General features: G+C 36.4%; 1 protein-coding gene and 1 non-coding gene across 3 annotated transcripts; one reads left to right on the top strand and one right to left on the bottom strand.

The window, feature by feature from the left end:
* Window positions 1-6,608: 6,608 nt before the first annotated feature.
* LOC116859541 lies at window positions 6,609-6,748 on the bottom strand. The gene has a single exon (XR_004381181.1). It is a non-coding gene; the product is annotated as a U4 spliceosomal RNA (small nuclear RNA).
* A 25,000-nt stretch (window positions 6,749-31,748) lies between these two features.
* ATG4C (autophagy related 4C cysteine peptidase) lies at window positions 31,749-111,049 on the top strand. 2 transcript variants are annotated; one of them, XM_032844847.1, is made up of 11 exons: window positions 31,749-31,928; window positions 55,007-55,144; window positions 63,273-63,356; window positions 72,868-73,101; window positions 74,991-75,321; window positions 77,105-77,175; window positions 80,152-80,288; window positions 86,849-86,927; window positions 87,585-87,661; window positions 95,256-95,375; window positions 109,889-110,056. In XM_032844847.1, the coding sequence occupies exons 2-11, from the start codon at window positions 55,069-55,071 to the stop codon at window positions 110,054-110,056; spliced, it is 1,377 nt and encodes a 458-aa protein (XP_032700738.1). In that variant the 5' UTR covers window positions 31,749-31,928; window positions 55,007-55,068. The 2 variants fall into 2 exon arrangements, with proteins under 2 accessions (XP_032700738.1, XP_032700739.1); XM_032844848.1 differs by lacking the exon at window positions 31,749-31,928 and having other exon boundaries at window positions 55,069-55,144; window positions 109,889-111,049.
* Window positions 111,050-144,179: the final 33,130 nt, after the last annotated feature.

Consider the following 144,179-nt stretch of genomic DNA (forward strand, 5'->3'; position numbering starts at 1 on the left):
GGCCCTACCTCATTCATTATAAAAGAACCTAAGGCTTATGTAACTTAGGAAAACTGATGTGGAGAAGAGAGTTCTAGGGAGTCCTCAGTCCATTGATCTGCTGCTGAAACACACATTGTCCCTCCTTACACTCCATTCAAGGGTGGTTGCCTCTGCTGAAGATAGCATCTACTCCCTCTGCTGAATTTGGCAGCTGGAATTTTCACTACAGGGAAGATTATAGCTTAGTGCTCGTCCCCAGATACACAGAAAGCCACGCTCAACAACATTCCTGCCGCATCCAGGCCACTGTGAAAAAGCAGAATGAGGAGCCCCACAGCTAGAGGACCTAGCACAGCTTAACTGCCCATTCTGGATATAATCCATCTCTGCTCCAGTCCCTTCTCTCTTAATATGGGAAGTTCTCATCTTTTAGGCCAACTCAGCAAGTCTCCAAAAACAATGTTTTCTTAACTAGGTGAGGGAAGCCTAGACTCTACCAAATAGAACACAAAGTCCTGACCCTCCCCTCTCCAACCCTCAGACTCTTCCCGAGAAAGCGAGGAAGATTCTTTGTGAAGATTCTCATTTTTTTGTGAAGATTCTATAGCAATGTAAAAAATTTAAATTTAAATAATTTAATGTAAATAATTATTTAATTTAATAAATTTAATAATAATTTAATAATTATTTAATTATTAATTATTTAATTTGTCACTTAGGTTGCTAGCCACACCATCAGGGCAAGATGAAAACACTTCATCATGAAGTTCTCACTATTGTGAAAGATTCTGTTTTCACAAAACAAAACAAAACAAAGCAAAATAGCACTCTTCTTAGCTCTAAATTCTACAGGAGATTTTCTTTTTAAGAATAAAAAGGAAAGAAAAGGAGAAAAAAAAGACATAAAAGGGACACAGTATTACGATTTGTAAGTTCTGGTCTAATTAAAGTTCAACAGTAAGTGAAACCCTCATATCAGTGACCCTGGGCCTCTGTTCTGGTGTAGTATTTTGAGATAAGGAGAAGACTGAATATTGTGGTAAAAACCAAATTGTGGAGGGACTTGCTGGCACTATAAAAGGGATAGATTAAAACTGAACCAAAAGTAGACATTTATATTTCACAAATTAAAAAAAAAACTGTACTATTTATCACTGTGGTCTTGGCTGCTCTAATTTCTGATGCTCCTTTAATTTTTTTTTCTCTGAAATGCATTGGACAACATTATAAATTGTCTACTTCGCCAAATCCGGGTTCTTCCACAAAGATATGAATTTAGTTTTTCAGCAGTTCAAATATTTCCCTCCTTTTTCCTTCTGCCATTATCTCTGATAATGCTGTATTAGTTAGTCCTCCCACTCAAAAGCAAAGAAAGACAATCCAAAGACTTCCTCCTCCAACTTACTTAGAGGAAAGAATAGAAACAATTCTATCAACTCCAGCTGGGGCAGCAAAATGCCAAGAAGCTTTTCTTCTTAGATTTTTGAATTCTGTGTGACTGTCACTGTAGGTGCTTTCCAACCATTTGGTTTTATTTTTCTTGAATTCTGTTTTTGCTACAAAAACCTTCAGTTGTCTAACACTGGTGACATTTAGTAATCTTAGCCAAGTTTCATTCCAATTCAGTCGCCTGGAAGGTTTCAGTGACCCTGGAATAAGCTTTTGTAAAACTTGTTTTGTGCAATGGGAAATTGCTCAAGGAAGTATGAGTCAGCCCCCCCCTTCCAGTAAAACAGATTGATTTATTTCTTTTTATTTCAAGATGGAAACAGAAAGCAAACCAAAAAAATATGACCATCACCCTTCCTCCTACTGCAGAACAAGTTAAATCTGCAGCATTGTAAAAAGCAGTGTTTGCCTCAGGGAAGTATCTGTCTCTGACAGTACCCAAGGTCATTGTAGCTGGTAAGCTGGCAAATTTTTTACTTTAAAAATTATTCCCTTAATATGTATTAAGAAAGTATGACAATGTATTAACCAATCATTTCATGGATATTATTATTTCAGATTAGGCTAAACAAAAAAGCTCCAAGAAAAATATGAAATAAATGATAACACGATTGTCATGCGAATCCTGAAAGTGGTACATGAGCAATGTTGTACAAACAGTTGATGGTTAAGAAACATTGTCCGGTTAAAATATACAGGGATTTGTCTGGATGGCTCAGTCGGTTAAACGTCAGACTCTTGGTCTCGGCTCAGGTAGTGATCTCAGGGTCATGAGATTGAACCCCATTTTGGGCTCCGTGCTCTGCTTAAGACTCTCCCTCTGTCCCTCCCCTCCTCTCTCTAAAATAAATTAGTCTTAAAAAAGAAAAAAAAAAAAGACGAAACTGTTTTGAAACCAGTATCCCTGCTAAGCTGCTCTGAGCTTTAGGCAAGTCCACAAACCTCTCTGAAACTCAATGTCTTCATCTGTAATTTAAGGAGAGTTCCTACCTTAACAGTTTTTTTGAGAGAAACCAGCTACTGAGTTTAAAGCAGAGTTTTATAGTGAGCATAGTGTGTACTCATTAAATGGTAGACATCTTTATCTGATTCCTCGTGACTCTGTTTATTGTCACTTATCTTAAGTAAAAATCTTGTAGCCACAAAGCCAGTAACCAGCGCTCCTGCCCAACATTAGTGTCAGAAAATACTGGTGCCCCTGAGAAACAGGGGACCTAATGAATAGGGCACTGTTTCAGGAATCAGGATATCTGGCTTTCATCCTGGACTTACTGCAGCCAGTGACTTAACTTACAAAGCAACTATGAAAACAAGCCTTGTGCCTGAAAAAATAAACCATCTCACTCTTTTCTTGATATGTTTGATTGCCATGGGATTGTTTTCAGAATTAGGGGAATATGGCTCAAGTTCAGTTCAGGTCAACACATTTTTTTTTTTTTTTTTTTAGGACTTGAGCTGTGTCAGGCACTGTGCTAGTTCTTGGATATAAAAATGAATAAGGCAAGATTCTTGAGCTTTCATCCACTCATTCAATAAATGTTTATGGAGTACCTAGTACATAATAGAAACCTTGTAAGGCCTGAGGAATCAAACAAAAAGAGTTACTGCATTGAAGGAATTTATGATATAGAGAAAGTTATAGACAGTGATGTATTAATACATTTTTAAGAACTAGCTCACTACAAAATAAATTTTAAAAGTGTGCCTGTATTAAATTTTATTAAGATAAAGAATGTGTAGCCAGGATTTATAGATAATAATATACACTTTATTGTGAAGTCATTATAGCCAGTCAGTTCTCACTAAATGATTTTGTTGATTTTTGCAGAAGTTTTAAATCCATGGCAGACCTATGGTTGTAATTGACAAATGAGTGTGGTTACACCTGAATGTTGGTCAATATTTTAAGTTAAAGATTAAGGTGAAATGGAACAAAGGAGAAGAATGTCACTTGTTTGTCAATGACTGAGTGATTTCTTCTTGAATGAGATAATTGTTTTCAAATACTGAAAGAATATATACTCACATTTTTTTGTGCTATTGACAACCTAACTCCTACAGACAAAACACACTTTTAATTTTAATTTGTATTTTTAAAAAAGATTTTATTTATTTATTTATTTGAGAGAAAGAGTGAGCAAGAGTGAGCAGAGCACAAAGCCTGGGAAGGGGCAGAGGAAGAGAGAGGAGCAGACTCCCCAGTGAGCAGAGAGTCCGACTTGGGGCTCAATCCCAGGACCAAAGGCACACACTTAACCAACTGAGCCACCCAGGTGCCCCATTTTAATTTGTTTATACTATTAATATTCTTCTTTATCACTTTCTTTATATATATATATATATATATATATATATTTTTTTTTTTTTTTTTTTTTTTTTTTAAGAAAGAGAGAGCATGAGAGGGAGAGAGAGAGAGAATCCTAAGCAGGCTCCATGCCCAGTGCAGAGCCTAATGCTGATCTCAATCTTACAACCCTGAGACCATGACCTGAGTTGAAACCAAGATTCGGACAGTTAACCAACTAAGCCACACTGGCACCCCTCTTTATCACTTTCTTAAGTCTAGAGAGAAGGAAAAGAGCAATATTAACCCTTATTGTAGCATTTTCTTATTTCTGTGATAAAAATACTGCCAGTATTGCCACTTTTGCTTCTAATATGATTTTCCTAAATATGGGGTTGGAAAGAGATTATATATTATTTCCACCATATAAATAAGATAGAGGTAAATAACTTCAAAAACATAAATAGTAGTAAAATTCACTAAAATAAGAAGTTAAATTTATTATCTATTTTAATATAATTTATTTCATTATAAGTTATAAGATAATAAGCATTATAAAGCCAACATTATAAACCCAACATGAGGCTTGATCCCAGAACCCCGAGGTCATGACCCAAGCCAAAAGCAGACGTTTTACCTGTTGAGCCTCACAGACGCTCCTTTAATTTTTAATAATGGTGTTTGAGGGGTGCCTGGGTGGCTCAGTGGTTAAGCTACTGCCTTTGGCTTGGGTCATGATCCGGGAGTCCCAGGATCAAGTCCCACTCAGGCTCCCTGCTCTGACCTTCCTCCCCTTTCATGTTTTCTCACTCTCTCTCTCTCTCAAATAAGTAAATAAAATATTTTTTAAAAATTGTGTTTAGGGGCACCTGGGTGGCTCAGTGGGTTAAAGCCTCTGCCTTTGGCTCAGGTCATGATCACAGGGTCCTGGGATCGAGCCCCGCATCGGGCTCTCTGCTCCGCAGGGAGCCTGCTTCCTCCTCTCTCTCTCTCTGCCTGCCTCTCTGCCTACTTGTGATCTCTGTCTGACAAATAAATAAATAAAATCTTTAAAAAAAAATTGTGTTTAACAACTGGCTCACAGCATTTTAAAAAATAAAACCATCTATTCTTTTGAGCTAGTATAAGCTAGCTCCAGCACTCTTGGAAATGTTATAAGGTAATATCTTGAAATATTCATATCTGTGGGGTTTTTTTCTTTTCTATACTTTCTTGTACTTGATCTTTTCCCTGTAACTCAGAACTGTTGCCTTAAGAAAGATAATGGCTATTTTAGTGAACAAGAAAAAAGGTCCTGATTATTCATGGTAGATTGAACACATGTGTTCACCACAGGTTTCTCTTGAAATCTCTATGAAGACATAAACAAGAAAAGCCAAGAGAGTGGGAAAGGAGAAAATATAACAAAATTTGAAGCATGGAAATAGATGAACAAGTGATGAACAAGTAGATGAACAAGTGAGAATGAATATTTCAGTCTAAAGAAAGTTAAAATCTGAACTTGCAGAGGTAAAGTTAATAACAACAAACTGATTCATGGCTGTGGAATCCCAAAGGCTCAGGAATTTGAAGATAAAATTGAAGGAAATCTCCAAGAAAGTAGAATCAAAAAATAAAAAAGAATGGGAAATAGAGAAGAGAAGAAAATTAAAGACAATTCAACATCTAAATAATAAAAGTTTCAGAAAGGAAGGATAGAGAAAACAGAGGGGGAGAAGATCAAAGTAGTAATTCAAGAGCAATTCCCACAATTGAAAGACATGAGTTTCCAGAGTAGGAGCACTCATTAAATGCTAAGCACAATAGATTTAGAAAGACCCACACCAAGGCATCTCATATGAATTTTTATTTACAAGAGACAAAAAAAAGTTCCTAAACATTTTCAAAGAGGGAAAAGGGAGGCCACAAACAGAGCTAGAATTAGAAAGGAATTGTCTCTTTCCAGCATACAGAAGACAACTAATCAATGTCTTCAGAATTCCAAGGAAAATAGTTTCAACCTACCATTCTATACTCAGCCAAACTTTCATTCAAGAGTGAGGATAAAATAAAGACATTTGTAGATGTCCACGTTTTTAAAGATTGTATCTAACATGTACACTGCAGAATGTGTTCCACAAAGCAAGAGAGCAAAATAAGGATGAAAGATATGACACCTAGAAAATAGGAGATCCAACATAGGGAGGAGAAAGAATCCTCAGGACAGGGTTGGAGATCCCAGAGCCATATTTGAATATAGGTAGGGAAAAATCTATTCCTGTTGGGACTGGAGAGCAGAAGGCTTCACAAGGGATGTTGCCATGAGATAAATAAATTAAAAAAAAAAAAACCTGATGCATTTGAAAATTATGAGAGGAAATTTTATAATTCTGGAGGAATTTTTGAGGATGAATTAGTTACAGGAACATAGAAAACTGAGCAAACAATAAAGATAATTATTAATTCCAAAAGAAAAAATTGTAGAAGAAAGGAAATATAATCATGGATGTTATTTAGGAAGATGGAAACAAGTACCAGAAGAATATTCAGCTACCATAATGGAAAAAATGTTTTGTTTTAAAAGTGGGAATTGAGAGTAGTGGAGGAGGAACAATGCAGTGTTTTACTTCATTGTAAGTATTATAGTAGTATTTAATTTTTAAAGCTCTGTACAAAAATAAGCTATTGTTTTAGTTTTTATTTTATTTTTTAGGTTTTATTTAATTTATTTATTTATTTGAGAGAGAGAGAGAGAGAGAGAGAGAGCATAAACAGGGGGAGGAGCAGAGGGAGAAGCAAACTCCCTGCTGAGCAGGGAGCCTGTTGCCAGGCTCCATCCCAGAACCCTGGGATCATGACTTGAGTGAGCCAAAGGCAGACGGACACTTAACTGACTGAGCCATCTAGGTGCCCTGATAAATTATTGTTGTAAATAAAGAAGAAAGAGGCACCTAATTGTCTTCTTTTTGTTTTTTTCAAATAATCTTTTTAAATTAGCAATAATTGCACCTCAGATAAACCTCATTGGCTATGATACTGACACTGCACAAAGCTTGAAAATAGAATTCTATTTTGAAAATAGAGAGAATGCAGTGAGGAAAGTGATAGTGGCGTGTGAGGGAAAGCTTCAACCATAATGGTATGGTGTACTGGAGAGTGATAATTACCACCACTGTTACAAAAATAATCACACCCTTCACTGTTACAAAGAAAAACCAGAAGGGGTTGCCTGGGTGGTGCAGTTGGTTAAGTGGCTGACTCTTAGTTTTGGCTCAGGTTGTGATCTTAGGGTCATGAGATTGATCCGGCATTGGGCTCTGCACTCAGCATGAAGTCAGCTTAAGACTCTCTCAACCGTATGGTTCCTGGGTGGAGAAGTTGGTTGGGTATCTGTCTTTAGTTCAGGTCATGATCCCAGAGTCCTGGAATCGAGTCCCAAATCAGGCTCCTCGCTTAGTAAAGAGCCTGCTTCTCCCTCTGCCTGCCACTCTCTTTCTCTTTCCCTCTGACAAATAAATAAATAAAATCTTAAAAAAAAAAAAGTTTCCTTCTTCCTCTGCCCCGCTCCACTTTATTTATTTTTTAAATTTTATTTATTTATTTGACAGAAAGAGACATCACTAGTAGGCAGAGAGGCAGGCAGAGAGAGAGGGGGAAGCAGGCTCCCCACTGAGCAGAGAGCCCAATGTGGGGCTCGATCCCAGGACCCTGAGATCATGACCTGAGCCGAAGGCAGAGACTTAACGCACTGAGCCACCCAGGAGTCCCTGGCCCACTCCACTTTAAAATAAATCTTAAAAAATTATGAAACATTTATGAGGTACTAGTATTTCTTTAAAAAAAGGAAAAAGAAGAAAAACAAGGGGGAATTGTGGACCCTTATAATAAGGGTACTCAATCCCCTCTGGGGTTTGTGGAGGATTTCCATACAAGCTTACAGTTTAGCCAAAGAGACAGATTATGAGCAGATAATTTCAACACAGGTGGTAAGTAGAAATGATAGAAGTATACATAGAGGGGCTTGGAGCACAGATTGAGCATTTAGCCCAATCTGCATATATCAGGGACTTCTGGAGGAAAGAATGGTTAAAGATGTGCAGGAGGGTAATGAAAGATGTGGAACAATCATCAAATATTTCTGAAAGGTTTTGAACCTTTACATGCATAAGTTGGAAGTTTCTCGACAAATGTTTTAACCCGAAAATCAGAATCATATATGGCTTTAATATTTTAATATCTCTTTATAGATTTGGTAAAAAGGGGAAAAAAGATCAAATAATAGTAATGTTTATAACTAACTAGTATGGAAAAACCTCAATTTATTTGAGCATTACCATATTTCTTTCTTTCAAGTTATATTCCTTCTCTTGCCCTGGAGTTATAAGAAAGTAGGAGAATGCAGGGGTATTTGGAAATTTTCACCCTAATCATATTCTTTTTTTTTTTTTTTTTTTTTTAACTTTAAGGCATTTATTTTAACCTTATTCACTTATTATATTTCTTGGAACGGGGATATATACATTATTTACCAATAAATTCTTTTTTCTTTTTTTTCCAATAAATTCTTAATGCCTTAATTTACAATTACCATTTATTTGCAGAATTTTGAAAACCATCCCAATTAAATGGGAAAAAAATGTACAGGGGCGCCTGAGTGGCTCAGTCATTAGGTGTCTGTCTTTGGCTCAGGTCATGACCCCAGGGTCCTAGGATGGAGCCCAGAGTCACCTCAGCTCCCTACTCAGCAGGAAGCCTGCTTCTCCCTCTCCCACTCTCTCCGCTTGTGTTCCGTCTCTTGCTGTGTCTCTCTCTGTCAAATAAATAAATAAAATGTACAAAAAAATATCTTTCTTTTGCCCTTATAATTCAAAGTACATTCAAATTAACATGGTGGGTTTCTTTTCTTTTCTTTTTTTAATATATAGAGAGATTGCACATGAACAGTTTGTGGGAGAAGAAAGGGAGAGAGGAAGAGAGAGAATCTTAAGCAAGCTCCAGGCTCAGCACAGAGCCCAACCCGGTGCTCAATCTCATGACCCTGAGATCATGACCTGAGCAAAAAACAAGAGTTCCATGCTCAACGAACTGAGCTACCCAGGTGCCCCTATAGCAATCTTTTTAACTAAAAATTCAGTGGCAGTTTTGTAAGTTTAACAAATGGCCACATTCTTAAGTTTAATTCCATTGGTAACACTGACTCTTCACACTAGTCTGATTGAACTAAGAAGTTATAGCTGCTAGCCAATGAAAAACACGTTAAAAGAACTCTAGTTGTGTTCGTAACTATTATCCGGGGCTCTCTAGGTTTCCTTCAGTCTGGCTCTTTATTCAGATTCCTTCTCTAGCAGCTTCTGGCCTTTGTCTCCTCTTTCTGGTCATGTGTTTCATTGCCTCCTGGACTTGATGAAATCTGCCTTCCTTACTTTGACCCCTGGCCTAGAATCTCACTGAGGCCAGCCCCATGGAACCATGGGAAAAGACTTCCCTCTCTTCAACCAGTCACTTGTTCAAATTTGTTTGAAGATAATCTTTAGAGTTTGGAAAAATATAGTCTACCCATAATTCTTCGTGCAGTGGAATTGTTAGTGATTCTTTTTCTTTCTTTTTTTTTTTTTTAACTTGTTCTTGTATTTCCCTAATAAACATGAGAAGGAGCAACAGTAACATTTTAAATTTGTATGATGGGCTTCTGCCCTTCATATCGTCTTCAACCAGGGCAGTTCGACTTCTCTGTGTTTTATTTCTTAACTTCCATAGTAAGATTTTAACACATGACTCCTTCGTAAAAACAATGTTTTTCAGATCACATGTGCTTTGAGTATTTAATTTAATCCTCAAAACAACCCAGCAGGGCTGATGGTTCATTTTTTAAAATCCTACTTGAGAGATAAGGATATGAAAGCAACAAAATATTGATTGAGCCTCTTTTATACAGCTAGTTAGTTTTACATCTGGCATTAGAATTCAGGGCAGAAGCAGTTATGGGGCAGGTTGCCTGGGAATTCACGTGGTAGTTTCTTGTGGTTGCCAACATATGAACACCAAATTAGATTTTTTTTTTAAAGATTTTATTTATTTATTTGCGAGAGAATGAGTGAGAGAGAGTATGAGAGAGGAGAAGGTCAGAGGGAGAAGCAGACTCCCCAAGGAGCTGGGAGCCTGATGTGGGACTCGATTCTGGAAGTCTGGAATCATGACCTGAGCCCAAGATAGTCGCTCAACCAACTGAGCCACCCAGGTGCCCCTCAAATTAGATTTTTAATATCCACAATATTCATATCTCTCCTCAGTTCTGCTGGGGTCATCAATACCACATTACCCTGCCAGAGGATCAATTGTTCCAACTCTGATGCTTTGGTAATTTTTTAAAAATTAATAATTGGGATTTGTAAACTAGCAAAATATTTTTTTAATTTAAATGCATGAATTCATTTATAGGAAGAATCTTTCAAAGACATAAAATTTAAGATCCAATAAAGGAATGACTTTTGTTGTGGAAAAACAAAAGAAAGGAAAAAATCAGGTCTTTTCTGGAAAATCTGGGACATCAAGTTATTAGGCATAAAATGTTTCTCCCTAGGGACATAGGTCACTTTCAATATTTGCCAAAGCATTAGATCAGCCAGGCACTGGGAAACATTTGTAAGCTTTAATAACTGAGCTGTTTCAATGTGTTTTGGTAGAAGTTTAAAATCTCTCTGGCCCCATTTTATTAAACATATACCTTTGGCTATACAACATCTCTCTCCTAGGATATTACTGAGAGAATAACCATCTACTTAACACTTTTTATTGTGCCTGCAGTATATGTACATTTGTATAATTGTTACATTGCACAAATGCAATGATTAGAGCTCTGGAAAGGGAGTTGGAGAAAGAGGAGGAATTTGTAATCTGAGCAGGATAGGACTTAATTATTTAACTGGTTAAAAGTGTGTCAATCTCCTCTGCTTTGCAAATAAACTGGAACCCAGAGGTAAACTTTAAATAAAAACCAGAAACTCTGGAGTCAATTAAGGAGACATTTAAGGAATTAAAAACAAATAGTTGAAACAAATTTGTTGTAGAATAATCAGAATATACAGGTACTTTTTAAAAAAGATATATTGATTTTATTTTAGAGAGTGTGAGCCAGGGGAGGGGAAAGGGAGAGGGAGAAAGAGAACCTCAAGTAGACTCTGCACTGAGCATGGAGCCTGATGGGTTCAATTCCATGACCTTTAGATCATGACCTGAGCCGAAATCAAGAGTCGGACACTGAGCTACCCTGGCGCCCCTGTACATATACTTTAAAAAAAAGAAAGAGAATAAAAACTACCTGAACTTTACCAACCAGAGATAAGAATTACTAACATTTTAAGATGAGTCTTTCCACACTTTATATGTGTATATATACATATGTACAATAAAAAGCTATACATACTGGTATATAACTTGCCTTTTAAGATTCATCAATATCATAAACATATTTCTATGTCAAATAAGAAACTAAAATGTCATGTTAGTTACTATGTAGTATTTCATTAGACTATTTTACAAAAATTTGCACAATCTTTGTCTTGTTACTCATTTTTGAGATTTATTTATATTTTAAAAATATTTTATTTGTTTATTTAAGAGAAAGAGTGAGCAGGGGGAGGAGCAAAGGGGGAGAGAGAGGAAAGAGAATCTTGAGCAGACTCGCTGCTGAGTGAAGACCCCCCCCCCCAACCTGGGTCTTGATCTCATAGCCCTAAGATCATGACATGAACCAAAATCAAGAGTTGGATGCTTAACTGACTGAGTCACCCAGGGATTCCTCATTTCTAAAATTTATAGACATTAACATGATAGACATTTTCTTTTTTTTTTTTAAATGAAAGTCATTCTTATAACCAAAATCTTTGGACTCCTTTGTTAGTTCTTAAAGATAAACTCTGGGAAGTAAAATTATAAGGTATATTGGTTAAGATTCTTTGGTTGTAAGCAACAGAAATCTGGCCACAACTAGCTTAAGGAACAGGGAAGAACTGATTAACTCACATTCATCCAATAATTGTTTAAAAACCTTTAGAAGTTTTGTTCATTGGAAACTATAAGGATACATTTATCATCTATTTCCCAAGTTGGAACACACAGGCTTAAAGAAAACTATAAAGATTTTTGTTTATTTCCACCTTAGTTCCTTATATCCATACTCTGATCAATACTCAGCTAAGCAATAGAGGTAGACCTCACTAGATCTTCAGAGTACACTCTCTGTGCAATAATCTCTTCTTTGGTATGCTGCCCTGAAAACTCTAGCCGCCTTGTTCTCTCATGGCCCCAGCTCTATCTTCTCAACTCAGAGAAACCATGAGGCTCCACCTGGCATCCCCCTCTTCAGAGTGCGGTATGGAACTCTCTCCAGACGATAAGTAGGGATATTCATAAGGCTCACTTTGTTCATTTCCTCCCTTTAGAAATCATACTGTTTTTTTTTTTTAAGATTTAGTTATTTATTCTAGAGAGAGATAAAGAAGAGGGAGAGAGCAGAGGGAAAAGCAGACTCCTCGTTGAGCACGGAGCCTGACATGGCTCAATCTCACAACTCTGAGACCACGACTTGAGTGGAAATCAAAAGTCGGATGCCCAACTGAATGAGCAACCCAGGCATCCCCCCCTTTTTTTTTAAAACACTCTCTACCCCCAACATGGGGCTTGAACTCATGATCCAAGATCAAGTGTTGTATGATCAGGTGCCTGGGTGGCTCAGTGGTTTAAAGCCTCTGCCTTCGGCTCAGGTCATGATCTCAGGGTCCTGGAATATAGCCCCGCATCGGGCTCTCTGCTCAGCAGGGAGCCTGCTTCCTCCTCTCTCTCTGCCTGCCTCTCTGCCTACTTGTGATCTCTGTCTGTCAAATAAATAAAATCTTAAAAAAAAAAAAAAAAGTTGTGTGATCTACCAACTGAGCCAGCCAGGTGCCCTGAAATCATACTGTCTTTTATCGCCTGATGTCCAGTATCTAAAAACCATTTTTTTCTTATATTTTGTTTGCTTTTTTTTTTTTATTGTTTTGGAAGGAAGTGCGAATGTGGTCCCTGTCACTTCATATTTGTCCAAAGAAAAGTCTCTATCTCAACATTTTTAGAACACCTGTCATGTGCCAGCACTTGGGATCCCCAGTAGAACACATGACCAAGCTACAGAAAGGTCAGAATTTGAGCTGCCTCCATGGAGAGCAGCGCCCAGGGATATAAATTCTCTCTGACTTTAAGATCTCTGTCTCTCCATCTCTATTTCTTCATCTCTTTCCATATCTTATGTCTCTATCTTTTTGCACATTGGTGTTAATTTTTCCTTTAGATGTCTAATTCATAAAGATTAACAGGCAAAGAGACTTGAAATTGTATTCTTTCAAGCTTAGTTGTTTTAGAAAAAGGTAAACCTCTTTTTCTCAGCTTCATTATGAAGACTCTCTAGGAAGGAATAATAAACCCATCCCTTGGATAAATCACTCTGGCTAGGGAAGTAAGGAACTTAAATTGACCCAGTCTAGAGCATGTGCCTTACATTTGTGATCAGGGATCTGGAATCTCTTACAAAACAGAGTCACAGAGGACTCATCAGGTGAAGAGCCATCACAATTTATGTCTATAATCCTGGGTATATTATTTTTTGTTTTGTTTTGTTTTAGAGAGAGATAGAGAGTATGAGTAGGGGAAGGGGAAGGAGAGAGAATCTCAAGCAGACTCTGTGCTGAGCAATGAGCCAGCACATGAAATCATGGGTGCATGATTTCATGACTGAATCATGACCTGTGCCAAAAATCAAGAGTCAGACGCTTAACTGACTGAATCCCAGGTGCCCCAGTGGTTATACTATTTTTTGATATTTACAAAAAACTACTTTAAAATAATTTCCGGGATGCCCATGTGGCTCAGTTGGTTAAGCATCTGCCTTTGGCTCAGGTCATGATCCCAGGGTCTTGAGATTGAGTCCTGCATCAGGCTCCTTGTTCAGTAGGGACCCTGCTTCTCCCTCTGCCTGACGTTCCCCCTGTTTGTGCTCTCTCTGTCTCTCTCTCTGACAAATAAATAAATAAAATCTTAAAAAAAAAAGTCCAACTTCAACACATTTGCCAATGGGTAGCATTAAAGAGTCAGATGCTTGTCTAGTATAGTGTATAGAGAAGCTAAGTTAGAAGGATACTTAACATTTGATTAGTGAATATGGTTCAGAAAAGCAATACACTACAGAAAAGCATATGAGGGTCTGGAAGAACAACAGAGAACTCTAAAGGGTTTCTAAAGGGAAACATTTACAAAGGTAGTTAGAGGGATACCTGGGTGGCTCAGTTGTTAAAGTGTCTGGCATCGGCTCAGGTCATGATCCCATGTTCCTGGGATTGAGCCCCCATTGAGCTCCACATTGGGCCCCTTGTTCGGGGGGAAGACTGCTTCTCCCTTCTCCCACTCCCCCTGCTTCTGTTCTCTCTCTCGCTGTCTCTTTCTCTCTCTGTCAAATAAAAAATAAATAAAAATCTTAAAAAAAAAAAAGAGTAGTTTAGAAAACATCCAAAAAGAACTTTATGACAAGGTAGGGAAATCTTTCTTCATTCATGTTCCCATCCAGGAAATTCTTAAGACATCTAGGCTAACGTGTCAAAGTTGGGCAAGAAAAACTTTAATCTTGGAGTCATCTTTGAATAGTCTCTCAGCTTATTATTCTCTCAGCCAATTAATTATCAAGTCTTATTCATTCTCTCCACACTCTTTGGCCTCTCCTTATTTAAGTCATCTATTGCTTGGATTACTCCAAAGGTCTTCTAGCGGGCTTTCTGAATCACGACTTGCTGCCTATGATGGGATGCTTGTGCTTACTGCCCAGCAGCCATTTCTACTTCTTCTCTGTAGCTGCACCCAAAAATCTCCTTTTGGGAAGAATTCTTCTCTCTTACTCTGAACCATATAATTTTTTTAAAATTTTATTTTTATTTTTATTTTTTTTTAATTTATTTTCAGCGTAACAGTATTCATTGTTTTTGCACCACACCCAGTGCTCCATGCAATATGTGCCCTCTCCAATACCCACCACCTGGTTCCCCCAACCTCCCACCCCCTCACCTCTTCAAACCCCTCAGATTGTTTTTCAGAGTCCATAGTCTCTCATGGTTCATCTCCCCTTCCAATTTCTCTCAAGTCCCTTCTCCTCTCTAACTCCCCTTGTCCTCCATGCTATTTGTTATGCTGCACAAATAAGTGAAACCATATGATAATTGACTCTCTCTGCTTGACTTATTTCACTCAGCATAATCTCTTCCAGTCCCGTCCATGTTGCTACAAAAGTTGGGTATTCATCATTTCTGATGGAGGCATAATACTCCATAGTGTATATGGACCACGTCTTCCTTATCCATTCGTCCGTTGAAGGGCATCTTGGTTCTTTCCACAGTTTGGCGACCGTGGCCATTGCTGCTATAAACATTGGGGCACAGATGGCCCTTCTTTTCACTACATCTGTATCTTTGGGGTAAATACCCAGTAGTGCAATTGCAGGGTCATAGGGAAGCTCTATTTTTAATTTCTTTTTTTTTTAAATTTTTAAAAATTTATTTATTTGATAGAGACAGAGATCACAAACAGGCAGAGAGGCAGGCAGAGAAAGAGAGGGAAGAGCAGGCTCCCTGCTGAGCAGAGAGCCCGATGCGGGGCTCGATCCCAGGACCCTGAGATCATGACCCGAGCCGAAGGCAGAGGCTTTCACCACTGAGCCACCCAGGTGCCCCTATTTTTAATTTCTTGAGGAATCTCCACACTGTTCTCCAAAGTGGCTGCACCAACTTGCATTCCCACCAACAGTGTAAGAGGGTTCCCCTTTCTCCACATCCCCTCCAACACATGTTGTTTCCTGTCTTGCTAATTTTGGCCATTCTAACTGGTGTAAGGTAGTATCTCAATGTGGTTTTAATTTGAATCTCCCTGATGGCTAGTGATGATGAACATTTTTTCATGTGTCTGATAGCCATTTGTATGTCTTCATTGGAGAAGTGTCTGTTCATATCTTCTGCCCATTTTTTGATATGATTGTCTGTTTTGTGTGTGTTGAGTTTGAGGAGTTCTTTATAGATCCTGGATATCAACCTTTTGTCTGTACTGTCATTTGCAAATATCTTCTCCCATTCCGTGGGTTGCCTCTTTGTTTTCTTGACTGTTTCCTTTGCTGTGCAGAAGCTTTTGATTTTGATGAAGTCCCAAAAGTTCATTTTTGCTTTTGTTTCCTTTGCCTTTGGAGACATATTTTGAAAGAAGTTGCTGTGGCTGATATCGAAGAGGTTACTGCCTGTATTCTCCTTTAGGATTCTGATGGATTCCTGTCTCACGTTGAGGTCTTTTATCCATTTTGAGTTTATCTTTGTGTACGGTGTAAGAGAATGGTCGAGTTTCATTCTTCTACATATAGCTGTCCAGTTTTCCCAGCACGATTTATTGAAGAGACTGTCTTTTTTCCACTGTATATTTTTTCCTGTTTTGTCAAAGATTATTTGACCATAGAGTTGAGGGTCCATATCTGGGCTCTCTACTCTGTTCCACTGGTATATGTGTCTGTTTTTATGCCAGTACCATGCTGTCTTGGTGATCACAGCTTTGTAGTAAAGCTTGAAATCAGGTAACGTGATGCCGCCAGTTTTATTTTTGTTTTTCAACATTTCCTTAGTGATTCGGGGTCTTTTCTGATTCCATACAAATTTTAGGATTATTTGCTCCAGCTCTTTGAAAAATACCGGTGGAATTTTGATTGGAATGGCATTAAAAGTATAGATTGCTCTAGGCAGTATAGACATTTTAACAATGTTTATTCTTCCAAACCAAGAGCATGGAATGGTCTTCCATCTTTTTGTGTCTTCTTTAATTTCTTTCATAATTTTGGAGAGATTAATTTCACCTTCAGTTCCAGAAGTGGATTCTTGTGAGCTTAGCTACTTAGTGAATTTCTATTGAATTAATAAAATTATTGATTCACTTACTGAATTAGTGAATTCATCTATTTCCTCTGATCATACTGATTACCTTAGGTCAATGAGACTCAGTGAAATATTTGTTGGGGCCTCTGGGAGCTAACATATTTTTCCTTTGAATCTCTGTAGAAAAGTCATTTTCAAAAAAAAAATGTCATTTTCATAGAGAAAATTTCCCTAATTTCACAATTTCGGTTATCCTCCCGTTATACACTCCTGTAACTACCTTATGTAATACAAATACATTTGTAATTGTTTAAAATTTGCCTTCCTTTTAAAGAATATACACTTCCTGGATGCAGGGTTTTCTATCATACTAACATTCTATTCTTGGTATATTCCCAGAGTCTAGCGCAGGGCCTGGGACCAAATACATGGTGAACAAATCCATAGACCGAGAATTAACATGGAGCAGAGAGAAGGCAAGAAAGTGTATTTTAAGAAGAAATGAGTATTTGACCAAACCTAATTTAAACATCAACCTAAAGCTACCTGATATTAAAGAATCTGAGTATTTGGGGCTAAATTCCAATTTAGACTGAGTTGAGAGAAGAAATGTGAAATCAGAGAGGCCAAATATTGTGCCTTTCAAGTAAACCTTTTTTAAGTTTTCTTGTTTGTTTGTTTATTTATTTATGAGTAGGCTCCACACCCAGTGCAGAGTCCAATGTGGGGCTCAATCTCACAACTGTGAGGTCAAGAACTTAGCTGAGATCAAGAGTCGACACTCAATTGACTGAACCATCCAGGTGTCGACCCAAGCTTATTTCTTTTTCTTAGTAATCTCTACACCCAACGAGGGGCTTGAACTCACAACCTTGAGATCAAGAGTTGCACATTCTTCTTCTTCTTTTTTTTTTTTAAAAGATTTTATTTATTGATTTGACACAGAGAGAGAGAATACAAGCAGGGGGAGTGGGAGAGGGAGAAGCAGGCTTCCCGCTGAGCAGGGAGTCGGATGAGGGGCCTGATCCCAGGTCCCCGGGACCATGACCTGAGCCACAGGCAGACACTAAATGACTGAGCCACCCAGGCGCCCCAGGACTTGCACATTCTTCTGAGCCAGCCAAATGCCCCTCAAATAAACATTGACTATACTTTTCTTAATGAGCTCTGTGAACTCATCCATGTCTATGCTTGTGCATTGTCTATCATTTTGGTGTTTTGTTACTCATTAATTCAATAAACATTTATTCACTATCTCCTTTATGTATGCACTGCTATAGATGCTAGAGATGAATGAATAAAATGTGACCCTATAAGGAATTTACAGTCTAATTAGAAAGATAGATGTGTAAATAAATAAATTATAACATTGTGGTAAGTGCTGGAAGAAGAAATTAATGATTATTGCTTTCTTTAAACATATGGTATTATTAGTCAGGGTCTTTCAGTTGCAAGTGACAGGACCCCAATATCAGATGGCCTAAGCAGAAAATGGAATCTATTGACTTTTGTAATTAGGAATTCCAGAGAGAGAGCTAAGCTGAGCTACTCAAATAATATTGTTGGACTTCTCTATTTCTTTCTGGGTTTATGTCCCGCTGTTTAAGCTTCATTTTCTTTTTCTGAAGATGGACTCTGAGATAGATCGCTGTGGTGCACTGCTCAGATGCCACCTTTAAGATGGAAGCACTGATTTCTCCCTGGCTTTCGGCAGTGTTGGCTGCTGATGGCTCAAAGCTGAGTCTCTCTCTGGGAATTGCTCTTACACAAAGGGAGCCCCTCATTCCATCTCATTATGCTTCCTCTCTTGGAGCAACTTGTGTCCAGACGGATCAATGAAGGGTTCCAAAGCCTGGCCTCTTGCCTTGATTCAAGACATTTTTGAAGGGCCATCTCAGCTTTAAAGCTACCCATGGGGTCAGTCGAAGAGTCCGAGGAACTTGAGAAGGTCTGACACTTGGCCGATCTATTCTATGAATAACAGGGTTGAATTTATTTTTAAATTCTGGTTATAGAGGAAGAAATGGAGAGAAGTAAAGAGGAGGAAATATGAAGTAAAATCAAAAGACGGTTCTAATTAAAGACCAAGAGCCTTGCCCTGTGACTTCTCCTTGAGATTCTACAGCCCTTCAATAAGTGCTCCTGTGTAAGTGGGTCTTTGTGAAAGTAATGAAGAGACTGGGCTTCCCCCTGGACTTGCCCGGGATGCAACAGAACCATAGAGCACAGGTATATTTAGGAGTTTAGAGACATCACCTGAAGAAATAAGTTCTAAAACTTTGCAGAGACAGTGAGTAGAGCTATAAACACTGTATGTTATAAGGTCTAACTGGTGAATATCTGAATATATCTGTCATAGCAACAAATACCTTATAGGATAAAATATAGCTTTATTTCCCAAACACTCAAGGAAATAATAACAAAATAAGTACTAATAAATCACAGTATAATAAAAGAAAGATAAAATGTCATAGCGATGGAAAGATCTTAAGCAGCCAATATATTATAGAAACGTTGGCTTTTTAAAAAGATTTTATTTATTTATTTGTCAGAGAGAGAAAGCAAGACAGCGCACAAGCAGGGAGAGTGGCAGGCAGAGGGAGAAGCAAGTGTCCCACTGAACAAGGAGCCCGATGCAGGACTTGATCCCAGGATCCTGGGATCATGACCTGAGCCAAAGGCAGGTGCTTAACAGACTGAGCCACCCAGGCATCCCTAGGAAAGATGGATTTTTATAAGTCATTACTTGACTGTTATTTTAAAAAAATGAGATAACAAGAAAAATTAGAAGCTAATTTTCCAAGAAAAATTTAAAAAATAAATTAGGTTCATCCATGTATCATGACACGTAAAAATAATCAAAATTCTTGTCTCTGATTAAAACATTTCCCAAAGTGTTCCTTGAGGTTTTATTCATTAAACAACAACAGAGGCACCTGTTGGTTGGACATCAGACTCTTGGTTTAAGCTCAGGTCCTGATCTCAGGGTTGTGAGACTGAGCCCTGTGATACTCTTTGAGTTTAGCATGGAGTCTGCTCCAGACTCTCTTCTTTCTGCAGCCCCCCTCTCTTTCTCAAATAAATAAAAATAAATCTTAAAAAACAACAACAACAACAACCCCCCACAACTATCCTCCAAAGAGGTACCTCTGCAGATGAATACAGCTGTGTATTTTAAGTCCTTCTAGAAAATAGACAAATGAATTAGATAATTTCTGGGGAACCATTTCTACCCTGTTACTGGGATTTTTTTGATGGTTGTAACTTGACTGGGAAAAATCACAAAGCTGAACTGAAAATAAAACAGCAAATTAAGAGAGCCATCTACTGGCAGCTCCTTGAAATCTGTTTAATTCATTAGGTTTTTAGGCCGAAGATACTTCCTAAGTTTATGATACACTTTCTTGGATAAATTTAATCTGACCAACTTTCATGCTATATTTTGTATGAAGGAGGATATCTGTAACATAATAGTTATAACCTGAAATACAGATACCCATGTTTAGAAGTTATTCTTTGAAATTTAGCCAACTTGGCAATTAAACGAAGAATGATGATGACAAGGTATATGATGTTTAGTATAGTGAGTATAATAAGAACAGACAATATATGTCTAGCACTGGTCCATGGACTTCCCTTATATTAATTTTTATAATCTTCGCAACAATCTTATAAAGTAGGTGTTATTATTATCCTCATTTTGTAGATGAGAAGACTGAGTACAAAGAAGTTGGGTAGATATGTGGCCCATAAGTCAAACAGCCAATAAGCTCAGCACTTGGAATAAACTCGAGTAATTTGGCTGCTCAGTCCATACTCTTATCTGTAACCAGATACAAAAAAATATTGAGTTCATATTATGTAATCAGCATTGTTATGCTTATAGAGAGACTCCTGAAATTGAGCTACAGATAGAATTCCTATAAAAATTTTAGCTGAGGGATGCCTGGGTGGCTCAGTCAGTTAAGCTGTTGCCTTCAGCTCAAGTCATGATCCCAGAATCCTGGGATTGAGTCCCACATCAGGCTCCTTGTTTGGTGGGGAGCCTGCTTTTCTCTCTGCCTCTGCCTGCCACTCTGCCTGCTTGTGCCTTCTCTCTCTCTCTCTCTCTCTGACAAATAAATAAATAAATAAATAAAGTCTTTAAAAAATTTTTTAGCTGACTTTTTTTTTCAGAAATTGACAAGATGATCCTGAAATTCTTAAAGAAATTTTGTAAGCAACTGGCAATAGCAAAAACAATTTTGAAAAAGAACAAAATTGGAAGACTCACATTTCCCAATTTTGAAACTTACCACAATGTTACAGTAATGAAAGAAAATATGGTACCAGCATAAGGATAGACATATATTTCAAAAGAATATAGGGGTGCCTGGCTGGCTCAGCCAGTGGAGCATGTAGGGTTGAGCCCCATGCTGGGTGCAGAGATTACTCAAAAGTGAGGTCTTTAGGGGCTCCTGTGTGTCTATGTCATTAATCATCTGCCTTCGACTCAGGTCATGATCCCAGGATCCTGGGATGGAGCCTGGCAGCCAGCCGGCATCGGCATTGGGCTCCCTGCTCCTCGGGGAGCCTGCTTCCCCCTCCGCCTACAGCCCTTTCTGATTGTGCTCATTCATAGGCGCGTGCTCTCTTTCTCTCTGACAAATAAATAAATAAAATCTTTAAAAAAAAGTTTAAAAAAAGGAATAGAATTATGAGTCCAGAAATACACTTAACATATTTATGGGCCAATGGATTCTCAACAGGAATGCCAACACAATTTAGTGGTGGAGGAATAGTCTTTTCTTTCCTTCTTTAAAAAATTCTTTATTTAAATTCAATTTAGTTAACATAGTCTGTATTATTAGTTTCAAGTATAGGAATAATCTTTTCAACAAATGGTACTAGGACAACTGGAAATCCACATGCAAAAGAATGAAGCTTTACCTCCTATTATATACCAAAAGGAACTCAAATGGATTGAAGTTCTAAATGTAAGACAAACAAACAAAAACAAAAAAGCCCTAAATGTACAAGCTAAAACTGTAATGTTCTATCTTCCTACCTTGCCAAAAAATACTTTTATAACAATAAACTGAAAATTTTGTTTAAATTTATGGTTTTATATAACTGAATATCATCCAAATATCAAAGATGATTGAATTTAATTACTATTATTGGACATGTTTGTGCATCCTGTTGAGTTGGGAATATTTGATTTAGTAATAAAAAATATACATAACTAATAAATTATTGTATGCTGTATTAGCTTGCTAGGGCTGCCATAATAAAGCACCACAATTTAGCAGTTTAAATAACAAAAATCTCTTGTCTCACACTTCTGGAGGCAGAAGTCTGTGATTGTTTGAGTTGCCAGCTAAACTGGATAGTTTTTTCTTGAAACACCATTTTAACATGAAAGAGTAACTGGCAAAATATGTTTATTCAGACTTCGGCATTTGACAGAATGAGACTATGTTACTTCAATAAAAACTAGACAATATTTTCTGCTGACAGTAAAATTTGAGAATTTAAGTGAAAATTAGAATGTGGGAGAGCTATCTGCCACAGTGAGCTTGTCAGCTTCTAAATACTTAAAGATATTTCTGACTAGAGAAGAGCACAGGTAAAGACACATTTCCACCTTAGGGTTTTTGTACTGCCTGTTCCCTCCATTTAAATACTCTTCCCTCCTATCTGCTTGCCTTCCTCTCTTACTTCCTTAAATTTTCATTCACGTGTCACCTTCTAAATAAGGTCTACTTCCAGTGCCATATTTAAAATGATAATCCATCCCTCAGGACTCTTGAGCTTTTCTCCTATCCTCTGTTTTTCTTCCTCTCTTCATCTCCAAAAACTCACCACCATCTAACATTCTACATAATTTACTTATTTTTTCATTTTTTGAAAGTTTATTTTTGTTAGTAATCTCTATGCCCAATGTGGGGCTGAAACTCATAACCTTGAGATCAAGAGTCACATGTTCTTCTTACTGAGCCAGTCAGGTGTCCCTATTTTATTTTTTGTTTGCTCTATCTTAACCAACTAAAATGTAAGCGCCTTGAGAAGAAGAACCATTGTGTTTGTTCACGGATATAACCCAAGCCCCTAAAATAGTGCCTAACACAATGTAGGCAATCCATACATATTCAGTATATTACCAAATGTTTGTAATAGTATTTTATGTTAATATATTCATAAAAAGCTAAGATTATACATCAAATTCTTAGAGGTCACTATCTTCATTGTAGTATGTTTCCTTAGTATTCGAATTTTTTTAATCAAAGACTTAGATTATTTTATTTTGAGATTTCATTTATCTATTTTAGAGAGAGAGAGTACACATCTGTGCACACAAGCAGAGGGAGAGGGAGAGGCAAAGAATCTCAAGCAGACTCCGTGCTGAGTGTAGAGCTCAATGAGGGGCTCAATATCATGACCTCATGATCATGACCTGAGCCCAAACCAAGAGTCAGATGCTTAACTGACCGGGCCATACAGGCTCTTCAAAGATCTAGGTTATTTTAAAAAGCAGAATATATATGTAGAGGGGTGCCTGGGTGGCTCAGTTGATTAAGTGTCTGCTTTTGGCTCAGATCATGATCCCAGGGTCTTGGAGTTGAGCCCCATATCTGGCTCCTTGCTCAGTGGGGAGTCTGCTTCTCTCTCTCTCTCTCTCTGCATTTCCTCCTGCTTGTGCTCTCTCTCCCTCCCTCTCTGTCAAAGAAATAAATAAAATATTTTTTAAAAAGAATATATATTTACATAAACATGTACATACATGTATACACATAGATACAAAAGTGCACATGTATGTATATTCACACATGCATATCTATGTTCAGCTCAGTGCAAATTATCATCTACCCTGATATGGAATTTATTTTGTGGATTTATTCTTATTCTATGCCACAATAAGACTTTGTCTTTTTTTTTTTTAAGATTTTATTTGTTTATTTGACAGAGATCACAAGTAGACAGAGAGGCAGGCAGAGAGAGAGGGAAGCAGGCTCCCCGCTGAGCAGAGCACCCGATGTGGGGCTCGATCCCATGACCCTGAGATCATGACCTGAGCTGAAGGCAGCGGCTTAACCCACTGAGCCACCCAGGTGCCCCAAGACTTTGTCTTTATTAAGTCCTATTCACATTCTGCCTTGTTTTATAATTTATGGTATATATTCTTGTCTCCCTCAAAAGATTTTAAGCTTTTCTAGGGCAAGACAATGTCATGCTCACATAGGCCCCTGGCCAACTGAGTTTTTAGCCTTGCCTCAAAGACCAAACATTTTCAAAACTCAAGTAAATTTATTTTGAAAATGGCATTTGTCATTTAGTGGTACAAATTTGTGAACTTAAAAAATAAAACTAAGTACTGGGACTTAATAAACACGATCCTTTCCAGCTTTTGTGTTTCTGTGGAGAAGTAAAAAAGAATAAATATCAAAAGGAGTTCTCTACTGGCTGCTTTTTACTTTATATCAGTCTAAGGTTTTTATAACTTTATAAACTACAGCTTTTGTGATATCAAGGTTTACTATTAATACCAACTTATTATTACTCTTAAATGAGTAACACCTTTATATTTATAAAATAAAATACAGGTTGTAGGGCACCTGGGTGGCTCAGTTGGTTAGGCTGTTGCCTTCGGCTCGGGTCATGATTCTGGGATCCTGGGATCGAGTCCTGCACTGGGCTCCCTGCTTAGTGGAGAGCCTGCTTCTCTCTCTCCCTCTGCCTGCCACTCTGCTTAATTGTGCTATTTCTCTGTCAAATAAATAAATAAAATCTAAAAAAAAAATACAGGTTGTAAATCATTTGTGAAATGTAGAAAGCTGTAAGAAAAAAATTATTCAAAATTTCATCATCTAAATGCAACTGCTATTGATATTTTAATCTGTATATCTTGATATCTTTTCTCCTAAGTGTAGTTTTTCATTTGTTTAAAAGAGTTGTGATTATTTTACATACATAATTTTTTATCTAGCTTTTTTCACTTGCCATTAAAACATAAAACACATTTCCATGTTATGAACTGTTTGATAAACACTTGAATCTTACCCCAATTCAAGTTTGAGATCTGGCTTTTGGTTCAAGTGACAAGTTGCCAGTATCAGACTCTTTCTCCTTTCTCCTGTCTCCTGAAACCCAAAATAGTTAATAATTTTCTATCAATAAAGAGAGAGAGAGAGAGAGAGAGAGAGAGAGAGAAACTATATTTAGATTCAGAAGAACCTGAAATTGAGTCAGACTAAGATTTAGACTAACAGAAGTAACGTTTATGAACAGTATTTAACTTGCTATTCTTCCCTGGAGAACAGTGTTAGGTGGAAGGAAGAGCATAAGTTTTTGTTTGTTTGTTTTTAAGATTTTATTTATTTATTTGACAGAGAGAGACACAGCGAGAGAGGGAACACAAGCAGGGGGAGTGGGAGCGGGAGAAGCAGGCTTCCCGCTGGGCAGGGAATCCGATGTAGGACTCAATGAGGGCTGGATCCCAGGACTCTGGGATCATGACTTGAGCTAAAGGCAGACGCTTAATGACTGAACTTCCCAAGCGCCCCCTTTGCTCATCTTTTAATTGGGGTGTTGTCTGTTTCTGATCTGTTAGTTCTTTGTATATTCTGGATATTAAACCTTTGTCAGATATATGACTTGCAAATATTTCTTCTATCCTATGGATTGTCTTTTCACCTTTTTCATGGTGTCCTCTGATGCATAAAAGTTTGTGAAGTTTGATGAAGTCCAACTTATCTATTTTTTTCTTCTTTGTTTGTGCTTTGGTGTCACATTTAAGAATCTATGGCTAAATCTGGGTTACGAAAATAAATCTGTATGTTTTCTATTGTATGTTTTATTATTTTAACTTTTCTATTTAGATCTTTGACCTATTTTGAGTTTATTTTAAAATATGGCATGGGTATATCATATGATTAGGGATCCAGATTTATTCTTTTGCATGTGGAAATCCAGTGTTATAGAGACTATTCTTTTGCCATTAAATAATCTTGGCATGCAATGCTTTTTTTCCCTCCAATTTTTTTTATTGTAGTAAACTATACATAACATAAAATTTACTATTTTAACCATTTTAAGTGCACAGTTCAGTAGTATTAAGTACATTCACACTGTGGTGCAGCCATCACTACCATCTATCTTTAGAACTCATTTCATCTTACAAAATTGAAACTCTATAACCATTAAATAATAACTCTTCATTGCCCACTCCCCCAGCCCCTGGCAACCACCATTCTACTTCCTGCATCTGAATGTGACTACTCTGGGTAGCTCACATAAGTGAAACCACACAGTGTTTGTCTTTTTGTGACTGGATTATTTCAATCCTCAGGGTTCATTCATGTTGTATCATATATCACAATTTCTTACTTTTTAAAGGGCTGAATAAGATTACTTTGTGCGTCTATACACATTTTGCTTATTCATTCACCTGTTGACGAACACTTGGGCTGCTTCCAGCTTTAGCTACTGTGAATAATGCTGCTATGACTAGGGTGCAGAGCATGAACTGCTTTTTGTTAGCAAAAACCTTTTCCAGAAGCTCCCTGGCAAATTTTCCCTCACATCTCATTGTCTGGAATTATGCCACATGTTCATGCCTAAACCTAAAGAAACGGGCCACAGTGTTTGATTAGAGTCTAAACTTTAGGGAAATCATACTTTATGTCTTGTAGGGTTTGGGGAAGGAATATCCCTGCCCAGAAGCTCTGGGCTGTAAGGAGGATGTGGATTCCATTATAAAACAAGTATGTGAGTGTAAGCCCCTCAGTTGCACTTTCTGTGACCAAGAGTCCTGAAAGCTACACACTGTTAGGGTGAACCTCACATTTATGTCGAATTTCTGCTTTGAAACCTCGAGGCTGGTGAATATACCTCATATTCCTGTCATCCTTGGTCATCATCTTTCTTTTTGTGTTCTCACCTGTGCTTCGCTTTCCCCTGACCCAATCCTCCTACTTCTTTTCTCCCTTAAAAATCTTTCCATTCCTTCTTTCATGTTCTAATTAGCTACAACATGATTCTCCTCACAGAATTCACTTCCTGTTTTTTTTTTTTTAAAGATTTTATTTATTTATTTTCGAGAAAGAGAGCAGGAGCAGGGATTGAGGGTGGGGGCCGTGGAGGGAGGGGATATGGGAGGAGCAGAGGGAGAGGGAAAAGAAGACTCCTTGCTGAGCAGCTGAGCAGGGAGTCTGTGGCAACTTGGGCTCTATCCCAGGAACCTGGGATCATGACTCCAGTCTAAGGCAGATGCTTACTCGACTGAGCCACTAAGGCTCCCCTCACCTCCTGTTCTTTTTTTCTTTTTTTTAAAGATTTTATTTATTTGTCAGAGAGAGAGAGAGGAGCGAGAGTGAGCACAAGCATACAGAGTGGCAGGCAGAGGCAGAGGGAGAAGCAGGCTCCCTGCCGAGCAAGGAGCCCGATGTGGGACTCGATTCCAGGATGCCAGGATCAATACCTGAGCCGAAAGCAGCCGCTCAACCAACTGAGCCACCCAGGCGTCCCTCACCTCCTGTTCATAATGAATGCTGACTTTTCTTTGGATTTGGTCTCTCTGCAACTTTCTTGAACTTTTTTTTATTGTTTTTGTCGTTTTGTTCTCATTTATTTATTTTTTATTTTTATTTATTTATTTATTTATTTTTAAAGATTTTTATTTATTTATTTATTTGACAGAGAGAGATCACAAGTAGGCAGAGAGGCAGGCAGAGAGAGAGAGGGAAGCAGGCTCCCTGCTGAGCAGAGAGCCCGATGCGGGACTCGATCCCAGGACCCTGAGATCATGACCTGAGCTGAAGGCAGCGGCTTAACCCACTGAGCCACCCAGGCGCCCTGTTCTCATTTATTCATGCACACCAGGTCCAGAGACAAGTTCAGCTCTCTCTCCATTCTGAAAATCCTCTGCTTTTATGTAAAAATCTGTTCCTTGAAGGATTTCGAGACAATTGTATATACCATTCTGTCCCTTACCTCATTCCTGAATTATAAGCTTATATCCCTATCTACGTAGCTCACTATCTTATCCGTGCCCAGGGATGGCTGGTGGTTCAGTCGATTGGGCATCTGCCTTTGGCTCAGGTCATGATCCCAGGGTCCTGGGATGGCGTCCTGCATTGGCTCCTTGCTCAGTGGGGAGCCTGCTTTTTCCTCTCTGCCTGCTGTTCACCCTGCTTGTGCTCACACTCTCTCTCTTTCTCTCTGACAAATAAATAAATGAATAAATCTTCAAAGAAAAAAAAATCTTATCCATGCCCACGTTTTTTTCAATTGTCATCTGAAGTCAATTACTCCCAAAAGTATATATTGAGCTCAAATCTTTCTCTTAAGCTTCATATCTAACTGTCTCCTGGACATAGCCATTTGGGAACTCTAAAGCATTTCTTTCTTATTTTTTAAGATTTTATTTTCAAGTAATTTCTACACCCATTGTGGGGCTCAAACTCACAGTTCTGAGATCAAGAACCACATGCTTTTCTCACTGAGCCAGCCAGGTGTCCCAACCATTCCTAACTCAACCTATGGAAAATTGGAAAAGCAGAAACCTGGGGGTCTTTCTTGATTCCTTCACCCCCCTCATACCTCCTCTTGATTCTATTATCCTAATATCCTAATAACTCTTGATCTCAAGGTTGTGAATTCAAGCCCCACATTGGGCGTAGAGATTACTTAAAAATAAAATCTTTTTAAAATATCACTATTTACTTCAGATTTCCCATTTTTAAATGTGAATTATGAAAACAGTATCTTAACTGTTCTTTTCAGCCCAAGACATTCTCCATACCACTGCAGGCTAAAATGCAATCTAATTATGCCATTCCCTAAATGGTTCCCTATATAACCAGGTTAAAGTCCAAGATTCTTAACATAGTACACAAGACCCCTTCAGGAAATAGTCCCAGTCTGTCTTTCCAGCCTTGTATCATACCACTCCCTCACTCTCATGTTCCAACTGTAATGAATTTATGAGTTATTCTCCATTGGTTCAGCCGCCCTCTTCTGCAGTTAGTTAATTATTTTTGTCATTTAAGTTATCTCAGGACTTTCTACTCTAAGGTCTCTCAATTTGAGAATAAGTGACATGCTTTATTCTCTTAATACCTTGTCCATACCTCTATCATAATGTTTATTACATTGTATTGTGGGACCATAATTTTCTTATCTGAAGTCTCTTCATATTTCCAGGATTTAGCACAGTGCTGGGTATTTGGTAGACATAGGTTGTGACTAGATCGTCTGTGGCATTTCAAGACTAAGGTTTACCTTGCTGCACTTGCTGAATGTGGCTATGTAATGAAAAGGAGGAGGGAATAATATTGCATTTAGGAGGGAAGCTGAACCCACTGAACTCGCTTTCAAAATTATGAGGATTCTGTAGCTAGGTTGAGGTACAGAGGGCAGTGGAGAAATAGAGATTGAATATGCAGGAGAGGTGATAGAAATAAGGTCACGTGGAAAGGAGGAAAGGTTTTAAGATTTCCTTAAAATAGGGGTGCCTGGGTGGCTCAGTCATTAAGCATCTGCCTTTGGCTCAGGTCGTGATTCCAGGGTCCTGGGATTGAGTCCCACATCCAGCTTTTTGCTCAGCAGGGAGCCTGCTTTTCCCTCTCTCTCTGCCTGCTGCTCCCCCTGCTTGTGCTCTCTCTGTCAAATAAATAAACACATAAAATAGCTTATATTAAAACTACATAGTATGAATAAGAAGGGAGTTTCAGGGCCTCAGCCCTCACTCTGAACTCCCTCAAACACTTATGGAGAGGGAGTTACTCTGAACAAAGTGCTGTGTGAGAGCTGAGAGGGACACACATATTTAAGATGTGGTTCCTGCCTCTTAGAAGTTATATTAGCTAGTATAGGGTTCCAATTAACCAAATGCATAAGTGATTGTTAGCAGGCAATGTTAGACATATTTTACTTTCTGTTTTCCATTCTAATAAAGCTCTCTTGTCTTCTTTTCATCACCCTTTTAAATCTTTCCTAACTATCAAAACTATCTGTACTTCAGAAATAGATGGTAGCGGCTAAGCAAAGAGCTTTGTCCCTAGCAGCACTAATTGTGTATTTGTTGAACTAAATTGAGTATCTTGTCCAGTTTTAACTCTCTTGTGCTTGGCAATTGGCTGAATTGGAGAGTCAAAGACACATTTAAAACTGAGGAGAGAATATTGCTGAGTATTGCAGCTGCCAAGAATCTCCTTTCAAAACCTGAAAAGTCTGTTACATAAATTATGTACTCTTTTAACTCTCTTCCACTTTCATTTACACAATTGATCATTGAAACTACTTTAGAATATGCATATCAATTATTTAGCATATTTTAAAAGCTTCCTTAATAACATCTTTAATAAGTGGATGCAATTATTTATTTATTTACTGCAAACAGTTATGAATAACAGATAACCTAATTATAGTTTATCATTACCTCTAACCATTCCAATGGAAAGGTTTCTCTCACTGTATTCATATTGTTGCTGCATGAGTATGGAAAGCAGCAGCTTGTTTTCTGTGATCATAGATTTTAAATATTTACTTGCTAGTGCTGCATAATTTAGCACACTGTAGTTGGAAAGCAGTTTGTATGGTAGTGGATGCTTTGTCGGTGTTACAGAATACAGTTTCCCTCTGTGACTTCTATGTGAGGTTATAAAAATGGAAAGTATTCTACTTCATTTTTCTAACCAATTAAAATCTGTTTAGCTGTAAATCCATAGAAAACTAATGTTTATGGTATATTTCAATTTTATTTTGTAGAATTACTATGTAATTTAAGAATTCAAGTATTGTTTTTCATGGGCTACTAGTGCACAATATAAAAAATAAAATATATTAATTCTTGGTAATGTAAATCTTTTTTTTTTTTTTTAAAGATCTTATTTATTTACTTGACAGAGAGAGACAGCTATAGAGGGAACACAGTCAGGGGTGAGGGAGACACAGGCTTCCAACTGAGCAGGGAGCCCGTTGTGGTGTTCCATTCCAGGACCCTGGAATCCAGACCTGAGCAGAAGGCAGATGCTTAACGACTGAGCCACCCAGGCGCCCTGGCAATGTAAATCTTTATGAAACTAACAAAAAGGAATCCAGACAGCTTGTTTGATTCATGGTATCTGTCCTAAGAAATCAAAACAAAGTTCTGTATTTTAAAACATGGAACCACAGGCTATTTAATGAGGCAAGAAAAGTTATTTTGTTTTGTTCACTCTAATAAATGTTACATTTATGATCTTGCCATATTCTTTGTGTGATTGGTTATTGGTTGCCTTACCACATAATAGAAAATAAATAGTTCCAATTGCCTGTTTTTGTAAGAATAATGAAAATAATCCAAACTACTAGCACGTTAAAAAAGTGAAAAACATTTTAAAGTTTAACTTTGAACTTTCAACTCAGCATTCTGAACGATTTCCTTTGCCATGTGGGTACACAGTCCGGCAGTACAGATTGTTAATTTTTCACTTCCAGCTCTTACTATAATTTCTTATGCAGTTCAGGATCATGTCTGGTAGTCCTTGCTCCAACACAGTCTTTCAGTACTGCAAAACGATCTAGGATTACATTTTGCAATAATTTATTATCATACCCCTTATGAATGTGGATAAAAATTTCCATTTCATAAAAAGCCTTTATACTGTCCTGGGTTTCAATCCTTGAAAATAACGGGAATATAAAAAGTGCACACGTTCCTTAATATTTTGTAAGTATTTACCTACAGTCCCAACTACAGCTTGGCTTAGGGAACCTTCACAACAAGACGGTAAGGAATAGCGGCATTTTTATTAAAGTGGGTCTACATTAGTCCAAGGAATTTAGTGACTCCTTTGAAAGCACCTCTCTGCTCTGTGGGTATCACCAGGAGCGAGAAGGGGGCGCAGTGCATACTGGGTCTTGTAGTTCCGGCGCAAAGGAGAGGGCATGGTGTTGCGTAGCACTCTGGGAGTTGAAGTCCACTTGTCCAGTGGGAGCTCAAAGAAGGAATAATGTCAATTGTCCGTCAGAGACACCAGTTACAGATTGATGCTTTCCCTTGGCTCTGCGCTTGCCGTATTGGTGACCTAAGGGCTGGGGTGGCGAAGAGTGGGGAAACAGAATGAGGTGGAGCATGGGTCTGTGGGCTGCAGATATTGCTACAACAAATCAAAAGGCTTTCCTGCCCCGGAAGTGGCTGACCTACTCGGTTCGAAGGGGAGGCCTTTCCTCTTACTACGGTGGCCGGGGAGCTCGGGTACCTGTGGCAGCGGCGCTGAGGTCGGAGCGTTTGCGTGTGTACTGGCTGCTTTTCGGGCGGCTTCTGCTAGAGCTGGAACATTTCCCGGGTTGGTGGCTCCTGCACATTTTTTACACTTTTCCAGTTCTGTTTCGGTGAGGGGTGCTTTGAGCCTGGCGGAATCAGGAGAAGGTTGGGACTTAGTGTTTCTGATCCCCAAATGACCGGATTTTGGGGGGACCCTGCCCTCTCTGAAGATCCTGTGGCTAACCGTTTAGGCTCTCTCTTGAGAATTTTGGCACCTCCCTCATCTACCTTCTAGGGTAATTTGTCTTCTGACTCGCCGTTCTTCCTGGGCTCCAAAGGCTAACCGTAAGCCTTCCTGTGGGCAGCTGTTCCCCTCTCCTTGCGGCTTTTCTTGGTGTTCGAGATACGACCTCTTGTCCCCTAAGCTTTTGCAGCCGTTTACCTTTTTCCCATTAAAAAAAAAAAAAAAAAAAAAAAAAAAAAAAAAAAAGAAGGAAAGAAAGAAAGAAAAGAAAAATCAAAACAAAAAATTAGATTCTCAAGATGTCAGTCTTCTCATTCCTAAAACCTTTCGTCCTTTTTGGCCTTTGTTACTGCTGCGGACCTTAACACAGTCGCCTGAGTATTTTAATGTCTTTCCGTCCATACACTAACGTTCATTCACTTTCCTGGGTTCTCACTCATCCTCAACGCTTCCACCTCCATCCACATCTAAGGGCTTTATAGGTTGAAGTTCGAATACATTCTTAGGATGACTGGTGAATCTGAGAGACGTCAATGGTCAACTCGGCATGCTTCTGCTTAGAGAGTTATATTTCTTAAGATTTCTTTGGCTTGCATTTTTGTTTTGTGTTGATTATTTTCCCACAAGGGGTTGGCTGCTAGCTTATAGTTAGAGGAGAATACCTTGTCCTACAGTTCTTTGTATCTGAGTTACTTAGGTGGGATATTCCCCACTCTATTCGTAGTCGGAACATGTGTCCCCTGTGGAATTTGCAATGATTTTGTGTCAGTTAAGAGCAGATAGACACAAGGGAATGCTCTTTCCTTATTGCTTGCTTGTGATTTGTAATTAGATTATGAGTCATTGAAAGTACCCAGAGGGATTGGAAAAGCTTTGAAAGGAAAGTCTATGTATGTTCCAATTTACAAATTAATAAAGCTTCTTTCCTGAACAAGGAAGAGTTTCTAATTGGTACAATAATCTCTATATTGACTTATCAGTTCATTCTCTGTAAAATTTTGGGGATGATTTAAAGTTAAAAAGTAGCCAATATAAGAAATTATATAATGTAGTAAAAAAAAGTTTGAAAACCATTTAACTAATGCTTTTTTTGTAAAATGGAATGCAAATATGTTGAAAATTTTATTTGTTGTAATTGTGTATTTTTAAAAAGATTTTATTTATTTGAGAGGGAGAGAAAGAGAATGATAGCAAGAGAGAGCACAAGCAGACGGGAGAAGGGAAAAGCAGGCATTGTGATCGATCCCAGGACCCACTGGGTCACGACCTGAGCCGAAGGGAGACACTTAACTGACTGAGACACCCAGGCACCCCTATGGTGTATTGTTATATATTTTGATAAATCTGGTAAAACTACATCGTATACTATTCACCAATATTTTGTAGACAGAAATTTTTTTACTTCCTGGCTTTATGGGGACTGTGTGACTCAAATAAGTTTGCAGCTTTTCTTTTATTCTGATTATTGCTCTATGGAAATCCTAATAGTAAAACTTCATTCTTCCGTAAGCATCAAATATAATCTATATATGTCAATAAAATATAAATTTTTTTTAAAGATTTTATTCATTTTTTGACAGAGAGAGAGAGATCACAAGTAGGCAGAGAGGCAGGCAGAGAGAGGGAGGGAAGCAGGCTTTCCACCGAGCAGGGAGCCTGATGTGGGGCTCAATCCCAGGACCCCGAGACCGTGACCTGAGTCGAAGGCAGAGGGGTTAACCCACTGAGTCACCCAGGTGCCCCAGTAAAATATAAATATTAATACCTGTACCCTGTCAAATTGGACTTATTCCTAATTAGTCAGAAATGGTTTCAGTCATGCTTATGATTTGGAGCTAAATATATATTTCAGATTTAATTCACTCATAGAATTCTTGACGGGATAAATGATAAGAGGCTAGATATTATGCAAACTTTTTATATTTTTCCCGAGATTTTATTCATTTTGTAAGCATTTATTGAATATGTCTTGCTTCTTAACTATTGTAAGAAAAATCATCAGAATATTTATTGAGAGCATCCTCTTGTCCTCAGCTCTGTACTAGATGCTGTGAAAGCATTATTGCGTTTAATCAGTATAACAACTCAGTGAGATGGTGAGCATTATTTACATTTAGCAGATCAAGAAACTGAAGCTCAAACAGTTTAAGTCATCCAGTTCATTTTGACTCTTCCCACTATACCACAGCTGCAAAGATGTGTTCTCTACCCTGGAATCTATAGGGAACATTTATTCAATAAGTATTTTTTGAAGTAGCTGTTATTTGGTACATGATATATGTTATCTGTTGCTGGAGATATAACAGCGAACAAAAGAGACAAAAGTCCCTGCTCTTGGGAAGCTTACAGTATAGCAGAATGTATGGGATGTAAACCTTGCCTTCAAGAAGCAGCAAGTACAACCAATATGCTGTATTAGATTTTATGTGTTTTAGAATGTTAAAGTTGAAAAGAGAAATTAACTAGGAAAGATGTAATGAAGAAGATGAGATTTAATCTAGAACTAAAGCAGTGACTAGGTTTGGTAGGTGGAAACTGGGAGGAAAGTGATTCTAGCTTGAGGCATAAAAAGAAGAAAATTCTGAATTTGGGGGGTGAGAAAAGAAAGGGAGGGACAGGTAGCTGGACTGCTTGTATCTTCAGTTCCTTGTACACACAAGTGCTCAGTGTTGGTTGAATTTGAAACAATTTAAATGAATGAAGCTATGACAAGAGTTCAGATATGAAGCAATGAGGAATTAGATAAATCTAGTATTATAGTGGGACTGGGAGTCCACTATATCAAATCCACTATGGATTTGATAGCTGTTGGTGAAAGAACCACTAGATTCTGTTAATTATTGAATGTTGGGAGTAGAACGGTGGCCAAAGGAGAAAGGGAGGCTAGATCACCAGGTTTGAACTGAGTGGACCAGGTGTGTTGTTGATTTACTTATTTTATCAAATAATGAGATTTTTAAAAAAATTCCAAGATGCATCTTTGTTTTGTGAACCATTATGAAAGAAAAAAATATTGCCAATTTCACAAAGATCATCAACTATAAGATGTATTTATTTTCAGAGTTAAAATGTAAATGTATGATCTAGAAATGATGAAATAAAGTACTCCTTATGGTTGGTGGACCTTATAACCAACTTTTTTTTTCTGTTTATAAATAAACTTGCAGTCTTTGACATGAATTCAACCATTTAGCATTTACTTATTAACTGGGCACTCTCCTAGGTCACAATGATGAAATGGTGAGTAAATACAGTTTCTACCCTCATAGAACATATTGTATATCTGGAGAGGCAGACATAAATCAAATGTTTAAAGAAATTTAAAGTTCTGGTTATTTTAAGTGCTATAAGAAAGGACTTGATGTTCTACAGAGGAAAAACTATTTATAAGAGGGATAGCAGGGTAGATAGGGGGAGGCCAGATGAAAGATGATATCTTGGGCAAGATAGTGATGAAGATAAAGTGGGTGGATTAGAGATATTTAGGAGGTGGAAGTGGGTGATAGACCGGATGTGAGGAATGAGGGAGAGGAAGGTGGTGCCACTGCTAGCTTTTTGGCTTATGTAACTGGATGGATAGTAGTACAGTGCACTGAGAGAACACTGTAAGATGACCAGGTTTGGGGGAGATGATTTGTTAATTTTTTTTTATGGTGGCATCAATTTTCAAGGTTGATTTCTTATTTTTTTTTCTTTTATGTCATTGTTTGAATTAAGTATACTTGAGGAATGTTGTACCTGAAATACATTTTTTTCAGGTTTTTTTTTTTTTTAAGATTTTATTTATATTCATTTGAGAGAGAGAGAGAGAGCACAGAGAGGCAGAGGGAGAGGAAGAAGCAGACTCACTGCTAAGCTGGGAGCCTGACATGGGGCTCCATCCTAGGATCTAGAGATCATGACCTGAGCCAAAGGCAAACGCTCAACCATCTGAGCCACCCAGGATCCCTCCCCTGCCTTTTTTTTCCTTGAGTGAGCAGGGATAACGTTCTAGATGAAAGCATTTGGAAATATGTTGGTATTTGCTTTGAATTTATATGTAACATATTCAGTCATACATATGAATAGGTATATGATCTTTATTTTCACGTGGGATTATGGGCGATAAATTGGGCATCTGGTTAAATTCTAACTTCATTCAATTAGTGTTTATGTAAATTTAAATGTGTATTAGGGAAGAAAGAAATGCTCTTGATTTTTCCTTGAAATGTCTCCTTTGTGTAAATTTTGATAGATATTGAATTAATGCAATCAGTTTATTTTTTAAATTTTATGTTTCATAGTAAAGCAGAAGAATATGTAGAGCAGAGAGCATTGGCTCTGGAGTCAGACTGCCTAGATTCAAGGTGTGTTTTGCTATTTATTAGCAGTATGACTTGGTAGAAGTTATTTAGTCTTTCCAAGCCTTTTTTCCCCTTAATCTATAAAATGAATATAATAATAGTATCTACATTATAGAGTTGCTGTAAGGATTAAATGAGATGATACATGTGCATAGGTTAACAAAATTCCTGGTACAGAGTTTGTGTTTATTATTGTTAGAGATATGTGGCCTGAAATTGTTTGTATGTCTGTGATGACGTTTTAATTATAGAAATCCTTATAAACTAAAAGATCTCAATTGGAGAAAAAATTTCCTTGGTTAGTCATATTTGAATTTGGAGTAAATATTATGTAAGATAGTTTTGCTGATTCATAATTGTCAAGTTAACACATGTCCTCTTTTAAGCATTTTCATCAGAGATTGTGTTTAGTCTACAGCTGTAATAGGAAATTAATGGTGGGTTGGTTTGTAATTACATATTATTTGTTAGTATTATTACTTTTATTTTTAGCCAACCTTTTCTGAACTTCACACTTGCTTTTAGTGCTTATGGATAGGATAAAAAAGTAGTTAGACTTAATAAAATCTGATTAGCTGCTTGAAAGTCAATTTAATTTCCACACTAGTTTTTTCTTTTGAAAGTTTCAAACCTAGGGCCCCTCGGTGGCTCAGTCAGTTAAACGTCTGCCTTCAGTTTAGGTCATGAACCCAGTATCCTGGGATTGAGTCCTGCCCAGGGCTCCCTGTTCAGTGGGGAGCCTGCGTCTCCTTCTGTCCCTTCCCCCCAACTTGTGTGCACATTCTCTCTCTCTCAAAAAAAAAATCTTAAACAAAGTTTCAAGCCTATTAAAAAACTGAAAGAATAGTATAACAAATACCTGTATATCTTTTACTTAGATTCAGTAGTTATTAACATTATATCTCACTTGCTTTCGCTCTCTCTAAATACACACACATGGCATGCTTTCTTTTTCTAGCTGAACCACTGGGAACTAATGTGGAGTCATCCTGACACTTCACTCTTAAGTTCTTCATCATATATCTCTTAAGAACCAGGACATTCACCTACTTGGCTATAATGCTATATGCACACCCAAGTAATTTAATAGTGATTGACAGTACTATCTGATTATAGGCCATATTAAAAAATATGAATTTGCTCAGATGTTTATCAGTAATGTCCCTTATAGCTTTAAAAAAATACTTTAAAAATACAATTTGGGCACGTGGGTGTCTCAGTCAGTTAAGCATCTGACTCTTGGTTTCTGCTCAGGTCATGATCTCAGGGTCCTGAGATCCCCACACTGGGCTCTGTGTTCAGTGTAGGGTCTGCTTGTCCCTCTCCTTCTGCTCCCTCCTACCCCCCTGTTTACACTCTCTCTCAAATAAATCTTTTAAAAAAATAATTCCAATCAGAGATTGTGAATTTTCTTAGTTGTGTCTGTTTTCATTTATCTAGAGCAATTCCCATCTTTTCTTTTTCCTCCTTCCTTTTTTTTTTGGTCTTTCAAGACTGACAATTTTGAAGAGTCCAGGCCATTTTGTTTTGTAGAATGCCTCACAAAATGAATTTGTCTGATAGTTTCTCCACAATTTCAGGTTAAATATTTTTTTTTCCATGACTGTTAAGTAGGAGATACTGTAAACTTTCCATTTCACCACTTCAGGAAGAATATAATGGCAGTTTGTCCCATTATTGGTAATGTTAAGATCAGTCACTTAGGTTAGCCAGATTTCTACATCCTAATGTTATCTTTCCCTTTTGAACTTAATAGTTAATCTGTGGGGGTAATACTTTCAACAGTGTTTTTTTTCCCTATCCTTGGTTTTAGTAGCCATGGATCATCCTTACCTCAATCAGTCATTGCATTGGTGGTTGCCAGATAGTGATTTTCCAGTTCTCTCAATCCTGCATGTTTGCTGGCTATCTTCTCTGAAGAAGAGCTATTCCTCCTCTTTTCTTTTATTTTAGTGTCACTATGTACCCAAGGATTCTTAAAAAAAAAAAAAAAAAAAATTACCGGCTGTAAATCTATTGCCATTCTTCTTTTTAAAAAAGATTTATTTATTTACTTATTTATCACAGAGAGAAAGCACAAGTAGAGGGAGTGGCAGGCAGAGGGAGAGGAAGAAGCAGGCTCCCTGTGGAGCAAGGAACCCGATGCAGGGCTCAATCCCCCTGGGATCATGACCCGAGCTGAAGGCCGATGCTTAACCAACTCAGCCACACAGGCGCTCCTTCTTCTTCTTTTTTTTTTTTTTTTTGACGTAGGCTCCACACCCTGTATGGGACTTGAACTCATGACCCTGAGATCAAGAGTTTCATGCTCCACTGAGCCAGCCAGGTGCCCCATGATTATTCTTTTTTTTTTTTTTTTTAAAGATTTATTTATTTATTTGACAGACAGAGATCACAAGTAGGCAGAGAGGCAGGCAGAGAAAGGAAGGGAAGCAGGCTCCCGGCTGAGCAGAGAGCCTGATGCGGGGCTCGATCCCAGGACCCTGAGATCATGACCCAAGCCGAAGGTAGATGCTTTAACCCACTGAGCCACCCAGGCGTCCCACCATTATTCTTTTGATAATTAAATTATCTTAGATTTGATTAGTCAAGTTCAAGCCAGTTTCTTTGGCCTTTGCCAAAGGAACTGGCGTTCACATTGGTATCTGGGCACATTCTTATTTTTTTTTGTACAATAAGAAGTTCCAGGCTCACCTTGTAAATTCCCTGCTTGAGACCTGGATTAGTCATTTTTACCATGGAGTCCTTGTTCAGTTTAGTGGGAAATGGTACTCAGAAACAAGATTTGGGCATTGAACTCATTGCTACTGGAGTACATTGCTTTTAGGATATACACATGCACACACACACATACTTATAAGATACCTTAATTCATACTCAGAACCACAGATTCATCTTCACCTTCTGGCAGTTCATATTTTATCACCCTTTTCCTACAGGGAATTCTGATTCAAAATCGTATCAGTATATTTACTCATCTAATCTCTCCTATAAAACACTTAAGATAGTTTTGGTATTACTATACTGGTACTCTCTCCAAAAACAGATTTACCAATTAAAGATTTCTTTGCCATTTTATGTCCTTAGGCTATATCCCACTAAAAACCTAGAGTCAAATTATGTGTTCAAAGTTATTTATATTATACTTTCTGTGTGATTTTGTTATCAGCTTAAAATATAAAGTTCCTACTAAATTACATTTTAATAGACTCTGTAAAATAAGTTATCCGGTAAAATGACTAAAGTACCCATAGTAATTTAAACCTTTATCATAATATGTATATTGCTATAGGGAACTCTATAACAGTTTTATCAGGTAGAAAATATGCATTTTTTAAATCTTTGTAAAGCTTTAAAACCTTAGCTTTATTTTCAAATTGATATACTATTGTTTAAAATTAGAAATGGGAGAATGACATCAAACAATTCCATTTGTAAGCCAAAACAATTGTGTTTGTGAACATTTTAAACAATGCTCTTTTGACCAATGATACAATTCAAGCGTTAATCTTTAACAATAGACATAATTGTTGAGGGTACTTTAACTCCTTCCTAAGAAATATGCCTAGTGTTAGCCTTATTTACACCCAGAATAGTAAGATTTATATTGTTTGTGTGTCCTTGGTCTTTGTATTTGAAGAATCCCAGTTGTGACTGTGTGTGATATTTTTCTTGTGTGAATATTCTCATTGGAAAGGGGAAAAATATTTTCCAGTAATTTTAACATTTTATATTTCTACTGTGGGACATAACCATATTACAACTGAAGTTCTGGTTAATTATAAACATCTTGCATTTTAGAATGTAAATTTAATGGGGACAGGAACTGGGTCTCATGGCTCATTTTATCTCCCATAGTGCCTTACAAAAGTAGCCACTCAAGTACTTGATGAATGAATAAATGTGATATTTTGTGTTTAAATGAAGTATAATTACTAGTCTCAATAATATGGATGCACCTTTTTGTAGCAGAAGTAACTAATGGAATGGGACTTGAAAAAGATCCTGTCCATATTTACTTGTTAAACAAACCTCAAAATCACTATGTCATACTGAATTGATGTTGCTAGTTCTACCATCTCAGCTTGCTGTTTATATCTCATTTTTTATATCTCATTTCTTATCCCTTTATCAGTACCCTGATTGAGGACTCATTTCCACTCATTTGGCAGTCTTCTAATTGAAGGAATTGAGAATATTTAATGTGGAGAAGAGATGGTGCAGCAGGAGTGGGGAAGATATTGGAGGTCTTTATTTTTTTACTTTTTTTTTTTTTTTAAAGATTTAATTCATTCCTTTGAGAGAGAGACGCACTCGAGAGAGAGAGCATGAGTGGGAGGGAAGGGGCAGAGGGAGAGGGAGAAGCAGACGCTCCCCGCTGAGCAGGGAGACCAATGCAGGACTCAGTCTCAGGACCCTGGGATCATGACCCCAGCACAAGGTAGATGCTTAACCAACGGAGCCACTTAGGCGTCCCTGGAGGTCTTTAAATACCTGATGGGTTATCGAATGCAAGGCAGATTAGTTTCAGAAGGCCCAACCAGGAACAGTTGGTGGAAATTTTAAGGACACAGATTTTTGGTTCGATGTCTTTTAAGCAACTGAAGTTGTTTAAAATTAGGTGGAATAATGTAGTGATGTGGATACTCTAGAACAGTAATGTTAGTGAAGAAAAATAGTTTCAAATCGTATCAGGCTTTTAAACTTAAACAGCTGTATTTTTAGCTCAGTACAGAGCTCATTAAGTACTGAACTTCCTGTTTTGGAGGCGTTCACTCAGAGGCTTGGTCAGTGCACTTGGCTAGGACATCGTAAAGGAGATCTTGCTATTATACGGGTGGTTGAACCCAATTAATAATTAGTGAGTGAATTTTTTTAAAATTTTATTTATTTATTTGACAGAGATCACAAGTAGGCAGAGAGGCGGGCAGAGAGAGAGAGGAGGAAGCAGGCTCCCTGCTGAGCAGAGAGCCCGATGCGGGGCTCGATCCCAGGACCCTAAGATCACGACCTGAGCTGAAGGCAGAGGCTTAACCCACTGAGCCACCCAGGCGCCCCTAGTGAGTGAATTTGAACCAGATAGCAGATTAGATTCCTGGGGATGGGAGTGGTATATTTTTTAATCTTTTAAATTTACACATTTTCTTTCACTGTTCATAGGAGAGTTTAGGGATAGATTGGAGTGTATTATATGGGAAAATGGTTAAAACCTGTTATTAATACTACTACTTACTGGCTAACTAGATACTTTGTAAATTCCCTTTCAATCCTGAGATTCTGACATCCTTCAGTTCTTGTAGAGGTTAGGTTAATTTTGTTAATGATTAAATAATTTGACCCTGTATGCTGCTTCTTATGCAGACTGCATGTTTTACTACTTGCAAAGTTGCTTTGGAAGCTCCAAACATTCATAGTTATGTTGGACCAGTCAGAGGTTACCTGACATAATTAAAATTTATTTCTCAAGCTAGATTAAATATTATATGCTTCTTAGAGATAAGATCAGGGAGATCAAGGAATGCTTAAAACAACCCAGATATCATTAATACCTCTCACTATAATTTTAAGTAAGTGATTGAAGTCACTTAAACTCTTTATATCCCATTTAGATGGTTATGATGACAACTTTATAATCTGTGAATGTGTAGTACTCCCCGCTGCACAAATGGAGGTTTTTGTTTGTTTGCTTTAAGATTTTATTTATTTTGACATAGAGAGAGCACAAGCAGGAGGAGTGGGAGAGGGAGAAGCAGACTCTCCGCTGAGGAGGGAGCTCCATGAGGGGCTCGATCCCAGACGCTGGTATCATGTCCTGAGCTGAAGGCAGATGCTTAAATGACTGACCCACTCAAGCACCCCTCTAATGGAGGTTTTGATTGTAGGACCTTGATACAAGTCACATGTGAAGGTAAATGAATGCTCAGTACTTAGTTTCTTTTTTTATTTAAGAGAATAAAGCATAAGTAGTAAATACTGAGTTATCCTTGTAAAGAAGCTGTGTATTGATTTAGTGTTTTTAACTGGAGGGTGTATTCCTGTATTTAAGAATGTTTAGAAGCTATATTCTTGAGGCAAAACTATCTCATTAGTCCCTTATTAATCTTTTTGCTATAAGCTCTTTTATCCCTCTTTTAAAAGTCAGTTTCTGAATATGTGGGTCCTGCTCTTATTATGTTGCTGTTCCTTTGCTCAACTTTTTAACTCTTATTGCCATGTACTTTGCCTAACCCATAGCTCTGAAAGAGGGCAATTCAAATAAATATTACCAGCATTCTCCCTTTCTTCATATTTGTGACTTTTTAAAAGAGATAAACATGCTGGGTTTACAAACAACATTTTTAGATAACACGTTCAGTGTATGAAGATGGAAGACTGGCAAATGTAGGAAAGGAGAGAAAAAGAAATGGATACAGTAATTGATGTTTCTGCAGACAAAGAACTGAGATGGAGAGAAATAAGAGAGCAGAGATGACAAACCAACATATTGAGAGACATTCAAGGTCAGACAAGGGATTAATATTTGTTACTAAAAATGCAAGCAGGTAGAAAAGGTTATAGTAGATGAAAACTTAGAATGGACCTCACAGTTCATTTTATTTGATGGTATAGCTAAAAGCACATAAAAATTTTTAAATCAATACCTATATTTCATCTTGCTGAAGAATACCATTTGGGGAAGATGCCCACGCATACGCAAATCCTGTAAAGTCTGCATTGTTTTTGTCGGGTGTACTATGTGACTGAGATATATTCTGTAGAGTCAGTCCCTAAAGTTCTGTCAGGAGCTTTTTCTTGGCTTTAAATTCTCAGTGGATAAAATATTCTTCTACCTATTGCCATAAGGGAGAGGCTGATTACCTTCATCTGTCCTTCAAGGACATTGATTTGAGTACCCTTTACATTTATCAGTTTATAATTTATTGACTGTCTTAGTGCATGGTTATGGTTAGAAAAGCGACTCTCTAAAAATGACATCTGGGTCTTAATCAATGATTTTCATATCAAATGTAGCTCTGCTTTCCAAAAGAATTCTGCTCAATGTTCACTCTGCTTTTCACATCATTAAAATAGTAAAATTTAGGAATAAACCTCATCTGGTAGCTTTATGTTTACTAAGATAAAATACAATAGACATTTCTCCTCTTTATTGCTATTTTTTAATTAAAATGGATTTGTCAGAAGGCAAGCAGTGAACAGAAATATGGGAATGGTGGATGGTAAGATTTATTGTAGTATCATTAATAAAGAAAGTCTACTTGAAAAAGTTACTAATTTCTCTAAGGTTTAGGAAATAACCATAAATCCCTTCTTAAAAAAAAAAAAAAAAAGAAAAGAAAAACCCATACCCCCCCCCTTTTTTAACCATAAATCCCTTCTTAAAAGTGTTTGGAGGGGCACCTGGGTAGCTCAGTCGGTTAAGCGTTTGCCTTCAGCTTAGGTCATGATCCTGGGGTCCTGGGTTAGAATCCTGCATCGGATTCCCTGCTCAACAGGGAGTCTCCTTCTCCCTCTGCCTGCCTCTCTCTCTCTCTGTCAAATGAATAAATACACTCTTAAAAAAGTGTTTGGAAGTTGCGAAGAATGTTACTTTGATGGTTTTCTAGACTAAGGTTCTGACATTACATAAACTAAACAAGAATTCTGGCATACCAGTTTGATCACTGGAGCAGTGAAACCAGGTATTTCAGGTAACAAAAGAGACAAATATAATAGGTAATGGGTAAATCATCACTTCACTTTATACCTGAAGAATGAATTTTAATTCATTTTTAATTTTTTAAAAATCAAGAAAGCTTTTGGAAAGGGAATTTCTGGGTGGGGATGGTTTAGACTTTTGAATGGTATTACTATTTAAGTGCATTGTGGTTTTGTGTTTTTTGCTAATTTGTAGTTAAACTAAAAGTACTGTTTGTCTTGCCTTTCCTTGGCTTATTTCACACAAGTATAAAAAACATTTTAATAGACTGAATGGACTCAATTATTAATTTATTCCTTTTCCTCTTTCCAAGTCTTACTACTATTTCAAGGAGAAAAAAAAAATATGAATGAACTAGGGATATCCTCCCAGTCATTTTATTCAGCCAGAGCTACCCTAGGGAATTGCATTGAGGAAGTTACGTTTTCTACATGACTAAATAGCTGAATCTGATATCTTTAAGAACCGGAAGAACAAAATTGTTTATCTTAAAAAGGAAAAAGCACTGGCTCAGCATTTTGTTTTCCTTAGACGCTGCTTAGGATTTTGTAATACAATGTGTTCTCTGTAGGTTTCTTAGTCAAGCAGTTTTAGGCACGTTTGTAATTTCCTGTATTGTTTTTAATCTGAGCAATTTATTTTTGAATATTATTTTAATATAAACATTAAATGTAAACAATTTAAATAAATAGAAGTACAAAAATAAATACAAAATGACATTTCATCTCTTAGTTCTACTTTTAGCATGGACTTCTAGACATTGTTTTTGCATATTTGTGTGTGTGTGTGTGTGTGTGTGCGCGCGCGCGCGCGTGCAGCTCCATATACATATATAGTATATACACTTACAGATATGTAAATTGTATTCATGCTATTCTCTCTTCCTTTTCCTCACCTTCTATAAAGTTAGTAAACTTTTATTTTTTGTTTTTATTTAATTAACTTCCTTATAAAAAGATTTTATTCATTTGAGACAGCAAGTTAGAGCATGAGCAGGGGGAGAGGCAGGGAGAGAGGGAGAAGCCGACTCCCCTTTGGGCCCAGGACCCAGAGATCATGACCTGAGCCAAAGGCAGATGCTTAACCATCTGAGCCACCCAGGTGCCCCTAAACATTAATTTTTTTAGAGCAGTTTTGGATACATAGCAAGATGGAGCATACAGAGTTCCTATATCCCTCCTGTCCCACAAAATGGAGAACTTTGCCCACTATCAACATCCTGTACCAGAGTGGTACATTTGTTACCACTGAATCTACATTGACATATCATTATCACTCCAGGTCTGTGGTTTATATTAGGGTTGACTTTTGGTGTAAATTAATGTATGATGACGTGTATCTACAACTGTAGTACTACAGAGTATAGTTTTATTGCCTAAAAATCCTCTGTGTTCTTTCTGCTCATTCTTTGCCTCTACTGTCCCATCCCTCAAAAACACTGATCTTTTTGCTATTTCCATAGTTTTGCCTTTTCCACAATATCATTCTGTTGGAATTATACAGTTTGATTAAGATTGGCTTCTTTCACTTTGTAATACACACTTAGTTTTCCTTAATACCTTTTTATGGCTTGATAGCTCCTTTCCTTTAAGTGCTTGAGTTAGTCTGTTGTCTGGATGTATTATAGTTTATTTATTCATTCACCTACTGAAGGACATCTTAGTTGCTTCCAAAGTTTTGGTAATTATGAATAAAACTGCTATAAACACCTGTGTACAGGTTTTTGTGTGGATTGTTTTTATTTCATTTGCATAAATACCAAGGACCACAATTGCTGAATCATATGCTTAAGAGTATGTTTAGTTTTGTGAGAAGCTGCTGAACTGTCTTCCAAAGTAGCTGTAACATCTTGCATTCCTATCAGCAATGAATGAGAGTAATTGTTGCTTGACATCCTTGCTGGCATTTGGTATTATCAGTGTTCTGGATTTTGCCCATTTTAATAGGTATGTAGTGCTATCTCATTGTTTTAATTTGATTTCCTTGATAACATATGTGGAACATATTTTCATATGCTCATTTGCCCATCTTTATATCTTTTTTGGTGAAGTGAATCTGTTAAGGTCTTTGGCCCATTTTAAAATTAGGTGATTCATTTTCTTATTGTCGAGTTTTAAATGTTCTTTGTGTATTTTGAATAGTAGTCCTATTCAAAAAAAAAAAAAGGCAGATATGTCTTTTGCAAATATTTTCTCCCAGTCTGTGGCTTTTCCTTCCATTCTCTTGACATTGTCTCTTACAGAGAAGTTTTTAATTTTAATGAAGTCCAGCTTACCAGTTGTTTCTTTCAGGAATTGTGCTTTTGGTGCTATATCTAAAAAGTTATTGCCATGCTACAGGTCATTTAGGTTTTCTTCAATGTTATCTTCTAGGACTTTTATAGTTTTGTGTTCTACATTTAGGTCCATGATTTTGAGTTAATTTTTGTGAAGGGTGTATGATCTATTCTACCTCCTTTTTTTTTTTTTTTTTTGCATGTGTATATCCAGTTGTTCCAGCACCATTTATTGAAAAGGCTGTGTTTGCTCTGTTGTATTGCCTTTGTTCCTTTGTCAAAGACCAGTTGACTATATTTATGTGTATCTATTACTGGCCTCTCTATTCTGTTCTGTCAATCTCTTTGTCTGCTCTTTTGCCAGTATCAATAATGTCTTTGTCTGATTTTGATATTAGGATAATGCTGACCTCATGGAATGAGTTAGGAAGTATTTTCTCTGCTTTTATCTTTTGGGAGACATTGTAGAGAATTGGTATAATTTCTTCCTTAAATGTTTCATAGAATTCAGCAGTGAAACCATCTGAACCCGATGCTTTCTTTTTTGGAAGTTTATTAATTATTGATTTGATTTCTTTAATAAATATAGGTCTATTTAAATTGTCTATTTCTTGTGTGAGTTTTTGGCAAACTGTCTTTAGAGGAATTGCTTCATTTCACCTAAATTACCAAATTTGCTCACATAGAATTATTCATAATACTCCCATGTTGTCCTTTTAATGTCCATGGGATCTGTGGTGATGGCTCCTGTTTTATTTCTGATGTTAGTCATTTGTACATTCTCTTTCTCTTTGCCTGGCTAGAGGCTTATAGATTTCATTGACCTTTTCAAAGAACCAGCTTTGGTTTTGTTGTTCTTTCTTCCTGCCTTAATTTTTGTTACTTCCCCCCCTCCCTTTTTTCCTGGCTTCCTTTAGATTTAATTTGTTCTTCTTTTTCTAGTTCCCTAAGGTGGAAGCTTAAATTATCAATTTTAGATCTTTCTACTTTTCGAATATATGTATTCAATGCTATTAATTTCCCTGTAAATTTTAAGAGAATTTTCTGCATCTCACAAATTTTAAATTGTATTCTCATTTTCATTCAGTTAAAAACTTTTCTGAATTTCTCTTGAGATTTCTTATTTGGCCTTGTGTTATTTCAAGTATTTTATTTAATTTCCAAGTATTTGGAAAATTTCCAGCTAACTTTCTGTTATTGATTTCTTGTTTAGTTCCATTTCAGTGGGAATAATATTGTATGATTTGTATTCATAACATAAATGACAAATTTAAAAAATTTTGTCAAGAGGTGTTTTATGGCCCAGAATCTTGTCCATCTTGGTGAATATTCCATGTGAACTTGAGAACAATGTGTAATCTGTTTCTGTTGAGTGAAGTAGTCTGTCAGTTGTGTCTAGTTGATTGATGGCGCTATTCAATTCAACACTGTCTTTACTGATTTTCTGCATGCTGGCCCTGTATTTCTTTCTGTTAGAGGGGTATTAAAGTCTCCAACCTTAATAGAGGAATTATCTATTTCTTCTCACAGTTTTAGCAAGTATGTTGATGCTCCCCGAATATCTTTTTATGGTAATAAATATAGATCTATGTCATAATATGTGTATACCATAGCTTTGTCATCAGCAGATACTTGTGTCTATTAGCACACCCGTGTGCTAGTGTAAGGATACAGTAGTAAACAAGACAAATCCTCTGTCCTCATGGACTTTATTATTTGAGAAATTATTATGTAAAATACTTGTTTCTTCAGGCTCACCAATTTCATCTCTTATGATGATGAAAAAATATGAAATTCCTTTAATGTGCATTATTTAGATTTAGTAAGTTTGAAAATATTTTCCCATTTTTATTTGTCTTTTTCTTTTAGAGTGCCCCAATTTTTTTTTTTTCTATTTGGTTGTTTTTTCCCTAATTGATTTATAGGAGCTCTTCATATATTAGAGACTTTCAATTCAGTTTTGGGGGAGTCAAAAGTTACACATGGATTTTCACTAAACAGGGGGTCAGCATCCCAAGCCCTGCATGTGTATTATTCAAGGGTCAACTGTGTATGAATTATTAAACTAGCAACAGCTTAACTAGTTTGACATTATGATAATAATTTTATTATTCTCATCTACCCTATGTACAAAGGCAATAAAAGTATTCTTATAGCATAGTCAAGGATATGTTACAAAACATTTTTAATGTTTCATGTTTGGGGGGTATCGTTATTTGGAGTAAATAGTCAATAAAGCAGGAATTTTGAGGAAAAATAATAAAGGTATAACCTAACAATTTATTCTACTCTAAGTTCCTTGAGGTTTGAAAATTTTTCTAATTAACTTCTGAATCTGTCATAGCATCTTACCTTGGCTAGCTATTTATTATTTGTTTAGGAGCCATTGTCTAAGGTACAAACTTTTCCCATACAAAATATCTGTCTTTATGTTCCTCCCACCCACTTTAACAGATCATTTTTACATTCTTTTTAAGGACTGTCCAGGGTATTCCTGTTAACCAGTGCTGCAAACTTTTTGAACCAAAGTCTTCCCCATGACCTACTTTCTTTCTGACTTAGAAATACATGTGTGTATATTCTCTTATTTTAAATATTTTGAATTTAGAAGACTTGTGGTTGGTGGCTTTTTTTTTTTTTTCGAAGAAGATGTATTTATTTGAGAGAGAGATAGCAAGTAAGGAGAGGGAGGGGCAAAGGGAGTGGGAGAGAGAGAATGTCAAGGACTCTCCTCTGAGTGCAGAGCCCCATGTGGGACTCAGTCCTATGACCTTGAGATTATGACCTGAGCCGAAACTGAGAGCCAGATGCTCAACCAATTGAGCCACCCCGGCACCCTGGTTGGTGGCTTTTTAACAATAAAAATTTTAAATTCTAGGGGCACCTAGGTGGCTCAGTGGGTTAAAGCCTCTGCCTTAGGCTCAGGTCATAGTCTCAAGGTTCTGGGATCGAGCACCACATCGGGCTCTCTGCTCAACGGGGAGCCGGCTTCCTCCTCTCTTTCTGCCTGCCTCTCTGACTACTTGTAATCTCTGTCTATCAAATAAATAAATAAAAGCTTAAAAAAATTTTTTAAATTCTAAAAATTACATCTGTTCTTTGTAGAAGATTTGGAAAAGGTGGGCAATAGTGGTGTAAAAATAACCTCACACAATTTTACATCCAGAGAATCTTGTCAATTTTTATTTCTTTCTAACTCTTTCCCTGCCACTTCTCCAGCTAGAATCATGATGCATAATGTTTTAGATTCTCTAGTGTTTCCCCATTATCACAAACTTTTGGAGACTTTATTTATTTATTTACTTACTTATTTATTTATTTATTTATTTTTAAAGATTTTATTTATTGATTTGACAGAGAGAGATCACAAGTAGACAGAGAGGCAGGCAGAGAGAGAGAGAGGGAAGCAGGCTCCCTGCTGAGCAGAGAGCCCGATGCGGGACTTGATCCCAGGACCCTGAGATCATGACCTGAGCCGAAGGCAGCGGCTTAACCCACTGAGCCACCCAGGCGCCCTTTACTTATTTATTTTTAATGAATTATTTTTTTAAAAGATTTTATTTATTTGAGAGAGAGAAAGAGCAAGTGCAAGCAAGGGGAAGGGGCAGAGGGAGAGAAGGAAGCAGACTCCCCTTTGAGCAGGGAGCTTGATGCAGGGCTCGATTCAGGGACTCAGAAATCATCACCTGAGCCAAAGGGAGATGCTTAACTGACTGAGCCACCCAAGTGCTCTGGTGACATTAAAAAAAAAAAACCACATTTATTTATTGGGACATCTGGGTGGCTCAGTCCCACACTGGGCTCCTCACTCAGCAGGGAGCCTGTTCTCCCTCCGCCCGTCACTCCCCCGACTTGTGCTTTCTCTCTCTGACAATTAAATCTTTAAAATAACCCATTTATTTATTAGAGCAAGAGGGAGTGAGAGTGCACAGCAGGGGAAGAAGCAGAGTGAGGAGGGGAGAGAGAGAATCTCAAGCAGACTCTCTGCTGACCATGGAGCCCAATGCAGGGCTTGATCTAATGACTCCAAGATCAAGACCTGAGCTGAAATCAAGAGTCAGACACTTAACCAGCTGAGCCACCCAGACACCCCTCTGAAAACATTTTTTTTTTTTTTAAAGATTTTATTTATTTATTTGACAGACAGAGATCACAAGGAGGCAGAGAGGCAGGCAGAGAGAGAGGGGGAAGCAGGCTCTCCACTGAGCAGAGAGCCCGATGTGGGGCTCGATCCCAGGACCCTGAGATCATGACCCGAGCCGAAGGCAGAGGCTTAACCCACTGAGCCACCCAGGCGCCCTCTGAAAACATTTTTAATGGATATGTAATCAGTCGTGTGGATGCACATTTTATAACCCTTTCTCCTTACTTTTCCAAATTTTGTTAAATTATGCAATTTTCTGGAGGAAGATTTTTCTTTTTTTTTTAAAAAAAAATATTTAATTTATTTATTTGCCAGAGAGAGAATGCGAGAGCACAAGTGGAGAGAGGTGAAGGCAGACGCTTAATTGACTGAGCCACTCAGGCACCCCTGGAAGAAATTTTCTTTCCTTTTCTAGGTGTCAGTGAAAAAATTTCCAATTATTGATAGACTTTTACACCTTGTTAGAGCACTACTAGTGATATACCTTATTAATTTATCTATTCACTGATTCATTGAGTGGCATATTTTGAGAACATGCCAGGCAGAACTCAACGACATGCAAAAAGTTGACCACCTAGTGTGTAAGAGGTAAGAAGTAATGATGATACAGTATGATGAATGCCATGATAGAGGAGGACATAGAATCCTATGGGAGCTAATAGCAGGACATCTGTTTTAATTTGAGGTATGGAGTTGGGTAGAAATCTTGTAAGTCTGACCAGAGGAGGTAAAACTTAAGCTGGGTCTTAGAGACTCATGATAATAAGGTAGTCAAAATTGAGGGTGAGCAGGGAGGGCTTTAAGGTGGAGGAAACAGCACATGCGAAGACATGGAAGCATGTCCAGTTTAGGAAGCTTTAATAGTCATATTAAAAATGGCTTCAGTGAATGGTGCATGCGAGGGAGTGGCAAGAGTGGAAGCTACATAAAAGGGCAGATGTAATTTCTTAAAGGGCCTTGGATATTCTCAAGGCTGAGGTGTAAACATAAGGCAAAGTCATTGAGGAACATGTTTGTAGCTCTGATTCTCATTTATATATCAGCATTTCTCAAAGTAATAGCTCTCACTCAGACCTCACCTTTAAGCTCCAGATCTATAAATTCAACTGCCTAGTTGGCCTCTCTAGAATATATCAAGAAGGTAAGCTCCATGAGAGCAAGTATTCCACTGCTTTTGTCCTAAGCTGTATCTGCATTGCCTTGGAGAGTGCCTGGCAATAATTTCTTGAATAATTAAATAAATGGATGATTCTTTAATATATCTCTCAGATATATCTCAAACTACATATAAATTAAATTCATGATCTTCCGCCTCTAACCTGACCCTCTTCTGATTCTTCCTATTTCAATGGTCGGCACCTTTTATTTAGTTTCACAAGCCAGGAGTATGGGTGTATCTCTGGCAAAGCTGCCTTTCTTGCCTTCCATATTCATTTAATCACCAGGACATTGAATTTTTGACACATTTCCTTATAGGTCTAATTCTCTCCCCCTCTGTTGCTCCCTTTGAAGCTATTATCATCTCTCTTCTAGTCCTGTACAGGACTAGTAAACTCTAATGTACTCTTATCCTTTTCAATCTATTCTTTGTGCTGCTCTGGGAGCCAAACCCACAGAATCAGATTCTAATATTCCTGTTTGAAACCAATTGTTCTTAGGATAAAAAAAATTCTTATCATTGTGTACAAGAGTATGTGTGCTCTGGCCCGTGTCACAACTCAAGCCACAACTCAAGCCCCCTTTTTGGATTTATTGTGCTGTAGTCACATTGACTTTAAGATTTTTCCAACAGACCATGCTTTCTCCTGCCTCAACTCTTCTGTATAATTAGTAGCTTTTAGTGTATACTATAAAATGGAATGTCTATTGTTAGAGAATTAAATGTACTTATACTTTTGAGTAGATATTTATAACCCTAAAAGCACAATGTTCTGTGCAGCATTCTTTTTTTTTCTGTGCAGCATTCTTTTCTTGAAAAGTAAACTATCTGAATTATTGCAAAAAAGCACAAGCATTTTAAGATATAATTTGTTCCTCTTTCCGATTATATTGCACATCTCAACTTTCCCACAAGTCAGTTATAAAACAAATATCCGTGAGCTACATTTATTCTTATTTTAAAGTAAAAAAAATCTTCTGTTGTAGATTTAAACCATTCTATTTTTTTTTTTTAAAGATTTTATTCATCCATCCGGCAGAGATCACAAGTAGGCAGAGAGGCAGGTAGAGAGAGAGGAGGAAGCAGGCTCCCCGCTGAGCAGAGATCCCGATGCAGGGCTCGATCCCAGGACCCTGGGATCATGACCCAAGCCGAAGGCAGAGGCTTTAACTCACTGAGCCACCCAGGCGCCCCAAACCATTCTATTTTTTTTTTTTAAAGATTTATTTATTTGTGAGAGAGATGGGGTATGTGAGTTGGGTTGGGGGGAAGGAAGGGAGGGCCAGAAGGAGAGGGAAAGAGAGAATTTTCAGCAGACTCTGCTGAGCTCAAAGCCCCATGTGGGGCTTGATTTCAGGATCTGGAGATCATGGCCTCAGCTGAAATCAAGAGTCCCATGCCTACGGCGAGGATGTGGAGAAAGGGGAGCCCTCCCACACTGTTGGTGGGAATGCAAGCTGGTGCATCCACTCTGGAAAACAACATGGAGGTTCCACAAAAAGTTGAAAATAGAGCTACCCTATGCCCCAGCAATCACACTACTGGGTATTTACCCTAAAGATACAAATGTAGTGATCTGAAGGGGTATGTGCACCCAAATGTTTATAGCAGCAATGTCCACAATAGCCAAACTGTGAAAAAACCAAGATGTCCATCAACAGATGAATGGATAAAGAAGATGTGGTATATACATAAAACGGAATACTATGCAGCCATCAAAAGAAGTGAAATCTTGCCATTTGCAATAACGTGGATGGAACTAGAGGGTATTATGCTGAGCGAAATAAGTCAATCAGAGAAAGACAATTATCATATGATCTGATATGAGGAATTTGAGAGGCAGGGTGCGGGTTGTGGGAGGTAGGAAAGGAATAAATGAAACAAGATGGGATTGGGAGGGAGACAAACCATAAGAGATTCTTAATCTCACAAAACAAACTGAGGGTTGCTGGGGGGTGGGAGAAGTAGGGATAGGGTGGTTGAATTATGGACTTTGGGGAGGGTGTGTGGTATGGTGAGTGCTGTGAAGTGTGTAAACCTGGTGATTCACAGACCTGTACCCCTGGGGCTAATAATGAATTATATGTTAATAAAAATAATTAAAAAAAAAGTCCCATGCCTAATTTACTGAGCTACCCATGTGCCCCTAAGCCATTCTATTTTTAGCAGCATTTAAAAGATGCTGCAGTATTGGGGCACCTGGGTGGCTCAGTGGGTTAAAGCCTCTGCCTTCGGCTCAGGTCGTGATCTCGGGGTCCTGGGATCGAGCCCCACATCGGGCTCTCTGCTCAGCGGGGAGTCTGCTTCCTCCTCTCTCTCTCTGCCTACTTGTGATCTCTGTCTGTCAAATGAATAATACAAAAAAAAAAAGATGCTGCAGTATTGACATAGGGAGGAAATGCCTTAAAAAACAAAACAAAACTTTAGGTTTTATATGAAAGCAGAGACTTAATCAGTTTTAAGTGGAGTCCTCCATTCTGAAGATAGTTGTCATTTATTTTTTTTAAAAATTATTTATTTTTATGGGAAAGAAAAAGAGAGAAAGAGCACACGCAGGGGGAGTGGCAGAGGGAGAGGGACAAGCAGACTCTCCTCTGAGCAGGCGGCCCGATGTAGGACTTGATCCCAGGACTGCAGAACTACAACCTGAGCAGAAGGCAGATGCTCAACCAACTGAACCACCCAGGTGCCTGACAGTTGTCATTTCTTGAGAGACTTAAAACCAACTTCCGTCATTACAAATAAAACAAATCTTGAATAGTCTCACAAGCACCAAAGCAGAGTTGTTTCACTAAACTAACATATTGTTCTCAATTGTGAGTACTTGGAAGAGGTTATTGTTTGGTTTTGTATGGTAATTTTTATTGTGTATTTGGTATTTGATGTTTTTTGTAATTAAAGTGTTTATAGAATATATATATATATATATATATATATAATTTTTTTAAAAGATTTTATTTATTTATTTGACAGACAGAGATCACAAGTAGGCAGAGAGGCAGGCAGAGAGAGAGGGAGGAAGCAGGCTCCCCACTGAGCAGAGAGCCTGATGCGGGGCTCGATCCCAGGACCCTGAGATCATGACCTGAGCCGAAGGCAGAGGCTTTAACCCACTGAGCCACCCAGGCACCCCTGTTTATAGAATATATTATATCCTGTTATGTAAAATAAGAAATTGGTTTGCTCATTTGCAGTTCAAATTGTATTCAAATTGTATTAATCATATATAAAACTTAAGCAGTAATATACCATACAATATATACTCATGACTTATTTTTCTTTAATTTTTTTTCTTTTAGCACTAAAGATAACTTTACAAAAGAATGCAATCAAGGGATGGCTTTTTCTTTAGAATTTGAATATGGAGGCCACAGGAACAGATGAAGTTGACAAGCTAAAAACTAAATTTATATCTGCTTGGAACAACATGAAATATAGTAAGTATCATTCGAAAATTGTATAAATCTAAAGAAATATTTGAAGACATCATCTGCCTTATTAAGTCACTCACAATTGCTTAAGTTTCTCTTGAATGAATATAAACATTGAATTTGGAAAACTATGGACACTGATTTTTTAAAAATTGAGATATAATTTACATACTAAAACATTTGCCCTTTTATGATTCAGTGGTTTTTAATATATTTTAAGATTGTGCAACCATCATCACTATCTAATTCCAGAACATTTTTTCACCTCCAAAAGCAATCCTGGACCCATTAGCAGCTCCCTACTTCTCTCAGGCCCTGGGAACCACCAGTCTATTTTCTGTCTCTATGGGTTTGGGTATTGTGGACATTTTTTTTTTTTTTTAAGATTTTATTTATTTATTTTTTTGTCAGAAAGAGAGAGAAAGCACACAAGCAGGCAGAGAGGCAGGCAGAGGCGGAGAGAAAGGCAGGCTCCCCGCTGAGCAAGAAGCCCGATGTGGGACTCAATCCAGGAACCCTGGGATCATGACCTGAGTCGAAGGCAGCGGCTTAACCCACTGAGCCACCCAGGCGTCCCAATGTGGACATTTCATATAAATGGAATCATACAACTTGTGGCCTTTTGTGTCTGGCTCCTTTCATTTAGTATAATGTTTTTGAAATTCATCCATATTGTAGCATGTATGTATCACTACTTCATTCCTTTATGTGACTGAATAATATTTCATCATTGAATAATATTTCATATGGCCATACTACATTTTCTTTACTCACTTACTAGTTGATGGACATTTGGGTTGTTTTTGACTTCTTGGCTAATATGAATAGTGCTGCTATGAACATTGTATATGAGTTTTTGTGTGAATATATGTTTTCGGTTCTCTTGGGTATTTACTTAGGAGTAGAATTGCTAGATCATATGTTAACTCTTAAGCTTAACTCTGAGGAACTACCAAGCTGTTTCTCAAAGTGGCTGCACCATTTTACATTCCCATCAGCAGTGTTCGAAGTTCTGAATTTCTCTGCATCCTAACCAACACTTTCTATTGTCCATCCTTTTTAAAATTAAGTCTTTTGTTTATTTAAGTAATCTCTAAATCCATTGTGAGGCTCAAACTCACAAACTGGAGACCAGGAGTTGCATGCTCTTCTGACTGAGCCAGCCAGCTGCCCCATATTGTCCACGTTTTAAAAAAATTTTTTAAAGATTTATTTTAGAGAGAGAGCATGAGTGGTAGGGGCAGGGGGTGAAGGAGAGAGAATCTCCAGCAGACTCTGTGCTGAGTACAGAGCCTGCACACAGGGCTTGATTTCACAACCCCGAGATCTGTCCCCAAGCAAAACCAAGAATAGGATGCTCAACTAACTGAGCCACCTAGGCTTCCTGTTCATCTTTTTTATTAGAGTCATTCCAGTGGGTGTGAAGTATCTCACGGAGTTTGATTTGTATTTCCCTGACGAATAATGACATTAAGCATCTTTCCATATACTTATTGGCTATTTTTATAATTCTTTGGAAAATGTTTATTTAAATCCTTTGTACCTTTTTTAATTGGGTTATCTGTCTTTTTATTATTGAGTTATAAGTGTTCTTTGTATATTTTAGATACAAATCCTTAGCAAATAAATGTATGGTTTGTAAATATTTCTTCCCATTTTGGGGTTATCTTTTCACTTATGTGATAGTGTCCACTGAAGCACAAAACTTTCAAATTTTGATGAAATCAATTTATATATTTTTTTCCTTTGGTTGTTTATGCTTTTGGTATCATATTTAAGAAACTTTTGCTTAAATCAGGATCATGAAGATTTGTACCTATGTTTCTTTTTAAGAATTTTATTATTTTAGGGGCACCTGGGTGGCTCAATGGGTTTAAGCCTCTGCCTTCGGCTCAGGTCATGATCCCAGGGTCCTGGGATCAAGCCCCGCATCAGGCTCTCTGCTCAGCGGGGAGCCTGCTTCCCGTCTCTCTCTCTGCCTGCCTCTCTGTGTACTTGTGATCTCTATCAAATAAATAAATAAAATCCAAAAAAAATTTTTATTATTTTAGCTCTTATATTTAGATCTGTGTTCCATTTTGAGTTAATTTTTGCTTGTGATGTGAGTTATAAGTCGAATTCATTTTTGTATGTGGCTATTTAGTTGTCCCAGCCCCATTTTTTGAAGACTATTCTTTCTCCTTTGAATGATCTTGATACCCTTGTCTGAAATCAGTTGACCGTAGATGTAGAGATTTATTTCTGGACTTGCAATTCAGTTCCATTTATCTACACATCTGTCCATGTGCCAGTACTACACTCTCTTGATTACTTTAGCTTTTTGTAAAATTTAAAACTGGGAAGTGTGATTCCTCCAACTTTGTTCTTCTTTTCCAAGGTTGTTTTGGCTATTCTTGGATCCCTTGCATTTCTATATGAATTTCTTGATCATCTTATCAATTTCTATAAGAAATCCAGCTAGGATTTTGATATAGATTTTATATGGAATCTGTAGATCCACTTGCAGAGTATTGTCATCTTAAAAGAGTATTGCCGTATTAAGTCTTCCAATCCATGGACATGGGATATCTTTGCTTATATTTAGGCTTATAATTTTTTTCAGTGACATTTTGTGGTTTTCTACGTATAACTTTTGCACTTTTTGGTTAAAGTTATTTCTAAGTATTTTATTCTTTTTGATGCTATTTTAAAATGAATTGTTTTCTTAATTTTATTTTAGTATGTTTATTGCTGGTATATAGAAATACAGTTGTTTTTTTATAATCTGATCCTGTGTCCTGTAAGCTTGGTGTTCTACTTTATTAGCTCCAACAGTTTTTTGTGTATTCCTTACCATTTTCTGAATGTAGGATCATGTTCATCTGCAAATAGAGGTTTATGCTCTTTTTAAGCCATTTAATCTGGTGAATAGGTTGTGTGATGAAGATTTCATTTGTAAGTTGAAAATTGTCATATAGGGGGGCGCCTGGGTGGCTCAGTGGGTTAAAGCCTCTGCCCTCGGCTCAGGTCATGATCCCAGGGTCCTGGGATTGAGCCCCACATCGGGCTCTCTGCTCAGCAGGGAGCTTGCTTCCTCCTCTTTCTCTGCCTGCTGCTCTGTGATCTCCATCTGTCAAATAAATAAATAAAATCTTAAAAAAAAAAGAAAATTGTCATATAGGTACTAGATAGTAGTTCAGGGTAACTAAGTGTTCTAGGTAGCTTCAAGTTATGAAGTAGTATTCTTTGCTTGATTTTATTGGTGAAAATCATTCTAAAATGTTTTATGTATTTTCCTTGCTTAGAGTTTGTGTAATATGGGTGGCGTAGGAAGAACTAACATTGATTGAACACCCATTAGCATATTAGCATTTTATAGATAATTTATGTACCTTCTTATGTAAATCTCATATATTTCTTTCTGGTGGGGTACCTGGGTGGCTCAGTGGGTTAAGCCTCTGCCTTCGGCCCAGGTCATGATCTCAGGGTCCTGGGATCGAGCCCTACATCGGGCTTACTGCTTGGTGGGGAGCCTTCTTACCCCTCTCCCTCTGCCTGCCTCTCTGCCTACTTGTGATCTCTCTCTATGTCAAATAACTAAATAAATAAACTCTTAAAAAAGCTGATAATCTTTCTGGGATTTTTTTTCATTAGAAAACTGAGATGAAGGGACATATTCATGGTCATATATCTAAGTTATAACTCTTGAAACTGATATTCAAACCCAGCCTCTCTTGCTCCCCAGTCTTGCTGTTTTCTTAATACAGTAAACATACTTAGGATTATTTATCAATGTCGGTGTTATGAAGTGATGAAGAAAGAACTAGAAATGGCATAGAACTTAAGACTTAAAAGACTGTGGACTTTGGGACACCTGGGTGGCTCAGTCAGTTAAGCCGCTGCCTTCAGCTCAGGTCATGATCCCAGGGTCCTGGGATCGAGTCCCACATCAGGCTCCTTGCTCGGCAGGGAGCCTGCTTCTCTCTCTGCCTCTGCCTGCTTGTGTGCTCTCTCTCTCTCTCTGACAAAGAAATAAAATCTTAAAAAAAAAAAAAAAGACTGTGGACCTTATTTTTTTGTAAAACTCATTTTTTGCTTTTTTCCCGCTCCCCTCTTTTACTTACATGACATTATGAGGTATGTAAACTTGACTTCCTTTTTAAAATAGTAATAAGTAGGGGCACCTGGGTGGCTCAGTGGGTTAAAGCCTCTGCTTTCAGCTCAGGTCTTGATCTCAGGGTCCTGGGATGGAGCCCTGCATCAGGCTCTCTGCTCAGTGGGGACCCTGCTTCTCCCCCTTTCTCTCTGCTTCCCTCTCTGCCTACTTGTGATCTCTGTCAAATAAGTAAATAAAATCTTAAAAAAAAAAGAAATTGAAAAAAAGTTAAAAAAAAATAGTAGTAAGTAAACCATCCTTCTGTGCGTTTCTGATCCTCCAGAAAATCATTGTCATCTGTTATTTCCATATTCGTTGGCTTGTTTGCATCTTTTAAAGCCTTGTGATTTTCAAGCTGCTGACTTAATGGACTATAAGGTTTTTTGTAATACTCTGTTTATGGTAGCTAGGCTCCAAAGATGGTCCTTAGTAAGGATCTTTAATCACATTTGTGTTGTTTCTTTTTTTTGTTGAGTCTGGGCTGGCCTATGCTTTATATTAGCCAATAGAATGAGACAGAAGTGAGGCTCTGTCAATTCTAGGGCTGGTCATTAAGAGGCAACTTCTGCTTGCTCTGTTTTGGAGCTCTGAAGTGTTATGTAACCAGCTTAGATATTCAGCTGGATTAATCGCATGGAGAGGCCACACGAAGAAGAAAGGCCCTGAGACTATATTAGAGAGAAAGCGTTAGCTAATGCAGTGTCTCAGTTGAGCCTCTCCATCTGATTTTTATGACATTAGAGACTCCAAGCATGACCAGTGGGAGAACTGCTCAATTAAGCCCAGTCAACCCACAGAACTGTGTGATATAAGAAAAAAAGTTGTTTCAAATTATTAAGTTTGGAGTGGTTTGTGAAATACAACAAATAACTGAAACACTGTTCTAGTTTATCTCTTAATTTCTTTTTGTAATTAAGAGAAAAGTAACAAAGTGAGATGAACAGATCATAAGTATATAATTTGCAGAGTATGATACATGTTTATATCTATGAAACTAACAATTTAATCAATATATATAAATTTCCTACACCCCAGAAAATTTTTCATTCTTCCTTCTGGTCAATGCTCACCCCTCATAGACAGTACCTACCTTATGTCAACTTCTTTAATGGCTTTTTGGCCAAACTTACTTACTTTCTTAATTTATTTAGTTTTATTTAATTAGTTTTTATTTAGAAATCATAATGACATTTAGTATGTCTCTGTCCCACCTCTCTGCTGCTATAAATTGAGATTTAGAGGTAAAAAGTAGGGGAAATTGAAGAATAAAATAAAAATATATACTTGAGTATGAAGAATTCTGATGAATATATATTTTTCAGTATGTGTAAGAACTTATTCATAATCATACTTCTTACTCATGGCTCTTTCCTATGCTCCAGGCTCTGTTATCCTATACTTCTATGGATTTTACATCCTTCATTTTTCCATCTCTGTGTGCCAGAGAGTCCTGGTTCAGCATCAACAAGCTAGGTTAGAGATTGTAGTACATTGCTTACAATGCTTTTAAAAAGAGGAAATGAAAATTGGTCAGCTAAAACTAAATAATCAAAAAAAAAAAAAAAAAGAACTTAAACTAGTTACTTGGCCTACTAGTCTAATTCAGCTCTGACATGCCTGTGGAAAAACAGAGGAAAATGGCTGGGCCTTATCAGGTTCATCTTTATGTACCTAGCATCATGGAGTATTAAAGGAAGTCAGTCTATTATGAGGGTTAGGTCCTGCCAGGATTTGCACAGGAAATACAGAAGTAAGAGTATGTACCATATGAATGATGGTTGAGCTTTAAAGCACTGTAAATCTGTGCTCATGTAAAATGTGGATCCTTGCAGTGCCCCAGGCTCTCAGAAACTAGATTCGCAACTTCTGTTTTCTTGAGGAAGGACTGGTAACTTTAAAGAGGGGTAGGCAGAGGTTAAAGCATAGAAGTTCCTCCTTAAAGATTATTTCCTTTTTTTTGAGGTTTTTGTGAAGTTCTTCAAATTTGCCTTAGAAATGCTGTTGGAGGGGAGGGAGTTATTAGTATTTTGGGGATTAGAATTATTTCGGTACAGTAGTAATAATATTTCTAAGACATAATGTTTGTAAAGTACTTGGTCTAGCTTCTGGTATACAGTAAGTGGCCAGTGAATACTAATTTCCCATTAGAGTTCAGAGAAGAACATCAAAGCCAAGTGAGAAAAGGAAAAAATGGCTTAGAAGTGCATCCATGAGCCAGAAGAAGTAGGATTTAGATAGACTGATATTGAGGAGGACATTTTTGTCATGGTAGTATGACCCACATAGCAAGCCCCACTTTGAGTATAAGTGAAAAGTAGTGGTAAAGATGGCTGTAAAGGTAATTTGTATCATATTTTGGAAACTCTTTAGTATTACTGAGAAGTTCATAATAAATCTGTAAAGTAATGAGTCACTGAGGATGGTTTTTGGGCTGAAGAGTTACCTAATCAAAACTGAGCCACAGGGAGATTAATATGGCAGCGACATGTGGCATATGCTAGAGTGAAGAAAGACTGATGGCACAGAAATCATTCTGGAGAGTACTGAAGTAATCCAGGCTGCAGGAAAACCCGATTCCTGGGTTTGATTTTCCATTCTTTTCTCCAGCAAATGAAAATACTTGCATCATCTTTATTGTGAATACATATTTTTGTTTTTTTTTGTATTTATTTGTTTTATAGCACTTTGGGGAGTACTTTCATGAGACTTACTGATTTTAAATTTTCTATCAGTTCTTCAATATGAATGGCAGATAGTCTACCTAAGAGTAGACCTGTTGGGCAACCCTCTTGGGTCCCCTCCCTCTTCAGGAGCTTTTTTTTTTTTTTTTTAAGATTTTTTTTTTTTTAATTTATTTGACAGAGAGATCACAAGTAGGCAGAGAGGCAGGCAGAGAGAGAGAGGAGGAAGCAGGTTCCCTGCCGAGCAGAGTCCAATGTGGAACTCGATCCCAGGACCCTGAGATCATGACCTGAGCCGAAGGAGAGGCTTAACCCACTAAGCCACCCAGGGGCCCCTCAGGAGCTTTTCTATTCAGTAAACTTTACTATCGCTCAATAAACTTTGCTTTGCTGGCCAAAAAAAAGAAAGAAAAAAAAAAAAAAAGCAGACCTAAGTTTGTTGACTCCCAATTTCAGATTCTGTTTATATGCTCTTGCATTTCAGAAGTGGCTCTTAAGACTACCATTAGCAGTCAGGAATTTCGTATACTTGGGAATATTCAGGAATGTAATAGACAGGGTTTTTTTCAGGAAATCGAGATCTACTAATGGTACCATAAAAAACCAAGAGGAGGGGCACCTGGATGGCTCAGTTGGTTGAGCAACAGACTCTTGGTTTCAGCTCAGGTCATGCTTTCAGGGTCATGGGAAAAAAAAACAACCCAAGAGGATACTACCTTTTAGACACATACAGTTTAGTAGAAAGAAAATTGGAAGGATATCTGAAAGCTTTATTCACTATTTCAGAGATCCTCAGGTGGCTGACATGATGGGGTTATAACATTTCCCCAGGAAACTTCAATACACATTTATCAAAGCACTGGTGTATTTTGTTACCTTGTCCCTAAATTACTCCATTTGAATACTCAATTTCTTTAAATATTTTAATTATCTAAGATGGAAGGAAATATAAGAAATTGGTAATATTTGTTGCATTTGGGAAAAGAGATTGATGTCAGAGAAACTGGAGTAGAATTTGTACTTTTAAGTTTTATACCATAAGAACATTGTGACCTGTTTGAAAAGAAATTAAAATTAAATTCTTTTCTTTCTGTGTCCTTTTTGTGGATAGAATATATTTAAAATACTTGACTGTATTTGAATGTCACATAAGTGGCCTGTATTTTCAGTTCATTGTCCATATATATTGCTATTCTTGCAAAAAAGTCATGTCCATAGTTGAAAATTAACGATTTGAAATTAAGAAAAAGGAAATGCTGCTAGACTCTTAGTCTGAAATCCTTAAATTGCAAAACAACTTTTTTCTTTTCTTGTTTAGGTTGGGTGTTGAAAACAAAAACATATTTTAGTAGAAATTCCCCTGTATTATTGCTTGGAAAATGTTACCATTTTAAATATGAAGGTAAGTGCTAAATTTGTAATCCATTTAAAAATCTTTGTAGAAATTCATTGTGTAACTGTTTTTATTGTTTTATTTCCAGATTAATCTACTTTTGGCATATTTCTTTTTGCTTCTTACTTATACTTTTTTTTATTGTAGCAAAATACACATAACATAAAATGTACCTTCTTACTGATTTTTAAGTGTACGGTTCAGTAGTATTAAATACATTTATAATGTGGTGCTAATAACATTACCACCACTTATCTCCAGAACTTTTCATCTTGTAAACTGAAACTTGACCCATTAAAAAATAGCTCCAGGGCACCTGGGTGGCTCAGTGGGTTAAAGCCTATGCCTTCGGCTCAGGTCATGATCCCAGGGTCCGGGGATCGAGCCCCACATCAGGCTCTCTGCTCTGCAGGGAGCCTGCTTCCTCCTTGCTCTCTGCCTGCCTCTCTGACCACTTGTGATCTCTGTCAAATAAATAAATAAAATCTTTAAAAAAAAAAAAAAGCTCCCAACCTTTTCTTTCCCTCAGCCCTGGCAACCACCATGCTACTTTTTATGCCTGTGTTTTGGCATATTTCTTTTAAGAACCTGTATTTTATGTAACACAAAATATATTGCCACATGGTTTGGGTTTCTATTGAACTCCTTGAGGATGAAAATCATGACCTCTTTTGTTATATCCCTCATAGTTTTGGATTTATGATAGTGTGAATGCTAAGTAAATATTATTGATATCCTAATATCCCTGTCAAGTTCTCGGATAGCTTTAAAGTATAGCTAATAATTAAAAGTAGCACCTTAGTTAACCTAATAATGGTAGATTTTCCAATTCTTAAGGATGCTCCAATTTCTGAAAGTAATTGACCTTATTTGATATTTTTAAGTTTCCACATATACTCGTTCTCTTAATAAATATATGTTTTCTTTTAATAATTATCATATATTTTCTTTTAATAATTTATGTCACTTAATGAGCAGCTTCTATGTGTCAGGCATCATGCTAAGCTCTTTGTGAAATGTCTTTTATTCTTACGAAAGCCTACAACGTTGATTCAAATATCCTTACCTTATGAATATGGAAACAAGAGCTTAGAGAAGTTAAGTAATTTGTCCAAAGTCACACAGGTATTAAATGGCAGAGCTAAAATTTAAACCAAGACTATGTCTCACTTTATGACGGATTTTTTTCCTACTATATGTCTTTGCTTGGTTTTGTGTGTATGAGTGTGTGTATTTTGTGTGAATGTGTGTGTGTGTGAGTGAAAGAGAGAGAGAGAGAGGGAGAGTAGAGAAAGAGAGAATGTATGTGAGAGTATGTCATTATCAAGGCTATTATTTTTGGTTGACCTATTTTGGCATATCATTTATCAGCAGTTTTCTAAAACCATGTAAATGTCTTGTAATAATAACAGCTACCATCTTTTATTATGTGCTAGGCAGCATTTTAAGTAATTTACATGTTTAACTGATGGAATCCTCATAGCATTCTTGAAGGATGAATAGGAAGGTGATGGACAAAGAAGAGATGCATTTTAGTAAATAGAATGGCACAAGATATTAGAGTATATTTCAGAAACAGAGACGTCTAGTGTAGGTATGGTGGGAGAGGATTCTGAAAATAATCAAATTATGGAAGGGTTCTTGAATGCTATACTAAACAGTTATATCATTTGTTTATAAGCAGAGGAGAATATGGGCTTTGGGGTCAGACATAAGTGCTTTGAATTTGGCTCTTTTTCCTAATTAGTTGTTACTTTAGGCAAATTATTTATTCTTCCTAAGTATTAAGGATAACTGTTTCATAAGGGTTTAGTGATGTGCCTGATACATATGAGCATCCTAAATAGTATTATTATTCATGATATAGGAAGTTGGAGAAAAAGTTATTAAAATTTTTAAAATTAAATAAAAATTTTTTAAAGTAATCTCTGCACCCAATGTGGGGCTTGAACTCATGACCCCAAGATCAAGAGTCTCATGCTGTACTGACTAAGCCAGCCAGGCACCCTTTATTAGAATTTTTTTTTTTTAAGGATAGCATTATAGATTTTTTGGAAGAAATACTTTGAACAGATCCTTGTAGTGGGCTCTTGGAGGCCCTCAACTCAAGAGACAAAAAGTAAATAACGTAGGAGGTATGAATGAGACAAATAGAAGACTATAGTTGACTCTTGAACAATGGGTTTGAATTGCACAGGTCCACTTATATGTGGATTTCTTTTTTTTTTTTTTTAAGATTTTATTTATTTATTTGACAGACAGAGATCACAAGTAGGCAGAGAGGCAGGCAGAGAGAGAGAGAGAGGGAAGCAGGCTCTCCGCTGAGTGGAGAGCCCGACATGGGGCTTGATCCCAGGACACTGGGATCATGACCCAAGCTAAAGGCAGAGGCTTTAACCCACTGAGCCACATAGGAGCCCCTATATGTGGATTTCTGCAATAAGTACAGTACGGTACTGTAGATATATTTTCTCTTCCTTGTGATCTTCTTAATACTTCTTTTTCTTTTTTTTTTTTTTTTTTTAAAGATTTTATTTATTTATTTGACAGAGGGAGAGATCACAAGTAGGCAGGAAGGCAGGCAGAGAGAGAGAGGAAGGGAAGCAGGCTCCCCACGGAGCAGAGAGCCCGATGCGGGGCTCGATCCCAGGACCCTGGGATCATGACCTGAGCCGAAGGCAGAGGCTTTAACCTCTGAGCCACCCAGGCGCCCCAATACTTCTTTTTCTCTAGCTTGTTATAAAAATAGAGTATATACTACATATACAAATATGTGTTAATTGACATGTAAATGTTATCAGGTAAGGCTTCTGATCAGCAGTAAGCTATGAGTAGTTCAAGTGTTGAGGGACTCAAAGTTATGCATGGACTACAGGGTTGGTATTGGAGCCCCTAATCCCACATTGTTCAAGGATCAACTGTATTTTGTTTTGGTTTAGGAGTGGTGATAGAGAGAAGGAGAAAGGTGTGGGGATCTGCAGGGAGAAAGGAGAGGACCTAGAAAGGTGGTAAGAGGCTGCATGTCCATTGAGACATTCCCTGTTGACATCCTCTGATCTTTAAGTAAAGTTGGGTCAGCTTATGAAGTGTTTGGTCTAAGAGGAGTTCTTTTGGAAAGGGGATAAATTTGACATGTGGAATAAAGAAGACAACTCATATTGTAGTGGCTGGACACAGGGAGGACCATTAAAGCTAAAGCTATGGAGAATTAGCAGAAATCTTAGAGGCTAGGTTTGGACTCTTACAGGTCACAGAATTTTTGGCGTGAGCAAGTTGTCTACATTTTCAGAGAGATAGAGAGTGGGGTGCCCAGTTGGCTTCCTAATTACAGTGATTGTTACTTTTTTAGATTTTTGAGCAACAAAATGCCAAATTTCATGTAATTATTTTCAGTGATTATATATTGAGAATGTACTGGTTAGGACATTGATCTTGCCCAGGATGAGCACATAATAATCATAACTAATACATGCTTTGGAAGAATAACTGATAGAAGAATGATTGGAAGTCAGTTAACAGGCAAGATACAGTGACTCTGATATAGGGTAGTGGAAATGGAAAGGAGGGGATGGATTTGAGATATTTTAAGAGAGTATCAACAGCATTTAACATGATTGGATTTAGTAACATGAGAGACAGAAGATAAAGAAGACTTAAAAACTACTATCTTGGATGATAGGTAGTATTAGTAACCAAATGTGCTATACTAAAGGAAGCATGGGTTTGAGGGTACATGTAGTATTTGCAATACACTATTTAGAAATGGACAGTCTGAGTGAAGTTGGCTGTTTAGAATTAATTTGTATTTATTTTCAGAGAGGTGGCCTTTGAGGCCAATGGGTAAGGTCATATTGATGGAAAGTATAGGCAGAGAACACCCATCTTGAAGGATATCCTGATGAGGAAGAATTAGTGAATGAAATTAAGAAGGAATAGGTAATATATAGGACAAAACCCCACAATGGTATATTATCAAAGACCAAAGGAAAGAGATTTTCAGAGAGAAAGAGTTGGACAAAATGTTTAATGCTCAAAAGAGGTTGAGTAGGAAATAGCCTCAGTAGAGGCTCTAGGATTTAATTGCTGATGACTTTTGAGAGAGCAGTTTCACTGGAGTGGTAAAGATAGAAAAGTAACAGCGGCTAGCCTGCATTTACTCAGCGTGGGTATGATATTTGGTAGAGAAGAATTTTTTTTTTAAAGATTTTATTCATTTATTTGAGAGAAAGAGAGAGACCGAGGGATCATGAGCAGGGGTGGGGCATAGTGAAAGAGACATGCAGATTCCCTGAGAGGGGAGCCTGACACAAGGCTCAATCCCATGACCCTGAGATCATGACCTGAGCCAAGGTCAGATGCATAACCGACTGAGCCACCCAGGTGCTTCAGAGAAGAACTTCTTATATAAAACATAACATTATAGGGGCGCCTGGGTGGCTCAGTGGGTTAAAGCCTCTGCCTTCGGCTCAGGTCATGATTCCAGGGTCCTGGGATTGAGCCCCACATCGGGCTCTCTGCTCTGCAGGGAGCCTGCTTCCTCCTCTCTCTCTCTGCCTGCCTCTCTGCCTACTTGTGATCTCTGTCAAATAAATAAATAAAATCTTAAAAAAAAATAAAACATAACATTATCGCCTATATAAGAAAATATTGATCAATTTGACCAAATACAAATTTAAAATATCTATATGACAGAAGACACCATAAATAAAATTTCATAGCAAGCAAGATAGAGAAGATATTTACACATACTCTTTCATTCTCTTTTCATGTGTGTAGGTGTCTTATCTGTGTGTGTATCACATGATGATCTTTCTATCTCTCCATCTACATCTTAAACAAAAGGTTAGTCTCCAAAGTAATAATGAACTACAAATTTAATATAAAGCACATAAACAATCCAAGAAAAAAATGAGCCAAGAAAATCAACAGGCCAGGTGCTTTTTAAGTAGAAATTTGAACGACCAAATCTGGAAAAGTGCTATGCCAATAATAAAGGGAGTGCAAATTAAAATGAGATGACTATTTCTTAGTCATCGGATTTGCAAAAATTGAAAGGTTTCATGATATCAAATGTTAGCAAGGATATGAAGAAATAGAAATGCAAGCACGGGTGATGAGGGCGTAAATTGGTACAAACCTCTTCATGAGAAATTTGAGAGTGCTTAGAAAAATTGAAAATATAGACAACTTGGGACCCAGAAATTTGACCTTTAAGTATTTACCATAGTGAAGTTCCCCATATGTGTGAAGAACACACGTCCAAGGGTGTTTATTTTAGCTTTATTGAAATAAGAAGTTGGAAACAACTTAAGTATTTAGTAGTAGGAGGTTTGATTAATAAGGTTAGTTATTTATTCCACAAATATTTATTGAGAGTCTTATAATGTGCCAGGTGCTGGAGTTGATGCTGAAAGTATGATAGGCACAGTCCTTACTGTCAAGGAACTTACTGTCCAGCAGGTAAGACATTAAACAAATAAGTACAAAAGTCATCCATACCATTATATTTGTGATAAAGCAGAAGTACAGGCTGCTATAAAACTACAGAAGGAGACCAAATTAGAAAAGTTGCTAATGGATGTATTTCAAAATAGTTTAAAAAATAAGGGGATGTATTAACATACACAAGTATGTTAACATCCCATGTAGGGATGGCTTTAGGTTGGTTAATTCAGGGCCTCTGTGACATCAAGGACTCATATTCTGTTTATCTTCCTACTCTGCTAATCTCAGCATGGTGGCCTTATCTTCACCTACCACTCCTTAAAGTATCAAGTGTCTGTTTCAGCACCAAGCTAGGATATATGACCAAAACGACAGAATCCAGTGGAAGAAAGACTTTTTCTTTGTATTATTTCTTTTTTACAAATATTGAGTTATTTTAATAATTTTATATTAAATCTTTAGAATTTTGAAATTATAAATTATTCATACATAGAGAAGATAAAAACCTTGTGTATATACTTTTAAGGAGTATAACAAAACTGAACTCAACACAAAAAATATAATATTATTTTATTTAGCTTTAATTTGATATGACATAACACTGTATGTTAATTATATTGTAAGAATTCTACTTGCTCTTATGTCACCATTACTTGATATTTTCCTTTTTTATTAGAGCTACATTTTGATTTTAATTTGCATTTCTCTGATAACTAATGGAATGAGCCTATTTTCATAAACATTTTTCCATTTGGATATGTCTTCTATTAGATTCTCTTTTACTTATTGATTCATTCCTAAGTTTTCTTTATGTATTCTAGATGTGAATCCTTTTTTGAAAATATCTGTAGGAAATGTCTTCTTCTAATCTATTGGTTACTTTTTCACTCACTTAATATTATCTTTTGAAGAACAGTAGCTCTTAATTTTAATATAGTCTGGTTAACTATTTTACCTCCTTACATAGTTACTGCTGTTGTGTTCTGTTTAATAAATTCTTGGTTATGTTAGGACAAGAACATGTTCTCGCCAGTATTTTGAAGCTGTCATTTCTTTGTTCTCTCTGGTTGTTGTTGTTTTGTTTTGTTTTAAAGATTTTATTTATTTATTTGACAGACAGAGATCACAAGTACGCAGAGAGGCAGGCAGAGAGAGAGGGAAGCAGGCTCCCTGCTAAGCAGAGAGCCCAATGCGGGACTTGATCCTAGGACCCTGAGATCATGACCTGAGCCGAAGGCAGAGGCTTTAACCCACTGAGCCACCCAGGCACCCCCTCTCTGGTTGTTTTCAAGATAATTTTTTTTTTTTTTTGGTCTTTCATGTGAACTTTCTTTTACTGTACTTGGAATTCATATCTTTCTTAAAATCTGAAATATTTTCAACACTTTTAATTTATAGCTGTTCCCCATTCTTCCCATTCTCTCTAGCATCTCTGATAAATCTTTGTTAGGTTTTTTTCGAGTCTCTGAAATTGTTTTTTTTTTTTTTTTTCACATATTCTATTACTTTGTCTCTCTGTGCTGTATTCTGAGTAATTCTTTAGCTCTTCATTCTGGTTTCTTAATTATCTCCTGAGCAGTATATAATTTTCTGTTTAATCTTACACCAAATTTCTATTTTTAGTTATTATATTTTTCATTTCTAGCAGTTCCATTTGATTTTCTTTCCTCTGTTCCTGATTAGTTTTAATAGTCTGGTTTTAGTTATTTGTCTTTCAATACTCTTCTATTTTTTAAACATACGCATACTTATTTTATCCTGTACTTTGATATTTACAAGAGCTGTAGTCTTTGAGGGTTCATTTTACAGTTTGCTTACTTATAATTATTTCTCATATTAACTTGTTTAATTGTGATAGTCAGCCTTGATTGAACCCTCAATGTTAATAGCAGTTCTCTTCTGTTTCCTTTATCAGCTTTCATTTCATTCTTTGTTGTGGTTCTTTGAGATTTCCCATGCTTCGTAGAGCTCTGCTCTCACATCTCTCCCGTCATAAAAAACAAAAGCAAAACAAACGTTTAAAAACCCCTCTTCCTTTGGTTCCACTTATCTTACATTCACCTGACAAATGTTTATTGCATCCATTATGAACTGAATGAACTCTCTGCTAAGTCCTGGAGCTTTAGGGGTGCAGAAGAAAGCATTCCTTCTCCTCTAGTGTACTTGAAATTTGGAAAGAAGGCAAATGTAGATAAATATTATAGATTAATTAAGATTGTGAAAAGAAAAGCCAGTAAAAGAATGGAATAGTAGGGGCAGGATTACTATAGTGGAAAGTCAGCAGGACAATGAAGTTCATTTAGTATTGGCAATTTTCCAATAATATTTAGAGTAAATTTTTTTCGGGGGCAGAGTGGGGTAGGGGCAGAGAAAGGGAGAATCCTAAGCAGGTTCCACGCCCAGCATGGAGCCCTAGTAGGGTTCATCTTCTGACCCTGAGAACATGACATAAGCCAAAATCAAGAGTCAAAGGCTTAACTGACTGAGCCACCTGGGCACCCTGTAAATTTTAAATTTAGAGTAAATTTAGAGTAAACATGTAGAGTAAATTTAGAGACTAGATCTTTTTTTTTTTTTTTAAGATTTTATTTGTTTATTTGACACACACAGAGAGAGAGAGTACAAGCAGGGGGAGCAGCAGAGGCAGAGGGAGGAAGCATATTCCCCGCTGAGCAGGGAGCCCAATGTGGTACTCGATCCAGGACCCTGGGATCATGACCTAAGCCGAAGGCAGGCACTTAACTGAGCCACCCAGGTGCCCTAAAGACTAGATCTTAAAAGGATAAAGAATTAATCACTTCATCAAGGTAGGAGATTAGGCAAGCCACAGGATGAGGGTGTGAGAGTTATGTACTATTGTATCAGATTTCAAACAAATTTGAATGTCTCTAAAGTAGAAATTTTGGACATATTTGTGGGGCCTTGTTAAATTTCTAGGCATTTTTATTTGTAATTAACTTCAAATATTGAGAGAAATTCATTGATCATGGGGGTTTGGTAGTCATTCTTTTTATTGTCATTGAATCTGTTTGCCACAAGTTACCTTCATTAAGCTGAATATTATGAAGTTCAGGTGACTGTGATTTTTTTCAGCATGAACTTGAAGGAGGATAGGTGCAGCAAGAATAAAGAATAAAAGCATGACAAAACTGCTTTAACATCCTGCAGAAGGGCATTGGAAATTGAACTCCTTGGAATTGAGAGTTGTAGGCAGATTTATCTATTCCCCTGTCCACCCACCTAAACCAAGCAACGTTTATTAGGATCTACTTGTTTTAGACACTGTGCTGCATGCTGAGGTTGTAAAGGTGACTAAGATATTCTCTCTTTTTCATTTTGAGAGAGTAATCAAGGAATGTTAGTTCATTTGAGCCTCAGTATTTTGTAAATTATTGGGCAAACAGTGACCACAGTTTTCACATAGAAATTGTATTATAGATAATCAATTTGAAAAAGCTTTTTAAAATGATATATGTGGGTCAGAGCAGTTTTTAAAAAACTGTATTTCAACATGAAAGGATAACTATATAGTTAAGAATTTTATATTCTTACTCTTCAGCTTCTTAGTTTTGATTTTATAATTTGAGTATAAATATTCATGACAATAAATACAATGTGCACTTTTTATTTGATTTTAAGAACGAGTTTATGTGATTACATTCAGTCTTACATATTGACAAATCATGATATTTTATTTGCAAATCTCATTTTAGAGAGCACTAATATGTATATCCTCAGCCAAATGAGGCAAAAAGAAAAGGTATTTTTATATTATCCCCTCATAAAAGAGTTGATTATATTTGGAATATAGGATATTATTATTAACAGTATTACTGATGATACCTTTTATTAGCTAGTTCAAGAGTGTACAAAACATTTCAGCATCCATTCGCATTTGATTTTCATAATAGCCTGATTAGGCAGAATAACATTTATCTTCATTTAAATTGAAAAAAAAAACTATTAGAAAAATTATAATATACTTCATATCTAATGGACAGTAATGGGGACATAATACCATTATTGACATTTCTTTGCATATATTTAGACTATAGTTTATATTTTTATTTTGTAGATGAGAATAAACTGTTACCTGCAAGATCAGGATGTACAATAGAAGATCATGTAATTGCGGGAAATGTAGAAGAATTTCGTAAAGATTTCATTTCAAGAATATGGTTGACCTATAGGGAAGAATTTCCTCAAATAGAAGGCTCGGCTTTGACAACAGACTGTGGTTGGGGCTGTACATTAAGAACTGGCCAGATGCTATTGGCTCAAGGACTCATACTACACTTCCTTGGTAGAGGTAAATAAAATCTCTGTTTTTGCACGGAATTTTTGTTTTGGGGAGCCAGGGACAGAGGAAGAAGGAGAGAGAGAATCTTAAGCAGGTTCCATGCCCAGCACAAAGCCTGACGTGGGGCTCAGTCTCAGAACCCTGAGATCATGACCTGAGCCAAAATCAAGAGTCAGAGGCTTAACCGACTGAGCCACCCAGGCTCACCTGTTTGTTTTTTTAAATTTGAAGTCCAGCTTATAAACTGTGTAAAATTTTGTATAGTTAATTTCTTGACTTCCTTATGTCTTCTAAAGGTTGTGACTAATCTAGCATATTCCATCTTTATTGAACTAGGGTGGGTATGACTTACATGTATGAGTTTTTAGTAGCCTTTGGTTTTTTTTGTTGTTATTATTTAGGTTTTTTTGATTGAATTATCTGGATTATCTCCAGTTCAGTAAATCTTGAGCAGGTCAATAGCAGTGACTTTGAGTAGGTAGTTGATATTTGTATATTATTTAAATCTTAAGAAATTTAAGCCATTTCTTTATTTTCTCTCTACATATCAATAATGCACTAAAATGTTTTTATCTTTACAAATATGATTATAATGAGTTAACTTGATCATGCATATTCTTAATAAGGTTATCATGCCTCATCTTAAGGTTATCATGTTTCATCTTTTAGACTTTCAAAAATATCATTGATACTTCTTACATATATCTATTTTTTAAAAAGAAAAACCTTTCTTACCATTTCTGTTAGTCCATTTTTTTATAATTTGTACATTTGTAGGAAGATTTTAGTTTGGTATTTTAGCCTATCATATATGGTTATTACTAAGTATTATCATATTTTTAAAGTGTTAAATAATTTCCCTGCATTGCATGGCAAATATTTGGTAACCTTTCTGTAGGGATTATTGATGAGATTATTTAGAGAGAATGTTTATCCAAGAGTGGTATGGATAATACAAAGAAAAAGAATTTTTAAACTTTCTCTGGGATGATTTATTTGTAGTTTTGTGCAGTCATTGGCAAGAATTGGGATATTTTTCACAGTCCTAATTAGTTCTTTGAGTCTACGACTCATTTTTTTAACCTAAGGTTACATGTGTGCTTGAAACTGTCTTATCATAAAAACTGTGAAGTAGGGAATATAGTTGGTTTGGGGGGGGATCTTTGATCTTTAATGACTTCTGTTTATCAACTTTTCATTTACTAGAAAAATGATATTACTCTCTAAACAATGATTATTTTGAAAGGATTGAGAAAAAAAACCAAAAGAAATTTAAAACTTCCATGGTTAGACTTATATTTTAACATGTAATCAAAATCCTCTTTCTGAAGTTATTCTCTCATTAATGTTAGTGATTATGTTTATTGTGCCTTTGGGTAGTCAAGACTGGATATCTGATAACTAGTACTGGTAAGGGAGTACAGATGTCCTCATTCCATTTCAGCACTGTCAAAGAAAAGAAAAGAAAAAAGCATTTTCTGGAGTTGTTTATTTGTACCTGAGTTTACTACTTTTTAAAAATTAATCTCAATACTTTTTTTTTAACATATCTCAAAGCTTTATTGAGATATAATTTATATAACATAAATTCACTCAGTTAAAGTAAACAATTCAGTGGTTTTTGGTATGCTTCCAGGGTTCTGCAACCATCACCATCACCGAATTTTAGGACATTTTCATCATCCCCAAAAGAAACCTCCTATCCTATGACAGTCACTCCCAATACCCTGCTTGCCATGTGCAACCAATCTACTTTCTTTCTCTATAAATTTGCCTACTTCTGAGTTTACTATTTTAGTTTAGTATCCTACATGACTTTAAATGCTATCTACTTATTTTAGTAGAATTGTTAAAATCTATTTAAAAGATCTGAACACCTTGCTTTGGAACTACTATAGCTTGGACGTGGCCTGATGCTTTGAACATTGAAAATTCGGACTCTGAATCATGGACTTCCAACACTGTAAAAAAATTTACTGCATCATTTGAAGCATCACTTTCAGGGGAAGGAGAACTCAAAACCCCAACAGTTTCTCAGAAGGAAACAATCAGAAGATATTCTGATGATCATGAAATGCGAAATGAAATTTATCACAGGAAAATCATCTCTTGGTTTGGTGATTCCCCTTTGGCTCTTTTTGGTTTACATCAACTAATAGAATATGGAAAGAAGTCTGGGAAAAAAGCAGGAGATTGGTATGGACCAGCTGTGGTTGCTCATATTTTAAGGTAAAATTGTATTGAAATCTTTCATCTTACGACAGAGGTCCTTAGGCTTAGAGATGCTGATTTTTGCGGTGCATATATAAAATTGGCAGTTTTAAAGCCTTACTGCTTGAGAATATTCACAAGGAAGCTTTCATTTGCTAATAAGGAAAAAACAAGACCTTGCAACACTAATTGCATTTAATTTATCTATGACAAATTTTTCTTTTGTTCATTGGTATAGATACCCAGGGTTTCTGTCTAACCAGGTGTTCATTAGACCACCTTATTGGAATGTTCTAAAAACTAACAACTCTTTAAACCTTGGAACATGCATAACATTATATATATTTTTTTTAAATAGTGTAACCTGGGGGCTGTAATGTACTGATAGTGTAATGAAATGTCAAGAGCTAAAATTGATGTTTTCAGCATTTCTTTGCACACATCAAATTCTTGTGAATTGTAAATGTATGGGACTATTAATATTATAATTATATCATAGTAAAAGTAAAGGGTCTGTGACATTCAGAGTAGTTAGAAAAAAGTCAAAAGTCAAATTTCACTGTACCTCAGCCTTTTGTGTGCCATTTGTTTAGATATTGCTTGATTTAAAAAAAAAAACTGTCTTATTTGTTGTGTGTTCCATTGTTGTAAATGGAATCACTAATATATCATCCAGATATAGTATATTATAGTAAGTTTACTCCATTTAAAATCATATATAAATTAGAAATTATTATAAATTTTTTTGCATATTAACAGGCTTTTATATTTTATAGGCCAGATGCTTACAAATGGAAATGTATTTGCCTAATGTTATTAAATGGATTGTTAATAATAATATCAAGTCCTGCTTGGTATGATATTTATAAAAACATAATTATAAAAGCTTAGTTTCTACTCTTCAAGATACTATGTTCTGACACCAGGGATCAGAACACTTTTTCTGTAAAAGGCCTCATGGTAAATATTTTAGGCTTTGCAGGCTATAAAGGGCTCTGTTGCCTACTTTTCTTTTCTTTTTTTGTTTTATAACCCTTCAAAACTGTAAAAACCATTCTTAGCTTACAGGTTGTACAAAAACAGGCCACAGGTTGTATTTGGCCTATGGCCCATAGTTTGCCAGTCTCTCTTCTAAATTAACACATGCAAACATAAATAATAAGTCATGTGAAATTAAAAAATTATAAAGATACAGTTAAATAAAAATATTTATATTTTTCCAATTTGTCTAATTTCCTTTTACAGATATTATTGTGGCTTTTTTCAAATCATGTGTGCCATTGAGAACACAATACTCAAATATTTTTCAGCTTGCAATTTTACTTATAGAATTCTAAGACTCAAAATCAGGAAATTCATTTGTTCAGGTTACTTAGGTTTTTGAGTGAAGGGAAAAATAGTCATGCTTGCATTTATTTATCTATTTATTTTAAAAGATTTATGTATTTATTTGAGAGAGAGAGAGAGAAAGAGAGAAAATCTCCAGCAGACTCCCCACTGAGCATGAGTGCATTTGGGGCTTGATCTCATGACCCTAAGATCATGACCTGAGTTGAAATTGAGTCCAAGTATTAACTGAGGTGCCCCCTATAACTTATATTTTAATGTTCTTTGAGTAATTTAGTGTAAGGATTGACTTGATTTAGATATCATTCAGATAATAATTTTGAGAGCAGACACTATAGGTTAAATAAGAAAGTTAAAAAAAAAAAAAGATGATGGCTCTTTCCCCTTAAATTAAACCTTTAACTATTAACTGAAAATGTCAGACTTTTAAAGGATGATATATGTTGTTTTTTAGAAAAGCAGTTGAAGAAGCAAGACACCCTGATTTACAAGGAATAACTATTTATGTTGCACAAGACTGTACAGGTGAGGAATATATATAATTCTAATGTTTATTATCTATTATCTGGTTATACTTTTTAATTTAGATATAATTGACATATAACATAATAGTTTCAGCTGTACAATATAATGACTCATTATTTGTATATAATGTAAAATGATCACACAGTAAGTCTGATTAACATCTGTCACCATATGTAGTCGCAAAAATCTTTTTTCGTGATAAAGACTTTTAAGATCTATTCTCTTAGCAACTTAAAAAAAATTATTTTATTTATTTGAGAGAGAGAGGGAGCACACAAACAGAGGGAAGGGCAGTGAGAGAAGGAGTGGGACAAGGACAAGCAGACTCCACACTAAGCAGGGAGCTGGATATAGGGCTTGATCCCAGGACCCCGGGATCACCACCTGAGACCTGAGCCGAAGGCAGATGCCCAACCAACTAAGCCACCCATGTGCCCCTCTTAGCAACTTTCAAATATAACAACAAGGTATTATGAACTATAGTCCCCATGCTCTACATTACATTCTCCTGACTTATTTATTTTGTAGCTGGAAGTTTGTACCTTTTGACTCCCTTTACCTGCTTCACCTTCTTCTCCACCCGCTGCCTCTGGAAACCAGCAATCTGTTCTCTGCAGGTGAAGCTCATTTGATTAAAGTGAGATTTGAATTCACCTGGTCTCATGGCTTTGCAGAACCATCTGTGTGCTATCAACTCCCACATTTATAGGACCTCTCACCAAATCCAGGGGTTTATATCCATTACTGCCTACTCATCCTCTCTGCTTGCATGTTTAATAGATATCTGAGACTTAGCATGTCTAAAACTGAATTCCTGATTCTCCTCTTCTTTCCCCTCCTATGGTTGTCTATAGTATGTCTTTGTAAATGGTATGTCTCTTACTCTGTTTACTTATACCAAAACCATTCAAATCATCTCTGACTCCCTTTTTTCCCTTCTCCCATCTTGCCTTTAACATATTAAGGAGTTCTTTAATTTACTGATCACTTTTAACCAGCTCCAAATGGCCAGCCCGTGACTATTCCCTACCTTCACGATTACTGCCCTTGTTTGAGCCACTATCATCTCATGTTAGATTACTGCAATTCCTTCCTTCCTTCCTTCCCTTCTCTCTCCCTCCCTCTCTCCCTCCCTTCCTTCATCTCTTTCTTTTGTTCTTTCTTCCTTTCTCTTCCTCCCTCCTTCTTCCTTTTCTTTTCCTCCCTCCCTCCCTCCCTTCATCCCTCCCTTCCTTCCTCCCTCCTTCCCTTCTCTTTCCTTCCTTCCTTTCTAAATTCATTTATTTGAGAGAAAGCATGTGAGCATGATGGGGGAGGGGCAAAGGGAGAGGCAGGGAGAGAATCTCAAGCAGACTTCCCACTGTCTGTGGAACGTAACACAGGGCCTGATCTCAGGACCCTGAGAGCATGACCTGAGCTAAAATCAAGAGTTGAATGCTTTAACTTACTGAGCCACCCAGGTACCCTATTTTCTAACTGTTCTATATGCTTCAGCCCTTGTCCCTACAGTCTATTATCAACACAGGAAACACAAGTAAAGTGTAAGTCACATTAGGACATTCCTTTTCTAAACTCTTCAGTGGCACTCTATGTCACTCAAACTAGAAACTGCAGTCTTTACAATGGCCTTTAAGAGTTCACCCAGTCTTGTGCGTGCTTTGGCAGCACATACACTAAAATTGGAAAGAGTTCACCCATTCTGGGGCACCTAGGTGCTCAGTCGGTTAAACGTCTGCCTTTGGCTCAGGTTGTGATCCCAGAGTCCTGGGATTGAGCCTCACGTTGGGCTCCCCGCTCAGTGGTAAATCTGCTTGCCTCTCTCCCTCTGCCACTCAACCTCACTCGTGCTCTCTCGCTCTTGCTCTGCCCTCTGTGAAATAAATAAATAAAATCTTAAAAGAAAAGAAAAGAAAAAGAGTTCACACAATCTGTCTTCATTCTCCCCCAGTGTTTTACTTTATCTCCTAACCTATTTCCTATAATTTTACCCCTTGCTAACTTCCCTCCAGAGACACAGCCCTCTTGTACTTGGAATGTGCTGGTTATGCTTCTGCCTTAAGACATTTGCATTGATTGATCTTTATACCTGGAATGCTCTTCCCCCAAGTTCTGGCATTCTTGATTTCTTACTTTGTCTTGACTTAACCGTTAGGTTTCTCATAAGGCCCTCCTCCCCACCTTATTTTAACTCCCACCCCCCACGCCTGCATTTCCTATCCATCTTTTTCCCTGTGTTTTTCTTCAAAGCATTCATCACCATCTGACGTATCTTTTTTTTTTTTTTTTTTTTAAGATTTTGTTTATTGGGGCGCCTGGGTGGCTCAGTGGTTAAAGCCTCTGCCTTTGGCTCAGGTCATGATCTCAGGGTCCTGGGATCGAGTCCCGCATCGGGCTCTCTGCTCAGCAGGGAGCCTGCCTCCTCCTCCTCTCTCTCTCTCTGCCTGCCTCTCTGCCTACTTGTGATCTGTCTAATAAAAAAAAAAAGTCTTAAAAAAAAAAAGATTTTGTTTATTTATTTGAGATAGAGAGAGTGTGCATAAGTGGGAGGGGGCCGCTGAGGGAGAGGGAGAAGCAGACTGCCGAGTGAGCAGGGAGCCTGATGGGGCCTGATGGGATCATGACCTGAGCTGAAGGCAGATGCTTAACCAGCTGAGCCACCCAGGGGCCCCAAACCATCTGACATACCTTATATTTTACTAATTTACTGTCTGTTTCTTTATATTAGAGTATATGATCTATGCGGACAGGGTTTTTCCTCTATATTGCTCACTGGTGAAGTCCTTGGTACCATATAGTAGCTACTCAATAAGTATTTGTTGAATGTATAAATGAGGTAGACATTTTTTAACTCATTGAGACCTTGATAGTGATATCAGAGATCAGATGACTGGACAATGGGGAGGAGGGATGAGAGTAAAAATATTTCTGAAAATCATTTTTATAAAATTTAAAACATATTTATTACATTTTTCTCAGTTTACAGTTCTGATGTAATTGATAAACAGTGCACTTCCATGACCTCTGATAATACAGATGACAAAGCCGTTATTATTCTAATCCCCGTTAGACTTGGTGGGGAAAGGACCAACACCGACTACTTAGATTTTGTAAAGGTATGAAATAACTAATTTTTTTTAACACAATGATGGCTAATATGAAAAATACAGAAGATTTGCAGTCTTTTTTCTATGAAATGGATAGTCATGTAAAGCTTTAAATTTCAGTACTGTAAGATCAAATATGATTTAAAGGGTATGGTGTTCTATGACCAAGTAAAAAGCAGCAATAGTCATAATATGTAATATGTCTACAGTTCCCATTACCCCTATTTGTGATTGTTTAGTAAAGTATGTACCTTTATTTATAAAGCCCACATTAAATTATTTTAAGATAATGATTGAAACAAACTGAGTTTTCTATTATTGCTATATTATCTCTTAACTTGTTTCCTGTGCCACCAAAGGTCAGTAAGTAGAATGACTGTTTTAGATAGATAGAAATGATGAAGATAGTATGGGGGAAGGTTCCACCTTGGTTTTTTTAATATTAGCCAGTTAAAAATCTGTTCTGTTTGAGAACACATAATTCTTTTTTCCAGATGAACCTGTCTAATTATGTTATCTTGTTTTGGGCAACAAGACATTCACTTGTCACAAAACTTTAACTTAAAAGAATTTTTTTTTTTTAATTTGAGTATAGTTGACACACAATGTTACATTAGTTTCAGATGCACAGCATAGTGATTCAGCTTCTCTGTGTTATTCTTGTACTCACCACACCGGTAGCTACCAACTGTCATCGTAAAACGCTAACGCTTTTACCATATCATTGACTATATTCCCTATGCTGTGTCTTCTTTTTTCTTTTAGTTTTTTCTTTTTTTAAGATTTTATTTATTCATTTGAGAGAGAGAGAGCACAAGCAGGGAGGAGGGCTTAGGGAGAGGGAGAAGCAGGTTCCTTGCTGCAGGCTCCCCACTGAGCAGGGAGCCTGATGCGGGGCTTGATCCCAGGGCCCTGAGATCATGACCTGAGCTGAAGGCAGTTGCTTAACCAACAGGGCCCCCCAGGTGCTCAATGCTGTGTCTGTTATTGTGACTGTGACTTATTCGTTCCACAACTGGAAGCCTGTATCTCCCATTCCTCTTACTCATTTTGCCCATCTCCCCCACATTCCTTCTCTCTGTTTATAGGTCTGATTCTGCTTTTTGCACAAAACTTTAACTTTTGAAATACTTAATTTTGGTTAAGATTATAGTATTTATATTATTTTCATAGTTTTAATAAAGTTCTCATCTTTTCAAGGCCAGAGATGGAATTCCTCTTTGAATGGAGTGTTATGGCATATAGTAATCTTGAAATTTGTCTCTTGTGTTTCAGTAACAGTTTGTTCCCCACATGAAGCATCGTGGTCCATGTGTATATGAGTGAAACATATATCCTCACTGTAGATTGTGCTGTTTCTAAAAATCTAGAGCAGTTGTTTTCAATACATGGGATATGGAAGTTTTCTAGCTGGTATATTGGCTTTTCTATATTGGTATAGTTACTAAAATTCTGCAGGCATACCTGTTATTAATAATACCAATACTGTACTATATTGATTACATATGAATTCCCTAGGTAGAAGTGGGGTTTGCTTTCTAACATGTGGGCTCTTTAATAAAGCTAATGGTAGAATGTGGGAAGTTATGAGCCATTTCATCTAGCAAATCCATTGAAGGTTTTGGGACTTCTGGCATGTTGCCATGTCTCAATAGGTTGTAATCACGTTTGAACTGGATTCTCTATGTCTTTTCTAGAACCATGAAAAGATTAGAAACTGAGACAATCTTGAAATTGACTCCTTTAGCCAAACCCCCATTTCTGGTAGAATGGGCTGCAGATGGCTTCAAGGCATGTTTCATATAGCTGAGGGCTTTGCTACTTTGTGGTATTATTTCTTATCAGGTGGCAGGATTGTCTCATGCTATTGAATGATTCACTGGAGCCTGAAGTATAGTGAAACAAACCATGGTTAGCTGTTAAGAGTGATCCTCAGTACCTAGCATATAGGAGTTGCTCAACAAATACTTGTTAGTTCTCATATTTGTGTAACACTTTTAATACAGATATATCTCATTTTGCCTTCGCAACAGCTGGGAACTATCTTATCTTCATAAAACAGAAAAGAGAGATGTCAAGTCATAAGTTTAAGTTCAGATAACAAACTGGTAATGACCAGAATTTTTGTTATTTTCATATTTTTCCCTAAAATATGGACTTTAAAAAATATATTTTATTTATTTATTTAGCATGAATGGGGGTAGGGGTAGAGGGAGATAGAGAATCTCAAGCAGACTCCCTACTAAGTGCAGAACCCAATGTGGGCTCACGACCCTGAGATCACAACCTAAGCCAAAACCAAGAGTCGGGTGCTCAACCAACTGAGCCATTCAGGTGCTCCTAAAATATGGACTTCTAAAAATGTAACTTTTGTTTAATTTTTATATTTTATACATTTTAACTTTTCAGTTATCAGCAAAAAATGGCTGAAATAGCTAAGTAGAGTAGGTTATATGCTATGTGTTATGTTTGCTTGGGTTTGGTTGGGTCAAAAGCCAAAATGATAACTTATATAGAGGCATTCACTTGGAAGTGAAAAAATAGAGTGATAGTCCTGAAAAAAGAATAATCTTCCTCTTCCATTTCTTCTTCCTCCTCTGCTCCCCTTTCTCTTTCTTCACCTCCTCCTCCACCACCATTCCATGCTTCCTACTCCATCTCCCTCTCTCCTTGCACTTCCTCCTCCTTCTTTGTCAGCAGTTGTCTTTTTTCCTGCCAAACCATTGTGCATTGTACTCTCTACAATTCACCACTCAGTTCTATTTTTCAAATTTATTAATCAAGGTAATTCCAATCTTTCAGAGATGGTACCATCCCCTGCTACATTCTCTGAGTAGAAAGAAGTTTGGTGTGGTGCTTTGTCAGCTCTTAGCTCAGGAAGTTTATCTATCTATCTATCTATCTATCTATCTATCTATCTATCTATATTTTAAAGGACCTGGGATGGGGAAAATCTAATATGTTCTTCTCCAGCAAGACAAATTAGGACTTTTCTTTTTGACTGATTACTTCAGTCTTATTTATTCCTTCATGAGTACAGCTCAATAAATTCTCACCACTAGATAACTGTGAAGAAGCTTTTTTAGGAGCTGAAAAGTGTTTCAGGTTTCCAAAGGTACAGTCTTTTATATGTAATGGCATTCTAGTTCCTATTCTGCTTCTAAGTGTTTATTGCTAAATGTGCTCTAGTCTGTTGTAAAGGAAATATAGATGTCAGGAACCAAAGTCTTTATTCCATTACTTGGAGTCATTCTTTTTTTGCTGAGGAGAGCCACTGATGATTCTTGCTATATATTTTTTTTTCTTCTCTTGGCTATGAGGGACTTAGAACTTTCACTTCCTGGTGGCTGTCTTTGTCAGAAACATTGTGTGTCAGCTGATCAGACTGCTTCAACTTGAAGTAAGGCACTCTCTAATTAAGGATTTTTATTTTAGGGGAAAGGGACAGAATAATAGACTATTAATGGAATAATAAAAATAGAATAATAATATTTTATTGTTCATTTTCTGTATAATTTCATCTTAATTTGTTAGCTCTAAAGTTTTAACCTATGTGTTCTTTATTATATTTAACTTTTTTAGTTGCAGTTATCCTTTCCAGAAAAACCTCTATATTTTCACATGACTGAAAATATACAAAGTTGTTGTTTTCTCTAAAGGTTTATTTATAACAGTGAGGACCTGGAAACAAATATTCATAATGGAGATTTTAAAGCATGTTGTGCTATTTTCATAAAATTAGTTTACAGCCATTAGATATTGTACTAGTGATCTGTATTTATTGGTAGAAAAAGATGTTTATAATATAATGAGTGACTAAAGTTAAAACAGCATATGTAGTGTGATGCCACATACATAGGCCTGTATTCAATAAATCTTTATGTGAATATATGTAACATAGATTGAGTTCAAGAAGGTGTTTCCCAAATATTAATAATGATGAGCTCTTAGTGTTAGGGTTTTGGGAAATTGTTAGTTTTTTTTTTTTAAAGCTAGTTTATTTAAGTAATCTCAACACCCAATATGGGACTTGAATTCATGATCCTGAGAACAAGAGTCACATGCTCTTTGGACTAAGCCAGCCAGGCACCCAGGAAACTTTTACTTCTTTTTTTTAGTTTTTATTTTTTTTAAATTTTTTTTAAAGATTTTATTTATTTATTTGAGAGAGAGACAGTGAGAGAGAGCATGAGCGAGGAGAAGGTCAGAGGGAGAAGCAGACTCCCTGTGGAGCTGGGAGCCTGATGCGGGACTTGATTCCAGGAGTCCAGGATCATGACCTGAGCTGAAGGCAGTCGTCCAACCAACTGAGCCACCCAGGCATCTCAACTTTTACTTCTTTTTTAAAGTAGGCTCCATGCCGAGTGTGAAGCCCAAAGTGGAGCTTGAACTCAGGACCCTGCGATCAAAACCTGAGCTGAAGTCAAGAGTTGGATGCTTAACCCACTGAGCCATCCAGGCCCTCCCAATTTTTACTTTTTTATTTATTTATTTATTTATTTATTTATTTATTTATTTAATTTGACAGACAGATCACAAGTAGGCAGAGAGGCAGGCAGAGAGAGAGAGAGGAGGAGGAGGCAGGCTCCCTGCTGAGCAGAGAGCCCGACGCGGGACTCGATCCCAGGACCCCGGGATCACGACCCGAGCCGAAGGCAGAGGCTTTAACCACTGAGCCACCCAGGCGCCCCCCAATTTTTACTTTTTAAAATACATCTATGTTTTAAAAATAACAACTACATATTATTATTTTTTAAAGATTTATTTTATTTATTTATTTTAGAGAGTGCATGTGTGGGGAGGGGCAGAGGGAGAGAGAGAGAGAATCTCAAGCAGACTCTGTGCTGAGCATGAAGCTCAATGTGGGGCTCCATTTCACAACACTGAGATCACAACCTGAGTGGAAACCAAGAGTCAGGCATTCAACTGACTGCACCCAACCACATATTATTTTTAAGAAAATAATTTTAAAAATACTCTATGGTTTGATTACTTGTTAAAGGGAAAAAAGCATTAGTTCATATACTTTGTATTTTTATTAATTACTTAACTTTAAAGATTCATTTATTTTGAGAGAGAGAGAAAGCCATGGGAGGGGTAGAGGGAGAGGAAAAGAGAGAATCTGGAGCAGGCTCACTGCTGAGTGTGGACCCCAATGTGGGACTCCATCTCACAACCCTTAGATCATGACAAGAGCTGAAACCAAGAGTTGGATGCTTAAACGACTGAGCCACCCAGGTGCCCCATGTACTTGTTATTTTTATATCTTCTAGATTTCAAAACATCCTGTCGTTTAAGAGAAAGAAAGTTTATTATTTAATACTTCGTGGTTTTATAATGTGCATTTTATCATTATTAGTGTTTTCTAACTTTACATATATATAAATAATATAAAAAATATATATAATATATATTATAAAATATAAAAATATAAAAAATAAAATATAAAATAATATATAAAAATATATATAAAATATAAAGTTTATATATATAAACTATATATATATATATATATGCAAAATATAAGCTAAACTATTTACAAGACTTTACATGATTCCACTGGACATGTGTTTTAAAAGGTTCAGAATTATTGGGGCACCAGGGTGGCTCAGTTGAGTGTAGGGCTCTCAGTTTTAGCCCAGGTCATGATCTCAGGGTTGTGAGATCAAACCCTATATCTGGCTTTGTGCGCAGCTTAGAGTATGTTCCAGATTCTCTCTCTCCCTCTCAGCCCCCTCCTTCCCCCCCAAATAAATAAATAAATAATAAAACACAAAAATAATCTTTAAAAAAAGATTTAGAATTATTTGGCCCACTTAAATAGAATTCTACTTAGAAGTGGATGCTGAGGGACACACTAAATAATTTACTGAAGTATCCTTGATATTTTATGATGAGTGAATTGACATTAAATATAGTAACAATTATTATTTGCCTTGGATTAAATTATTTTCATCTTTGTTTATTCCAATAAATTTATGAAATAGCATAAAAATGTGTTAAGTGATAATGATGTACTGTATGATGACTAACATAACATAAAAAAAATGTGTCATGTGAATGTTGATTAGAAAATTGTTTGTAGTCTAAGACTCGAGGTTCACTGAAAACAGTAGTAAGGTCTAAGGACTATTTCTAGTATTTCAAAAAGTGTGATGAAAATACTGTGTTGATCATGATAAGGCTGCATCAGCTAACCGAAAGGCCAAGTGCTTGGGCTCTGGCAGGAGTTTTATTGCCTTTAAATACCGACCTTATTTATTTCTGTATCTGGCACACAGTAGTTGTTAATGTTGTTGAATGACATGTTGATCAGAATAGTTGATTTAGTCATGTTAATGTTGAGTGATTTAAAGAAAATAGAAAATAGTGTGGTAGATGAAAGGATTTTAAAATATGGAGCATATGTAATAACCATAAAACTGGTGGTGAAATTTGGAAACTGCTGGTGGTGGAAAAATTTGGGAACTGCTATACATATTAATACTGCTAATATTCATAAGTTTGGTTGTTTTGAATAATTACTATTTTCCTCTTGACTCTAAATCTGAATTAATTTTTTTTGGCAGGGTATTTTAAGCCTTGAATATTGTGTGGGTATTATTGGTGGCAAACCTAAACAGTCATACTACTTTGCTGGATTTCAAGGTCAGCGATTTAATAAAACATATTTCTTTATTTTTTCTTTTAAAAGTCGGAAAGTTAATTTGGGATCATTTGGAAACAGGATGATTAACAGAGCAAAATGAGTACCTTATAAATTCATCAGTCCTACCACAGCCACTCATTTGTCATTTGGTCCACAACATAATTGGATTCTGTAAAATGTATGTTTAATTTCTGTTATTGCATAAACAGGCATAATTTATTGGTTTCACTAAACTTCAGAAGACATTGCTGCCACATTCTGGCAGTTACTATTTACATATTTACTTTTTACCAGTTTTAGTGGTGCTAGTTGATGATAAAATGACAAGCAATATGTTCTTCCTGTCAGGATAAAGTAGTGCAATACATTTTTCATATGCAAACTGTAGAATATAATTGTGTGTTTGTGAAAGTAATTTTATGACCAAAAATTAAATGACAGTCTCATCACTTTATAAAAATTCTGCTTATACAAGCATATTTGATTATGCAAAAGTTAATCTGTCCTGTGCAAACCTATGTTTCAGTCAATGAATATCAGTCTGGCAAGCTGTTATTCCCAGGTTTTTTTCAGCTATTCTACATAGAAATTGGATTGTAAGCCGTGTAATAATAAGGTGTTTTTTGAATTACTTATCTTCTATTTTGTCCTTGTAGATGACAGTTTGATTTACATGGATCCTCATTACTGCCAATCTTTTGTAGATGTCAGCATAAAGGATTTCCCTCTTGAGGTACTATGGATAAAGAGCTGGTACTGTTTTCTTACAATATGAAGCAAACTCAAGTATGTAGAGATGTGCTAGACAGCTATGCTTTTATGGTATTACAAGTTAATAATATTTTACTGATTTATAAAACCACACTCCACACAGTAGTCAAAGGTTAAATAATTTGTTGCTGAAATTTAATTTATGACACACTTTCTTCTTCATTTATCTTTGTCTCTAACTTGTTAGATATCCTAGCCCTACCAAAATTAATGATCAAGCCTCTAAGTTATTTTGTAGATAAGTAGCTGAATATTACTGAAAAATTTAAAATATTAGGTATGTTTAATAAAAAGAAAAAGGGGGAAGAAAAAGATGATGGAGATGGGTTAAAATGACAAAGTGTCTTGAGACTCTCTGCTGAATTATTTTAAGTATAGTGGTTGAGGCTTGGCCCCTAGCTAAGTTTTTCAAGAGCTAAGTTGTGTTTCTAATATTTGTTTTAGCTCTGAATTTTTTTTTTTTAAGATTTTATTTATTTATTTGAGAGAAGGACAGCATCAGTCGGGGGGTAGAGGGCGAGGGAGAATCAGACTCCCTGCTGGGAAGGGAGCTGGAATTGGGGCTTGACCAAGCCGAAGGCAGACCTTTAACTGACTGGGCCACCCAGGTGCCCCTGTTTTAGGTCTGATTTCTTAACATATTCTTTTCCTTTATGTTGGGTCATTTGTGATCCAGTATTTTATTTTATTTTTAAGTTTTATTATTATTTAAAAAAATACTTATTTAGCAATCTCTTTGCCTACTGTGGGGTTCAAACTCACAACCCTGAGATCCAGAGTTGCATGCTCTACCAACTGAGCCGGCCAGGCACCCCTGTGACTCCGTATTTTCATTCAGAAAATTTTGAGAGTGCATAAGTGAGGCATGTAATTATTATATGGTTTTGGTTCTTGTTTTCTCAGTTGTTGCTTTTACAGACTTTTTTTTAAAAAGATTTTATTTATTTTTTTGACAGAGATCACAAATAGGCAGAGAGACAGGCAGAGAGAGAAGAGGAAGCAGGCTCCCTGCTGAGCAGACGCCCCTTTTACAGACTTTTAATATAACTGTAATCAATTGAAGGGCATGGATCACTATTTCTCAAAGGCTTGACAAATCGGAAGTATGGTTTAATACTTGTTTTAGTAATAGCACCCTAGCTAATATTAATATCTAGTGGTATGTACATGATAGGTTATGAAAATAAACTGTAAGATTAAAATCTGGTTTTGAGGGGCACCTGGGTGGTTCAGTGGGTTAAGCCTTTGCCTTCAGCTCAGGTCATGATCCCAGGGTTCTGGGATCGAGCCCCTCATAGGGCTCTCTGCTTAGCAGGGAGCCTGCTTCCTCCTCTCTCTCTCTGCCTGCCTCTCTGCCTAATTGTGATCTCTCTCTCTGTCAAATAAATAAATAAAATCTTTAAAAAAATAATAAAATAAAATAAAATAAAATCTGGTTTTGAAGGGCGCCTGTCTCAGTCGGTTAAGCATCTGCCTTCTGCTCAGGTCATGGTCCTAGGGTCCTGGGATCCAGCCCTGTGTTGGGCTCCCTGCTCATCAGGGAGTCTGCTTCTCCCTCTCCCTCCACCTGCTGCTCCACCTGCTTGTGCTCATGTGTTCATGCGCACTCTGTCTCTGTCAAATAAATAAATAAAATCTTAAAAAAAAATCTGGTTCTGAAAGATACATTATAAAACATCCTAGTGTTCTTTGTTAACTATTACCTGAACTAAAAGTACAAGTATCTTGAGGCCAGAGATAAGGTTTGCTTTCTGTTTTCTTTCTTCATAGTATCTTGCATGTAAACCTTAATTAATATTTCTAGTTGACTGATACTGTGGGAGGCACGACAGAATTGTGCTGTGCGAACCATGTTGTAATTCTCTTTCAGCTGTGTGGTGGTGGTCCTGTGGCACTGATTCCTATGTCTAAGTTACATTTCCACTGTATCTGTGCCACACTAACTCCTTAAAAAAGTAGATATTTGAAACTCAGATGGAAAATTATTCATAGCATTCTAGTATTATCTAAAATAGGCAAATTAAAAGATTATAAGTGTTGATTGTTCCAACCAGTAGAGAGAGACTGTTCATCTGATATTTTGACAGATTCTACAAAGAAACCAGGTGAGTGACTATCCTGGTTGTGTTTGCACTTTAGCAATGTTAGGAAGGCTGCAGCTCACTGTGTTGGGAGGCAAGTGCAACACTTCGCAGGTGCATCAGTATAAGCTTGACGTAGGGTGTTGGTGGTGAGAATGGAAAAGAGGAAATGATCTTAAAAGACTTTGTAAAGTCTGGTGAAGTTATGTAATTTCTGAAATGCACAGAAGCATTTATTTCTTATACAGTAGGACACTGAGAAATTGGGTTTAGATTTATATTTTTGAGATGCTGGTAGAGTATCTCCACCTATCTGGGTAATTCCTCTGGACAGTTTTTCATTTTTCTCAGCTTAGGGATGTATCTTAGGCTATTTAGTGAATAGTATCATTTATTTTTCTATGAGAGTATAACATAAAAACTATAGAAAATTGCTTTTGTACAGAAATGAAATCTCACTTTTTGATTTTTAACATATTTTAAGCTTAAAATGCTCCAGGTGAATGTATTTTAACCACCCTATATTAGACATCCTTGGCTTATGTAGGTTGTGTGTATTTATGCTACTGAAATTTTGCAGTTGATTGACATAATTATACGAGCATTCTAAAACCACATTTATACCTCAATGATCAAAATTATTTTTTTAAAGATTCCATTTATTATTTGAGGGAGGGAGGCAGAGGGGAGAGAAAGAATCCAAGCAGACTCCATACTAAGCATGGAGCCTGACATGGGGCTCACTTTCACAACCCTGAGATCATGACCTGAGCCAAAATCAAGAGTCAGATGCTTAACCAGCTGAACCACCTAGGCATCCAAAATTATTTTTGAAAGAAACTTTTTTGATCAATACTTGTTTTTGGTCAGTAGACAGGGAAATTAATATCTTAGCTCTTTTATTCAATTCCATGTAGTAATCACTGGTAGTCCTGATACTTTGAGTGAATGCCTTGAATCCAATAGGATTATGAAAATTTAAGAAAGTAGTATGATATCTGAATATTTGAGATTGAAGAGGAAATTTAGCAAATTACATCTTTTTTCTTTTTTTTTTCTTTTTTTTTTTAAGATTTTATTTATTTTATTTGACAGATAGAGATCACAAGTAGGCAGAGAGGCAGGCAGAGAGAGAGGGAGGAGAAAGCAGACTCCCTGCCGAGCAGAGAGCCTGATGCGGGGCTCGATCCCAGGACCCTGGGACCACGACCTGAGCCGAAGGCAGAGGCTTTAACCCACTGAGCCACCCAGGCACCCCTTGTTTTTCTTACAGTATTGAATTCCTACATATTTAGAGTTGAACTTTTAAAATACTGAAACCAAATCAGACCGAGTATTCTATTTTATTTTAATTTTAATTTTTAAAATTTTATTTATTTGAGCTAGAGTGAAAGAGAGAAAGAGAGAGAGAGAACACAAGGCGGGGGGCTGGGAGAAGGAGAAGCAGACTCTTCAATGAGCAGGGAGCCCATGCGGAACTTGATCCCAGGAGCCCGGGGATCACAACCCAAGCCGAAGGCAGATGCTTAACCGACTGAGCCACCCAGGCACCCCTCTTTTTTATTTTTAAAAAAGATTTTATTATTTATTATGGGGGTAGGGGAGGGGCAGAGGACAAGGGAGAAACAGACTCCCCACTGAGCAGGGAGCCCAACATGGGGCCCGATCCCAGGACTCTGAGATCATGCATGACCTGAGCCAAAGTAAAACACTTAACTGACTGAGCCACCCAGGTACCCCCCAAGTATTCTTTTTTAAACTGCCATTTATTGAACTCTTTCCATATGCAAGGCACTCTCCTAAGCACATTAGTTAGTTGTTTGTTGAACTGTTTTCTTCCCTATAGTTCCAAGTGCTTTATGTATATATTTGTACTAATTTTCCATTCTTGTGGGATACTTTCTTATAAAATATATTAGTTTATACTATTGAATTTTTATGTTAACTTTGTAGAAGAGAATTTCCTTCACCTCTATCTATCTTCACAGAGTTTTTAACACTGTGAAGTGAACGTAAGTAGTCATGAATGCATATATGTCTATAACTTTCATATAGAGAATAGGGTATAAAGAAATAGCATGAGCACCTTAAGGAAAAAAGTTGTGGAAAAACAGCTTGAAATTAAAAGGGAATGAGAAGAACACAAGTGGCTTCTAGCAGTGAGGGTATGTTGAACTGTGGGTTCCCACTATTAGTGGTTCAGGCAGAGTATCAATTGTTGGGATGAGAGGACTAGAAGATAATGTATCTTCAGTGTATATACATATATGTATGTGTGTGTGTGTGTGTTTAATAAGATTTCTCAAACCAGAGACTATTGTTTCATGTTATTTATGATATACTTTCAGAATTACAGATTATAACTCTTATATAACAAGTTCTATTATTAAGGCAATATTTGATTTTCTAAATACTAATATTCCACTAGTAAGGCAGGAAAAGCCTTATTAATAGACATGTTAGTCTGTTGTGATTCCTAGGCCCCCAGTTTCAAGTTTCAGATTTTAGAATGTCCATGCAGTGATTATTTTAATCTACCCTAGTAAAATCAGAGAGTAGTGGCATTAAAGATTTAAGAATGATGTGATTGATTAGATAGATGGATGAGTGAATTCATCAGTGAAACATGTACCAATTATGAATTACACATGTGGACTGCAGTTAGTAGGATGTTTTGTAGTAAGGATATTCTCTAACTATCTTAGGAAGCTCCACCTTAAAGTATTTGTTTCAGTATTATTTGTATGTTTAGGTAATAGGATCAACTATTCCAGAAAATAAGCCTAGAGTAGTACCTGGCATTTAGTAGGTGCCTAATAACTATTTGTTGAGGCAGTGAATAAATAATGTATTGAAAAATGAAATAAATGGGAATTGACTCTTTTTTTCAGTCATATTTTTTTTTCAGAAACATATTTCATTGTCACAGAACTGTATCTAGTAAATACTCCCTAAAATGTGTTTGTAAAGTAGCGGTGCTACTCTTACCAATCTTCAGAATTGTAAAGATTAAAAAAAAATCATAAGTACATAGCTCAAAGAATTATCACAAAGTAAATATAGCTGTGTAACATCCCTTGGAAAATATTTTAGTCTAACTTGTTCTGCAATAAATAGAAATGATTCTGAATTATAAATTAATGTTGGCTTGACTTCAGAATCTTCTTGGGTGAACGAAAGAAAATAGTTTTAAATTTTAATGGTATAAAATGCCTCTTTGTAATATGAATCCTAGTACTCTATAGTAACACCCAATAGCAGTTTAGTTTTTAGTCATCGGAAATTTATATCTGTGTTTTTGCAAATAATATAAAAAGTTCTTTGTAGATATCAAAACACTATGAATAACAATGTAGTATTTGTCATTACTATCTATGATCATTGAGGTAATACAGTGAAACAACACTAAAACTATTGGGTTTAGTCTTGTTGGTTCTTACATGAAAACAATAATTTAGCAAAACATAGGACATCCTCGTAGATGAATTTAAAAAATATTTTGTTGGACCTTGTATAAACGTTTGGTCCTTTCTTATCCCTAAGTAGTAAAAACTAAATAAACATTCCTTATTATTGGCTTTGGAAGGAGTTGGACTGTTTTTAGATAGCTTGTATGTATACAGAATAACTTCTTTTTTTAAAGATTTATTTTTTATTTACTTATTTGAGAGAGAGAGAGAATGTAAGTGGGGAAGAGGGGTAGATGGAGAGGGAGAAGCAGACCCCCTGCTGAGCCAGATGCAGAGCTCCATTCCAGGTCCTGGGATCCTGACCTGAGCCAAAGGAAGACGCTTAACTGACTGAGCCACAGGTGCACTCCTGGAATAACTTTTTGTAAATATGACCTAGAGCTGTCTATGCCATGTACACTAATCTATTCCTGTGTATTGTTAACAAGTCTATGTAGTTTCTGTGCCTTTTCAGATCTGTTTTCAATAAAACAGATAAATAAAGCAGGTGACACAGTGTTGAAAAAAGTCCAACTAAGGCAATACTTGTGTTGATTTGTACTTTGGAGACTCCAGTTTAGTTAGGTTGGATCTCACTGTATAAAGTACTAGTTAAGCATTTTATAGAAGTCATAGTTTTGAAAACACATTTGTTTGGCCTGTATTTACTGCAGTGATAGAGGATTTGAATATAATATATGATTGAACTATCTACAAGGGGAAAAAGGAGCTTGAATTTTCTTGCATATTCTCTAGTGATAACATGGGACACTAATTGGATCACTGGGATGGATATAGGGGGAGGGAAAAGAGTGATTTTGACTGATTTACCATGAACATAAATATGAAAGCCTATGTTTTTCTGTATTTTGATAATTTCAGGTTAAAATCCCTTAGTTTTAGATATTAAATGTAGGGAAAATTTAAGTTTATGAGTTCAAATTCTGCCTAGATCATTTCTTTTGAGAGAAAGAACATGTGTGCACAAGCGAGTGGGGAAGGGGTAGAGGGAGAGGGAGGGAGAATCTTAAGCAGGCTCCATCCTCAGCGTGGAGTCAGATGGGGGCTCCATCTCACAACCCTGGATCATGACCTGAGTGGAAATCAAGAGTCAGTCACTTAACTGACTGAATCACCCAGGTGCCCCCCAAGATCATGTCTTAATTGAGCTTATTCTTCAATTAAAAAATAATAGAATATACAATAAAGAATTTCTCATACTTGTCTACCATTTACCCAGTTTTCTCTCTCTCCCCTAAACTTGTTAATTTTGGTATATCCTTACAGTTCACTTATACAAACATAAACAAATTTGAATATATATATATATATATTTCTAAGGCCCTCCTTTTTTTACATATAAGCATTTTTTTATACACAGAAAAACAGACTTTGGTAGCCTCAGTGATTTTTAAGGACAAGATATCTGAGCATTCAGGATGCCTGGACGGCTCAGTTGGTTAAACGTCTGCCTTCAGGTCAGGTCATGATCTCAGGGTCCTGGGATTGAGCCCTGTATGGGGCTCCCTGCTCAGCAGCGAGTCTGCTTCTCCCTCTGCCCCACCCCCATCCTGCTCCTTCTCTCTCTCTCAAATAAATAAATAAAATCTTAAAAAAAGCAACAAAACCAACCCAGGTTTAATTGAACTATCATAGAAGCAACTAACTTGATTCTAAACCTTGTACTAGCTTATGTATGTCTTTTCCAGTGGCACATTTTTCCTCCCTTCTGCAAGTATTAAAAATGCATATCACTTTGACACACTTGTTTTCTTTTACAGAATGGCACTAATGCCACATAAGGTGGAGGTTTGACTTGAATGTAAATAATGGTGGCTGTCATGTTTTACAGCTTTGGAGAGTGGAAAGGACCTTTTGCAGAGGATAGACTAAAACACTGTTTGAAATATGAAAGCATATTTATGAGAAAAACTAGAGGGCAAATTTTAAATTAAGTAATATCTTGTATATATTCAAGTCCATCAAACAAAACTAAATTAATCCTAAAGAACTTTTAAAATTGCAGACATTCCACTGCCCTTCTCCCAAAAAGATGTCATTTCGAAAAATGGATCCTAGCTGTACGATAGGATTTTACTGTCGAAACGTTCAGGACTTCAAACGAGCTTCTGAAGAAATCACTAAGGTACTTTTATTTAAAATATTATAATATTTGCAAATGACCTAATTTTTATTAGACATAGCCTATCAGAGGACAAAACTCTGTAAATAATTCTTTTGTAAAATTTCCTCTTGAATGTTAATATTATTAGGACTATTGTGAACCAGAAAATAAGACTATTTGGGGACTCCTAGTCTTTGAGACTAATGAGACCAACTGACCAGTTGAAAGTATCAATTGCTCCACTAGGTGGCACTGTTGAAATAAAAATCCCTTTGCAAACTAGCCATGTGCAAGCAATTAGGGTTATATTTTATTTGAAGAGGATTTTAAAAGGGCAATACCTTAGGGGGTAGAAAAAAATTAATGAAGTATTTGATCAAGCCAAATCGAGCATTATTTCTTGTTAGTCCAAGTGCTTCTTTGATTTTTTTTAAAGAGAAATGGTATTTTTGGATTTCTCAGAACTGCTTTATAAAACGAGCTGTGTTGTTACCTTCCAATAAGCTTGTCTAATCTGATCTATTCTACTTACAGGATCTTTGAAATAGGTTTATTTAAGTCCCTCTCATAAGCTTTAAGCTTCTGCATTTTTTTGATCTTTGAGTACTGCTAAAACATTTATAGAACCTTAAGATCTGTCTATATTTAGTACTTTAGAAAATAAAAAAGATTATTTAGGAAGTAAGCATAACTGGATGGCTGTCTTTATTAGTATCAGTAATTATAGGCTATCATTTTAAGGTAAGTAAAACCAATACTAGATTCATTTTTTGGAATTTTCAACTTGAGTTCAGGTATAATAGTATTCATTACTGCTTTAATTTCCAGTTAGTTTCCTTCTGGACTAATTTGATTTTTACAAATGTGGGTTGAAATTTGATTTTTACAATGTAAAAATAGAATAAAAAGTTGAATAAAAAGTTTCATATAAGCTAAGTTTAGTTTACTTGACCTGCCATGTAAAAGAGGAAATTTAACAGGAAAATGACAGAAAAATGAATGAGAGGAGAAAATGAGATATGTGAGAACCTTTCCTTATTCTTCATTTCTCATAGTTGTCGTCTTTTCATTCTCCTTTTTAACCCAGAGGGCCAAGTGAATGTAACAAAATGTGTCTTCGCTATTTCCCCCCTTTTCTTGTTTGAAGTTAGTATATACATTTGTTTAATTTTTTTTTGGCAATTCTGTCTTTATAAAATATCATGTAAAATATGTGCTAAAATATACAGTCCAGATGATATTGTAATATAGATTTATGTTGATGAACATTTCCCTTTTAAAGCCGTTTCTGTTTCTACCAGTTTATTTTCTGTCTAGGTGAAAATAAGTGTGTTTAAAATAGTAGTCTATTCCTGGAATAGAAACAAATCAAATTATCATTACCAAATTAAAAAAAACAAGATGAACAAATGAGTTGCATGTTGATATTTTCTGATGAAAACTTACAGTTTTTGTCAGTTTTATATATTATATATATATACACACATACATAATATATATTGCCTATATATTTATATTATATTGTTTTTACATGGGAAAAATACCTAGAAATTATTGCTTATGATGCATCAGAGTAATATGCAATATTAAAATAAAGGAAAACCATATTGAAATGTCATTTTGAAGTACTGAGAATTTTTCCAGAGTCAGTCAACTTTTTTTAATAATAGTGTTGTTCTTAAATTAATAGCTTTTCATAACAGTATCAAAAACTCTCTTTGTTTATTAATAACTTGATCATTTACTTTTGCTTGGAAAGTTGTAAGTGAAATAGTTTTCCTTTTCATCTTAAAAACTGAACTTGGCATTTTTATGTTAAACTTATTTTTTTCTTTTTAAAAATTAATACATTTTATATTATTTGTTTCAATGCAGGATATAATTTCAGTTGTCTCATTTTGAAAATAAAGCTAGGTAGCCTAGATTCTCATGTTTAATTTATAATGTGTGGATGAATATTCTAATGCCATATACTACATGATTTTTAAAATGTTAATAAAAATTGTGAAATTAATTCAGTGTTTAGCACAGCTCAGCCCAGCAAGTATCTGAATAACTACCATGTCGAGAGCATAAAACGACCTAGCCATAATACTACTTTTGAACAGGGATAAGGTTTCTGCCCTCAAGTAGCATTTGTAGGCCAGGAGACGGAATAAGACAAGTACACATACATTACATTGAATATGATAAGCACCAGTACAGAAATAGAAACAAATTGACAGCAGAAGGAAGGATGTTGAAATGAGAGCAATGTCACATCCAAGTCAAAGTTCTTTATTGTGATGGTGATATTTAATTTGGACCTTAAAGTGTAGGCTTAATTTTTACTGCCTTAAGGACAAGCAGAGGAAATAACAAGAGGAAACATATTGGAAGAGGAAAGTGTAGAGCTTGACTAGAGAATGGCAAATAGTCCAATTTGTTAGTGCCAAGGGTACATGTAGAGTAGGATTTCTGTCTTCTGACTCCCTAAATTAGGATCCTCTATGGCCTGAGAGTCTCCAGTTTTAACAAGCCTCCCAAGTAGTCTTGTATTCCAAATTTGAGAACCATTGGTGTAAGACTGCAAACCAAAGTGTGCCACTTGATGTTTTTAGGTAGCACCAGGATACATATTTTAATCCATATGTATTTATTTATATTCATATTAGAAAAATATAACTGGCATGTTAAACATTTGATTTCCTGTTAATTAGTGATTTGTACAAGGCTATTTAAGTTAAAAACTGTGGAAAAAAAAGAATCATTAATCATAACAGAGATGGCATACATAAAAAAATAATGAAGATGAAGAGGGTATATGTGTGTCCAAGGCTTGGAAACACTGCTGTAGGAAATAGCAAAGGATGAGGCTAGAAAAGGAAGTTGGATAATATTGTGGAGAGTCTTGAATGCCAGGCTGAAGAGGTTTGTAATTTAGCAATATGTTGATTTTATTAAATTAGTTTTTTAATTTCAAGCATACAGAAATATAGAGAATAACATAATAAATACCCATGTGCTACCATTGAGCATAAGGGAAAAATATACATATATAACTGAAGCATTTTAACCTTCTTCAACCTTATTCTCTTCCTTTCTTCCCAGTGGTAACTATTATCCTATGTTAGTATATAATATTCATACTTTATATATATATCCATAAACAATATATACTACTTTGTGTGTTAGTAAATTTATCACAAATGATATGTTTATATGAAAATGTATATATCCTGCCATTTGCTTTTTCATTTAATAGTGACTTAGAAATTAGATCTATATGGATTGGTCTAGCTTATTCATAACTGCTGAATAGTAGTGCATTTTACAATCTACTACTTTTTATTTAAACTGTCTTTTGTTAATGATCATCTACCTTGTTTCATTTTCCAATTACAAATAATGTTTTTAAGAATATCCTTGTTCTTATCTCTTCATTTACATGTACTATGTTAACTGGGATTATTATAGTAGATACCCTAGACACAGTAGAGTAGAACTGCTGGGTCTCAGGGTGTGCATATTTTTAGATTTGCTAGATATTGTCAAATGCTCTCCAAAGTGATCATACCAAGGAGTATATGAAAATTTCCAATGATTCACATCCTTATTAACACTTGTTATTGTAAGACTTCTATACTTTTATCCATCTCATGGATATAAATATAAATATGACTACAAAGTATTTTTTTGTAGTTTTAATTTGTATTTCCCTGATTAATAGTGAAATTGAGCATCTTACCAAAGTTTATTGGTCCTTTGGTTCCCCTTTTGTGAATTTTTTATTTATTCCCTTTCTCTAATTCTCTGTACGGTTATTTGAGTTGAAGGAAATCAAATCAAATTTATAATTTTGGATACTACCATTTGTTGGCTGTATGTGTTGTAAATATATTCTCTCAGGCTACTATTTTCACTTGTTAAGGGTGTTTTTAATTTTTGTCAAATTAGTAAATCTTTTTCTTTATGGGTTTTGAATTTTTTATCAAAGAAATCTGTAATAACTAAAGTCATAAATAGAATTCCTAATTTCTCCTACATTTCTTCCAAAAGTTTTATGTTTCACATTTAAAACTTGTATATGTCTTAAGATCTGCATCTTCTTTGGGAAAAAATGGATAACTGGTTGTTCTAGCATTATTTATTAAAAAGCTAACCTTTCTTCATTGATTTGTAATGCTTTTTTCAAAGACTTGGATGAGGACAGAGCTGTGGGATGGGAGAGGAAGGAACTGTTCAGAGAGTTTGTGAAGGTAGAATCTATAAGATCAAGATGTTTTGAGGGCAAGTCAAAGGCGGAGCCCCAAAACAAGTCTGCTTTACATCTGAGTGTCTAGGAGAAAAAAATTATTAGTTCATTAATATGGCAGTTCAGGTAATCAACAAGATTTGAGTGCTCTCACCCCTACCATTCTGCCAAAACTCCACATGGCTAAGTCCATTGGTCATATCTTAGTCTTTATCCCACGTATCCTGACATTAATATTTGCCATAGCTGAACACTCACTACACCTTCATACATCTTCTTCATTTGGTTTCTATAACCACTCTCTTGGTTTTTCTCATTCTTCACTAGTTTTTCCCTCTCATTTCTCCTTTGTCTGCTCTTCTCCCCAGTCTCTTAATGTTGGAACACCCCATGGCTTAGTCTTCAGTTCTCATGTCTTTTTTATCTTGGTGATCTCTTCTAGTCCTATAGCTTTAAATATCAAATATAAATCAACTAAAACCAAGATCATGTCTTCAACTCAAACCTCTCTTTCCAGTTATAGATTACATATGTCCAGATGCATTCAGCATCCTATGTATGTCTGATGCACATTTCCAAAATCAGATTCTGATCTTCCTTTTCAAGCCTCTTTCTGCTCATAATTTTCCTCTTCTCATTTAAGGGCAAATTTATCTGCTAAGGCCAAAAGCTTGGGGTTATCCTTACCTTCTTACTCTCTCTCATATCCTATAACCAATTAGATGTTAATTATATATCTAGAATCAGACCACTTTTCATATCTCTGCTGATAGTATTGCGGTCTGCAATGGCCTAATTTGTTTCTAAACCCCCTCCCCCAAACCTATTCTTTTTTTTTTTTTTTTTTAAGATTTTATTTATTTATTTGACAGAGATCACAAGTAGGCAGAGAGGCTGGCAGAGAGAGGAGGAAGCAGGCTCCCTGCCGAGCAGAGAGCCCCACAAACCTATTCTTGATTTAGCAGCCTCGCTGATCTTTTAAAAACCAAAGTCAAAGCACACCACTCTTTTCCTCAGAAACCTGCATTGACTTTTCAGTTCACTTATAAATAAAAAGTTCTTAACCATATCCTCCAAGACCCCAGATGATGTATGTTTCCATGCCCCATTCCCTCACCTCAACCCCTCATCCCTTACTCTACCCTCTTTCACTCTGCTTTAGTCATGTTGGCCTCCTTGCAGATATCTACCCAAGTTATGTTGGACTGGAATGCTTTTTTCCTCAGATTATCCGTAGGACTGATAATCCTTGCTTCCTTTAAGGTGGTTCAGTGAGGCCTAATCTGACCACCTTATTTAAAGGTGCAGTGTCCTCCACCATTCCTTCTTACCTTAGTCATTTTATTTTTTTCTTAGCAGTTACAACTTTCTAATACACTAATACACTATAAAATTTACTTATATTACTGTTACATTTATTATATTATATATATATTATTATTATATTTATTATTACCTGTCTTCCCCAGCAGAATATAAACTTCACAAGGGTAGGAATGTTTTGCCTGTTTAGGTCACTGATGTATCCCAAAGCATCTACAACACTGCCTGGCCCATAGTAAGTACTCACGATATTGAATGACTATTTGGTGCTGGGTATGCACTTGTGAACAAGAAAGTTATGACTTCTAGCTTCATGAACATACAGTCTAAGTGGACAAGATGAACATTAAATCAACAAATAAGTGGATAACAAAAATTTTAAATTCCATAAAAATATAGTGTTATGGACAAGAAAAACAGGAAACATATAATTTAATTTGGGGAGTACAAATTTTATAAAGTATATCCATTTCATTTTCCTTAATGTCCAGATAAAAGTCTGACATGGTCCACAGTATCTGCCCTATTTAAACCTACCACACTAAAATTGGTAAAAATCTGCAAGAGAATGGTGAGGGTCCTCCTAATTACAATGAACCTAATTGATACATCTTCATGACTTGCTTTTAAGAATTTGAAACCTTGAATTGGGAGCAGATAAGATGAGCAATAGAGTCTGGTGTGATAGAGATGGCAGAATTTCTGGTAGAGTTAGGAGTATCTTTTATGTCATTGAAATGGTCAATCATGGATTTTCTCTGGATAGGGAAGCAAATGGTCTGGGAGAATTGAGAGAGGTGGAAAATTTGGAAGTCAGGTGAATATGATGAAGTCAGGTTTACTGGGAGTGCATCTAAAACAATACCTCTTCCATCTTCCACTTCTTTAGATTTTAGGATCTCTATTGAACAGTTCTGTTTAATCCTGTCTCTGATCTTTTTATTAACAATCTTCTCCTTCCCTCCCTCTCTCGTCTCTCAGTAGTTAACTGTGTTGTTAAATTTTTTCATGTCCTTTTTGTTCCTGCATAGTATGTAAGATATGTGAAAAAGTTTCCAGTTGTAATTGTGGGTTTGTTCATTTCTCCTTCAAGTTCTCTTGCCTTTTTTTTTTTTTGTATATTTTGATTACATACAAATTTAGTATTGTTAGGTCTTCCTATTGAATTGACTCTCCTAGTTCTGCAGGGTGAATTTGCTCCCTTTTCATAAGTATCCTGCCAACACATCTCTTTGACAATCCCTGACTTAGATTATGTCTCCACTGCTCTGCTCTCTTATAAAAAGGCCTGATGTAGATTATTTTTATCTTATCTCACATCCCCTATTCTTCCTTTTTTTCACTGTTCTCAGCCTAAAGATAATTGTAAAATAAAATACTATTTTTTAATGATAAAACTTAACTACCTAATAGTACTGATGTTTGAGCAGAAAATCTCAAATAAAAATGTGAGTATTAGGAAATTGTTTGATTATGGAATGAATTGTTCACACAGGAAAAAATATTTATAAGTATCCAGCTGTCCTCTAGCTATAGAACAAACATTTACAGCCATTGAATCCCGGATATCTAAGAGATCTTAGGGCTTATTTTTAATAAAATAATAAAAATTATAAATTTTTAATTTATAAATTATAATAAAAATATTTACAAGTATCCAGCTGTCCTCTAGCTATAGAACAAACATATATCATAGCCATTGAATCCTGGATATATAGGAGATCTTAGGGGTTATTCAATCTAAAGCGAACATCTGTGGAGTCCTTACCATATGTTTGATACTGTGCTACACACCCGATATATATTATCTCATTTAATCTACACAAACCTTCTGAGGTAGATACTGTTATCCCCTTGTACATATGAGGAATCTTACTTTGGTGGTATAGCTGCCTTCCATGACGAATCTTGTCCTTATAGAGGTTCAGTAACCTTCATAAAAGGTCACAACTAATAAATGATAGTGCTGAGATTCAAACCTCAGACACTTTGACTTTGAGAATATGCGCTCATAAACACTATTCTCTACAGTCTCCTCTTTATCCATCAATCCACCTGGTCTGGACAGTTGACTATCTAATCTTCATTTCAGGTAATGGTGAGCTAAGTATTTTCCTGAAAGTCTTTTCAATTTTTGGACAGATCCTTATTGTTAAAAAAGCATCTCTTATATTGAGTTGGAATCATTCTCTACATACCTTTTACTCCATCTCACAAAGCAAGAGAGTAAGTTTGCTTCCTCTTCTAGAACAAACATTCCCTTTTCTCCAGTGGTATGCAGTTTCTCATACCCATTGCTATTTGGTAAATGTATTTTTGTAAACACCTTAGTGTGTCAGGTTTATGTTCATGATTATATTTCCCCTCCTAGTTCTATACTTTCCAAGTGAAATTTGAGGGATATTTTTCTTTCATAGGTCTTTTTCTGGGTTTTAATGATAAGAACTCTGATTTCTTTCAAAATCTTCAGGGGCTTATTGTTTATTGGGAAGACATGAAGTGGATATTAAAGATAAATGACTGTAAAAATATATTTAGTAAATACTAACATTGTGATAATAATGGCAGCAATAATAGCCAACATATTAGAGGCCAGGTAACCTTCTGAGTGCTTTCCTCACAACAACTTTGTGGCAAAGATGCTATCAATACTGACATTTTACAGCCTAAAGAAAATGAGACAGTCTAGTTAAGTAACTTGCCCAGGGTCATACAGTTTGTAGGTATTAGCCAGGTTTTTAGCAGAGACTAAGTTCCATAGTCCATGTTTGTAATCCTTGTGCTACACAAATCTGTAGAACTTTGGAAAAAGTCATAAGCACTTCAGAATGAGGTACTTGACAGTGGATTTTGGGCTGGAACTTTGAGGACTGAGTATGTATGATCAGAAAGAAAGTAGGAAGGGCAGCTAGATGATAGGAATTTCATGAGCAGAAACATTACAGTAGAGTGTTACTGCTAACAAGGGCCTGGATCATCTGGCTTTCATGTACCAACCATTCTTTCTTTTTTTCTCTATCCTTGAGCCACACGAGCCTTCTTTCTGTTCTCTGAACGTGCTAAGTGTACTGGCATCTTAGGCCTTTGTACTAGCTGATTTTCCTACCTGGAGTGTTCTCCTAGAACTCTAATGTGTGATTGCGTATTATTATTATTTGGGTCTCAAAGGTTTGGTTTCTGACCACAGAACCTACAGAAGCCTTCCTGCCTTCCTTACCACATTACCCTGTTTTATTTTTATCATAGTTCTCCTCTCTGAATGGTGTGTAAGCACCATTAGTTAGTTACCTGTTCAATATCCACCTCTCTTTTTTGTTGCTTTGCTGAGAGAATCCTGCTGTAATTTGGGGGAACAGTGTGCTCAAATATTCATTTTTCTTGGTCTCCCTTGTATTTAAGCACAGTTTGGCCAGTGAAATACAAAGGGACGTGTGTTGGAAGTATCTGGGAAAAAATTTGTTCTTCTGATAAAATGGTAGATTTAGATGTGGTTCTGTCACTCCCTTTATATCTACCTGCCCCAGCCTTGAATGTGAACGCAACACCTGGGGTTTCTGTAGTTCTTTGTGACCATGAGGGAAAGGCCAAGAGAACTGTAGGAACTGTTTGACATCAATTAACCAAAGGTAGCATTGTCTTACATTTTGTTATGTGATAACAATTCCTGGTACCTAACCATTGCTGTATTTTATCTTTTTGTCAGTTGGCACAAAAACCATTCCTAACTAATAAAGATGACGTTGTCAATGGTAGAAACCTGGAGAAGTTTGGAAGGGAGCTAATTTGGGGAGGCAGAAATGATCATCAGTTTGAGTTGATATTGCAGCATGCCTCTACTTACTGTAGGAGGCAGTATAGTATAGTGGTTATAAGAGTACCAGCCTGCTGAAGTTTAAATGCTGGTTCTGTGAGTTACTGGCTATGTGAACTTGCACAAGTCACCTAACCCCTCAATATTTTTCAGTTCCCTCAACTGTAAATTATGGATAATAACAAAGCCTAACAGAGAAATGGCTGAAACTAAGAGTAGATAATATTTTTGAGAATATAGAATATATAAAGAAGATAAAGGATCAATAACTGATTAATATCTGCATTTTGGGATGTAGGAATAAATAGAGTCAATGAAGGAGATAGAGAAGAAATAGTTTAGAGAATAGGAGAAACAGGAAAGCAAAATATTGCAGAAATCAAAGGAAGTGAGTATTTTAAGAAAGTAATGCTTAGCAGTGTTGATTACTATAAAACTATCAAGAGAATAGGAACTAATAAAAGCTTTTTTTATTTGAGAACCAGAAGAGAGTATTTTCAGTATGGCAAAGGGTAAAAGTTGGGTTACAGTAATTTAAGATTGAGCAGAGAGAAAACAGAGGTGAGTGAGTATCACATGCTCATTTAACTTATTTCAGTTCAACTACATGAACTCTTGCAATAAAACAGGAACGTGTTTTTCCATGTGTACTTTTTATTACATACTCTAAATTAATATAGGCTATAGTGTATTGTACACATGTTATGGAATAGGGTTGTACACCCAAGACTATGTATAACACCCTTTAAACAATTTAAAGGCCTTTTGGAGATAATTTTAATTATACTGATTTTGACTGTTTGATTTTCACATAGTGGGCTGACTTTAGAACCTAACCACTACATAAAATGTAGCTCCACTGTGAATATAGTTTTGAATATAGACCACATAGGTCTCGATTGCTCTGTACTGGTTATAATTTTACATGTGTGGTGGCAGAGGCTAGAGCTAATGGTTTTAACCTGGGGAGAAGAGGTTATCTCCTTATTCTATTTCTGTTCTTCCTTATACCTACGAGCATTATGGAGGAAGAAATTGCTTAACTTCTGTCCTCCAGCTTTTTCCTTTCTAGATTTTGAAACCTGTCAACTTAGCAATGGGAAAAATGTGATAAATTATTTGACCTCCTGAAAAATGATTTTGCCTTTTAGGTAATAAAGCCGCTTTAGTGTATCTTTGATTAGGTTATTAAAATACAACAGAAGACTTGCCTATTCTAAAATTATTGTTGAGCAAACCATTGAGTCACCTTTTGAAAAGCAACCATGAAATAGTAAACTCCGTTATCTTAAATTTTTTAAAAAATGGTTTTCTCCTAACTAAGATATATATGTTAGAAAGTTTGGAAATGAGAAGTCTAACAAAAAAATCACCACTAAGTCTTTCGTTCATAGAAAACTTTATATTTTGTTGTATATCCTTCTGGCCTTTTGAAAATACATTTTAAAATGATTTTAACATAATTGAGATTAAATTTTATATATAGCTTTATATCCTGTTTTTTCTTTTAACATTATATAATTTCCCAAATTATTATCTTTTATTTTGTATAATATCTCAATTGATAATACCCTGTGTCATAGATAATCTAGTTTAGATTTTGTAGCTTTTATGTAATCCATCATGGAGCGACTTTAAGCTTAGTTTTAACTTGTAATATAAGAAAGGAAGACCAAAGTTTTCACTTTTGATAAAAGTTTTTAGAATCAAATTTTCAAATCAGTGTTTTGTTTTTTTTTTTAACAAGTCTGAAAAAACATTCTTGATAGGGTGCTTAGGAGCTGGGAAAAATGTTTAAAAGGCACGTTGATAAGTGGTTGAGGCCTAATATTCCCAATAATTCCTTATTAGTTGATCTCTTTTTATTGTTGCTGCTGCTGTTGTTACGTCATCTTGGGAAAGTAATTTAAATCCTTGGGAGCTCAGTTTTCCCATTTATAAAATGAGAGTAAGCTCAATAATTTCTAATGTTTCCTTTGGCATTCCGTATTTATGTTCTAAAATTATTTCTTCCCTGTCATATCATATTTATGTACTGATAGGTTATCACCTACCTTACTGCCCAACTCACTTGTCCTTTAATATATATATTTAAAATAGGTTTTATTTTTTAGAGACATTATAGTTTCATAGCAAACTGAGTGAAAAATACAGAAAGTTTCTATATACTTCCTTCCCCATCAAAATTCCCCACTAGACATGACTTATAATTGATGAACCTACATTGGACACATCATTATTATCACCCAAAGTCTACAGTTTACATTGTGGTTCACTCTTGGTATAATATATTCTGTGGGTTTGAAAAGGTGTATAATGATATGTAGCCACCATTATAGTATCATACAGAATAGTTTTCCTGCCCTAAAAATTCTTTGTATTCCACCTATTTATCTCTCCCTTCTATTAATCCCTGATAACCATGAGTCTTTTTATTACCTACATAATTTTGTCTTTTCAGAACATCATATTGTTGGAATCTTGCAGTTTGTAACCTTTTCAGATTGTCTTCTTTCACTTAGTGATACACACTTAAGGTTCCTTCATGTTTTTTATGGCTTGATAGCTCATTTCTTTTTAGTGCTGAATAATATTCCATAGTCTGGATGTACCAATTTATTTATCCTTCACCTTCTGAAGGACTTCTTTGTTGCTTCCAAGTTTTGGCAATCCTGAATAAAGCAAGTTTTTGTGTGGATATAAGTTTCAGTTCATTTGAATAAGCCTTTAATATATTTTTCATTTGATAATCTTTAAAACATTTTATTTTTTAAAGTTTTTTAAAGATTTTATTTATTCATTTGACAGACAGAAATCACAAGTAGGCAGAGAGGCAGGCAGAGAGAGAGAGAGAGGAGGAAGCAGGCTCCCGGCTGAGCAGAGAGCCCGATGCGGGGCTCAGATCCTAGGACCCTGGGATCATGACCTGAGCCGAAGGCAGAGGCTTTAACCCACTGAGCCACCCAGGCACCCCTAAAATATTTTAAATAAATCAAGAAAAGTTAGAAAAACTTGAAACAAGATGGGATCAGGAGGGAGACAAACCATAAGAGACTCTTAATCTCACAAAACAAACTGAGGGCTGTTGGGGGCACGGGTTGGGGGGGGTGGTGTTTATGGAGAGGGTAGTTGGGTTATGGACATTGGGGAGGGTATGTGCTATGGTGAGTACTGGGAAGTGTGTAAGCCTGAGGATTCACAGACCTGTACCCCTGGGGCAAATAATACATTATATGTTAATAAAAATAATGAAAAAAAGAAAATATGGTGTCGGGTAACCAAGTTCAAAAAGAAAACAAATGTCACATTGGTCAATTTTAGAAAGAAATAAAGATATTTTCCCCCCTTAAAAAAAAAAAGTTAGAAAAACTATAGTTCTTAAAGCCTAAATCAATAAATACATATAAGGGGGCCTTAACACTACAAGTGAGTTTGCAAAAAGTAGGTATATTTTGTAATTAAAGGACAAAGAGCCCCTTTCTGACATTTTGCCCTGGGTCACAGATTTGAATCTTAGTTGATGAGCTGCTAATAAACCTAAATGACTTCTTTATTGATCTTGAAAGAAAGGATGAAGAGATGATAATATTAGCTTTGTTGTGCTGATTTGAAAATGATACAATGCCCATTAGATACTAACTTTTATAAGTAACATTAAATGAATATAAAATGACAACAATTTTCAGCTGTATTCCAGCCATTAGCTGGAGGTGAAAGAGGCTTGATCACATTATTTTTATCTTCTGCACTTTTCCTTCTTTCTTCCCCTTTTTTTATATAGTGTAAATAAAATAAACTTGAGCAATGTGTACTTTAGGAGAGCAATTTGAATAATAGGTTATGATTTTCATTACATCCAATTTTTTCTAAGTACTTAATTATTTTTAAATGGTTCATTCCCATTCAGTTTAAAAAATGTATTTCATAGTAACCGTCTCATTGAAACATTTTAAGTTTAACATTGTATCTGTATGCTAGAGCTATATATTTATTTAAGCCATATTTCAAGAGAATCTATAAATATATATAAGAATTTGATGATCCTTCAGTTGAATATTGACATTTGGGAGAATTTAGTTTTTACCCCTGAAATTATCCTTTAGAAACAAATTTAGAAACAAATTATAATTAATTGATCATGATTAATGATGTGTAAATACTGTTGGTATTTTTTCAGCATTCTCTGTAATTCACATAAATTTCTCAGAATCCTTACAGGTGCTGGTTATCCATAGGAAAGTTTGTTTCTACCACAATGTCATTCAAAAATTTTATTCACTCTTAATGTTTTAATTTTTTAATAGAATTTATTTAAAAGAAAGTTTTTAAAGTGGTTTAGAATGGGTTGCTGGATTGTTAACGAATCCCAAATTGACAAAGGTTATAAGGTTGTTGGGTCTTGTCACAAAATTCCAGGTACTGCTTTTTTCCCTTTTGAATTATGTAGCTTTAAGAAGGTAATATGTAAGGTATGGATTATTACTATCTATAACAACACTATTTTTCATGTTTACCAAATTATTGAAAAAGTATTTTTTCAAATATGTGACTATGAAAAGACTAAATTTTTAAAAATAGCTTTTTATTACTGCTTTTGGCCAATTTAACAATTCTCTGAGGTAAGAAGATTGGATATCTTTTGCTGCATTTTATAGATGATAGTCAGGTAGAGTGATTTTGTCCAAGGTCTCATCAAGGTAAGTTGTAGAACTGAGTTTAGAATGGGCCTTCTGACTCAATTTAATGGTTTTTCTTCTGTGTAATGGTAACAGTCTTTCATAGTATTTTACCATAGTCAGTAATACCATTTTGTTTTATTGTCTGTTACTACCAAAAGAAGAGAAATCTTGATTCTTTAGTAAACCTTTAAATCACAGAAGGTGATTCGAAGACTTACTTTGGCAGGGTGGGGGGGTAGGAAGTGAATGATAATGTACTTAATTTTGATGATCTACTCTTAAATGGAGAAGCAGGTATTTAGCTATAAGTAAACTCTGCAATGCTAATTAACCTTTTGTCTTTTGCCAGAACAGTGAAACAGTGGTACTGGATAAATGTAAATGAGAGAAACTAACAAGAGAGATTCAGGGCTAAAACATTAGATTTCGTCGTGTGGTCCTAGTGTGCACTTTTGCATAAGTGATTTTTCTGTACTTTCTGTTACAGATGCTGAGAATTTCTTCTAAGGAGAAATATCCCTTATTTACTTTTGTAAATGGTCATTCCAGAGACTATGATTTTACATCTACTACAACCAATGAAGAAGACCTTTTCTCAGAGGATGAAAAGAAAAGATTAAAAAGATTTAGCACAGAAGAATTTGTCTTGCTTTAAAGATTAGTGTATTTGTGCTTGTTGAGAAGAACTCCTCTGCAAGGGGAACAATGAAGAGAAACAAGTTTACTTGAAACTGGCTTATTTTCACAAATATCTTAATTTTATATGTTCTTTAAAAAAAAGAACATTTGGAAATATACAAGTTTTAGAGATATTTTTCTGAAAGAGAAATGATTTAATGAATCTTTATTTCTAATAAATATCAAGTGATTCTGGCTGCATTCCTATTTCCCTAAGTTCTGCTAACGTTAACTCTAACTTAATTGTAAGCCTTCCAGTCTTCAGATTCTTCCACCTGAGGCCACTAGTCTCCTGAAGGGTTTGTGATATAGGTCCCAAAATCGGAATCACCAAATAGGTTTGGAAGCTTCCACTTAGACACTAACAACCAGAAGACCAGAGAATGAACCTTCAGTGCTGCATAGCCTCCTCATATTACTGCAACCAAAGGATACTTATGGATGTATCTGGATATATTAAATAGCAGTTGTTAGCTGTGATATGCATACAATTATATAAGTAGAATTGTAAGTTAATGTAATACTTAGCAATATGATTTGATAATGGCTCCTCATTTTGTTTGCTATCAAGTCTTCTCTGAGGAGTGAATATAAAGTGTTGGTGTTCCCCAGAAATTTAAAGGTTATGTTATTAATAACTTCATCTAATCAAATCAGATAAAGGCAATTTTAAGGCAGTAGTACTGTTTGTTTCCTGTCTCAAAAATGGAATTTTATGGGAATTCTGCTTACTATGGAGTTTTTTAATCTAAAGATAAGGACTAAGAAAGATATCAGTAAATGCTCCTCAATGTGTTTTTTGCTATTTGTATGAATCAGTGTAGTGGTATTTAGAAGTTGAGGCTATCTATAAGGTAATTCTGCCTTAAGTGTGTTATGTGTTACTGAAAGGCAAATATGTGATATAAAAATATAAGAGTTATTATTCAGCCAGGATTATGTACTTTAATAAAGATGTGAGAACATAAAGTAACTTTGTTTGGTTTTAATAGGATTATTTTAGTTCTTTAATTTGAAAAAATCATTGTCTCACATGAAGTCTATTTATTTATAATGAAGGCAAGTAATATTGTTTCTCTGAAAGCAAAATATTAACTTACTTTATGGAGCTTTCATGTTTCAGTGCAGAAAGGTGACTTATAAAGACACAAAATTGTGTATCTTTTAAATTCATTGATCTCTTCCATCAGAAAGCCTCTTTGTTAGGTTTAGAGTTGCATACAAAACAGAAACAGAGGGGGCAGTTGCTTTAATATGACTGATGAGAGAAATCAGGTTTGGCATTTCCCTGTGAGAACAGTTTACTACAATGATAAAAATGGCCTGAAATCTAAAATTTTCCTTTATTCCAGATAAAATCTGGACAAATTAAGTTCAGTACTAATTTTCCTAGAATGTCAAAGCATTACGGGAATACGAAGCCAGTATTATGCCCGATTTTATGCACTGCAGTTGTATTGTCTAAACTATTGCAGTTTGTTCTTTATAAGCACCTGCAGTATTCACAGGATTTTACAACAAACACATCAAATGAGAGTACCCATACCTTCAAATGAATCAACTGATTGTAAGTATTCTCTTACAAGAGCTATATAAAAAGTTTAGACTTATAATCTTGCATTCTACTATTTTCTCACCATCTTTGGGGATCATTTTCTTTTTTAAAGATTTTTTATTTATTTGACAGGGAGAGATTATAAGTAGGCAGAGAGGCAAGCAGAGAGAGAGAGGAGGAAGCAGACTCCCCGTCAAGCAAAGAGTCCGATGCGGGACTCAATCCCAGGACCCTGAGATCACGACCTGAGCCGAAGGCAGAGGCTTAACCCACTGAGCCACCCAGGTGTCCCCATCTTTGGGGATCATTTTAAGTAGGTTAAAATTAGACCTGGCCAAAGTTGAGGTGAGAGGAGGCAGAAACTTCCTTTACATTGAATTATATTGAAAATACTCAGAATACTGTACAGAAAAAAACAAACCAATCTTGTAATACAGTCATCCCCATGACTGAGAATAAATGTGTTGAATTGGAAATGATCAGAATATGCACATTAAAAAGTATTCAATAATGTATATGAATGAATTCATGCATTCATGAAAATTGAGATAGGCTGATTGATTTATCTTCCCTGTTAATTCAACTTCAGCTGAGGACCAGCCAAAAGTTGTGCTAATCTTTTACTGGAAAGGCAGCAACAAGACTACATCATTAGATTTAGAATAGAGGTACTGTATATTCTGGTTTCAGACTTTGTTTTGAACACAGATTTCATTTCAAGTTCTGACAGCCAGTAAACTCGGTCAATAAAGCTTACAGATGATCTCTTTCAGAATGGAATAAAGGAATTAGTTTAAAAAAAAAAAAAAGATACTAAGATGGGTGTTCTGTTATAATTATTAAAGGAGGATCCTGCATTTAGACATCAATATTAAGATACTAGTTTTACCATTAACATTTCAGAAATGAATTTTAAAAATTCTTAATGTGACTTTTTGATGGCAAAGGTTTCTTTTCTCTCTTCCTCATAAGATTTGACACTTTGAATCCCCTTTTGTCAATGTATTAACCACCAGCAGGCAATGTTGAGAGTCATTTGCTGAATGAGTGAATGAAAAGATCCTTTACAGTACAAGTATATCCAAAAGGATTTCCCAAGGTATCCATTTTTCTGTTTTTATATTAAACTAGCCCCATTAAATCTATATTATTGAGAAGACAATAGTATTAAAAATTTAGGTCACTTTAGTGTTCTGTTAACCTTAGCATTGTCCAAGGGCAAGCATATCTTAAAAATATGTATGTTAATTCTGTCTTGTTTTTAGAAGAATTAAAGAAATAAAACAGCAAAAATGACTTATCTATATAATATATCCAGTGCTAGGTCAGAAATCTTAATTTTTTAGAGATCTCTAGTTACTTTCTATCATTGCATGCTGGAAAGCACTATATTTCTGGTCAAATCATACTAATCTAGTCCCTCCCCCCCATTTTCTCTGCTAATTATTTTGGAAGTAGGAAAGTTGTATTTTCATGCTTTATCACAATCACCTTCAATAGCTTGCATTGTACACCTAAGTCTTTTTGACTATATATTTATATATAACAACAACAACAAAAAAACACAGTCTAAGAATTTTCCAGAAGTAGGAAATGAGGAAGAACAGATAATGAAAAACACTTTGAAAATATTAAATAAGTATATGAATTTCCATTGAAATAGACAAAAGATAAGGAGGAAACTAGAATTTTTAGTGAAATTGAAGCAAGATATCCAGAACATATTGATAGAAGCAATTTCTTGGAAAGGATTAAGGGATTACTGTTTTCTATAAAAAGAAGAGTACATTTCTTTCAAAAAATTTTAGAATAAATATTTTGTATTATTTAGTATAGCCTCAGTACTGCCAATCACCACAATTTAGTAGTACTATATTCAGTTGAGGATTTAGACTGAATATTTTTAGATAACTGAATTGAAACGGTGAAACATCTGACCAGAAAAAATTGGAAACATCTGATCCTATTCCAAAATATAAATTTTATATCATTTTATAGTTTGAATCTTAACTCAGTTTAGAAATCTTAAGCATTTCTGTGTGGTTTTCATGGTTATATAAAGACTTTCTCCTTGCCTATAAACTTTGAAAAATATTATATTTAGAGTCAGTATTGCAGACACATTTTTGAATTAGCATTTTCTTCTCTTTCTTTTTTATAGTCCTCCTCAACATTATTGGTGGCAAGCAATGGCCCAAAACATTCACAACTACAGTTATAAAATTTCACTTATTCTCTCACAATAAGAAAAATACATTAAAAATGAAGACTACATGTATGTTATTAGGTAGGAAAATTACTGTGCTACTCTGTAACCAGTTCCTCCAGAAATTTAGAAATTCAACCTTCCTTTATTTATTTATATATTGAAGTATAGTTGACATACAATATTATATTAGTTTCAGGTATAAAATACAGTGACTCAAAATTTATATACATTTTGAAATGATGACCATGATAAAAATGTAGTTACCATCTGTCATCATACAAAATTTTTACAATATTGTTGACTATATGCCCTATGTTGTACTTTACATTTCCATGACTTGTTTTATAACTGGAAGTTTGTACCTCTTAATGCTCTTCACCTATTTTGCCACTTGCCCTGTCCCCCCGTTTCTCCAGCAACCACCTATTTGTTCTCTGTGTTTATGAATACATTTATTTATTTATTTTAGATTCCACATATAAATGAAATCATGTTATCTGTCTTTCTTTAATATATATACACACATATATGTTTATCATATCTTTATCCATTTATCTGTTGATGGACACTTCCATATTCTACGTTGTAATGAACTTAGAGGTGCATATATTTTTTTGGATTAGTGCTTTTCTTTTCTCTGGATAAATACCGAGAAATGGAATTGCTAAGTGGTATTGTATTTCTATTTTTAATTTTTTGAGGAATTTTCATAGTGGCTGCACCAGTTTACAGTATAGGAGGGTTCCCTTTTCTCCATGTTTTCTCCCACACTTGGTATTTCTTATCTTTTTGATACTGGCCATTCTGGCAGTTGTGAGGTAATCTCTTTGTATCTTTTTTTGGCATTGCCCTCATGATTAGTGATGTTGGGACATTTTCATATGCCTGTTGGCCACCTGTATGTCTTGGAAAAATGTCTATTCAGGTCCTTTGCCCATTTTTTAATTGGATTGTTATTTTTGGTGTTGAGTTGTATGAATTCTGTATATATTTTAGATATTAACCTGTTATCAGATATATTATTTGCAAATATTTTCTTCTATTCAATAGGTTCCCTATTTATTTTGTTAATAGTTTCCTTCACTGTACAAAAGCTTTTTAATTTGATGTAGTCCCAATTATTTATTTTTACATTTGTTCTCACTGACTGAGGTGACAAAGCCAAAATAAGTATTTCTAGGGCCAATGTTCAGAGTTTACTGCCTATGACTTCAGTTCTTACATTTAGGTCTTTAATCCACTTTGTTTTTGCACATGTTATAAGAAACTGGTCCACTTCCACTCTTCTGCAGTAGCTGTTTGGTTTTCCCAGCACCATTGTTGAAGAGACCATCTTTTCCCCATTGTATATACTTGCCTCTTTATCATAGATTAATAGACCATATAAGTGTGGATTTATTTCTGGCTCTCTATTCTGTTCCATTATTCTACATGTCTGGTTTTGTTCCAGTACCATACAGTTTTGATTACTATAGCTTTGTAGTATAGTTTGAAATCTGAGAATGTGATACTTCCTGCTTTGTTTTTTCTCAATTGCTTTGGCTACTGGGGGTATGTATGAAGGTATTCTGTGGTTCCACACAGATTTTAGGATTTTTTTTCTAGTTCTGTGGAAAATACTACTGATAAGGATTGCATTGAATCTGTAGATTGTGGGTAGTATGGACAATGTTATTCTCCCAGTCCATGAGTATGGTATATACTTCCATTTATTTGTGTGATCTTCTATTTCTTTCATCAATGTCTTAACAGTTTTCAGAGTGCAGGTATTTCACCTCCATGGTTAGATTTATTCCTAGGTATTTTATTCTTTTTGATGCAATTGTAAATAGGATTCTTAATTTTTCTTTATGATAGTTTGTTGTTAGCATATAGAAACACAATTTTCTGCATATTAGTTTTGTACCCTGCAACTTTGCTGAATTCATTTATTAGTTTCAGTAGTTTTTATGGTGAAGTCTTCAGGGTTTTCTATATGCAGCATCATGTCATCTGCAAATAGTGACAGTTTTTCTTTTTCCTTTTATTTTTCCTGTCTGTCTGCTGTGTCTGAGACTCCCAGTACTATGTTGAATGAAAGTGGCAAGAGTGGGCAGTCTTGTCTCTTGTCTAGTTCCTGATCTCAGAGGAAAAGCTTTCAGCTTTTCACCATTAAGTATGTTAGCTGTGGTATTGTCACATCTAACCTTTATTTATGTTGAGGTATGTGGTATGTTCCCTCTATACCCACTTTGTTGAGAGTTGTTATGACAAATGAATGTTGGATTTTGTCAAATGCTTTTCCTGCATCTATTGAGAATATCATATGATTTTTATCCTTCATTTTGTTAATGTGTGGTGCATCATATTGATTTGCAGATACTAAACCATCCCTGCATTCCTGGAATAATCTCATTAATCATGGTGTATGATCCTTTTAAAGTATTGTTGAGGGACTCCTGGGTGGCTCAGTCAAGCATCTGTCTTCAGCTCAGGTAATGATCCCAGGGTCCTGGGATCAAGTCCCACATTGGGCTCCTTGCTTAGCACGGAGCCTGCTTCTTCCTATGCCTGCCTCTCCTTCTGCTTGTGCGCTCTTTCTCTCTCCCTCTATTTTTCTCTCTCTGAAAAATAAAAATCTTAAAAAAAAAAATAAAGTATTGTCGAATTGGGTTTGCTAATATTTTGTTGAGGATTTTTGCTTCTGTATTCATGAGGGATGTTGGCCTGTAGTGTATGTGTGTGTGTGTGTGTGTGTGTGTGTCTTTGGCTTTAGTATCAGGGTCTTGTAGAATGAATTTGGAAGTTTTTTTTAAATACTTGTTCTTCAGTTTTTTTTTTTTTAAATAGTTTGAGAAGGATAGGATTATATCTTCTTTAAGTGTTTGGTAGAGGGGGACCTGGGTTGCTCAGTTGGTTAAGCATCTGGCTTGATTTCAGCTCAGGTCTTGATTTTGGGGTCATGGGATCAGCCCTGTGTTGGGCTCCACACTCAGTGTGGAGTATGCATGAGATTCTCTCCTTTTCCCTCTGCCCCTCCTCCCCCACTTTCTCTCTCTAAAATGCATACATAGATACATACATACATACTTCAAAAAAATGTTTGGAAGAATTCACTTGTGAGGCCATCTGGTCCTGGACTTTAGTTTGCTGGGAGTTTGCTGATTACTAATTCAATTTCATTACTAGTAATTGGTCTGTTCAGATTTTCTATTTCTTCCTAATTTAATGTTGGAAGATTATATATTTCTAGAGACTTATACATTTTTTGTAGGTTGTCCAATTTGTTGCCATATAGTTGTTTGTAATAGTTCCTTATAATCCCTTATATTTCTGTGGTGTCATTTGTAACTTCTCTTTCATTTCTGATTTTAAGTCCTCTCCCTTTTTTTCTCTTGATGAATCTGGCTAAGGTTTATCAATTTTATCTTTCAAAACTAGTTTTTAGTTTAGTTGATTTTTCCTTCTCTCCTTCCCTCTTAACCCTCTTTCCTTTCTTCCTTCCTTCTTCCATCTCTTTTTGTTTCCACGCTAATCTTTATTATTTCCTTCCCTCTGCTAACTTTGGGCTTCATTTTTTCTTCTTTTCTTGTTCCTTTAGTTGTACGGTTAGATCGTTTATTTCAGATTTTTCTTATTTCTTGAGGTAGGTCTGTATCACTATACACTTCTTTTTAGAACTGCTTTTCCTGTGACCCATAGATTTCAGAACATTGTGTTTTCACGTTCATTTTTCTCCAGATATTTTTGATTTCCTCTTAGCTTTCTTTGCTGATTTACTGTTCATTTCATAGCATGTTATTTAGCCTCCACATGTTTATATTTTCTCCAGTTCTTTTTTCTTGTAATTGATCTCTAGTTTAATAGCATTTTGGTTGGAAAAGATGCTTGATATAATTTCAGCCTTAAATTTATTGAGACTTGTTTTGTGGCCCAACATGATCTATCCTGGAGCATGTTTCACAGGCATTTGAAAAGAATGTGTCTTCTTTTTGGAGGGAATGTTCTGGGAAGTCCATCTTGTCCAATGTGTCAGTCACTGTTTCCTTATGGATTTTCTGTCAGTATCAGTGATGCCAGTGGGGTCTTAAAGTCATCTATTATTGTATTACTCTCAGTTTCTCCTTTTTTTGCCTATTAATATTTGCTTTATGTATTTATGTGCTCCTAAGTTGGATGCATAGGTATTTACAATTGTTATATCCTCTTGTTGGACTGATCCCCTTATCATTCTGTAATATCTCCTATTAGAGTCTTTAAGGTCTGTTTTGTCTGAAAGTAGTAGTGCTACTCCAGCTTTTTAAGTATATACATTTGCATTTGCATAGACTATCTTTTGCCATCTTTTTACTTTCAGTCTGTATGTGTCTTTAGGTCTAAAGTGACTCTCTTGTAGGTAGCATATAACAGGTTTTGTTTTTTTTACCCATTTAGTCAACCTATGTCTTTTCAGTGGAGCATTGTGTTCATTTACATTTAAAGTAATTACTGATAGGTATGTACTTATTGCTATTTTATTCATTGTTTTCTGGTTATAAAATTTTATTATTTATTTTATTGTTTTCTGTTTTTGTAGTTCTTCTCTGTTCCTTCTCTCTTGATCTTGTCCCATATAATTTGATGACTTTCTTTAATGTTATACTTGGATTCCTTTCTCTTATTTTTGTGTATCCATTATAGGACTTGGTTTGTGGTTACCATAAGATTCATATATAATATCCACTGTATACAGCAGTCTATTTTAAGTTGATGATCATATAAGTTCAAACTCATTCTATTTTTTATTTTTTAAATATTTTTATTTATTTGGCAGAGAGAGAGAGAGAGAGAGCGCGAGTAGGCAGAGCAGCAGGCAGAGGGAAAGGGAGAAGTAGGCTCTCTGCTGTGCAGGGAGCCTGATGCAGGGTTTAATCCCAGAACCCTGAGATCATGACCTGAACTGGAGGCAGTGGCTTTAACCCACTGAGCCACTCAGGTGCCCCCACATTCTATTTTTTAATATAAAAATCTCAACAGTTTTTAATGTGTATTGAGTAATTATTGAATTCAAAAATTATAGAGTAAACATATAAAATACAAGTTTTTTTTCCCTTTTTTTGCCCAAGTTTTTATTTAAATCCCAGTTACTTAACATATAGTATAATATTAGTTTCAGGTGTAGAATTTAGTGCTTCATCACTTACATATAACACCAAGTACTCATCACAAGTGCCTTCCTTAATACTCATCACCCATGTAACCCATCCCCCAGCCCATATCCCTTCAGCAAGCCTCAGTTTGTTCTCTCTAGTTAAGAGTCTGTTTTATGCCTCTCCCCCCACCATGTTCATGTTTTGTTTCTCAAATTCTATATATAAGTGCATTATATTGTATTTGTCTTTCTCTGACTGACTTATTTCTCTTAGCATAATACTCTTTTGCTCCATCCACATCATTCCAAATATAAGATTTCATTCTTTTTATGGCTGAGTAATATTCCATTATATGTATATCACATCTTCTTTATCCATCATCTGTCAATGGACATCTGGCTCTTTCCATAGTTTGGCTGTTGTGGATATTGCTGCTTTCCATAGTTTGGCTATTGTGGATATTGCTGCTATAAACATCAGGGTGCATGTATCCCTTTTAATATTTTTTAATGACATCTTTTAAAAAATTGATTGATTGATTTTAGAGAGACAGAGAGCAAGAATGCATGCATGAGTGGGGGGAGGGCCAGAATGGGTATTTTTCTATCCTTTGAGTAAATACCTAGTAGTGCAATTGCTGGGTCATAAGGTAGTTCTATTTGTAACTATTTGTGGAACCTCCATACTGTCAAACACATTCTAAAAGGACTACATTTTCACTCCTCCTTCTATCTTTACTTTTTCCTTTTTTTTAAAGATTTTATTTATTCATTTGACAGACAGAGATCACAAGTAGGCAGAGAGAGGCAGGCAGAGAGAGGAGGAAGCAGGCTTCCCGCGGAGCAGAGAGCCAGATGTGGGGCTCGATCCCAGGACACTGGGATCATGACCTGAGCCCAAGGCAGAGGCTTTAACCCACTGAGCCACCCAGGCGCCCCCCTTCTATGTTTTCTGTATGTCATATTTTATATCTTTTTATTGTGTGTATCTCTTAACTAATTATTGAAAATAAAATTGATTTGACCACTTTTGTCTTTTTTTTGTTTTTGAAGATCTAATTGGCTTTATTTGATGATCCATGAATTGGGCAGCATCCCATCTAGCAAGTAGATAGGTGCTACTCTTGTTTCCTAATCTTCATATTAACTTTACAAGTAGTTGATCCACTGCATTTACTAAATGTTTGCTTTCACCAGTGAGATTTTCTTCTTTCATAATTTTCTTACTTCTAGTTATGGCCTTTTCCACATTTGTTATAAATCTGGTTTAGAGCAATAAACTCCTTTAATTTTTGTTTGCCTGGGAAACTCTTACCTCTCCTTCAATTCTAAATGATAATTGTGCCAGGTAGAATATTCTTGGTTGTAAGTTTTCTTCTTTCAATACTTTGAATATATCATGCCACTTTTTTCTGGCCTGCCAATTTTCTGCTGAAAAAGTAGCCAAGAAAAATCAGCGAATAGTCTTATGGGTATGCCCTTGCATAACCAGTTGCTTTTCTCTTGCTGCTTTTAAGATTCTTTACTTTTTATTTTTTTTTTAAGATTTTATTTGTTTATTTTTCAGAGAGAGCAAGCAGAGGGAGCAGCAGGAAGAAGGAGAAGCAGGCTCCCCACTGGGCAGCAAGCCCAATGCAGGACTTAATCCCAGGACTTGACCCTGGGATTATGACCTGAGCTGAAGGCAAACTCTTAACTGAGGCACTCAGAAGTCCCAAGATTCTTTAATTTTTGACATTTAAATTATTATATGTCTTGGTGTGGACCTCTCTGGTTCATATTGTTTGGGGCTCTCTGTACTTCTTGGACTTGGATGTCTGTTTCCTTTCCCAGGTTAGGGAACTTTTTAGCTACTAATTCTTTTAAGTTTTCTGTCCCCCTTCATTCTCTGTTCTCCTTCTGGGACCCCTGTAACATGAATGGCTGGTGTTGTTCTAGAGGTCCCTTCAACTATCCTTATTTTTTTAAATTCTTTTTGCTCTTGAGCTTAGATGATTTCCACTACCTTGTCTTCCAGATCACTGATTCTTTTTTTTTTTTTTTTAAAGATTTTATTTATTTGTCAGAGAGAGAGAGGGAGAGAGAGCAAGCACAGGCAGACAGAATGGCAGGCAGAGGCAGAGGGAGAAGCAGGCAGGCTCCCTGACGAGCAAGGAGCCCGATGTGGGACTCGATCCCAGGACGCTGGGATCATGACCTGAGCTGAAGGCAGCTGCTTAACCAACTGAGCCACCCAGGCATCCCCAGATCACTGATTCTTATGGATCTTCTGATCTGCTATTGATTCCCTTTAGTGTATGTTTCTTTTCAATTATTGTACTCTTCAGCTCTGATTTTTTTTTAAATGTATCTTCTTCTCTGTTGAAATTCTCACTGTGTTCATCCATTCTTTTGCCAAATTTGGTGAGCATCTTTAGGACCATTACTTTGAACTCTTTATCAGGTAGTTTGCTTATTTCCACTTAGTTCTTTCTCTAAGGTTTTGTCTTTTCTTTCATTTGGAACATATTTCTTTGTCTCTTCATTTATCTTGACTTTCTATGTATTAGATAGATCAGCAACATTTCCTGGTCTTGAGAGAGTGGCCTTATATAGAAGGTGTTCTGTGGGGCCTGGAAGTACAATCCCTCTTGGTCATCAGAACCAGGCACTCTGAGGTGTAGACTATATGTGCTCTCTTGTGGCTGGCTGAGACTGCCATGGGTGCACTTGTGGACAGGGCTAGACCTAATGTGACTTCCTGCAAGACCCTGCCTCTACTCTTGTGGGTTTGCTGGTGGGCAGGGCTATCTCCATTCTATGGGACAGGAGAAGCTTTGGAAGAGTACCAGCCAGGGAAGGCAGGTTGGGCGGGGTGGGTCTGGAGGGGAATACCAGGGCAGGGTAAAGTGGTGCTAGCAAGGTAGACAGAGAATGTCAGCATTGGTACCCACCAATGTTGGCCTAAACAGGAGGGCAAGAAAAGTGGCACCCACAAGCGCTTCTGTTACCAGAGAAAGTTCCTACAGATCTTTGCCCCTCTAGCACTTGCCCTAAAATTAGTCAATAAATCTTCATGTATAGCCCAGGCACTTTCCAAACTGCTGCCTCTGTGCTGGGTCTTGGGAGTTAGTTTGTGCATGGGCTGTTTAAGAGCAGAGTCTTGATTTCCTACAGCTTTCTGGCTGTAATGGAGTTAAGCCCCACTGATTTTCAAAGTTCCTGGAATTAATCCCTGCTAATTTTCACAGCCAGATATTATGGAGGCTTGTCTGTCTGGTGCAGGTCCTCAGGGTGGGCGGTGCCTAATGTGGGGCTTGAACCCCTCACTCCTCAGGGAGGACCTCTGCACCTGTGATATCCTTCTACTTGTGGGTTGCCACACTGGGGTTGTAGGTCCTGACTAGATGGCATCTCTGCTCCTACTATCCTTTTTTTTTTTTTTTTTTTTAAGATTTTATTTATTTGACACATAGAGAGAGCACAAACAGGGGGAGCAGCAGGCAGAGGGAGAAGGAGAAGCAGGCTCCCTGCTTAGCAAGGAACTAGATGTGGGACTCGATCCCAGGACCCTGGGATCATGACCTGAGCCAAAGGTAGACGCTTAATGACTGAGCCACTCAGGCTATTCTCAGGGAAAGTTGCTTTATATGTATATGCAGCATGTCTGTGGTATGTCTGTGGGAGGAAGTTAGCTCAGAATTCTCCTTTTCCACCATCTTAAGTTATCCTTCCTATTGGCTCTTCCTTTATTTTAAGTCAATAATCCAGATACTGACTGTCATTCAAGAGTAAAGCAAAATTCCATGGAGATTCTCTTCCATTTAAATGATTTAAATGAAAATTACATTAATAGTTATAAATGTTTTTGTGTAATATAAGTTAATAAGAATTGAGAATTCATGGGTTTAAAAAGAAGTTATAAGCAGAAAAGGTAAACAAAATTAGAAATCTCATAGGCAAATACAGTATAGTAGTAAACTAACACAGATTAAAAAAATTTGAATTAAAAAAGTGAATGAAAAAGGCTTGTAGGCTGGGGTGATTTAAAATTTGATGTAGGCTTTGAAAGAAAGTAAATACTGACCAATACCAGGAATTGGATATGGGCTGCCATGTTGCACAACTCCAAGGGACACTATCTTTTGTTTATGTTATGTGAATGACACTACCTGGAGTTACACAATGTGGTATCCCTGTAACTAATATTTATATACTACTTGCTATTTACTCAGCATAATTGTGATCAATTTACTTGTATTAAATTATAGTTAATGAATCAAAGATGGGGAATTAGATCTGGGATTAAGGTAACAATTAATAAGAGTCCTTGGATGGATGATCACATAATGGAGGAGGAGGTCAAGAGATTTTACGGTCAGGAGTTTAGTTAATAATCAGGGGGCTTTAATGGAGAGATCCACATATATATATTTAAATTATTTCCAAAATACCTTAAATAGATATCACAGGAAAAAAAATCTACCTCACACTTCTGTTCTCTTAACATACTTTTGGGTGCCTGTCTGGCTTAGTCAGTGGAGCATGTGACTCTTGACCTTGAGATTGTGGGTTCGAATCCCACACTGGGTATAGAGATTACTTAAAAATGAAATCTTAAAAAAATACATATATTACTTTCAATTGTCTACATTCCCTTTTATTTCATGTTCATGTTTACATTAAGCATGTTTAGTAGGTTGAATTTTGATTCTTATTTCTTAAATATTTTTTTTTACTTATTTGACAGACAGATCACAAGTAGGCAGAGAGGCAGGCAGAGAGAGACAGGAGGAGGAGGCAGGCTCCCTGCTGAGCAGAGAGCCGGATGCGGGACTCGATCCCAGGACCCTGAGATCATGACCTGAGCCGAAGGCAGAGGCTTTAACCACTGAGCCACCCAGGCGTCCCGATTCTTATTTTTTAAATTTAATTGTGTTTTGGGGCATCTGGGTGGCACAGTTAGTTAAGCGTCTGACTCTTGGTTTTGGCTCAGGTCATGATCTCAGGGTTGTAAGACTGAGTCCGGCACTGCACTCTGTGCTCAGCTTGGAGTCTGCTTAAGACTCTCCTCTTCCCCTTGCCTCTCCCTGCCATGTGTGCTCTCCTCTCAAAATAAGTAAATAAATCTTAAAAAAAATTTAATTGTGTTTAATGGAGAAAGCAACCATTTATTCAAAATACTTATATTTTGGTTTGTATACTGACATTGTCTGAAGGCTCTGATTTGCATGGTAGTCTTTTTTGTGTGTGTCTTGTGACTGGTTCCTAAAACTGACACACTGTGCTTGGCCAGTTTCATGCCTGTACTTAGAGAGAGTCTTATTTTTTGTATATTTGATCCTATAAATACTTGAAAATAGTTGAATCTCAAGGAACTGAACCATAGATGTTTCCAAACAATGTTTTAAGGAAGGTTCTAAGAGAGTATAAAATATAAAAATATTAAAAACATTGTAAAATGATTTTTAATCATATAAGTTTGACATGATCTTGGATGATACAGTTATAACATTTCATAGATGTTCTTTATTTTTATAGTCAAACATATAGTTGACTGACAAAGTGAGCATTTCATTGAGGCTAATAATTCTTTTTAAAATTTTATTTATTTATTTATTTAGAAAGAGTGTGTGCAAGCAGAGGAAAGGGCAGTGGAAGAGGGAGAGAGATAATCCTCAAGTGGACTCCTCTCAGAGTGCTGATCCCAACATGGGGTTGGACCCAGGATCCTGATGTCACCACCTAAGCTGAAATCCAGAGTTGGCCACCTAACTGACTGAGCCACCCAGGTGCCCTCAGGCTAATAATTATTTCTATCTTTGTGTTAATTACATCATATTAAGCAGTAAGACCTACATTTCTTATCATGACTTTTAGCACCTTACTGTGGTTTTGATTTGTATTTTCCTAGTGACTAATGATGTTGAGCATCTTTTCATGTGCTTGTCGGTCATTTGTATATTTTCTTTGGAGAAGTGTATATTCAAATTCTTCGCTTATTTTAAGATTTGATTTATTTATTTGACAGAGAGAGAAATCACAAGTAGGCAGAGCAGTAAGCAGAGAGAGAGGAGGAAGCAGGCTCCCCGCCAAGCAGAGAGCCCTATGCAGGGCTCAATCCCAGGACCCTGAGATCATGACCTGAGCTGAAGGCAGAGGCTTAACCCACTGAGCCACCCAGGCACCCCTTTTTGCTTATTTTAAATTGGGTTATTTGTCTTTATGTTATTGAGTTTTAACAGTTCTTTGCATATTCTAGATATAAGTCCTTTATCAGATATATAACCTACAAACATATCCTCCCATTCTGTTCACTTTCTTGATGGTATTATTTGAAACACAAATGGTTTTAATTTTGAGAGAGTCCACTTTATCTATTTTCTAATTTCTTTGGTTGCTTGTGTCATATTTAAGAAACCATTGCTTAATCCAAGGTTACAAAGATTTATACTTATACTTCTAAGAGTTTTATAGTTTTAGCTTTTACATTTGTTTTTTTTTTGTTTTTACTCATTTTGAGTTGATTTTTGTATAAGATGTGAGGTAAAAATGTCCATACTCCTTTTTTTGCATGTGGATATCCAGTTGTTCCAGCACTATCTGTTGCAAAGTCTATTCCTTTCCCATTGAACGGTCTTGGCATTCTTACTGAAAATCAACTGACCATAAATATAAGGTTTATTTCTGGATTCCCAGTTCTATTCCATTTATATATATGTCTATCCTTATGCCAGTACCACACTATCTTAATTACTATAGCTTTGTAGTAAAATTTGAAATTCGGAAGTGCACGTCTTCCAACTTTCTTATTTTCAAGATGATCTTGTAAATTCTGAATTCCTCTTATATTCATATGAATTTTAGGATCAGCTTGTTAATTTCTACAAAATTTGTGTTCATTTTCTTTTCAGTTTCTGTTTTTACAACAATAAAGTGTTACTGAATTTTTACATAGTATAAAATTGGCCCAAAACAGCAAAGATACATGTTTGGAAAGGAATATACCATGTAAAACACATGTGGGGCACCTGGGTGGCTCAGTTGGTTAAGTGTTTGACTTAGCTCAGGTCATAATCTTAAGGTCCTAGGATTGAGCCCTGTATTGGGCTCCTTGATCAGCAGGGAGTCTGCTTGTCCCTTTCTCTCTCCCTATGCTCCTCCTTCCACTTGTGCTCTCTCTGTCTCTTTCAAATAAATAAAATCTTAAAAAAAAAAAAAAGTGTAAGGTCGTTTGGGTGGATCACTTGGTTAAGTGTCTGCCTTTGGCTGAGGTCATGATCCCAGGATCCTGGAATTGTGTCCTGTATCAGGCACCTACTGAGCAGTGAACCTGCCTCTCCCTCTGCCTGCCACTCTCCCTGCTTGTGCTCTCTCCTCTCACAAATAAAGCAATAAAATCTTAAAAGAAAATAAAAATAAATTTAAAAAACATGTAAAACATAGGTCTTATAATTATGGGCATATGTAAAATTACAGATTACGTTATAGCCAAGCGGTGGTCACAAGAATTGCTTCAAAAGTAAGACTACTCATATTCACTTAAAACTACTAGTTTGGAAAAAATTATGAATCCTTGTCTTTAGGAAAAAACAGATACATAATTTCCCTGTCAAGTTTCAGTGTTATACAGTGGAGATGGCATTAATAAACTGGTTAAACTGTAGAGTCAGATTGGCTCTGCTCAAATTGTGACTTTAGCACTTACTAGCTACATGGCCTTGAGCATGCTACTTAATCTCATCTGTGAAATATGGATAATGGTAACTATTACATTGGGCTATTGAGAGGATTAAGTGAGGAAACATGCAAAAACACTTAGAAAAAAATCCCTGGCCCATAGTGAATACTCAGTAAATATTAGCCTTTAAAACTGTTGTCAAGATTTCATTCATGTCGCCTTAAGATCTGAAAAAGCTTTAAGAGTATTTTTTGTGTGTCAAGTGGCACTGGAGAACAAGACTTAGAAAAAAAAAAGAGAGAAAACCCAAATCCCCTAAAACCTTTTAATTCTGTTCCAATATTGAATGTCTGTAGGGTCTATAGAATTTATTGAGATAAAGTGACACTTCTGTCAGGGAACTTAGAAATTTACTTAAAGGTTGGGAAAATACACAAAAAACTCAAACTTGGTAGGGGAAGAGAAGACTTAGAAGTTCTACAAAATAAAATAATATTTGGTTTCAAGAGAACTTACATCTGGTTATGGGGATTAGGAAAGTCTTCGTGGAGGCGGCGGCATTTGAGGTGAATACTGAAAGTCTGGTATGATTTACATAAAGACAGGGATGAGGTAAATATTTGGGCTAATAAGGAAATAGCACAAGGGCCCAGAGAGAGGATCCATAGACATGTTTTCTAAATGAAAGTGGGGTCAAGGTGGAGGGCCATCCCCCTAGGGTGCATTTGAAACACATGTGGCTGCCTAAGGAGCTGGTATTTAGTAAGGAGATGATGATAAACATCCTGCGATGATGGATATGGACAGAGAAATGAGTGATAAGAATGAAAATGTTTATTGAAGGCCTTGAGGGACTTGAGTATCAGGCTGAAATTTATACTTATGTAGGTAGATGGCTGGGAGAGAAACACAGGAGAAAAGACAAGAAAGGAAGGAAGAAACAAAGAACTGGGATTTAGTTCTAACACTTTAAAATGTGAAGATTTAAAGTTGGAAGACGATTTCTAAAGCCCTACCCCTAGAGTCTGTTTTACCTAGATAAAATTCTATAGAGTCTATGGATGAAGTCAGTGTATTTCGATGGGGCTGAAGAACAGTAGGTCATTTAATGTACAGGTTCTTAATTTGAACCCAGTAAAAGAATTCAAGAGTCTATGAACTTGGATGCAAAAAAAATTACAACTTTATTTTTCGCTAACATCTAACCGAAACTTAGTATTTCTCTTCCACTAAGAATGTAGGCAACAAAGTACAGTTGTATCAGCAGTACCTAGGGCTGTCACTAACAGAAATCATAAGTACTTGCAAATCATAATTAATGCAATTATTTTGAAATATTTACACTGCTTTAAATTATGGTAGGACTTGTTGCTAGGACTTATTAATGTGTTGATAAAGAAGTCAATATGTACATCACAAGTTTAAAAATATTTTAACAACCATTCCCTTTGTAGCCCTATGTATTTCATTTATATTTAAAAATATATTTTTTTAAGATTTTATTTATTTATTTGACACAGAGAGAGAGATCACAAGTAGGCAGAGAGGCAGGCAGAGAGAGTGGGGGGAAGCAGACTCCCCCCTGAGCAGAGAGCCCGATGTGGGGCTCAATCCCACGACCCTGGGATCATGACCTGAGCTGAAGGCAGAGGCCTTAACTCACTGAGCCACCCAGGCGCCCCTATATTTAAAAATATTTTGAGAATGGGTCCATTGACTTTACAAGGTTACTAGAGGATTTAGAGTGACAAAGTGGGGGACGTGGAATGATAGGTCAAAAGAATGTTAGTCAAGACAGTTCAGGCTGCAGGCTGGAGTTGGAGCATTTTGAGTGTCTGAAATAGATGGTGGGAGCATTAGTGGAAGGTGTGAATGTTGACAGAGCCAGCACCTGACAGTGGGAATGTAAAGCTACCCCTCCGCATCAGAGAGGTTTAAATGGAAGGAGGAGTCTCTGCTGGTGAGTTTAGGAATTCCTTAGTATTGTCAGGAAAAATAAAAGTTTGAGCTGATGTGAAAAGACAGAGGACTGATGATTGCAGTAATGATGCTAATGGCAACAATGGCCTTTTTTTTTTTCTTTTGGCACTTTTTAAAGTATTTTATAATCGTATAAAATAGTATATTTAATCTTCACAAAAATCCTGGAAAATTAGTTCTTTTTACTGTTTCCGTTTTAGAGATGAAGTAACTGAGGGTCAGATATGGTAATGTAACTTGCCAAGTTAATGCAACTGGTAATTTGCAGAACTGGGATTTAAACTTCTCCAGACTCCAAAGCCTGTTCTAGTTTTCCATGCATCATAGAGAGGTTCCAAAGGACGGAGGAGAAGGCGCAAGCAAAAATAGCATAGAGTGGAGAGGAACTGCATGGGAATGAAAGCAGGGAGGCTGTGGGAGGGAAGTCTTTGACTTAACGTGGCCAGAATTTTGGAGGACTGAGATTAAAGACATAGGCGGTGTGGTTGGTAGACTGGACAGGCTGAAGAGAGGAGACAGCACTTGACAGATTTGCTTATACTTTATTGGCACTGAGAATTGGGTTCCTGTTGTTTCAGAAACTTCAAGATAGATGGGAAGTTTATGTAAGCTGCTCCCTTTCTCTCTTCCCTTTGCATGGTACATCCTGCCCACCCTGAGGTGAAGAGTCTGATCCCAGTAGCTTTATGAGGCAACATTTTGAGCTTCTCTCCTTTCCCTGGCTTTCAGACCCCAATTTTCCAGAGATTGCAATTGAGAAAGAACCTTTTGTTACTGTACAATAGGAGGAAAACTCCCAGTGGTATTAAGCAGACTGAGGACTTTACAAAATATAGCAAGTTCATGTCTGCTAATATGTTAAGTTATTTGGCCTCCCTAGTTTAAGTAGTGATTTGTTGTTTTCATGCTAATACAAATTCTTGTATTAATAGGAGCATGGCCTGGGTTTCTTCATCCGCCTGGGAAAAAATTACTCGTTTGATGGTAAACAAAGAACAGAAGAATTGATTCACTGTCCTCATTTTAAAAAAAGATGGTATGAAGCAATAGTGGAATAATTTTAATTGTAACCCTCTAACACTTGCGATCAGTAAGATCATTTGTGTTCTGTTTTTAGGAAATGGAGTATTAAAGAGGACATAGTGCATTAGAAATGCAAAACATGACCGCATGTTCTCAGGATTTTGTCAGTGTTACATGAAAGAGCACTTGTACTGGGATGCTCAGCTCTGAGGGTATTCTCTGTTCAGTGTGTATTTACAGAGATGTATGAATATTTGATTAATGAGTCATGGTCTCTGGAGAAATTTAATAACTGTGTTGCTGTACAAAGCCAGGCCCTTAACTGTTAACACAGCTGCCAATAGTGTCATTGACACTGCAACCCCTTCTGAATCTAATATATTCTGTGGAGTAAATTCCTTGGTCAAAAAGGGATCTGTGAGGGATATTATTCAGTTATCTTTTTGGAACTTTACTTAATTTGCAGGCTCTGATTTGTAAAGATTTTTCCAATGAAAATAAGCAGTGATATGGAAACTTAAAAATGACCTTTTTTAAGTGATTGCTTTTCCCAGAAATTAGTTGAAAAATCATTGGTAAATAAAAAGCAGTTGATTATCCTCTTCAAGATGATATTAGCAGTTCAGAAATAATTTTTGTCTTGTTTATCATATAAGAAACATCCATAAGAAGTAGATATATGAGATTTGTGATTTAGATATAGATCTCATATCTATTTGAATGCTATAAACTAAATTCATTATTAAACATAATTTAATGCTTTCTTAGTAATTACTGAAGGCTAATCTATCCTTTCTCTCTTTTTTGTGTGGGTGTGTGTTTTTTAATATCTGTGGAGAAATCAATTCTAACTTCCAAAGTTAGGTAGGTATTTTAGTAATGTTACCTCATTTAACTGCTTGAGTAACAGGGAGAAATGTCAGAAAAAGATAAATTTAGTGCATGAGCTTTTGCTGGAAGCTGTAACTGCAGGTTAGAATTATCCATGCTATGCAGAATTTCCTGCAACACTTCTCCTTAGGGCCACAATGCATTAGAGCAGACGTATAATGAAGCTGCTATAAAATCCCTGGTAATTAAGGGGGATTTGACAGTAATTGCAACAGTGAATCAACTTAATTATTACCTGCTTCAAAGAGAGCTAACCTGATGTTATAATCTAACCTTTTCTACTTTTAAAATGGGAGATTAAACAAGTATATGTAGCATTTAAGAATTAAATCTGTTGAGATAGAATTGTATTAATATACTTATAATATACATTTTATGCACAGGTACACATCAGCCTCTCAAGAAGAACTAGCATTAGCCTGCCTGTGATTTCCGTTCAAGTTATTTGGTATGCTCTGGAAACTGAACCAAACCCACAAGTCTGCTTCAAGTCAGCTTCTCTTCAAGCCACAGACAGACCTTGACTGCGGTTCACCTGACTTCCATAACTTAGAAGAAGGGTACTTTCTTAATATTAGCATGTGAAGAAAAGACACCAAAACAATTGTTTACATTTAGATAGATTAGCTCTTAGAATCTTAAATCCTATCAAAAGCTAAAAAAAGGTTATAGGAAGGTGAAGATTTAGAATCAACTGAGAGCTCTTACATAACTTGGAATATCCAACTCTGAGTTCAAAGAACAAGACACCCAAGTTTTCAGCCAGAGTTCTGTCTGTGGTATATTTCTTCTAAACTATCTCTTCTCATTTCCTATTGCTTGCTATCTTCCTTCTCACAGGAATGCGAGTGGAGAAATATGAAAGTAGTCACTGTGGTTTTGATATGAGTTCATGTCATAAACTATCTATCATCAGGTACCTAGAACATTTAATGCCAGGTTCCATATTTATAGTTTGGCCTCCTCTCTGTCAAATTCCCTTAGCTCTCTCTTCTGCTTTTAAGTCTTGTATATTCATTGGCTTTAACTTTATGAATAGCCATATTAACTTCTGTAATTATAGGAATATCAGAGTGTAGTAGTTTTATCTTGGAATGTGAATCTTTTTGTATGGTTTTGTGTTTGCCATATGTAGAGACCCAATAATCTGGCTCAGTTCACAGGGGATGGTTGATTAGGCAGTTTGGGGATGGGACAATCACATCCTCTACCAATGTTTGCCACACTAAAAATATGCTCATATGAACGTGAACTAGAATTGATTCTCCATCTAGGGTGGCAGGACCCATGGGCAGATTTTGATCATTGATCTTTAGCTATAGATTTATAAGATTTGTTGCAAATTCATCCTGAATTCCCTGAGACCACACATTACATACCTTGTTTTCTAATGCTGCTTCATACCACTAACCAAATTCTCTCTCAAAACAGGAGGCAAATAAGTATGATCAATAATTGAATAATAATTAGGAAATTAAGCAATGTGAGTTCTAATTTCAATCTGATCAATGACTGACCTGGAACAAATTGTCTAGAACCTCTTTCTGTTTTATTCCTCTATCAGATTGAATTACAACTATTCCACAGGGATCCCTAAAACCCAATTTACTTGTTTGTCTGTTTGAAAACTTTCACCAAAGCAGAAGCTTACCAAGAATAGTGGCCTTTGGTAAAGGTAGTTAGGACAACTTCCAAAGGTACCTATTTTGTGATGAGGGATTCTCCTATTCTGTGTAAGTCATGGTTGTCTTTAGTTCATGCTCATAACTTTTAATTTACCAGGGATCAGCGATCTATGTAGGGTTTCTCCCTCTGACTTTTCTCTTTTTGATGGCTCAAATTAAAGGGCATGAAATTCAAACCATGTGATTTCTACATGATAAACAATGTAGCAAGACCACCGAAAGAAGTTGGAGCTGTTGGCCAGAGTAGTCATCTTTTAATGCAACTTTTCTGAGCACTTGAGATAGAAAGGTGAACAAAACAAGCAAGGTTTCTGCAAAATCTCATGGAGCTCACATTTAATTGTAACTTATATTTACTGGGTGCTTACTATTCTAGGTACTTTATATGCATTATCTCATTTTTATGCCATAAACAGAAATCTGTGCTTTGTAGGGAAGAAACTTGAGATTCAGAGATTAATCAAATCGCCTAAGGCTACCCAGCTGGTAAATGATTCATTCAAGATTCCACCCCAGATCTATTTGATTCCATATATGGCTGAAACCACTAAATTTTGGAATTGTCTGTGGAATTAATGAACCACACTGTTCCTTCCCTAGATATTATAATGAAAACTAACTTTACCATACCAAATATTTACCATATTTTACTATAATAATGCAACAAGATAAAGCACCCTAATTTTTATTTTTGCTTGTTTGTTTTTTCACTAGAATTATACTCAAATTCTGTTTGTGACTAAACCCAGAAGTTAGCAAGTTTTCATGAAGACCCTTTGGAATACAAAAAATTTTCAGTCTCAGCATTTTCTGTGTCTGAAGTAAGAACCAGGAAATTTTGAAGGTATTTTGTTCCATGATATAGCTATTACCCTCTCTCAGTTCCTACCAGATCTTTCCCACAAGCAAAACATATACTAACTCTTTATGAACTTTATGAAGAATGGGTATCCATTTAGAGACCAGCATGGTAAAGACAAATTGTCATACTTCTTTGTTCTTATAGAATGATGGAGTAAAAAAAATTAGGATTATGCTTTCTGAGAGAAAGTTAATTATACAATCACCTCAATTATTCAGGGGTAGAATATTAGATTAAGGATATATTCATTCCTGCCTTGGGCACTAGAGAAAGACTTTTTAGTTGACACTAACGTGATCACAATAAGGTATGAAGAGTGAGCTGGCACTACCTGAAAAATGACATATATCTTTGAAAACTGGCAAAGTTTAAGGGACCTTGAAGAGTATCTGATCCATTATCTTCTTTTTATAGGTGAGGAAACTGAGGCTGAGAAAGATAAAATTAGTTGCCCAAGTTACACACTGATATATGACAGAGCTATGATTGCAATCTAGTTTGTTCTTTTAGCTGAGAGAAAATTTATTTTAAAGAGCTAATGTTTGGTGACTTTAATATAAATTGCAGAACATCTCCTGATGTCTTTTATTTTTTTATTTTTATTTTTTTAAACATTTATTTATTTGTCAGAGAAAGAGAGAGAGAGAGCACAAGCAGGCAGAGTGGTAGGCAGAGGCAGAGAGATAAGCAGGCTCCCTGCTGAGCAAGGAGCCTGATGTGGGGCTGGATCCCAGGACGCTGAGATCATGACCTGAGTCAAAGGCAGCAGCTTAACTGACTGAGCCACCCACGTGTCCCTTCTGATGTCTTTTAAAAAGTCTACTCTATTTAAGTAAATTGGGTCATTGCACTGACTTTCAAGACCAGAATCCTAAAAAGGGTTGGAGTTCTTGTTACAAAAATTGTCTTTCCTTTGGTGTCCAATTTGAGCAGATATAGACTTTGGATATTGAACGAAGTTATAAAGAGAGAAGACAGAAAACTAAGAGCAGAGGGAATCAGTCTGAGCTCCTTTTTAAAAAGAATTCTACCCCTGCCCCATTAATATTTTGGCTTTTTATTTTATTGTTATTGGATCACTTCTGCAAGAGGCATAAGAAAATAGGTGTTGACTGCTAGTTGGCATAACTTCAAAAGGAGAGTAGGACAGGAAAAGAAAAAGAACAGATTTTTATTATAAAATCTCTGTTTTGGTTCTCTATTGCCATGTGACATATTGCCTGAAAACTTCATGGCTAAACCTAATAAGGATTTGTTATTTCTGATGATTCTGTGGGTTGACTAAGCTCAGCTTGGAGGTTCTTCTGCTCCACATGGTAAACCTACAGTCACTGGGGCAGCTGCTATCAGCTGGGGAGTTCATTCGCCCAGTCCTGGAACACCCAGGATGTTCTCTTATTTCCCATGACTACTCTCTAAGTTAACCAACCACTCAACATTTGGTAGTCTAACCTGATTTTTTTTTACAGCATGGCAGCTGATTCCTAAGAGAGTACAAAAGCAATAGCTTCCAGACCTTCTCAAGGGCTTGGTCTAGGGTCTTGTATGGTATCACTTCTGATAAATTCTATTGAGTAAAACCACTCATAAGGCCAGCCTAGGTTCATGTGTCAAGGAAACAGACTCCACATACAGACATGAGAAACGGCAAAGAATTTTGTGTCCATCTTTAATTCATTATAGTCTCAATCTTTTAGAATCTTGATTTTTGTTTCTCACCCAATCTTACTTCTTAATTAACTTTCTTACCACTTTAATGTCTACATCAAATAATCAACAAATGCCAGTATTTCCTTAGCCTGTGCAATAACCTGTATCTTTCCTCAGCTTCCCACAAGACAGAGCAATTCACAGAGCTGCATGACTCAAGAGAATACTAGGACTATGACTTTGTGAACTCCTGGATTTCGGAGGTTACAAAAAGATCCCTAATTATCCACATTAGAGCTGAGGTAGATTTTCCAGCCCTTGTTACTTTTCAGTGGTATAAAAACAAAGCTTCAAGTCCTAGGAAATTCATATTTTGGAATAAAAAGAAATATGAATATGTGAGAGTGAGCCAGAGAGAGAATTTTGGCTGGACAGTTAGATGTGTAATTTGGTTCAGCAAGAAGACCCAATCCATTTTCCCTTTGGCTGCTTAATTCTAATTTCTCTAATAGAGTCTGAATTTAGAGAATCATCTTCTCTGACCAGGTACTCCTCTGCCAGAACAACAGAAAGTGCCAAACTGCCTCAGCAGTGATGGCCAATTTGACATGGAGACATTGTAAAAATAGGAATGAGGGATCAGCTCTGATTTCCCTAAACTTTATTTTTTAAATACTGACAAAGGCCCTCTCCACAGGCACTCAGGTCTACTTTTCTGCTGAAAATGCAGTGACTGAACAGCCAGCAGGGCCCTCCTGCTAAAGCATTTAGACAATGGTGGGAATGGGCGTTATGGAGTGGATTACACTGTAAAGATAGCAATGTGATTTCAAATCCCCTTTTCCCTGAAGGCACCAGCAGAATCACCAAGAGGCAGCCTATTCCCCCTCAAATGAGATACAGCAGTTTATCATGTCAGACTACGCCAGGAGGGTTAAGGCTATAGGGCTTCTGGCTGTCAGGAGCAGAATTTCATCTTGGGGCTCCTCAGGCCATATGGAGGAAGCCTAAAAAGTTCATTCTGCTTTTTCCATTGTCCAGCATCTTGTCTCCATTCTCTATACTAGTGTCCTCTTGACCAACCTTATAGCTCAAATTCCAATCATGTGTACAAAATAAGCATCATAAGAGTTTTTTCCTCTTGTCGATTTAAAGGAGCTTTCCAATTGTATCCACACAAATTTAGGGGAAAAAAAAAAAGGAATGGATTTTTATTTTAACTTATAAATTTTCATATACTTCCACAAACTTAGAGAACTATCCTTTAACATTCGGAACAATTCTATGAAAATAATTTGAAATTATTTCTGCCTAAAAAGAGACATAATTGATGGAAACAGGATCATGAGAGAAAAATATACATATGTAATTTTTTATGGAGCTACAATATTAAGATTCTGTTCACAGCTCCTATTAGAGTTCATCACTACCTATTTCAGATTTTGCACACAGTAATTGTTTCATTGTAAAAATCTTTTGTGTCTATTTTCTGAATTGCTATGTTGTCTATAAATATTTAGTGATAATTCATGATTGGGTTGTATTTACCCCTGTAGTTATGTATTACAAATGAAACGACAGCATCTGCTGAAATTAAAAGTGGCCACATTTTCACTGGAGCTTAATTAAATGCCAAAATTTATCTACATTAACAACAAAGTAGTGAAATTTATTGATCAATTCACATGATATAAGTTGACAAATGGCTTAAGCAATTTCCATAATTTTCTACACGTGTTAAAATTTGTAATGAAAAAGAACACTATATTAACATTAAATGAGAAATGAAAGGGAGGTTTTGTACTGGGGCCAGTGCCCTGAAGCAGTGTACTTTGTTTTCCGGGCCCTGTCCAGGCTTGCTGTTTGAGCTGTGTACAGATGGGTCTCTGACAGTCCTACAGCTGTTCTCCTAATTGTCCATTAAGTGTTCTATTGATTCTCTGATTCAAAGTACATGTCTTTCAGCTCAAGCTATCGTGTGAAGTGGCAGACACATTCCTTGTAGAATGACAGAGCTGCTTGAAACCTAAAAATGTGGTCTGCCAGTTTCAATTGAGGATCCTGCTTTCAAAGGAGAAGGCTTGGTTAAAGGCGCTTTGTAATAGCTGGTTAGGTTTTATTTTCTAAACTTTTAGCATCAATCAATTAAAGCAGCAGCAGCATGAAGAGTTTTAATTCCTGGTTAGGCATGTACAGATTGCACCTGGCTGATTCAGGGCAGGGCAAGGAAATCAGTATTGCTAATAGAAGATCAGCCTTGTTTAGCTATATGCAGATTTCTTCCCCTGTGCATCTGACATGCGCAAAGTCATTTTCATTGACTTGCAAGTTCACTTTTAGCATTTTTTAAAGAATTGAGATCATCTGCAATTCCAGATTATGCCAGTCAGAAGCCTGTTTAAAATCATCTCTCTTTAATCTGGAAAGTGAGAAATAAGATGCATATCTGTTGCGAGGACCATAAATCTTCAGAGAAACAAATAACCATAGATAAAACTGTAAAAGTTATTTAGTTCTCCACTGGAAGAGGTTTATTAATCTAAAATTTCCAGTCCACTGTGTCATGATTTGGTTAGCACTCTGTATCTCATTTTGTGCAATTGTACCTCAAGCAAAGAGCTGATGCTTCAGAGTTGGAGCTTTACCAGTTGTGTAATTCAGTTGTGATCTAAGTGTAAGGAATGAAATGAAATCCATTATCAAAAAAATTTAAAAAGTCCAAAACTATGGTGTAGGTCACCCCAAATGGTATTTGCTTTCTTGTCTTAACAAAATGACACATCTGAATGTTTTCACCATTTAGGTTTAGCTCTTGGTATTTTGGAATATAACATTTTAATAGTCTTACTATGTAGTAAACTTTCACCTACAAATGAAATGAACAAATAATGTTTGTTGCCTCCTGTGTATCAGTTTAGTGAGGAACTACCCCAATGGCCCTAATCACAGTTGAGGTTCTCTAGTGTGATTTTAGTTATTAAATAAGTACTGAAATTCATCTAAGACTTTCAAAGGGAAATAAAACATACACATGTGAATGTGTTTAATGTATTAAATATTCATATTTAAATGTATAAAAATGAAAAATAGGGATTATACTAAGGAAAACACATTAAGGGAAGGATGAATTAAAAACCGCTGTTTCCCACAATTAGCTGTTCTTTTTTTTTTTTTTTTAATGTCTCCTTTGTATTTCTCACAATAGCCCCTTTTAAAGAACACTCTCTTTTCTTTTCCTCTCATTATTGTTGGGTAAAGGAGCATGGCCATTAAACTAGTGTTCCTTTTGTCAGAAGCAAGTGATTTGTATCCTGATGCTCTGTCTGAAGTATGACTCTCTCCACTCTGACCCTCCCAGTCTATAAGCCTCCATGATGTAGCGTCCTAAGTAGGAAGTGAGTAGCCTGCGGTGAGAGCTGCTGAAACAGGGTGACAGACCTGGTGTACTTTTAATTTTTTTCTAATGTAACAGATTTTGGATTTGGAAGCATTAGGAGCATAATCTGTTTGTTTTTAAAATTATTTGTTTTGAAATAATATAAAATACATGAATGAATGAAACATGGTATTACTACCATAATATGTTGTATTATCTAATCTGAAGTTAGGGATTTATATTTTTTCAGAATATGGAAGCTTCAACCAAAATGTCCTCTTACCAAAGGATGATAAATCCCCCCTATCTGCTTTTTCGTGGGAAACAAGTGAAAAATCTATTTCTAACATAGTAATATAGTATATATTGATACCTGCAAAACATTATGTGAATCTACTTAGACGCCAGCACTTTCAATTACACTGTTAGCCAGTTTTTTAAAAAGATTTTTAGAAGCTTTCAACTGTAGACTTTTGTCTTGTTGAATGAACTTCAGCTACACTAAATTTTAAGTAAATTTGTGATGACTGAGCAATATACATTGGCTGAGCTAGAATCCAATAACCCACAGGACAAATTAATTTTCAACAAAAAGGGCAGAAACCTCAAGTGCCATGAGTATATGGAGTCTCATTCTATCTCTCTGGAGCCATTTTTGCAAATCACTACAGCTATTCATAATCTAAATCAGTCTCCTTTAGCAGCAGAAAGATCTTTTTTCATGACAAAACAGAAGATGACATTCATTAGTGCCTAACTTGCATAAGCTACCTTAAATTTATTGGTGCTCTTCTACTTATCCAAGTAAGAATTCCTTTGTCTACAGCTATAGGAAAATTCCAGTTGTACTACTTAAAAATATAAATTGTCACTTTTATCAGAACTTTTGGCAGTTTACTTTATTTTAGAAGTAAAACTGGTGGTTAAGGTTTTAAGACTTCCAATGGGCGTTGTTTCAATCATATTTAACAGGTGCCTAGGATAGTAATAGGATTATGTATAAGCTTCTCTGCTGAAAAAAAAAAAAAATCCGCATTTCCAACCACGTACTGCTACTAGGAGGTTTGTGGAGAAACCAGCCTCTGTGGTGGCAGACACAGTTAATTAAATGCATCATATTTCCTGCCAATTATGGCCAGACTTAAAACCACCTAGCCTTTTACATTAAAGGGTTAGGTGTGATTTTAAAAGGGGCAGAATGCTTATAAGACATCATTTTGAAGTGTTCCATAAGCTATTTTAAGCCTTTCTACCTAAAAAAGCACCCAGAGAATGGGAAACTTAGTCTTATGTTTAAATCTTCTGATTAGAGCACTTCTTTTGTTGGTCAAATGTTCTTTTCAACTTATACGAAGCAGCCATGCATCCATCTGAAAAAACTAAGCTGTTGCTATGTCATTAGGGCTGTGTTTCTTGCTTTTTGTTCCCTCTATCATCACTCATGCTGGTTAAAAAGAAATAAAGAAAAACTGAATATACAAAAATTTTGCAGTGATGGTTTTTGTTAGTTTGTTTTTGTTCCCCACCCCCCCTCCCCTTGACAATCAGATGCTTGGCCTGGTGAGACAGTTAGGAGAATTACCCAGCAAGAGCTATTTTGGCAGGGCAAAATGGCACCATGGTGGATGCATCTATGTAGAGCTAGAGGAGAATGTGGATGTGACCTTGACTGAACCTGGTTTGGCTATGGGTTGATAGCCAGATCTTGAAAAAATCTTTCATTACAGCTTCTTTTTTCTGTGTCTACATAGCATCTCTAATGCCTGAATTCACATTTTTATCTGTTGCTGGTTATCATTTATCATAGGTGACAACACTGAGGCAAGCCTTGGATGTGACCTGGAATGAAGGGAACACTGAATAGTATCACAATGGTGCGGTCTATGAATGGGAAGAAGTCTTGTACTCTGATTACAACAAAACAGTTATTTTCACTGTGGGAATTGGGGGAAACTTGGAATTTAAGGGAGATGAAAAAAGAGAGCTACAGATACTTTCTAATTATATATTTGCATGGGGATTTCAGAGTACTGATCAGCAATACTCTCAGATGTAACCAGGCTTGACAAAGACTGCCAAGTGGTCAAAACCCCAAGTTAGTGGGTCAACATGTAGAATGCAAGTTAAAAGTGACCACCTTTTTTTTTTTAAGTGACCACTTTTAATAAAGTTTATTATAAATTTCTCATTACCTCCAAAAATGTAGATAGAGTAAATCAATGTGGGCAGAACCGAGTTTGGCCATTAGATCTAAATAAAAGGCAGATGGATGCTGGGACATGATTACCTGAGGAATAAATTTACTTGGTGAGGTCTTGGAAGTTTAAATCACAATGATACACAGAGATTTTTATCAACCAGTATCAGCTGCCCAAAGCCTTGTAGATTACTCATTAGGTAATGCTCCCTCAAAAGGTAGAGCTGATTTTTAAAATTATATTAAACACTCAGTCAAACTTTCTCTTCTCCAGATTTATTCAAAGATATCCCTGAATACTGGGCTCTGTTTCTTGCTAATGCTTTATTCAGGTTTGGTCTCCATCTGACTGGTTCCAGAATACAGTCTATCCCATTTTTATAAAGAGCAGCTATTTACTCTCCAAAATACAGACATTAGTTTACAAATCTGAGCTGTTGAGGATGCTATCATGTGAAGATGTAGACATAGTAAACAATCCTCAGCACTGAAAAAGAAAATAACATGTCCTCTAAACAGGAAGAGGTTCTACTAATATATTGGCAATAGAACACATACTGTAATTATTTTTTCAGGAGATTAACTACCACACTGAACACAGCTGTATACAAGGTATTTATCCAGAGCAAAAAATTTAGCCCATGTCCACGAAACAAAGTTGTTCTGGTAAAACTGACTGGTTCATGTCAAAGAAGGCATTTGCACCCCTGGTGTCAATCACTGTGATCTAACTAACTGAACTAGGTAGGCTAGTCATGGTTATTAATTAAGCACTGTAAATTCTCTATACAGATGGGCTTTTAAAGTCAATCAATGCCTTTTTCCTGACGTGGAACAAAAAACTCTATAGCAGAATAAGTCAAGGAGTAGGATCAGAAATAGAGCTACAGCAGAATAGGTTAGAAGGAACATTCTAGAGTTTTCTTTTCTTTACCATGTAGTCAAACTTCCCACAAAATGTCTCTCTTCTGTTTTTCCTATTTCCCCAGGCAGGGAGTGCTCAAGAACTACACAGCCTAGGTTCAAATGCCAACTCTGTCATTCTCTTGCTGTGTGACCTTGTGCAAATTACTAAATGTTCCTATGCTTTAGTTTCCTTCTTTAGGGGAATAATCCCTAATCATTGAGACTTGTGAGTCTTAAATGAATCAATAGTATTAGTGTCCACCTACTTCTCTTGTGTCCATGTTGTCAAATGCAATGATCAATTCTTAGTTTCCTTCTCATTTGGTCAGCACAATTCAGCACAGTTTATCACCTTCTCTTCCTGAAACACTCTTCTCTTGGCTTGCAAGATCTTTGCTGTCCTGGCTTTTCTCCTCCTTCACTGCTCCTCCCAAAGTTCTCCTCATCTCTCTAATCTGGAAATGCTGGAATGCCCTGGAGCGTAGTCCTTAGTCTTTTTCTCTTCTCTTCAGTGTTGAGACTCCTTTATGATTCCCTCTAGGTTCATGACTTCATAAATATCTATATGGTGGCTACTCCTCAATCTGCAACTCCAGCTTGAATGTCACCCTCACCCCTTCCCCTGCACACAACTAACTTTTATATCTCTAGTTGGTTATCCAGTAGGTGTCTCAAATTGAACACAAAGTTCGACCCCTGATCTCTCCTCCCTACACCCACCCCACAAAGCTGCCTCTTCCACAGTTTTCTATCTCAATAAATGGCAATTCTATCCATTGAGTTGCTCAGGCCAAAAACCCTGACTCCTCTCTCTCTTTCTCTCGCTTTGTATCAATTTCATTAGCAAATCCTGCCATCTCTGCTTAAATACACATTTTGAAATCAGTCTCTCAATACCCTGCTGCTACCATCCTGTTCCAAGCCTGTTATTTCCCACTTGGATTATTGGAACAGCTCTGTACTTCAGTCCGTCCCCTCCTACAGTCTACTGTCAACATACCAAACGGAGTGATCTGTTAATAATCTGTCACAACCCTCAAATGGTGTCCCACATCCCTCAGCATAGAAATCGAAGTCTTCATAATGGTTCACCAGGCCCTTGGTTACTCCACTGACATCATCTCCACCTGTGTGCCCTGCTCACTCTTCCTCAGTAATCTGGCCTCTTGTTCCACAAATATGCCAGACAGCCTCCTGCCTTGGCACCTACTCTGCCCTCTGCCTGGAATTTTATTCCTCAAGATACTCTTATGGTTTGTTTCCTAGCCCCTTCAGGTATGCTTACATATCACATCCTCACTTATGTCTTCTCTGATAACCTCACTGAAAACTGCCACCCCACCCCCTACACCCCTAGTACCTAACTCTTCCTCTTTCTACTCTGTTTTACATTTCCACATAGCACTTAATCACCATCTATTGTTCTGTATGTTTTGTTTCTTGGTTGTAGCTTCCCATACAGAATGTAAACTTCTAAAGAGCAGGGGTTTTGTGTTTTGTTTCCTGTTGGATTCCTAGAAACTAGAATGGTGCTGATCATATATATTAGACATCAATAAATATTTCATTCAATAAATATTTACTAAATGAGTTAATGAAGTGCTTGGAGTAGCCCTTAGCATGTAATGAGAACTCAATAAATATAAACTATTATTTGATCCCAATTATAAAGTTGTCATTGTGCATATAGGATAAACCTATGCAGAGTTCCCTAATGCAGATTAAAAATACATTTTAGTAACTCCATAAAGTAAAAGCTCTTCTATTATTTCACTTTAGCTTCAAAATTTCCCTTTTGGATTACTGCAGTACTTAGCACCATGCTTTTTTTTTTTTTTTTTTTTTAAGATTTTATTTATTTGAGAGAGTGAGTGAGCAAGAGAGAGCATAAAGATGCAGGGGCAGAGGGAGAGGGAGAAGCAGGCTCCCCATTGAGCAGGAAGCCTGACTCAGGGCTTAATCCCAGGATCTCAGGATCATAACCTGAGATGAAGACAGATGCTTAACCGACTGAGCCAACCAGGTGCCCCAGCACCATGCTTTGTACACCCTCAGTAAATGTTGAATAAGATGCATGGTTAAAGGAAGGCTTCATAAAAAGTTATGCACCAAAGCTTTCATGTATGAAAAAGAATAAGTAGGAGTTATTCTGGTAAGTAAGATGGGGGCTAGAAAAAGTGAGGCATTTCAGATGGAGGGAGCAGCATAAGCAAAGGCAGAGAGATGTTTAATAGTATAGTGTATGAAGAAAATTACAAATAGTGTAGCATTATTGAAGCACAAAGAAAGAGTACATGTGTGTGTAGGATATGGTGGTATGTGTGGAAAGTCACAGAACATGAGTCTGCACGGCTTTCCATCCAACATTAAGAGCTGGTACTATCCCACGTGGTCAGTGGGGAGCCATTCAAAACAGAAGACTACTCTGCCTGCTCTACAGAGGGTATATTGAAGAAGACAAGAGTGGAGGTAAAGCATTACTTGGGAGTTTGTTGAAAAAGTCTGGGGGTAAGGTGATGATGGCATGAACCAAGGCAGGGTTCCTACAGATATGGAAGAAGAGAGGGACTTTGAGATATTCTTAAGACTCAGACAAAACTAATTTGATTGATTGAATTTAGGGGGCACCAGGTCGGCAAATACCTATTTGCTTCTTAAAAGTACATTTGCTGTTCCCAGATTCTAAATGAGTTGGAGCCTCATCATTTGCTGAGAAGGCATTCTGAGAGCACTAGCTATGGCAGAACTCTATACCCCATAGGCCCATGGTAGAGTAGGGTTCCTTTGGGGTTTTACCTCCAGAACTGAATGGTTGGTTTCTAAGGCAAAAATCTTTAATCTGGTCTCTAAGAGCTAGAGGAAGTCTCAGAGGTCGTTTAGTCCAAGCTTCTACCTAATGCAGAAACCATTTCTATACGGAAGTTCCCAGCCATAAGATCATCCACTTGGCCTGAAATCCACTTCCCATCTGGGGATTTTAGCACTCCTGAAACCAG

This window comes from Lontra canadensis, unplaced genomic scaffold, assembly GCF_010015895.1.
Source record: "Lontra canadensis isolate GAN:19392208 unplaced genomic scaffold, GSC_riverotter_1.0 scaffold158, whole genome shotgun sequence".
In the NCBI taxonomy this organism is placed as follows: domain Eukaryota; kingdom Metazoa; phylum Chordata; class Mammalia; order Carnivora; family Mustelidae; genus Lontra; species Lontra canadensis.

Bases quoted from the DNA above. Each gene is read 5' to 3' on its own strand.
- ATG4C (XM_032844847.1), top strand. From the start codon at position 55,069: ATGGAGGCCACAGGAACAGATGAAGTTGACAAGCTAAAAACTAAATTT. The intron at 77,176-80,151 runs GTGAGGAATATA...CATTTTTCTCAG, and splicing joins TGTTGCACAAGACTGTACAG to TTTACAGTTCTGATGTAATT. The intron at 80,289-86,848 runs GTATGAAATAAC...TTTTTTTGGCAG, and splicing joins ACTACTTAGATTTTGTAAAG to GGTATTTTAAGCCTTGAATA.